The sequence below is a fragment of the Brachionichthys hirsutus genome, chromosome 13 (genome assembly GCF_040956055.1).
Source record: "Brachionichthys hirsutus isolate HB-005 chromosome 13, CSIRO-AGI_Bhir_v1, whole genome shotgun sequence".
In the NCBI taxonomy this organism is placed as follows: Eukaryota; Metazoa; Chordata; class Actinopteri; order Lophiiformes; family Brachionichthyidae; genus Brachionichthys; species Brachionichthys hirsutus.
This window is the reverse complement of record NC_090909.1, coordinates 10,109,925-10,231,820: the sequence shown is the minus strand read 5'-3', so window position 1 is coordinate 10,231,820 and position 121,896 is coordinate 10,109,925. Positions and strand designations below refer to the sequence as shown.

The 121,896-nt window shown below is 45.5% G+C and overlaps 5 protein-coding genes across 7 annotated transcripts; 1 reads left to right on the top strand and 4 right to left on the bottom strand.

The window, feature by feature from the left end:
• The first annotated feature begins 815 nt into the window (after window positions 1-815).
• bmp8a (bone morphogenetic protein 8a) lies at window positions 816-8,123 on the top strand. The gene is made up of 7 exons (XM_068746859.1): window positions 816-1,332; window positions 4,450-4,642; window positions 5,756-5,904; window positions 6,085-6,264; window positions 6,694-6,773; window positions 7,440-7,550; window positions 7,929-8,123. The coding sequence occupies exons 1-7, from the start codon at window positions 816-818 to the stop codon at window positions 8,076-8,078; spliced, it is 1,380 nt and encodes a 459-aa protein (XP_068602960.1). The 3' UTR covers window positions 8,079-8,123.
• Window positions 6,951-11,976, bottom strand: zgc:91910 (Zinc finger protein 706-like). Of its 3 annotated transcripts, none has more exons than XM_068746862.1 (4): window positions 11,948-11,976; window positions 10,382-10,532; window positions 10,127-10,234; window positions 6,951-8,123 (listed from the first exon to the last, which is right to left on the bottom strand). In XM_068746862.1, exons 2-3 carry the CDS (start codon window positions 10,514-10,516, stop codon window positions 10,139-10,141), a joined length of 231 nt encoding a protein of 76 aa, XP_068602963.1. In that variant the 5' UTR covers window positions 10,517-10,532; window positions 11,948-11,976; the 3' UTR covers window positions 6,951-8,123; window positions 10,127-10,138. The 3 variants fall into 3 exon arrangements, with proteins under 3 accessions (XP_068602963.1, XP_068602961.1, XP_068602962.1); XM_068746860.1 differs by lacking the exon at window positions 6,951-8,123 and adding an exon at window positions 9,081-9,923; XM_068746861.1 differs by lacking the exon at window positions 6,951-8,123 and adding an exon at window positions 9,081-9,923 and having other exon boundaries at window positions 10,382-11,158; window positions 11,948-11,974.
• Window positions 11,977-16,493: 4,517 nt separating this feature from the next.
• On the bottom strand, window positions 16,494-25,127 carry gsk3aa (glycogen synthase kinase 3 alpha a). The gene is made up of 11 exons (XM_068746994.1): window positions 24,822-25,127; window positions 21,320-21,405; window positions 20,122-20,223; window positions 19,310-19,393; window positions 18,715-18,825; window positions 18,416-18,546; window positions 17,962-18,166; window positions 17,628-17,723; window positions 17,339-17,525; window positions 17,177-17,254; window positions 16,494-16,555 (listed from the first exon to the last, which is right to left on the bottom strand). The coding sequence occupies exons 1-11, from the start codon at window positions 24,973-24,975 to the stop codon at window positions 16,494-16,496; spliced, it is 1,296 nt and encodes a 431-aa protein (XP_068603095.1). The 5' UTR covers window positions 24,976-25,127.
• Window positions 25,128-26,806: 1,679 nt separating this feature from the next.
• On the bottom strand, window positions 26,807-58,985 carry cica (capicua transcriptional repressor a). Its single transcript, XM_068747031.1, is given in 23 exon segments — window positions 26,807-29,797; window positions 30,001-30,126; window positions 30,204-30,338; window positions 30,572-30,735; window positions 32,021-32,151; window positions 32,564-32,742; window positions 33,039-33,354; window positions 33,993-34,236; window positions 35,427-35,587; window positions 36,187-36,329; window positions 36,689-37,541; window positions 37,854-37,936; window positions 38,726-38,837; window positions 39,014-39,186; window positions 40,269-40,395; window positions 40,619-40,801; window positions 40,925-41,024; window positions 43,057-43,210; window positions 43,430-43,498; window positions 45,063-45,194; window positions 49,915-50,185; window positions 51,886-55,571; window positions 58,860-58,985. Coding segments are annotated over 22 exon segments (7,608 nt in total). The 5' UTR covers window positions 55,375-55,571; window positions 58,860-58,985; the 3' UTR covers window positions 26,807-29,534.
• Window positions 58,986-69,127: 10,142 nt separating this feature from the next.
• erf (Ets2 repressor factor) lies at window positions 69,128-77,090 on the bottom strand. The gene is given in 5 exon segments (XM_068747387.1): window positions 69,128-69,438; window positions 69,441-69,879; window positions 69,961-70,847; window positions 72,480-72,592; window positions 77,044-77,090. Coding segments are annotated over 5 exon segments (1,584 nt in total). The 5' UTR covers window positions 77,076-77,090; the 3' UTR covers window positions 69,128-69,325.
• Window positions 77,091-121,896: the final 44,806 nt, after the last annotated feature.

The window sequence follows — 121,896 nt, the reverse complement described above, 5'->3', positions numbered from 1 at the left end:
GGTGCTGATGAAACGTAAGCAGCAGGGAGCCATTTAAAGAGGAGGCGGCTGGGAGGGACGCTGGTTCTGTGCAGCTGCTCCACACTCTGAGCTTCCGAGACGCATCGGCTCCGCTTCTAGACGTTCACACACTCGGTGTGAGCCCAAGACGGAAGAAACTTCTCATCTCTCCCAGGGATTACAATCAGGAAGCAATTTCCTGGAGTTTCTTTTTTTATATATAAATTGGATTAAGGACGTCTGGAGGACCAGAGGGAGTGGGAGTGGGAGCCCGTCATGGATGAATAAGCACTGAGGGGAGGCTTCCAGCAGTGAACAGCCTCGTGAGAGATCTGTTGAACTGGATAGCACAGCTCTTAAACTTCTCTCCCGTCTGCAGCACCTGCTCATCACTGAAATTGCTTTTCACCCAAGTTTACAGCTTCAAAGCGTCGGCCAATCTTCCATAGGAGAATTGCTTGTCTCTGTTCAAAGCACATCGCAAGCTTGTAATTATGCCCTCGCCCTCATTATCTCTGTTGCACAACTGAGAGGCTGTGGATCAGAAGCTGAGCAGGGTTTATTTCTTCTTAAGCGCTAGAGAAGGTAAAAGGGGGGGGGGAGAGAGGGAGGCGGAGGGGAGGGAGAGATAAACAGCGCAGCAGTCTAAACATCTCGTCCGGAGTCGGCGCTCCTCTAAACACATCGCAGATACATCAGCTTTGCGTTTGAGTTGGCTCTGGAGCAAGAAGAAAACTTTGTGGCCGTCAGTCTGGAAATTCAGAAGCCTGAGCGGCTGATCAGTGGGAATAAAAATGTCCCAACGAAGAACAAGCATGGACTCGGACGTCTCCCGAACCTTCCCACGTCTCTGCAGCGAGGTGGAGCAGCCGAAAAGCAGCGGTGGTGTTTCCCAGCAGGGGACTGGATCCACCTCCAGAACCCGCTGGCCTCTCATCCGACCCGGGACCCTGCTCCTCGGCCTCCTGCTCTTTCTCTCCCTGTGGAGCCAGCAGGCCGAGGCCGTGGTCCACTCCAGCTTCAGGCGTCTCAGTGGCCGTGAGAAGAAGGAGATGCAGAAGGAGATCCTGTCCGTCTTGGGTCTGCCGGGGAGACCCAGACCCCACCCGCCACTCCGGCCGCCCTCCTCGGCACCGCTCTTCATGCTGGACCTGTACCACGCCATGTCGGCTGACGGGGAGGACGAAGGCAATGAGATTCTAATAAGCGGGCCTGGCATGGGGAGGTTTGGAGCTCATGTCCACTACGCCCCCCCGACTCTCAGCACTCACACCCCCCCTCTGGGCGCGGTGGTCAGCGAGGCCGACACGGTGATGAGCTTCGTCAACCTGGGTGAGTAAACCAGCAGCTGCTGCAGCAAACAGGAAGTGATGCGCTTGTCTCGTCTGGATCGAACCCCAGGCCCCTGAGGCCGATCAGACCTGGTGGTCAAACCGTGTAACTACGTCACCTGAAAATGTTTCCCTGGCTCAATCGGATCTGTTCGCACGAGGCCGTTTTATCGTCAGTCAGCTCAAGGTCAGCTGCAGTCTCTGCTGCTTATGCTTCATTATAGCTGTACAACAAGGAAGTATTCATGTTAAAACTGGACCAATCAGAGAGCCAGGTTTCACTGCATTTAGTAGATGCTCTTCAGACGTGTGTCATCGGCGGCTTAGAAAACGCGATCAGATTGATGAAAGAGGAAACGCCGGCCTCAGTCGCTCGCCACCACACGACGCTTGTCGATGCGCCAAAAGCTAATCTGCAATTCAGTTTATTTCTATAGCAACAGATCATAACAGAAAGTGATCATTTCCAGGTGTAGCAGGGAGAGACAGAACACGACATGTCCAACAACAAGCACTTTGGTGACGGAGGCAAGGAGAAAGTTCCCTTTAACAGGCAGAAACCTTGGACAGAACGTAAACAATGACATACTTACTGCTGTATATGTTCTAGCTAACAGGAACATTCTCTCTCTCACACACAGGGATCATGTTGGTGTTATAGTTTGATATTAGCCCAACAACAACCAGATTTTGCTGACGTGGTTTTCTTCAGGATCTGGTTCTAACGTCTGCTGATTTATTTTTTTCATGACACATGCCCCGAAAGCATTTTAGAAAGGTCTAGATTTCAATGCTTCCCCAAGGACAAAATCTCCCCATCCTTTAATCTGAACAGAGAACACTCTGTCATCACCTTGGAATGACGGAACAGATTCTGACTCTGGTTTAGCTTCAAAATGTCAAATTACACTGTACGGGAGTTTGATGGGACTGTCAGCGACATGTCGGTGCTGCTGCTTTAGTGTCTCTGCTGTGTTCATTTCCACAAACACTCGGCCACAAACGGCACCAAAACCAATTCCACGGTGGCTGAACTCTACTGGTAGGTTTCCAGTTTAACTCGCGGCACTCCGCAGCAATCTGAGCTGAGCCTCACAATCATTCCATCAGAGAAGAACTGTAGAAGATTGATGGACGACACGACAGGGATGGCGATAAATCAGAACAGCTAACAGAGCAGTTTAGATCATCTCCACAACGTTGTGTGTGTGTGTGTGCGTGTGTGGTTTCTCTATGTTCACCAGTGAAATGAAAATATGGACGCTGCAAAATTTAGAAACAAACCTAAACTGCTTTGCATTAAGCCTCACATCCACCCACTCATTCACACACACATCCACCCACTCATTCACACACACATCCACCCACTCATTCACACACACATTCTCCCACCCATTCACACTCCAGTGGGCGACTGTTGCCATGTAAAGCACTGCCAGGCCCAATGGGAGCAAAATCAAAGATAATGGCTTTAAATTTTTCCACTTCATCGTCTGAAAGTCATTTTTCTACCTTTGCTAGTAAAAAAAAGTGACTAAATAAATAAATGACTGTAATGACCTCTAATGACCTGATAAATGTGGCTATGCTGCCACCCTGTTCCTGTTCAAAGCACACAGCAGCCTGACTGATGCCTATCTGTCAAAGCATAGAGATCAAACATCCTCTGAACGGTTTCCTTCCTCCACTTCCTTCGGACTGGGACGGCGACCAGCCCCCAGTTCACCATGGGGAACATCAACTCCTTCTCTACGGGGTCTTTAATGAACGCACATTAAATGACTGGCTTCCTTTTCAAAATGCAACTTTGTTTTGGAGAAAAAAACAAACCCTTAAATTTATCAGTCAACACTGTAAAAAAAACAGCGTTTCATCCTCCGAACCAGCACCGGTGTCCACAAAAGGTGACTCACGTCTGCCAGAGGGACCTACAGCACAGAGCGGGACTCCTTCTGGAGGGTCATGCTTTTATTTTGTCAGGAAACCCTTTGAATGCCAACTGTGCACATCATCAAAGTGTTCCTGAACGCACCACGCAGACTCTAAACGCAGCGGCCAGGCTTCCCCTGGAGCAGCTTCAACAGGTTCCTCACTAGATTACATTTCAGAGATGTACCTGATCGGTGTGTGCGTGCGGCTCGTGCAATGTGACGTGCATGGGTGTGTGTGTGTTCCTGCACGCTTCTAGGCACAGCTGGTTAGAATTAAAGGTCTCAGTGACACACACTGAAAAATAAAAGCGAACGGTCTGAGGCCGGATTAAAATACTGCTGCGGAGGGAACCGATCTATAAATACCAGGCAGGGCTGCAATTAGTGGTGTGTGTGCTGAGCAGCTGCTGCGGTTCAGGGAACTAAGTGTCTCTAATTACTGCAGTGTGTGTGTGTGTGTGTGGGTGTGTGTGTGCTGATATGAGCACGCCTATCCCATCAGGAGCGTCCTGCTCTTAGTATCTCTTTACCATGCATTCAGAGAGTGTGTGCTAAACCTCACTGAACTGTTTTGTGTGTGTCCTTGTGAAACGCGTGCGCACACACACACACACACACACGCAGTCTCGTTTAAACTCCATGCTCGGCCTTGGTGTGTGTGTGTGTGTGTGGGCGTGCTCACCTCTTCATTTGCACATCGTTCTTTGATGGGACGTTCACATGTGGGCTGGTTTCAGCCTCGAACCTCTGATGGGACGGATCAAACGTTCGGAGGGAAGTGAACCATTAACGGCTGCTGCCGAGGTTCTCTGAAGCAAGGCACGCTTACCTCCTTCCTGTTGGTTGGAGGGTGCTGCAGGATGTTGTTGAAGAACGGCACTCGTGAATCTTCTGCGGCTCAATAAAGAACGGAACTGGCCCAAAGTAAAACTTTGAAGGGAAGAATGTGTTTATTTATTTTCAACTGTGGAAGATTCGGCTCAAAAAGTCACAGAATGAATTTCATCTTTGAGGAAGAACAGACGGAGGTTCACTCCTACTCGGGTTCAGTTTTGAATAATCTAATTTAATCCAAAGGATTACTCTGATGTTTCTGACTGAGATTAGCTGCCACCGGTTAGCGTAGCTTAGCATGGAGACTGAACTCCGCTCAGTTCTGATCTGCTTGTGTGTCCTCTCTGTTGCAGTGGAACAGGAGCGTGACCTCCTGCAGCCTCGGCCGTACTGGAAGGAGTTTCGTTTCGATCTGACGCCTCTCCCTCAGGGGGAGACGGTGACGGCCGCAGAGTTTCGCATCTATAAAACCCTGACGATGGGCCAGAGGGCCAATCGAACGCTGCACATCTCCGTCCATGAGATCCAAAGAGAGAACAGACACAGGTGTGCTTCTACCTGAGGCCTGCTGGTCTTTCTCCATAAAGCCCCGACTAACCACAGAAAGAGAGAAACTTATTTTTAGTTTTGCTCATTGCGTTTGATCTTTTGAACGAGCCTTATTAATGTTGAGGGTTGATGCTGACACAGCATTTACCAATTAGGTGCAAAACGATGAATGATTCAAAAGGATTTTGTCATTTTCACATCACCCAGTGTTCCTCTTGTTGTCGAGCTTCTCCTAATGATGCCTGACACAACCGCAAATGAGGGATTGTCTTGCCTGATCCAAATGGAATTATATTTTTTAAATAACAAAAAAAAAAAAAACTAAACAAAAAAGATGAGTAGTCGTCATTTTCACTTTTTCTAAAAACAGTGATCAAAACTGATGAAATATCTCAGAAATGACAGATTGAGAGTTACGAAGGACTTCATTATGAAATAATGACAAGCGTTTTCAAAATAATGAATTGATATTGTTAAAAAAGAAAAGAAAATTGCACTAAATATTAATTTAGAATATGCATAGGCCTATGTGCTGCTTCCTTGTACGCACCAAAGCAACAAAAGCAAGTGGCTAAACCAAGTTTTACCCACCGAAGGGGTGCCGCTGACACGGAGTACCTCAGGGACCCTCACCTGGATTTCACTGGGGACTCAACTTAATTGTCCCTTTATTATAACAACTTTCTTTTCTTCATCACATTGTTTCAGTAGTTTTGTGCTTGATGTGAAAACTCAGTAAAGATTCATTCTGTTTTTAAATAGTATATACAGTACCGGTATATGAATGTGTATAAAAGGTGTGCTCTGTTATTTGATGATGGCTTTGAATGACTGGAGTTTAAATATTATATTGCAGCCTTGTAATTAAGAATACCACCCCTCACAGGCTTTCAGGGTGTTTGTGAATATTTATCCTAATAATATATTTTCTAGTAAAACAAGGCCCGGAGGTTTTTACAGTATCTGTGTCTTTCCCAGCTTTCATTTTGAAAGGGTGCAACATCGTGTCAGAACTTCCCCTCAGCTGGTCATGTGACTTGAAGGCAGGCGACCTTTGATCCCTCTCGTGTTTTAGTGTTGAACTTGTGTTGCATTGTGTCTTCCCCTCAGAGAGCCCGAGCTGGTGCTGCTGGACGTGCAGTCGGTGCCCGCCGGCCAGGAGGGCTGGCTCGCCTTCGACGTCACCACAGCCGCTAACCACTGGCTCCTCCACCCTCGCAGCAACCTCGGCATACGCCTCTACGTGGAGACAGAGGAGGGTGTGTGTGTGTGTGTGTGTGTGTGTGTGTGTGCGTGCGCGTAGATAACGTACCTCCGGGGGGGTTTACACCAAAATGGATTCTCTGAAAGCATTAGATCCAGGCAGAGCTAAGCAGCCCTCATTTGGCAAATCAGTCATTCTGTTCTAATTTCTGCCCCCCCCCCCCCCACACACACAGACCGCTCCCTGTCTGCAGGCTGGATCGGGCTGGTGGGACGCAGGGGCCCTCGCTCCAAACAGCCCTTCATGGTGACCTTCTTCAGGGAGAACCAGATCCCCTGTCGGCCGCCACGAGCTGTCAAGCCGCATCCTCGCAGGAAGAAACCCAAATACGACCTCCCAGTCCCGAGCATCCACAGTTAGGTCCCAGAGTCCCACTCTGGGTGGGGGTGGGGCCTGACCCTTTAACACTGCAGCACGCGGCCATAGAGCGGTCTGCTGCCTATAAAGGGTCCCGAAACCCTTTGTTCAGCTTCGGACTGACGTTAAGAATCATGTTTGCTATTCAGACATGAGTGGTTCGTCCTGAAGCATGCAAAGGAACCCAGTGGCGTTAATCTGGATGTGGCGTTAATCTGGATATGTCGTTAATCTGGATATGGCGTTAATCTGGATATATCGTTAATCTGGATATGGCGTTAATCTGGATATGTTGTTAATCTGGATATGGCGTTAATCTGGATATGGCATTAATCTGGATATGGCGTTAATCTGGATATGGCGTTGATCTGGATATGTCGTTTCTGCTGATTGCTTCTCTGATTGTTTGTTCTTGTTCTCTGTTCAGACCGGAGTCCTGCTAACAGTGGAGGCCAGCCCTGTAAAAAACACGAGCTGTACGTGAGCTTCAGCGACCTGGGGTGGAAGGTCAGCTCCTCACACTCCTCTCTGTATTTGTACTTTCATTCATTCATTCCGCTCCTTGAAGACGAGACGATCGTAACCACCTCGTCTTCAGCTGGAACCTGTCCTAGCGAGAGGCGGGGCGCACCCTGGACAAGTCACCAGCTCATCACAGTGCATTACTTTTATTTATTTTACTTCTGTTTGAAGTACAAGTATATTACATTCTGGTTTTCCTTATATTATAATCTACATTTTATTGATGAGGATTCTTGTTTCTTGTCATGAGTTTTAGTATTTAGAGTAAAAATATGGGTGTTGAGAGCATTGTCCACTTATCAGAAGGTTGACGGTTCGAGTCCCTCCGGCTCCCCAGGGGCCATAAAGGCTGCACACTGCTCCTCAGCCATGGGGGAAATCATAATAATTTAAGTGCAGATAATGAAAAACTCCAAACTAAATCCTGTGATTGCATTCCATAAAACAAAAAGCCTAAACCAGCTGATTCTGAAGTACACACTTCATCGTGATCAATGCCTTTGTGTACAATCACTAAAAACACATCTTTCTGCGCTGAAGAACTACTTTGATTTCTAAACGTCCTCCGTCTCACCGTCCCTCGCATCGTCCTCTTCTTTAGAGGGACACTGTCGTGATTTCCCTGCCTTGATGTCGTGTGGTTCTCCTCAGGACTGGGTGTTGGCCCCCACTGGATATCCAGCCTATTACTGTGATGGAGAGTGTTTCTATCCTCTGGGCTCCTGCATGAACGCCACCAACCACGCACTCATCCAGCAAGTGGTCAGTGCAGCGACATTCCTGCTCCGTGTAGACATGAACTCATCCCACTGTGGAAACTTTACCTCAGTGGGATGCTGAATCATTCCAAGACTTCTGACATCAACTTTTCATTTACCGAGGATTGCATCGTTAGGAATTAAAATCAGTGGCTGCCTGAAAAGCTTTCTTTGTGACGTCTCACCATAAAGTGTCTCCTGTCATGTCCCATTCCTGGACAGTCTTCTTCTTTAAATAACAATGTAAGGCCCAAAATAGAAATACTAATACAACAATCACAGGTCTGGCTCTACTTTCCTCTCATTGATACTTCTAACACTGATTTATTTACGAGTCCTCTTTTAATGGTGTGTCTCTGAATTGTCTCCTCTGCTGTTGCAGGTCCATCTCCTGAAGCCTGACGAGGTTCCCAAGGCATGCTGCGCTCCCACCAAGCTCAGCCCCATCTCCGTCCTCTTCTACGACGACAACAACAACGTCATCCTGAAGAAGCACCGCAACATGGTGGTTAAGACCTGTGGGTGTCTATGAGAGACACGTGGTCCACCAAGCGGCCTGGATGTCGAGGAGTCCGGCCTGAAACGCAAAAACAAGTCAAGTATTGCCTAATTAAATTTTACATTTGTAACAGCCAGTTCCTGGATCAGTCGAGCCTCCAGGAGAACATGACCTGCATAAAATCAGCTTCATCCTTCAGGCTCATCCTCGCTTATCTCCGTGTACAGGCCCAGACTTTCAGGGACACACATCTTATCTTACGACAAGACCTTTTACCCAAACCGGGAAACGTCACATCTTTATTTTTCAGCAGCTACAACCGACACATTTTGGCAAATGATTGGATGACAGAAATGCTGTTGGTGATGCCAGTTTATAACAAGAATGTGTATTGAAACTATATGAAGAACAAATGTCAAATTATTTAGAATTAAAAAGTTGTTCCGATTCTTTTGACTGAGTACGAGTGAAAAAGGACGGAGGAAAACGGCTGACTCGCTGCTCATAACGGTCCTTACAGTAAAATGTTCGTCCACTAAAACTAAAAAGGCACGCATTCGTTATTGACCCACAGCTGCAAAGTTTGGTAAGTCTTCAAAATATTTCAGGTTTGTAGAAAAACACGACTGCGTAGCGAAACTGAAGTCTCCAAGAGGATTATAAGACATTTTTACTCTTTACTTTGTGGAAGTGAGGAAGTGCAACTTCTCGGTGGCGCTGATGCTTTTAGCTTCAGGTTGATCACACTTTTTACACTCTTGTGTTACACACATATCAGCCAGAGCGCACACACACAGACACACAAACTAACTTCATTCAGTTATCAGCATGAGGCTTAAAAAATAAAAGATTAGCATTCCATCGTGTCGTATCCTGAAACTTCCACTCATTTTATTGCTGGGAAGTGAGAGAATGGACAGATGTGTGCAGCTGGAAATGGTCTACGTCCACTTCATAGTGAGGAGATTTGGACATCGCGGGTCGTCCAAGGTCAAAGACCGAACACTTAAAAATATTCACACACACACACACACATCAGAACCACAAGATGTTACATCATCCTCTATAAAGGCCGGTCACATTAAAGACACGGTTCAATTTATTGAAACGGTGCAAACAAGCTGGTAAAATAACAGAACCAGAAAACATTTATCATTCTGCCGGTCATTGATTACAAGTTTCAAGCTCAGTCCTTCGGGGCTACGTAGATTCCTTCAACCGCTGAAACGGAAACAGAAACATTTGGTTTTCAGAGCAAGTCAAATCCCGTTCAACCTGGACAAAGAAGAGTTTATTGCCAAGATCAAAGGAAGCATTTCAGAGAAAGTTGCACAAGCAGCCGCTGAAAGCGATCGAACATTCATCGAGGTGTTGCTGAGCGACGAGGCCGAGTCGCCTGCCGTCGGATTAAAAACCTTTTCATTCGTTTATAAAGTCATTTAAACCACACGATTGATTGATTGATCTTCTAGGGGGGGGGCAGGCAGTGGTGAACAGGGAAACACCACATGAATACCCTCGACTCTTCTCGATGGTCAAAGAAAATTGTGTTTTCACTTTATCAAAGGTTGTCATGCCGACAGCAGCAGCGTGTCCATCGCGGTGTCGCTCTGGATCCTCTTCAGCCGCCTCACATCACAGAATCGGTTTATTCAGTGTTAGTCAGTAATCCGGTCGGCCCCCCCTCCCCCCCCCCACTGGATAGCAAGGTACACAATAAATATAACTCAGGGTGCTGGGGCTCTGTTCTGTATGTACACAGCACATAAACACACCCACCTCCCCTCCACCCAACCCAATATCCATGTCCCAGTGTCCATCATCATCAGCATCTTGCACAAGCTGTGATGCGATGAAGAGTCCACGATCGCTGAGTATCTGGAAACATGAAAAACGATGCTTTTTAGTGTCATGGTTACGCCGGAAAATAAATATTCCAGTTTGAAGCGTGTCAGGAAGAACTCTTTGTTCAAAGGCAGGCTGGTGATTCTGGTGAAGTCAAATGCTCTGATGTTAATTTCACTGTGATCGACACCAAACACTGAAACATAGACGTTAGAAAGCACCACAGTCGCTCTCACCCCGGCTCAGGTTCATGCCTGAACGTCCACCAGCTCGGCGGGCATGGTGGCCTTCGGGTGTTTGCTCTCAAAATGCTGCTTGAAGGTCTTCGGGTCCGGCATCTGCGTCTGAAAAGAGAGTCACAGTTTCAAACGGTTCCGTGAAGATGAAGATGAAGATGCCAATCGGATGGTTGTGCTTCTGCTTTGCTTCATCACACACGATCTCAACTGGCTGTAGGTGAACAGGCTCCGCCTCTCGGCAGAGCTACGCACCTTGCAGACGGGGCAGGTGTGCACCAGTGCGGCTTTGGCTGCAGTCTTCTGGTCGGTGCCCTGGCCTTTCTTCTTCTCGGCTGCCTTCTTGGCCTTCTTTTGCTGCGACTGAATCTTCTGCTGCCCACGAGCCATAGCTCTCAATTGTGAACTAGAGAAGAGAAGAAAGGACGCCACAAATTGTACACCTTTGCCCACATTGCCTTCAAGGTCCTTTCAGTATCAATATAAATTGATTTCACTCGACTAAAACGATGCGCGTCTGACAACCTGGTTCTCAAGGGTATAAACGCTAATGCCTCCGAGTTGTAACAATTAAATTTGTTGTCTGATTTTGTCAGTTCATTTTTAAAAGACTGCTAGAAGACACGTGGTTGAAGGTGAATAAAGGCATCAGAGTAAATGTGATTCATTTGGAAAGACTGCAGCTATTTTATGATCAAACTGATTAAAGGGTATCTTTTGGGTATTCCACGTAAATAAAGGAGGACATGATTAACATTAGAAATGAGACAATAAGAGGACGTGAAGGTTGGACGTTTTGGAGATAAAGGTCAGAGAGACCAGACTTTGATGGTTTGGACATGTCCAGAGGAGAGACGGGGACTATATCGGTAGAAGGATGCTGAGGATGGAACTGCCAGGGAACAGGGCTAGAGGTCGACCCAGGAGAAGATACATGGACGTAGTGAGGGAGGACATGAGAGTGGCTGGTGTTGGGGAGGACGATGCAAAGGACAGGGTGAAGTGGAGAAGGTTGATTTACTGTGAAGACCCCTCACGGAAAAAGAAGAAAGTACAGCAGTAGTACATGATTAATACACCTTAATATACAGTCCAATAATTCAACAAAGCACAGCTCGATGGCTTTGACAACACAGAGAATTATAGCCATCATTAATTGCAGTTTTAAGTGTGTGTAATAACAACTCAGCCCTTCTGATCAAATTTGCAGAAAATTATATATAAAAATCAATTTAGCTGAATTTTGATGCGCATTTTGCAACATTTAATTAACCAAAAGCGAGAAGCTTCCGCCTTTGATCCCGTGAAATCGAGGTTGGTCCAATGGTTAGCAATACGTGTGCGTCAGAGAGAACACCGAGTTAGCATTCCCTTTGTCCTCCTTTAAACCAGCAGGCTGGATATTTGCGTGCTGCAGACGCCGCTTGACCAAAGTTAGGCTTTCAGTAAAGAGCGACACAGCCGAAGCGACGACCGCTAGCACAGAGCTAACGCAACAGAACAGAACAAAGTTAAAATTCGCACTTGTTTCTGTTTAATCATACTAGTCTACGGCCAGAATTATTGTGTGTGAAAATGTTTTAAAACACAATTTGTTCAAAACAACCTTTCGATTAGTCACTGTGGTTTTAAAGAAGGCCTCACACTGCTGGATATGCTAGTGGAATGCTAACATTTCAAATGAATCCGAGCTGCTACGCAGTAAAGCGTTGCTCGTACAAAAAGAGGACACTGCCAATGATTTAAATCACCCACAGACAACAACTACTAAAGTCAAAAATACGACATAATTGCAACGCGTTTCATTTTATGCGCAGTTACCTCCCAGATTGTCTCCCTCCGTCGGTCTGTTTTTGTAAAAGGAACGAGGAAACTTCACGGAAGTTTTCGAACTGTCGCTTGAGGTTGGGACCCAAAATATAAACAGCGCCCTCAGCTGGCGCGGGGTGTTACTGTCACAGGGTCAGCGTGTCGTCGACGTGTTTCTGTGGCTTCTGGGTTGAAGCCGGAGACTCTGTGGATCAGACTTTTCCCTTCACGTCCTGCTGATCAATCAGAATGAAATGCGGAACGTTTTGGACACCTGGAATAAAGGAATCACCTTTGGTGATGTGTTAGTGGGATGAGGAGGCGTTCAAATAAGAGTTTTGAATTTTATCAGTGCAGATGGTTTGATAACTCTACGTCTGATTTACAGTTTAAATAAATACTTTTTTTTTGTCAAATTTAAAATGTCTTTGCTTTCATCTCACAAGTGGACAGAAATTGTCCTTCAGGTTTATGATAGACGAATGCTGTATTATTTCTATTTTTGTTAAGCTCGTTTATTTGGTTTATCTACTGTTGGTTCATAAGTAGCAATGCATCATATTCTACCATGTTCGTAGTTTCACTGCCCCTTGAAAACTATTACTACTGCTCTATTTCTAAAACGATGTTTAGGGATATGGAGAACTGAACGTTAGCATGTCATCTATCTCAGTAATGACATGCTCCTCCTCCTGTCTTTTCCTCAGTGTCTCTGAGCCGTCCATCATGTCTGTCCTCACCACTGTCTCTAAGCCGTCCATCATGTCCTCACCACTGTCTTGTAGACCTTTCCCTTCATCCTCGCTGACTCTCTCCTATCACAGAGCACACCTGATACTTTCCTCCCCCCGTTCCAGCCTGCCTGCACACGATTCTCCACCTCCATTCCACATTCTCTCCATCCCTCTGCACTGTTGACCCGAGGTACCTGAAGTACTCGACCTTCTTTACGTCTTTTGCTTGTAACTTCACGGTTCCCCCTGGGACCTTCTCATTTACACAAACGCACTCCATTTTACTGCTGCTGCTGTTTCAGCCATTTTCATCTTTGTTGTTTTCCAGGTACTCTACGAGGGGCTTTAAATGTTCGGTGAAAAACTATCCAGCACCAACAAATCATTTGTAAAGAACAAACTGATACCAGGAGTGTTCAGAATGTGCATCGTTTTCTTTTGAATGCTGCTCACTTCTGGAGGTATAAATTGAATATCGACATGAGTTCCAGCTCCTGTTTGATAACACTCCATATCTCACTAGGAACCAGCTTGAAATAGAAACAATGCAAACACAGTTTCATCACTTTATTACAGTAAATGAGTCCATATCATATACACAGGACAGAGACAGACGGGTCCGTTTCTCTCTCTTTCTCCATCAGAATGCACCAGGACAATATACCGAGGTTCAATTAAATAAAGGTCAAACAATAACTTAAAGAGACGCAAGATTCTCCTTCAGTTAAAACAAGGGAGGTAATATTAGCACATAGCTGAACCGTCAAAGGAATTAAAAGCATAACTCATAAGAATCAGTTCAAACGGTCTTTTTCTAAAGGTTTCCTGTCCACAAACACGAACGCAGCGACAACACACCCATGTCGAGTAGTAGCTGGACATCCTGTGACTTCTAGGCACCCTAAGCATGTATGAGATTAAGTAAGTCACACAAAGCACTTCCTGTGAAGATGCCAGTGACCTGAAACTACGACATTTTTCTCAATACTGAACAGTAAGTACATTTTGTGTGACCTGTCAACACATGAACAGAGTTCTGGTCCAAAATGAGATGGGAGAAATTCCCTGTAGATCCAGTCTCACCAGCAAAGAACGTCAGCTACTGCCTTTAAGGTGCTTCACAGGAAAGGAAACTTCTGATGTATAAAGTAAAATAGAAACTGGTGTTTATACACAGGCTGGAGAGATCACACTCAGGGTGCTCTGCTCAGACATCTAAACAACACGCCTAAGACTTCTAGGTTTCAAAGCCCAGCTCATCTTCAGCTGAACCCATTTTCCAAAACTGAACCTGGAGAGGACAAGCTGGAACAGAACCCTGTAAATCTTCATTGCCCAACAGACAACGTAAGAGGCAGGACAGGCCAGTGAGGACGTAAACGGCTACAGCTAACCCTCACTGGATCACAGCACAGAGAAAGAGAGAGAAAGATCATCGACAAACAGGAGCAGGAGGCCGGTTTGCTTTTCCTTTGCAGTATTTACATTTTGAGTTGTGAAAAAATAATTTACAAAAAATGCACAACCTGACTGCTTCATTGGCGTGACGGGGGGAGATTAATGAATTTTGTCAGAGGGCGTGAAAGAGGAAATAAAGTTTTTCAACTCCGTTTCACGGCCACAGAAAGCCCGACCGCGCCGAGTGCGACGCACCCTGAAGAGTTACTAATCAAACATGCCGGCTGAAGCAGAGCGAGGTCGGCAGCAGCCCACAGGGATGGCACAGTCTGAAACTCAAAGCAGCAGCTGGGAGGAAAGGGAACGTCAAAATGCTCTCCTCTCTCTTTATAAGTCAATGTAAACAGTGGGGGGGGGGGGGGGGGGGGGTAAAAAGCATCAGGGCTCACCAGAGCTCATCACTTCTATCAACAAAGGTTCAAAACAGACATGGCTGCAGCCACAAACAGCAGGCAGAGGCATGTGTACCAGCATCAAATACTAAAAACCAGACTATACTAAAAACGTTGTCTGCACAGACTGATAGAAATGTGTTGGATTACGGTCGGTTGTGGACATGAAGACTTCTCTGACCCACACAACAAAGCCTAACCAAGGTCGTCTTCTTCATCACACGGTGTAATAAAAATCATCCCGGAAAAGACGGAGCACGCCAGTCCGTTTCATTTGTAAGATTAGCTCGTGTTCACATCAGCTCTACCAAACACCAGATTTAGGAGCCTCAACATCAGACTGACGTTCCTGTAATCCAGTTCTCAACCAAACACAATAAGTATAGAAAGTCTCTTTCTGCTGAAGGGGAAGTGACTTTCCGACGAGACAGCATTTACATTTAATCTGCAAATATTAGTCAAGGGACTCTTATTAAAGAGACATTTAAAATATTCAATGCTAAAACGATGCTTCGAAATTGGAAAAAGCACCAAATTATATTCCAAATGAATATATGCCAAAAAAAAGGAGCCACCAAGTAACCACATTTACCATGTTTATATACTTATCTTAAAATTAATGCCTTTTTTTTTTTTAAGTGAGATTTTAAAAGAGCCCAGAGCTATCCAAGTCGTCATGAACTCCACATCATGACTTCATCCTCTTAAACCGCTCAGTTACGGGTTTAGTTTTGTTGTGAAGGCTGGCATCAGAAAAAAAGATGATTAACTGCCCGGGTAACTGCCCGGGTAACTGCCCGGATAACCGTCCGGGTAACCGTCCGGGTAACCGTCCGGGTAACCGTCCGGGTAACTGTCTGACACCTTCTAACAAACAAAGACAAACTGTTTAGAGGCAGCTACACAATTTCTTTACTATAGTTCAAGTGTCAGTTTCTGAGATGAGCTGGTAGAACAGTACAAGGAGCACACTGCACTTCTAGTTACACAACAACCACTTTACTCTGCGAGGTTCTGAAAGCTTCAGGTTCTGGTTCTGGAGGAGCCCATTATCTGCTTTGGCTGAGCATTTTACACTTTCTTCACAGCTGGAAGAGAAATATTTAGGCGATGAATGAAAAGGGAGACAAGAAAAACCAAAAGTCCTCTGGGTGATTCAGACACAACTCTCTCTCCTAGAAGTACAGAACCCTGTCGTTCCTCGGTAAAATAAATACATAAATAAATAAAGGCAGGAGAATAATAAAACTCACAATAATTACACAACAGTGTGAACGGACGAGAGGAACGCAGAGCCTTTCATTGGGCGGAACGCTCTAGAATAGATGGATGAGACGCCCCCTCTGAATGAATGCAGCCACTGAAAATGAGTCATGGGGGGGGGGGGGGGGGGGGGGGCTAGTCACTACTTGGTGCTGATGAGAGTACTCTGCTCCACCGGCCCCACAAGCAGGCAAGCTAGCAAGACGATGATTATTCTAAAAACAGGAGGCAGGAGTGTTAAAATAGCAGGATGACTTCAGAATCTTTCCTGAGTAGAATCATTTTTTTATTTGTATTTTTTTTAATCTTGATGACCTATTTGGGGCCAGTTTTGGTCGGGCAGTGTGCAGGTCAACGCGTATTAAGAGGAATGCAGAAGAGAATATAAAAAATAAACCTAAGATAAAAGGTGTGATCACATGATGCGTTGTAAATAAATAACCACAAACAAAGACAAAGAAAGAAATGTTGATTAAAAAAAGGTTTCTACAGAGGACCAGCCCCCACTATTGAACCTCCACAGGCTACCCGAGCAGCAGCGTCATTTTTCGGTGCTGCAAACATCTGCTCTAGTTTCAAACCTGGCAGCTAAACGACGATTGTTTGTTCACTGGAATTGCTGATCATCTAAGAAGAGAGCGAACAGCATGGAGAGCAGTAGAGCGAGCGTATCTATGAGGTAAGGGCGAGACAGGCCGGCGACCAGCTGCTTCAGATGCTGTTGAGAGATCCTGGTACTGAACTGTGTTGAGACGAGTCTGAACCGGTAACATCTGAAGGACAGAAGAGGAGAGGAGACAGTGTAAATACGAAACAACCGTTTCACCATCAGCCTCGACAGGAGATGCGTGAGCTCAGGTGAAACGCTTCAACCTCAGTGTCTCATCAAATCAACGCGTCTTTATTCTGAAGTAAAAACGGTTCTTTGTCAGACAGGATACTGCCATCTGGTGTCAAAACCCCACTGCACCATGATTTGATCCACACTGGGCTCCCTGGGCTGAACAATCAAGGTTATGGTTACAGAACCCTTAGCTCCAGTATATTATGTAGTATTCTGTTTCAAAGCAAAATCACTGTTAGTATTTTAACTCATTAATATGCTACATCTGATATTTGCTGTGGAATCTACAAGGATCCAAAAGCAATTTTAAACTTGAAACTTACTCTTTGTGATTGTTGGGGTGTGGAGCATCAGAATTTCTTTATTTGTGTTGCTGCACTTACCAATCGAGAATTAAAACAGTTAGCAGATTAGCATGTGGCTGCAAAATTATTATTTGTAATAAATGAAAAGCTAATTGGTATGAAGCACACATGACGATACATTAAAGTGGACGGTACTCTCAGCTAAACATAAACTCCGTCGCACCAGTAAACTTAGAGTTTCCCACCGTGAGCGGAGGCGACTGTATGAGAGCGAGCGTGAGGAGGGATGAGGGCGGCGTTCAGCTGGGGCTGGATCGACAGCTCTGCAAAACAAAAGACGAAGCTTTTACTCCTTGAGGGGTCAGAAATCAATGCTGTAGCCGAACCACGATGGAATCTGTTTCTACCTGTGGAGCTGAAGTTGAAGAGCATAGGCAAGTCCCGGCCGCTGGGTAGGCGTGTGTTCGGCTGACGCAGCTCATCAAAGAAGGCATGTGAACAGGCTTCTAAAGGAGAGAACCGGGACGCCGGCGTGTACTCCAGCAGACGGGAGCAGAGAGTGATGGCTTCTGGTGGAGTGCGAGGTTTAAACACCTGAGGGGGGAAAAGAGCGTTTTAATTTAAGGCCGCGTATCTGTTAAAAATGAACTCAACATTGTGCCGTCCTGCTGCGTTTGTCCTCTGCTCTTTACGCACCTTGGTCCAGGGATGGGCCTTGATCTGAGGGAACTTGAATTCGGTGTAATTTGGGTTCATCTCTCGGATTTGTTCCCTCGTCGGGGTTCCCAACACCTGAAAGTAGTGTTAGAGACGTATGAGACAAATACTGGATGAGCACACTCCAAGTTAATATACTGACACAAAAACCTCAACTATCCTCCTGAGACCCAGCCCGTTAGCATGTCTAACGCTAACGGGCTGGGTCTCAGGAGGATACAAGAAGATCAAGCAGCCCAATGATCAGTTTAGGAACACGTGGGAAAAACTGCAACATTTCGGCAGCGCACAGACGCCTGATGGAGACGCCCACCTTGATAATCTCTACCAGCTGGTCCACGCCGCTGTCGCCGGGGAAAATGGGTTGTCCGAGCAGCAGTTCAGCCAGAACGCAGCCCGCTGACCAGATGTCAATGTTTGCCGTGTAGTCGGTGGCCCCAAAGATGAGCTCGGGGGCGCGATAATACCGGGAGCAGATATACGACACGTTGGGTTCTCCACGGACCAGCTGCTTGGCGCTAGGGAAACACAAAACAGTGTGATGGACAGGATCCGCATGCAGTCAGTCTCTCAGAGCCACCATTGGGCTACTGTTTGGTCGTGTGGCTAGCTTGTGGCTAAACATGACCATCGCTGCAGCTTGGAGGACATGTAATCCTGAGTTTTCCCCAAAGTTAAAGGTGTGGATGTTCATTCTATTTGTTTTGTCGACCGTTACTGTCGTTAAAGTGCCGAGAGAGAGAATTCCTTCTCCTTATCCAGCTCACCTGCCGAAGTCACACAGCTTGAGGACGGCGGTTTCTGGATCCACGAGCAGGTTCTGGGGTTTGATGTCTCTGTGGCACACGCCTTGGGAATGGATGTAAGCCAGACTGCGAAACAACTGGTACATGTACACCTGAGGAGGGCGAACGAAATGCTCAACACAAGATAAGCTTATTACACTGTTGAAAATAAACAACAACTAGACAACATAGCCAAGTCCCATTAACGATTCCGTCTGGTGAGACTTTTAGGAACAGTCCGTTCCCAAGACTTCAACTAAAGTCATTTTAGAAAGACTTACCTTCACATATATGACAGGAATGATGCTCTTAGCCTTGTTAAAATGCCGGGCGACCCTGTAGACTGTCTCGGGGACGAAGTCTAGCACCAGATTGAGATACACTTCATCTTTCTGTACAACACACGACACGCAGAGACAAATCTTTGTGTGACACACCGCGAAGCCGACGAACACGTCTCTATGCTTGTGTGAGTGGAAATAATTCTCTATAACAGTAGATGAGGACAAATCATCATCACTCTTTAACAGAAGTTAGACAGCTTCAGCATGAGAATGTGTTTAAACAATCAGTCTGAAAACAAAAGAGAAGTCTTCTGTTTGCGGCCTCATGACCTCCGGTTTTCTCAATTCTGTTTTTCTTCTCAGGGAATTGATTCACTTTAAGGGGAACAACCACTCGGAGCAATTTCTAACTGAACAGATTCAATATGGATAAGCGTTGTAGAAGAAGGCTATGATCTGCTATTGATCAAGTGTGAGACGGGCTCTATAACGACGTGGTTAAACTTAAAATCTAACTTTAGAAAGGTGCGTGTAAAATGTGCCCTAAAGGAAAATGATTACAAATAGACGTCCAGATAAAAATGGACTATACCTTCTCTCCGCTGGAGTAGAAGAAGTACCGTAGTCTGACAATGTTGCAGTGATCCAGCTTCCTCATGATCTGAAGTTCACGATTCTACATCGACAAGGTAACACATGAGTGCACGTTAGATATCATGAACGTAATCCGAACATCAGTACAAGCCACTTTTATTTTGAAAAGCAACCGGATTTTCTCCGATGTAACGTTCACCCGTGAACCTTCTCGGTCGCGTCACGTAAAAAATAAAAAAGAAGCCAGTAAACTGTCAAAAAATGAATTAAAAAACAAACGTCTTTGGAGAGCAGAAGAGGAAAAGGTCGACTGAGGAGCGGAAGAGGAGCCGACGACCTCCAAGAAAAGAAAGCTTCTCAATATATGGCTCTATCTACAGGTGACTCGTGTACCAAGTCCACTCTGCATGACATGTGGAGACAAGCTAGAAAACGTAACAATAAAGCCTTAAAAACGGCTTCAACACATGGAGAACAAGAACCCTGGATTCAAAATCTGAAAACGTGAGCATGAAGGACAGAAGGAATTAGTGAGGACCACGACTTCCACAAATGCACGTGTTATAGCAATAATAGTTATTACAAGTGCATAATACAAGGTTTACATTCATTTATTTTTTTTATTAATTGTCTCCGGCATGAAACCGGTCCGTGGCAGGAAAAAGGTTGGGGACCCCTGTACAACAGGACACAGAGGAGGTGTTTGAACAGAGGGAACACCGTCACGACGAGTAACTAAAGAAATTAAAGATCATAAGATGAAAGTACATTTTAAAAACAGACGACGAACGTGAAGGATGATGGGCCTACCTTGAACCTCTTATCCTGCAGGACCTTTTTGATGGCCACCATCTCCTGGCTGTCGATGAGGCGAGCTTGGTACACCACACCAAACGATCCATTGCCTATGACCTGCGAAGGTTTCAAATACAGAAAGAGTCAGAGAGACTTCCTGCAAGTGTCAAAATGTTTGGAAACTTCTTGAATGTTATGCTTCTATTGAGACTTTTTTTTATATCTTTCTTACTTTCTGAAATATTCCCAATTTATTCTTTGTGATCAATTTCATTGTTATGGGAAAGGTTCCTAAATAATCACACTTTTCAACAATTCCTTAATCCTTCAGATAGAAACATCATTCCAGATGATTATTTTCAACTTTTCAAAAATGTATGGAAATGTACTTCATGTTTCATTAATTTATCATTTATAGTTTGAACAGAATTTTTCACAAATGTCATTCGGATTTCAGCAATTTATACATTCAGTGAGTATCAGCCATGATACCTGTATAGCAACGTAGCATAAGCATCAGCATTGGCTTCCAAACACCAAGGACACCCTTCAACTGGCTCATTTGTGCCCAGGTTACATTTCAGTTACTGATAAATGAGAATAGCCAGAAGGAAAGTTAAGATAATTTGTTTTTTTTATCCTTTATCAGCTGCAAGATTATGACGTGATTTTTTCGTAAACACACTGACATTTTCATTCACCATTTTTCTTCAGTGAGTTTTGTTAAATGTCATTATCATTGTTGTCAACGAGGAACTCAAACACACAGCAGAATTCACTATTACAGTCATATATATTACAGCAAAGCAAGAAAGTAGCCAAGCTGCATCGGGGACTTTTAAACATTCAGGTGCCGCACTGAAAACTCATATTTCTGTTTTCATTAAGAAAATATAAATATACACTAACCTTCTAAGTGACAAAATGACACCACACAAATGAACATGTCATGTAGCTCCATTCAACACCAACCTCTACATGAGATTTCCTCAGCTTGTCACGCTATCAGATGAGAAACTGAGCAGCTAACAGGAAGCAGGCGATAGAGGACCAGAACTCTCTGCATCTGGTCATACCATTATGTCAATGAGCGACAATCATATCAACCTCAGTCAGCTATATTTCAGGGATTATTATTCAATACATCATAGGATATTTCTATTTCAAATTCAGAACCTCATATGATGATGCCGTTTGAATTTCGCTTTGATACCTTTATGTCAGTGTAAGATACTTCCTGTGGACGGTCCGGTCCCTGACCTGGTGTGGCCACAACCGTTGTCACCTTTCCACTGTCTCCTAAGAAACAAACCGAAACATGACCAAGAAGAGGTGAGAAAATACATGAATATAGTGGTAGGATTTAGTCACTGTACCTCTGTAATATGGGCAAGAATATTTTAACAACGTTTCCAAAGCTACATCTCTTGAACCATGTAGATCATGATGTAAGCTCTTATTTGCTTTCTTGTGCTTCAACTCGGAATGCTCTACAAGGATTAAAGTCAGTCGCATTCCCACCAACAAGAAGTAATGTTACAGAGTCACGTCACAATGTTCCCAAAATAATGCCACTGATACTCTGGACACTCGCCCCAGCCAGTCTGTCTCATCACTGAAGAGAAAGTTGAGTATTTAGGTTATTAAGGTCAGTCGAGTTAATGGATGTTACCTTCAAGAAGCCTCAAAAGATAAGGGAAGTAATAGAATACTTAATATTCTGGACGCCGACTAACACGACTAAGAATGGACCCAAAGTTAGGCCAACCATTTTCTTTTCCCTTTCTCTCCAATTGACAACAGTCCTCTTAACAAGAATGAGTTTGTCTTATCCAGTGTACCGGTCAGCGACATACAAGCCAGCACAAAGGGAGGAAGGCTAAAATAGGTTGTGGTGTGAAAAGTCTTACCACAAAAATAGAAGAATACAATTAAAGCACTTACATTTTTTTTTAGTAGTGGCGTTAAATCTTCAAAGTGGACATGAGAAATGATACATCAGCCCTACAAAAATGAGCGACTACTAGAAATAAATGTGTAGCGATTGCTTCCCCACACACAGGACACTGCCTTTATAATGTTGCCATGTGGTAAGATTTGATTAGTGCTGTCGTCTCTCACCAGTCAAGCACACATCACTTAGCTACTCTCTGCCACGAGCAGTCTCAGCACATAAATGTCATTAGAAGTGTGCCAACAAGGTGACAAACAGTTAACACAATCAATATAGAAAATAACCACATACTTTTACAACAACAATTGTACAAAGTACAAGCTACCACTTAACTTTCATGACTTTTATTATAAAAGCCACATTTACTTTACATTTGTCATATAAGATCAAGCACTTTGGTGATGGCGTACACCTGCCACTACGAGGATACAGATCTCTGCTTAAACCTGCCACTACGAGGATACAGATCTCTGCTTGCACCTGCCACCACGAGGATACAGATCTCTGCTTGCACCTGCCACCACGAGGATACAGATCTCTGCTTAAACCTGCCACTACGAGGATACAGATCTCTGCTTAAACCTGCCACTACGAGGATACAGATCTCTGCTTAAACATGCCACTACGAGGATACAGATCTCTGCTTGCACCTGCCACCACGAGGATACAGATCTCTGCTTAAACATGCCACTACGAGGATACAGATCTCTGCTTGCACCTGCCACCACGAGGATACAGATCTCTGCTTAAACATGCCACTACGAGGATACAGATCTCTGCTTAAACCTGCCACTACGAGGATACAGATCTCTGCTTAAACATGCCACTACGAGGATACAGATCTCTGCTTGCACCTGCCACCACGAGGATACAGATCTCTGCTTAAACATGCCACTACGAGGATACAGATCTCTGCTTGCACCTGCCACCACGAGGATACAGATCTCTGCTTAAACATGCCACTACGAGGATACAGATCTCTGCTTGCACCTGCCACTACGAGGATACAGATCTCTGCTTAAACATGCCACTACGAGGATACAGATCTCTGCTTAAACCTGCCACTACAAGGATACAGATCTCTGCTTAAACCTGCCACTGCGAGGATACAGATCTCTGCTTAAACCTGCCACTGCGAGGATACAGATCTCTGCGTACACCTGCCACTACGAGGATACAGATCTCTGCGTACACCTGCCACTACGAGGATACAGATCTCTGCGTACACCTGCCACTACGAGGATACAGATCTCTGCGTACACCTGCCACTACGAGGATACAGATCTCTGCGTACACCTGCCACTGCGAGGATACAGATCTCTGCGTACACCTGCCACCACGAGGATACAGATCTCTGCTTAAACCTGCCACTACGAGGATACAGATCTCTGCTTGCACCTGCCACCACGAGGATACAGATCTCTGCTTAAACATGCCACTACGAGGATACAGATCTCTGCTTAAACATGCCACTACAAGGATACAGATCTCTGCTTAAACATGCCACTACAAGGATACAGATCTCTGCTTAAACATGCCACTACAAGGATACAGATCTCTGCGTACACCTGCCACTACGAGGATACAGATCTCTGCGTACACCTGCCACTGCGAGGATACAGATCTCTGCGTACACCTGCCACTACGAGGATACAGATCTCTGCGTACACCTGCCACTGCAAGGATACAGATCTCTGCGTACACCTGCCACCACGAGGATACAGATCTCTGCTTAAACCTGCCACTACGAGGATACAGATCTCTGCTTAAACCTGCCACTACGAGGATACAGATCTCTGCTTAAACATGCCACTACAAGGATACAGATCTCTGCTTAAACCTACCACTACAAGGATACAGACCTCTGCTTAAACCTGCCACTACAAGGATGCAGATCCCTGCTTAAACCTGCCACTACGAGGATACAGATCTCTGCTTAAACCTGCCACTACGAGGATACAGATCTCTGCTTAAACATGCCACTACAAGGATACAGATCTCTGCTTAAACCTGCCACTGCGAGGATACAGATCTCTGCGTACACCTGCCACTACGAGGATACAGATCTCTGCGTACACCTGCCACTGCGAGGATACAGATCTCTGCGTACACCTGCCACTACGAGGATACAGATCCCTGCTTAAACCTGCCACTACGAGGATACAGATCTCTGTGTACACCTGCCACTGCGAGGATACAGGAGCATCTGATAACTCCTTGGCAGACAGAGGACACCTGCGGTCAGTCCAGTTCCTGTGCTGGATGAGCATCACTTGTCTCTTCCGAGCGTCGGCCACCCAGCTTCAGCCTTTGCCCCACAGGTGACCTTGGAGAAATGGAAACTTTTGATGCCGCACTCCGGACGACGCCCATAAAGGAACCACGAATGCAGCGCTCGATGCTCAGTTCATATTTGAGTCTTAGCTTGGCCACGAAGAACGACGAAGACAAATTAATTCCTCACAATGAAATAAAACACGTCCTGATATTTCGACTTAGCGTGGGTAAATCTAATATTCCATTCATGCAGCTGATGTTACGACAACTACAAACGACCAAACAGCTGCCTGGTTTGACACGAGCAAAGCGACGACAATCAGCCGGCGTGATCTAAACGGAGAACTCGCCACACACCGAACAAGTGGCTAACGTTAGCATTTGAGGTTACCGCTACACCGGAGAGACTTTCCGCTGGGCTTTGACACACTGTACGACTTAAAAACACAGAAAGTTATCGGATAGCTAACTAACACAAACTTACTTGAAAGCTTGAGATTCGAGCATCCAGATGAGCTGCTACCAGAGGCCTGCAGGACCCCGGACTTTCCTGTGCTGCTCCCCACAGCAGCGGCGGTTCCTGGCACGCCTGGCGGCTCAGCAAACGAGCTGGGCCTGGGCCGCCCGCTGCCGCTCATATCTCCGTGTCGGGTTCAGGGTTATTTTTTTTCCGGTATTTTCAGCCAAGCGCCTATTAATTACCAAGACACATCAGCGAATAACCTTGGAAAGACAGCGGAAAATAGCGTTCTCGTTGCCTCCGGCAGTCTGAGTTGATAGCTGTTGCTAGACACCTAGAAACAGACCTCTCGCAATGCCACCTGGGAGTTGTAGTTGTAGTTGCTGGTTTGATGCCCAGGTTTTACAAAACTACAAATTTGAAATTTCTCAAAGATGGTCATTATAATAATAATAATAATAATAATAGTAATAATATATTTTATTTATATAGCGCTTTTCTTAGAACTCAAAGACGCTTTACAGTGTACATAGTAAAAACAATAAAGTAAAACAAAAAATACAAACAATAAAAATGTGAACACGGATATAGAATCAATAAAATTCAAACAGTAAAATAATACATTAAAAGTGAACACGGTTTAAGCAGTCAATAAAAATTCCAACAGTGAAATTATACAGTAAAAGCAATGTCAAACAGATACGTTTTGAGATCTTTTTTAACTGAATTTAGATCCGGGCAGGCTCGTAGCAGTTGTGGCAATGTGTTCCAAAGTGTGGGTGCAGCAATGGAGAAGGCTCTATCGCCCCAGGTTCAGAGCTTGGTCCTACAGGGGAGGGAGAGGAGGTTGGCGTCTGTGGAGCGGAGGGAACAAGATGGGGTGTGATGGTGGAGCAGATCTGTGAGGTAGGGGGGGGGGCAGATTATGGAGAACTTTGAAAGTGATGAGGAGGACTTTGAACTGTATGCGTTGGGGGACCGGGAGCCAATGAAGGTTTTTAAGGACCGGGGGTGATGTGTTCACGGGAGCGGGTGTGGGTAAGGAGGCGAGCAGCGGAGTTTTGAATGTATTGCAGTTTATGTAGGGTTGTTGATGGTAGTACATAGAGAATGCTATTGCAGTAGTCGATTCTGGGAGTGACGAAGGCATGGATCACTATGGCATTATATCAATATGTATAGATAATATATATATACTTAGCATTTGTATCTTTCCTCAGATAAAAATACATAACTATTACTTGTAACCTGCTAAAGGTAAGTTGCCCAACACCTTTTTCTTTTAGGTTATTTACTAACCTACTAAACTAACTAACTTACTAACTTGTAAAGTATGGGGATATTTTGTTGCTTCTGACAGATACTAATTCATTTACTGCTTGCAAAATTATACTAACAGTAACAATAGCTATTCAACATTTTAATATTATTTGGTATAATCAGTGATATTATCAGAATCAGAATACTTTATTGATCCCAGAGGGAAATTCTATTAGCAGCAGTGCTCCACTCAAATTATTACAAATATTACAAAGTATCTTCATGACCACATATTGAAGTATCATGCGTGACACTTCTGAGCAACTGATCAAAGTTCTTTTCAGTTCCCTTTGATTTAACCCACATCTCACTCATTATGGCCTGAATCTGAAAGGATTAAACTATTTTAACATTGAGATACCTGATGAAGATCAGATGGAGCAGTGCGTGCTGTATGTTCCAAGCTTTTTGGGAATTTGTGTTGTTGGGTGAAGTTTCAGATCCCTCTTGTAGTATACAGCCAAAGTTATATAAAATCAAGTGAAGATTATTTTGTGTCAACTATACATTTGTCTCTCCATTATCATTTTGGAAAGAATAGAGTCAGAGTAGGAAATACCATAAATCAGAAGGATAGCAAGTCATTTGACACTTTCTGTAAACTGTTGAATTAAATATAAAATTTAGTAAAACATTCAAAACTTATCAAACACGAGGGAAATGTGAAATAAATTCAAGGATATAAGACATTGTGTTAGATCTTTAATATTTTCAATATTTAGTTTTTGTTGTCGTTTAGAAATATTGCACATGGTCAACATGCCTGCTTATGAGATAACACTCACTTTGCTCATCCTAAAATTCCTTCTCCAAAGTAAGGACAATTTATTTTAAGCACAATCATACAGTGTACACGCACACATATGTGTGTATGCACATATGTCTGTGTGGGTGTGTGCACGTGTGCATGTGATTGCACATACATTACAGCCCTAACACAAAATCTTCTATTACCTGTGTGCATATATGTTGTATATCCTGAATATATATTTCATATATATCCTGAATCAAGTGGATTTGATAACAGTCAAGATGCGAGAAAATAGTCATTGTGACTATAAAAATACTGCCTCTAGAGAAGAAAGTAGAATACAATGAAAAATATACTATTGATAAAGTTGCTGTGTGGAGCAAGAACAGGCTGGTTGTGATAAGTCACTGTCTGCATGTGCCAAAACACACACACACACACACACACGCACACACACAGTCCTAAATGCACATATATGGAAATACCGGTATATATTTTTTCAGACATCCAGCTGTTTACTGAGAAACAAAAGAGATACCCATAATAATAACTACCCAACTCTTCACTAAGGAAGCAAAGAGCAAAAAAGTGCTATTCAAAAATTGTCTTTGACTTTTAGTAAGTTATACCCTCTAGCTTTTCAACAATGACAATAATTGTGATTCTTTTTTCCTGTTTAGTTTTTTAACCAGTTAAAGGTCACAACAGCTCATTTGCGCACCGATTTATATCTATGGCACAGAGCCTTCCCCCCAAAAAAATAATAACCCATCCATTTTACAAAAATAAAATAAAATGTCCTATTGCACCATTTGATGGGAAATGATAAAGTGTCGAAAAGAAAGGGGGAAGAAGGGGAGGGCTCCAAAGACTGCCCTCCAGGGCTGGTCTAGGATCTGCTTTCCCTGAACTAACCCTTACCAGAGCCATCCTGAGCTACATAGCGCTTGATCCGGGACCAGTGCTTAAGGGCACTTTCTAACAACACTTCACACAACAATCTCAAGGGAGATGCATGAGGTAAAGTCAGGAGCAGAGGACTGAGCTGAAAGGAAAGAGAAAGCAGGGAGGGCAAAGGGAGGAAAATGTTGTTGATAACATACAAGGTTATTGTTTTTTCTACTAAAACACGCTCTAAAAACAATACTTTCCTGATTTTACTTGCAGCGGTCTCAGATGAGAGACCACACAAAATGTGCAAACACCTGATTTCTGCGTTTTATAAAACGACAAACACCCCTGGTCCCCCATTTCTGGGTCTGGTGGAAAATGGTAGAGTAGGGAAGCAGGGTGAGAACCATCCCATGTACGATTAAAGACGGTTGTAGGGGGACACCGGCTGATTTTTGTACCCTTTTGTGTCCAAAGATTTTTTTTTGCTTTTTTTTTTGCTGGAGAAGAAACACAATAGAGCCACAAGAGAATAACAGGCCACATTAAAACTGGTTATTTTCACTGCAACAATAACGAGAGAAAGCAACATTATATCCACTGGGAGATTCAGTTTGGTTAAAATTCTACTTTTTCCCGCGATGATGTCTTCGTTCAGCGTAACCATCTGTCTTCCGATGGTTTGAATATGATTTTTCCGTCTGCTGAATATCCTCCAGTTTCTCTGTCTGTCTTTTTTCTTTTCTCTGGGAGCCGGTCGGTGTCGAAATTGTTGAATCTTCAAAGCCTCACAACCATTAGTCAGTTCACATAATATCTTTACCGTGCCTCATCACACATGTGTTGGGGAGGGCAACCCAACAGACATACAGACATACTGTATATAATCAGCTCCTGCCAATGAGGAGTCAGCCTTTCATAATGGCAATAACTAAAGGTGCAAAGATTGGTCACACTTTACTCTCGCTCCTGCTTTGTTTTTCAAGCGTGAACAGATTTCATGCTTTCAGTTCCTCTCCTCGCTGCAACCACTGAAGGCTGTGCAGGCCAATGGCTTGGTCAGACTGTTTGTGAATGAGCGCTCACACTGCACAGACATGTCCATGCGCTGTGTGTGTCTGATTGTACTGTGTGTGTGTGTGTGTGTGTGCTGTCTGTCTTGCAGCATTGAGGGGCTGTGGAATATAAGTGGAGGTCATTGGGGTTGTATTTGTGCCCCGACCACTGTGTTGGGGAGTGGATGGCGTGAGGAGGTGGTCGGGTCAGTGGCATCTGGGGGCTGGCGGGCGACAGCGAACTGCATCGGCACGATAAGTGCTTCTATGTGTCGTGGTACTTGGCGGAATTTCCAAGGGGCTGCCAACCACGAGTAACAGTCTGATTTAGTGTGTGTGTGTTTGTGTGTGTGTCATCATGTGCATTCTGGATATTATATATGCAACATGGTTTGTGTGTGTCTGCCAGAGAGATAGATTGTGTACCAGAGCTTGTAATAACTACTGTACAAATGTGCTGACAGCAGACCTGGGCAAAGTGCTCACTGAATATTTTGGATACGGGGGGGGGGGGATACTACAAGAAGCACTTGACTCATCAGGACTTGCATGTGATTTGTCCAGTTTTGAGGCTTCTTTTTTTTTTAAATGTCTGATCAAACAAACCGAAGATAAGTGCCATTTGACCCGATCCTGCTGGAGTCGAATAAAAAAAACATTCTGCAGGGATGACACACTCCTCTCTCTTTTGTTTTTCTCCTTGATATTTCACTCGCTGGTTTAGGATCCTTCACTCCTCGGCTCCTCTGGGCTCCGGCCTATGTCTCCTGGCTGCTCTGTCCCTCTGTCCTCCCTGGTTGACTGATTGTAAGAGGAACTTTGGGATAGGGCAGGGTTGGCTTCATAGAACCCTCCGAGCTCGAGGGTTCCGGGCGTGGCGGTCTGCATGATCTTCTGACGCACTTCGCGAATCTTCAGCTGCAGACACACCTTGGTTGGGAAGGTGTCTGAGTAGCGTGCCTGGAAGGCAGCAGTGGCCTGAGCTAGGGGGGGGGGGGGGGGATAACAATGAGGCAGAATAACATCACATATTACAACGTATTATGGACAATATTTATACATATAATGCTGTCACTATGTCGGTGAAGATTCTCCGTTATTCAGCTTATCCAACACCGTTTTAAGTACGTCACAACACAAAAAATTGTGCCATAAAGTGCTTTTCTCTGCAGGTGTTTTGTTTTACCTGACGGAAAAAAGCCATGTTCCTGAAAGAGTTGCATGACCAGGGCCCGGCGCTGATCCAGAGTCCTACGCAAAGATGAGCAAGGAACCCTGTCCAGATCTCCGGGGAGGTCTCCTCCCTCTGCACCTGTGAGAACGAGGAGTGCACCATATGACTTTTCATATACCTCAAGCAGAAGTGACATCTAATGTTAGCTGCCACACCTGTTCTATCAAACGTGAAGATGTCTCCATCACACTTGGCAGCGCTCTTCGGGGTGTTGGGCTCTGAACTGCAGCTGGAGAGACGACGAGTCTTCCTCCTCGGGGAGCCGGGGTCTTCTGCTGTCATCTCCAGCTCTGCATGTGGATAAAAAGGGATGAGGACAAACAGGGACATGTAGGAAGAGATGACAAGTTAGCGCAGTAGGGCACTATGAACGTTAGAAATCAGCCAGAACAAATATAAATTTGATCGAACCATCCTAAATAACATGTTGATGTTTGAAACCATTTTAAATTTGGAATGATTTTTTTTCATTTGTAGTCTTTCTTCAGAATTAACTTTGTTAGGTTTCCATCTGTCGTCTCACCAGTGGAGTTCCGTCTCTTCCTGCGGTAGCTTCCCAGGATGGCTCTTGGCGAGGTGGCCAAACACTGCAGGGTGGGTGAAGGCAGGACTTCCCCTGGCTTAAACTCTGGAAGCTCAGCTAAACGCTCCTGAAAGTTCATCTCTGTGCTCAAACTGCTGTGTTTCCTGCACACGACCAACACAGAGCATTAATACAATGATTAAAACGGCAAGCAATCGAGCTGCCTTCCTCATGCCTGAGGCTTCACCCTCACTGTCTTAATGCAAAACATGAAGCCTGAGCGATCCTTTTACTCACATTCATTAAAACACAAACAAACAAAATGGAGTTAGGCCCCACTGTGTGTCAAATAAAGAAATGTTAAGTCCAGTCAATAGACGTGTCCCTCCAGGGTGCTGCTTCTCTCAAGATGCCTCCTGTCATAGTTAAAAAAGTTCAGAAGATAAATTATGATAAGAGAAGCAAGCCTGTCCTGCAATAAGAAGCGAAGCCAAGAATTAAAAACAAGTTTTCATTCACTTTTTATTTCTCTTTATGAGATAATACCATTTTCATGCCATTTGGCACATTCTGAGACTACGAGGTGCTTTTTGACATAACGTCCACCCAGATATGTTATTATATGACTAAATATAACTAAGTATATCTAGAAAATTTGTGCTAAAGAACACAGATGCCACCATGACATGCCCCGTATGTCCAAATATCCACTCATGTTTAATTTAAAAATAATCCAATTGAAGATACCGACAGTGAGATGTGCAAATTTACAGCCATAAAAATGCTTGGGTGAAATTCTAGATTGTTTTGAGGAGAAGCAGAAAGAGTATAGCCATACAGACAGATGGACATGACATTAATGTTAAAATGATGAGTCATTCCGTTTCAGCCTATGTTCAAATTATGTCTACAAGATTGCTGGATGTTAAAATTGAGAGAAATAAAACACATTATTTACTTTTATATATTTTTTTTAATTTATGCATCTTGGAGAGAAGCAAATAAAACAATGTCAGACGATCCAGCCTAAGATACAGCGCGTCTCTTTTTAGCCAACAGAGTTAGGGCGGATGGCCACACATGGCAGCCATGTCCTAAGCTATCAGCGGGACACCTGTGAGTTTGTCTGTGCAGAAACCCCTCCGAGCCGTCGACATGCAGTTATTACTAGTCTTGTGATTGTGGGTATTGTTTTTTAGGAAAGGTATAAGGAGTCCTCTTTGTTCAATTTGGCGGTGTCCTCCTGGGAGCAGCTTGGTTTTGTTTGATGCTTTTTGATGAAGAGCACAATAAAGACTAACCTACAGTCTCTGGAAGATCAGGTTGGAACTTTGTTTGATCCTACATAACACTGTAAGGCCGCTTTGTTGGGAGCATTAAAAAAAAGCAAGAACTCGTGTTAATAATGCCAACCCTAACTCTTCCAGCACGCGTACTGTCCCCACTTACTTGTCGAGAGAATCAGGTGTCTTTTTGAGGGGTGGGGGTCTGAACTTGGCCTTTTTTGCGGGGGGATCTCGCTCTGCAGGGGGAGCAGGATCCAAACATGAGGGTGGTGGAGGTGGGGAATATGGTCCAGCCTAGGAAGAAAGTGAGAGAAGGACTGGTGAACAGGATTAAAAGAGCAACCACTATAATCCTTTATTCTGACTTCCTGTAGATTAAGTCAGAGTCATGTGACCTGTGTATGTTGAGAGGAAGTTAGTTCAATTCTAGTCATTGCTCTACTTCTAAAAAGATGTTTGTTAGGATATGGAGAACCGATTGTTAGCATTTCATCTATCTCTGTAATGTTTCAAGAGCAGCAAACTTCAAACCAACTCAACAGGGAGAAATATTTAAAAAACACCTACAAAATGTGAAACTGGACTCAGTGAACTGGCCTTCTAAGAGAAGAGATTAAAAAAAACACCCCGATAAAACAATTTGAAAAGGCCTCTCAAATCCTTTAATCAGAATAGATGAGGGGATTGGGAAGTTTGTTTTTCTCACCTCTTTGATGTCACCCATGCGGTCCACATCTCTGTCTGTCTCTCTGCTGCCCTTCTTTTCATAGTTCTCCTTCATCCCCCTCTCTCGCGCTCTGTCCATCTCCTTTTGTGTCTCGTTACTTTGTCCCTCGATCTGATTTTCTTCTTTGATGTGCAGACAGATGTCTTCTTTTTTTATTACTGAAACAGATTTTTATTTACAAATAGTCTCATATTAATTCCTCCATTTCTTTCTAGGCTAGAACTGTCAGCCTGTGTGTTACACTCTATTTAAATGGAAACATTCCCCGAAAAACAATCTGGTTCTACAGCAATATTGCCTACCAATGTACAGAGACATCAAATCCTATGTTGGACAATTTGGAAAACATGTTATGATCATGAAACACAACAAGTCCAGAAAAAACCCGAAATGACACTTTTGTGTTGTCAGGCATAGAACTGCATCGTGAAACCCCACATGAAACGTAACAAACCTGGTGGAGCATGGCCTGCTGCGGCATTAAGCATAGAGGTGGACGCCGATGAGCTGGGAGCACAGCTGGACAGCAACGATCCTCCGTCCTCGGGCTGGCTGTCCGACTGTCCTTCCCGCTTCAGGGCTCCCTTCGGCTCCACTTCCACGTCAGGCTGAGACGTCGCCACCACCGATCCCTGCATCCCCGTCGCCAATGGAGAAGAAGGAGTTCTAACATTGTGGGCTGGAGCTGCCGCTGCTGGAGGCACCGTCGTCACAGACACCATGCCAGCTGCTAGTGCAACGCTTGGTGCAGGATAAATGGCAGTTAGTACCTGATGAAGAAGAAAGAAAGAGTGTGAAGCTTTTCTTTGTTTTGATTGCTGTGTAACAATGCTACATAAATCAATGCTAGTACTTCTTGTGGAGACACCTGTTAACTCTGCAAATGACTCTACGACATGCAAGGAAATGATTTAACAGTGTTCGAGTAGTTATTTAAAGTTTGTGTTCACCAATCATTAAAAGCTATCATTGTGGTTTTATTGTAACCCTAACCCCCCGCCGGGAGGTTCAGAGTCCCTCACAGAAGACTTTAAAACATATTTATTCCAAATTGGCTTTCATGGTATTTTCTGCTTCCACTTGCTTCTCAGTTTAAGAGCCGAGGCTGAGCACAAGCACCAGAGTGTCTTCAGTATGCCTCCAGCTAGCGAGCTATGAGCGGCATTAACTGAATTTGGCAAAACATATATTGGATTCCTGTTGCCAACCACATCTTCCATTTTTTTGTGTTTAGTCCACAAAAGATTATTTGAATAACACTGGGAAAGTAACACGGACAAAAAAGGAAAAAAATATGTGTATAATATGTCACTCCTTGAGCGCTATTAACTTCTTTTTGATTTCAGTTTTCTAATGTTCTTAATGGCAATGGCTCAGAGGTGCAAACACAGTTCCCTCCCGCCCTTACCTGATGACCTGTGGTTCCTGAGGCCTGACCTGGAGGGGTGTGTGACTGACACCTGAGGGGCGGAGCTGGGGCTAGCAGTGGTGGTTTCCCAACTATGGGCTGGACCTGTGTTTGTCCAGCTGGGGCGATGGCAGTAAAGCCAAGGGTGGCCAGAGACGATGGGAGATAGGCCGGGCCCGGGGCCGGTGTGGACTGTTGGGGCGCTGCTGTCGTAACACCTGGACCAGACTGGACATACGTGATCCTACAGGGGAGGAGTGAGGAGGATCAGATTAATTCTACAAATCACCTGAGCTTACGGCTCAGTCAGCAGTGGATATTCGTAAGTTTGGAATATTATACAGATTTTTATTTTTTTTTATAAATAATGTCAAATATAATTAATCTAAATATATTCAGTTTACGTTCATAGAGAAGAAAAAAAACAGAAGTATAGCATTTTAGACAATGGTTATTATATTATAACCAACTGATTATTCAACTTAAAGAAAATCACGAGCATAAAACCGTTGTAAAAGTTGTAAAAAAAAAAAAAAAAAGTCATTTCTGCAATGAAACAAATATTATAAGCAAATATAAAATTGAAGAAATGAAATACAGATGTAAATGTAATTACTATGAGCCTTAGGTTCTGTCCAAGGTTTCTGCCTGTTAAAGGGAAGTTTTTCCTTGCCTCTGTTGCCAAAGTGCTTGATCTTGTGTGTCAAGTTGGGTTCTGTCTTTCCCTGCTACACCTATAAAGTGCCTTGAGATAACTTTCTGTTGTGATCTGGCGCTATAGAAATAAAATTGAATTGAATATTTATTTCCTGACCTGAAGCTGGATCACATCCAGATGAAATTCGGCGGTGAGGTAGAGACCCCCACCCTACATGACTGTGTCAAATTCCATAAACATCGGTCCATAATCAACCAAGATATTGAGGAACAAATTTTGAAGCTGCATTTACTGCAATGTTAACAAACAATCCAAAGCGATCCATAATCCACGATCCCTTCTGGACCATCACCAGAATGTAATAATCTGTAGCTGGCAACATTACCAACATTCCCTGAAAACTTCAGCAAGATCCGTCTGTAACGTTTTGAGTTAACTTTCTGAAAGCCGGACTAACAAACAAGCCAGCGGCGGTGATTACATAACCTCCGCGTTGGCGGAGGTAACTATATTTTCATTCTTGCGTTCGTTTTGAAAACATGAGAAAATTACATTTCAAGAGTATAAAGCCAGAGTCATAGTTCACATCACTCAATATGGTGAAGGCGCATCAAAAAGTGTTTCTTTATCTGCAGTTGCTGCACCTCAGGAACAATTAACCTTATGGCCTGTCTCAAATCAATAACTGTTAGCATCCCCGCATCTCACAAGGAACTCTGGCAAGCTTAAGTGTAAAAGTGCTGCTGTCTGTCAGGTGCGAGGCCCGTGTTAGTGACCTGGTGGGCGGAGTGGTCAGAAGCACGGTTTGTGGGGGCACGGCACCAGGAGCCATCACTGTTGCCATGGAAACAGGAAAGGGGCTCCCAGGATGAATTGTTGCTGCGCCATTTGGATGAACGTTGGTCTGAACGACAGGTATGGGAGCAATCTGGATAATCTTTGGGGAGAGGGGACATTCACAGAAGGATTTTCTCACCAACAAATAGCTAAGGTGTTCAAAGCATCAACGATTTACATCATTCCATGCCTTTGGAATAAAATGCAGCACAGCAGTGGAGCAACTTGCAATGATTATTGATACATTTTACATTTCATTTTTACCGATTCATAAATTAACTGCATTATTAAAAGCACGATTGTAGAAGCCTTACTTAAATCTGATAACTTCATGTCTGTATTTAGCAAAACAAATGTCAAACAGAGGAATTCCAAAAGCACAATGCGTCACAGTTGTCTGGACTGCGGTAGCACCAAACGCTCTTTCTTGGGTTCTTGTTGCGTTTCACTCCAGAGTGGTTGAGTCACACCTGGTGGTAAACATTCTGCAGTCGCAGCCCAAGCTGATATTTGGCTTTAACCTTTATTTGCCAAAGGTTTGAAAAAGACCAGCTTCTAGATGGTGCTTCTCGTAGTGAATATTCCATAGATGTGTTGCTCCACATAAGAGCAACAAAACAAGGACAGCGGTTGCGGCCCAGGGCCGATGTCTCATGACCTCATCACATGACAGCAGGTAGGTGTTGTCGACGTTCTTACCTTGTTTGCTGATGCCGGGCCATTCGGCACAGGAAGAGGTGGAGCAACCAGAGAAATGGAAGGATGAGGAGGAGTAGACCCTGTTCTCACTGTTGCCATGGGAACTAACATCTTGCTCTGCAAGACCGGCGACTGGGTTTGGACTAGAGAGAGAGAGAGTGAGAAAGACAGAGACAGATTGATCAAGCAAAAACGTGGAAGGTGAATCCACATCAGGAGTGATGGGAGGGTGTAGACACACGGGAACAATGTGCTGCTACTCGAGTCCATTGAGGAGAGCGTGGTTAAGTCGTTGGTGGGCGGCGAGTCCTCGAGTCTACAGCGTTTTTAACGTCAATCACTCATTTCCTGTTTATGTAAGCCAATTAAATACATATTCAATGCTTCTTTTTAAGACGATAAATAATAAAAATAAAACTACTGCAAAGAGAAAGCAACACAAAATGTCTTGAATGGTTTAGCTGTTTGTTTCTTGCAGCCAATAGTTGTTTTTCTGTCTCACCTCTGGTCCCAGGGCTGACTCTGACCTCCGCCCCTGAGTGCACGCCATTGACCAGAGCAGGACTGGCGGGAAGGGAGAACATTTGCTGGTGGTTGAGTTGTGGGGAGGAGGGGCTCTCGGTAGGCAGTAGGTACTGGACCTGAGCTAGCGGCTTGGGGCCGATGGGGGGTGCGAGGGAGGAGGTGGCGGCTGCAGGTTGGAGCTGAGGCCGGAGGACAGGAAGTGAGGTTTGTGCATGTGGTGGCAGGGGCTGCGAGGCGAGGAGCTGCACAGTGGGGTAGGACCCTCCCAGAACCAGATTAGTGACCATGCCACCGCCCCCCAAAGGGGTGACACTGGCTGGACCAGGAGGAGAGGATGAGGACAGGTACCCGCCCCCTGCAGTGATTGGCAGCTGTTGAACTCCGCCTTCTCCAATAAAGAGAGCGGCCTTCTTGTCCTGGGATCGGGAGCTGAGGGCGACTTCCACTGATTTGCTGGCGATGGGGGTGGGCGTGCTGGCAATGGGTCGAACCACATTGGTCACCACAGTAGGTGCCATGCGGGCGGTGCTGAGGACCTGGGTCAGACCCTGCTGGGCCAAAGAGACGGGGAGCTGGCTGTGGGATGCTGAGGCAACGATGGACAGAGAGGAGACGCCCTGCACTCCTCCTCCCGCCGTTACTTGTTCACCCTCGGATTCTCCTTCACTTCCCTTCTCGCCTTTGTCTGCGGCCCTCCTTCTATGCCTCTCGTCGCCACCACCACCTCCTTCTCCTCCTCCTCCGTCCCCTTTAGCTGCAGTGGAATCGGTGTGAGGGATGGAGGGAGAGGAAGAGGAGAGAGAGGATGGAGCCACTGGCTTGAAGCCATGCTGGAGGGGAGAGAAAGATGGAGAGATGAAGAGCACGGAAGTTAAGATTTCAAGTTCTCTTCCTCACAAACAGCAAGGTTTCTCAACCCTCAGTGATCTCTGATCATTTTGTAACAATTGGTGCTTTAGTGGCATTATTAAGACACTCTGTAACTAACCTGGGCTTGGCTGGACACGGTTTTTAAACTTTATTTGTTGACAGAGAGACTATATACAAGTCAGATACAAGAACTGAATAAAAGGTTTATATCTATTCCTTTATATTTCCAGAAGGGGAGGAGAGCTATCTATTCTGCCGAGCACTGCAGCTACCTGTCCATCGGCTTCATCCTCTTCGCTGTCCGTCACTCTCTCTTTGCACTTCAGGTCAATGGAGCCTTCGGGACAGAACTCCTCTGAGGGTAAGATGGGAATGTCGGAGGTCAGTCAAAACACAAAATGCTCTTTCAATTATTGATTTCATTTGAGGCTTGAGTTGAGGAGGACCCGTTACCGGGTCGCAGGTCGTGCTGGAGACTATCCCAGCAGTCAGTGGGCGAGAGGCGGGGTTACACCCTGGACAAGCCGCCAGTTCATCGCCGGGCCACACACACACACACACTCACACCTAGGGACAATTTAGTGTAACCAATTCACCTAATGTGCGTGTTTTTGGTGGTGAGAGGAAGCCGGAGAACCCGGAGAGAACCCAGAGTGAACCCGGAGAGAACCCAGAGAGAACCCGGCGAGAACCCAGAGAGAACCCAGAGAGAACCCGGAGAGAACCCAGAGAGAACCCAGAGTGAACCCAGAGAGAACCCAGAGAGAACCCAGAGAGAACCCAGAGTGAACCCAGAGAGAACCCAGAGAGAACCCAGAGAGAACCCAGAGAGAACCCACGCAGACACGGGGAGAACATGCAAACTCCTCACAGAAAGGCCGCAAGTCGGATTTGAACCCGTGACCTTCTTAATGTGAGGCAACTGCGCCGAGTTATTATATTATTATTGGTGCAGGTACTATCCGAGTTACCGGTACCAGTTGTGAGTACGTGTGGCCGTAAATCGGGCCGGTTGTAACTCGCGCTGGAGCTCAGGCCGAGACCAGATGACTGTCAGGCACTTTGTAAAAACATACTGCTCTCTCAAAGAAACGTTTTGGTTACGCAGCCTCCCCTTGATAACTCTGCTGCTCATCTCACTCACCCAAGACATCATCATCGCCCTCTTCCTCACAGATAACCATGCGATCTTCATCACTTGTAACATTCTCGCTGGTGGGCAGGAGCTGCTGGCGAAACAAATGTGGCCGTTCCTCCTGAAATAGTGGCGAAAAAAAGAGCAACAAAAGTCATCTCACACTTTAAGAAAGAGGACAAGAAGACCCTTTTGCACTTAATAACAACATATGTACGAGTGTGATCGTTAGGTAGGCGTTCATCATGTGTCGACACCAGCATTAAATAATCTTTGAGCTAGAGATTATTGACCCACCCTCTCCAGGTCTCTCTCACTCTCCCTCTGCTCCAGGGTGTGCATGGCACTCTGGGAAAAGGCTCGGGGACGGGGGTGCTGCCCCCCAAACAGCCCCCCTCGACGCTCAATTCCCCCCGGCCAGCCTGAGCCTCCTCCCATTCCCTCGAGGACATGGGACTCTGGATGGGCGTCTATTGAATAAAAAAATGAAATACATCAAAGTTACTCCAGCCTTTAAAACTCACAAAAAAAACAGTAAAAGCAAGTATACACCCAAAGGTATTGATTGATTTCAGACTTTCACATTTTGTCTTTCCATTACCTGGGCTCACTAACACCCCCCCCCCCCCCCCCCCCCCAAAAAAAAACAGAGTCAGGGGTCACGTGATTGTGGTCATTGCCATTTGTGCATTCTCATGAAGGAGGATGTTTTTGCAATACATATACGATATAAACAATGAGCAAACTGCCGTTTACATGAAACAAACAATAAGAGACGAGTCTAAAGCAGAACACCCTCTGCCATAGGCAGGAAGTAAACTGGACCAGATTCTGTAACTGTGTGACAGGATACCATAACTAGGCACAAGTAAATCCATCTATAGTTTAATTTGTGGATTCCATTTTATTAATATACCGCTTAAATGCACTATCATGATATGTGTTAAATGGTTTTAATCCTTATTGCGTCATTAAACAGACAATTGACAGTATTTTTTTGATAAAAACGATGTTTTTCTTAAATCGGTATAGGATGACATCTATGTTTACAAATGCACCACCGTTAGGCTTTCTCGCAAACATCCACAAACTCCTCACAGAAAGGCCACAAGTCGGATTCGAACCCACAACCACAGCCACCGGGCCGCCCTACTGTACATCCACCTCTACTAAACATTAGTACAGGAAGAACACACACCTTTCAAGCTATATACTCTGGAAATGAACGATTCCTTCTTTTGAGGCTAATTATAACAACATTTTGTTGTCATGGAAATGGCAACAATTTAATTATAATAGATTTCAATTAGCAGAAGAACAATTTTGCATTATTCCTGGTATTCATGGAATACCCATTCCACTAATAATGGTTACAAATAGCTGTGATGCAAAAGCAAAAAAAAAATAGAATACTGTAAAAGTTTCTACGGAACTACATTTTTTGGCTGTCAGAGAGAAAATACTAAGACCTCAGGCTCTACGGAAATCAAAGTAACGGCTACACCATGTGGTCAAGATGATGAAACTCCCCGATGGAGGAGCACACATGCACCTATGCTCTCAGACATGCTCCTCTCCCGCTGCTCCTTCGGTGTCCCACGGCCCTCTGACAGCGACTTCCTGCGGTCCTTGTTGCACCACTTCCAGTCTGGATGTGCTCTGAAGTGGGCCTCCTTCACCTGCAGGAGGAAGAGAAGTTCTCATCAGCGTCTCACTGTTCCGGGGAGCCGTCTAGGCTTGTAATCACCTAATCCCAGACAAGCCGCTCTTATTGTTGATGAGAGGTCAGTTGGTGAGAACGTCACTCGTGTGTGTGACGGTCAGCAGCAGGAGACACATTAAAGGACATGAAAGTGAAAACCATCTGACTTTAACTGAAGAAACCAAAGAGCTGATCTTTACCTGGAAGGCCAGATCATGGTACTGCTGCTTCTCACTGGGCCCCAGAGCGTACCACCACTCCCCCAGGATCTTGCTGACGGTCCTGTTGTCCTGGTTGGGGTGCTGCTGGTGCACCAGGGCTCTGTGGCGCTTACTGAAGATCATGAATGCATTCATGGGACGGCGGATGTGGTCCTTGTCCCTCTGCTTGATGAAAAGAGCAGAAATAAAAAATATTTTCTGTAAACTGTGGGGAAATGTTACATTTATATATGAATAAAAAAGAATGCTAATTCCACAGGTTAAGTGTCTGGATGGAGGAATGACCTTCCTGTCTCCGTCCTTAGGCAGCGCACTGAGGGACTGCGTCCGCCTCTTCATGGGGCCAGCGGATGGTGCCGGGTCGTTAGCCACGCCTGGGGAAAACCTGAATTCATGCAAAATAGAAAAAGAGAAACTGAGTGAGTAAGAGATTTGATATGGGCCGGCACACGACCAAGTCGGCTTACGGCAAATCCCTCGGGAGCAATTGTGGTCGTAAGTCGGCGACGACGACCTGCGCAGGTGGATCTCAAAAAATAAAATATCACGGAAAAGGTTCACTTTTTTATGTTTGAGAACCGAGGTTCCACGATGTTAGATTATCTCATAAGATTTGGTGAAGAAAGAATTTATAAAAGAAAAAAAAACGAATGAAAAGAAAGTTCTGTTATTCACCGAATACTTGGTCAGACAACCTGCATCAATGCGGCCGTCGGTCTGTGGCTCTGTTGAGGTGTTACAGCGGCGTCCAGCTCGTCTCTATTGTGTAGTGTAGTGTACTGTGTACTAAAACTGACCGAGATTCATGGTATTTATACTGCATTAAAAATTACATTTGACATGAAATAGTCTAGCATTTCGAGATATGCTTTTTTATACTTTTTTGCACTGTAGGTTTTTATTACTGAAATACATTTTAGTTAACATGTAACGAGCCTCGAGTAAACGCTGCTTTCACTTTCTGAAATAACTGGCCAAAAAATATTCATATTTTTCCCATGATATTCAAATCTTTTGAGATGCACCTCAGACGGAAGGTGCATCAGCTTGTCAGTTTTCTTGTCGTAGATTTAACAGTTTAAAAACGCACAAATAAAAGCAAAAACTCTGTCCATTGAGAAAGAGTCAGACCAACTGCAACGATAAAGGATTGCTGGAGCGTTTCTCTTTTCTCACAGTAATGGCGCCTCGAAACAGAGCCCGACGTCGTTGTAAGCACGGTGACCCTGAAACACTCAAAACCACACAATCAGCCAGACAGCCTGTCTGAGTCAGAGTGGAAATGAGTGGAATGAGCAGGCACAGACTGAACAGCTCCAGCCAGACACACACACACAAACGCACACTGATCTCACACAAACGCACACTGATCTCACACAAACGCACACTGATCTCACACAAACGCACGCTGATCTCACACAAACGCACGCTGATCTCACACAAACGCACGCTGATCTCACACAAACGCACGCTGATCTCACACAAACGCACGCTGATCTCACACAAACGCACGCTGATCTCACACAAACGCACGCTGATCTCACACAAACGCACGCTGATCTCACACAAACGCACGCTGATCTCACACAAACGCACGCTGATCTCACACAAACGCACGCTGATCTCACACAAACGCACGCTGATCTCACACAAACGCACGCTGATCTCACACAAACGCACGCTGATCTCACACAAACGCACGCTGATCTCACACAAACGCACGCTGATCTCACACAAACGCACGCTGATCTCACACAAACGCACGCTGATCTCACACAAACGCACGCTGATCTCACACAAACGCACGCTGATCTCACACAAACGCACGCTGATCTCACACAAACGCACACTGATCTCACACAAACGCACACTGATCTCACACAAACGCACGCTGATCTCACACAAACGCACGCTGATCTCACACAAACGCACGCTGATCTCACACAAACGCACGCTGATCTCACACAAACGCACACTGATCTCACACAAACGCACACTGATGCAACTGTCTGAAAAGTTGTTGTTGCTCTTTCTCTGGAGCTGCCAGAGGTGAATTGCGGCGCACCTGTTCTCAGCGTAGCGTCCTCCAGAGTTTTTAAGTTTGCCATTTCAACACCAAAAAACTTCCTCTAATATAATCTGCAGCCAGTGTGCGTTTTTACTGAGTCACGCCTGAGCTGCAGAGTAAACAAGAAAAATTGAATCCTCTCCTCAAAAGGAGTTTATCCTCTTTAAATGCAGCGCTAGTTGGGATCATTTTTAAGGACAGGTTGCCAAATATCTAAATTGATGTTATCCATTCAATAGTGCTGTTTTCTGCTATATCAAATAACATCTATACATTTTTGAGTTTTGCAGAAAGCATATCACAAGCATTACGCATCGTGAAGAAAAAGCCTCAAACATGTTGTACGTACGGGTCATCTGGATCACTCTCTGTCTCGCTGTCAGCCCCGCCCCTGTCTGTAGGAGGATTGTCAGTGGTGGGAGGAGGGCGTGATGGCGAACCCCTCTCTGGGGCCGGTGGGCCGGGTCGCTCGTCGCTCACCAGGGCCACACCGCACCGAGGCTCTGAAAGATGAAAGCCTTCCATGAGCCAGTTAGAGGAACGCTTCATTGAAGTGAGTAACGGGGCTGCGCTCGCATGCAGACTGCTGATAGCTCTATTCCAGCCAAACGACCGAGGTGTGAAGAGTTCGGGCTCCAACTTGTGATGGTCCTGATGGAAGTGTCGAGCTTAGTTTTACCAATTTACACAGAGTAGTCTGGTTTTTTCTACATCGTGGTAGCTGTGAAGTGTTTCGTGGTATTTATTTCAATGGAAAAATACAGTGAATATTTTGTATGATGTGGTGACTTCTTGAAACAAATCACTCACAATAAATTCACTTGATAAACAGAAAGAGTAGAAGAGTCGATTACTGTAGTCATTACTGTAGACTCTAAAATAATGACTCTATATATACGGCCCTTGGGCTTTTTAATCCGGCCCGCCGAACTTGGTTTGGTTTGGTTTATTGTTTGTTTCGAACAGAAGAAAAAAATCAAAAAAAATCAAATAAATAAATAATACCTTTATGTGTACAATAAATCATTATTTGGCAAAACACCAAATACCATGTGCACAAGAAATAACTAATAACTAAAAAGGATGGGAAGAAGATAACTTATTAAACCCCACCCCCATTATACAAGTCACATATTAAATCTTTTGGACCTCTAACAATGTAATAAACAAAAACTATACAGATTAGGAACATTTATATATAGCACACATTACTAAATAATGAATAAGCAACATTTTATATGCAATATATTTCAATAAATTAGATACCAACAATGGTAATGGTAGTGACACAAAACAACAAGTGCATACCAGCAATGGTAAGAAAGAGCCTTTTATATAAGGCCAGTATTAACGTTAAGCCCCGCCCTCTCTGTAGTGAGACAAGACCATGCGTTTGTACATTAATTTGGCATTGTTTGTGATCAGCATTCAAACTATTCCACAATCCCCCCCCCCCCCCCATACAGACAGATAAAAACGCTTCCTGGTGAACCTCGGGTACTGTAAAACCCAGGACACGCTGGAGAGACTGTCTCTCGGCTGGCCTGGGAACGCCTCGGGATCCCCCCCGGAAGAGCTAGAGGAAGTGGCCGGGGAGAGGGAAGTCTGGGCTTCCCTGCTTGGGCTGCTGGTTGGAAGATGGATGGATTATTAAACCTCATTCATTTGACCTTTTCCCTGAAATGTGTACAATGAGATCTGCATATTCATGCTTTTCCACCTGTAAAAGGCCAAAATCCTTTCATGTAATGGATTTTACATGTCATTTATATTAGTTCACACAAACACTCCATCCATTTTTTTCCCTTTTCTTTTAACAGACAGAAACCTCAAGCAGGTCCAAGACTCGATGATGAAATCTCGTATATTGCAGCACATAGAATAAGATTTTGACAAAATAAGCCAATTGAACAGTGATCATGGGTTCTGAAATGTTATCCAAATGAAACGAACATTTCAGATTAAAGGCTAAACGACAACTGCAGCTCCAGCAATGATTAAAAGGAAGAAAAAGCAGAACCAGGTAAACACGGCTCCACAAAGTCTGCATGGAATGAAAATACTTTAGTTCACTGACCATTCAGTCAAATGGCTTTCTGAATAGAACGCAGCAATAAACAATAAACAGTCTTATCAACGATGCTGCTGGAGCCACGGCGGTGTGAACAGCAACTGCACTAACCTGCAGTTCAGCTGGAGGAAACGCCGACTCGGCTGCTGGTTCCAAACATTCAGAATGTGTGTGTGTGGTGGGAGTGTTTTGTTTATTTATTTATTTATTTTAAACACAAGTACACAAGTACATACACCCATATATACCGGTAGGTACAGTATGTATGAAATAGACGCACACACCTTTGCTCTGGCTGACTAATTGTTGGCCGTCAACAGGCTGGGCAGCTGCTCCTGATTGGCTGGGCTCCAGGAAGGGGACGAGAGAATGCCAAGGAAACACCGGCAGGGACCGAGGCTCCACGTTGGTCCAAACTGTGGGAACATAAAAGTGCTGGTCATGTCGTGACAAGCTTTCATGCGACTGAGAAGTGCCCTTTAATAAGATCCATCCGAGATTGAGGAGCATGGATGGAGTTGACTCTTCTCGATCGCACGGAACCGGCCTCAGGATAATGAGAGTGAAGGTGGTTTGAGACGTGATGAAGGGACTGGTTGTTATGATCCCAGACTGAGCTCCACACTCTGAACTCATCCGTCTCTGCGGAGCAGACAGTCTCGGGCCAAGAGAGCGTTTAGAGATAAGTCGTATAGCTAAAGCAATATCAGCTTCCTAACACAGTTATACCAACACATGCTTAAAATATATATATATATATATATCAACTAGGAATGAAACTCATGACCCTCTTTAGACAAAAGCCGTCGGTCCTTGTGTAAAGAATGCCATGCATGTCTTCTAGTGTGTGTGTGTGTGTGTGGGGGGGGGGGGGGTGTATGGCCATTTTAGACCACAAAGGCGGTCACGATCTTCAAGGTGAATCTGAGCGATGGCTGCTTCCCACGTTACCTCTGTTTCCACTCCATTCAGCGAACCTCATTTGGCAAGGAGATCCGTGCTACGCCAACACACCATTAGAGCGACGCTGCTCACCAGATGGCTACGATGACTGGATGAATTAATGCGGCTCTTCTGTGGCTGTGTGTGTGTGTGTGTAAATAATGCAGTGTGAATTATAGCCAGTGGAATGGCAGCTGGGGATCAGGCGTTTAAAACATTTCTAGTGCAATAATCTCGTTTTAACGGAACTCAAATCAAGTCTGGATGTTGGTCGCGGTTTCCGACTTTTTCCCGATGACCCTCACCCGAGCGGACCACATACAGCATCAGCGAGCCTGAGCGATCGGCCGGTTCCGTCTGTCCGGACAGGAACATAACTAGAAAACGACAATCAGAGATTGCAGACCCTCGCCTCCAAAAGACTATTGGATCTTGTGAGACAGTAAACAGGGCTTCCGGATCAGAGGGGCCAAAGCTGCTCTAGCTTGCTGCTCCGGAACGTACTACAAGACTCCTTCTGGACTCTTTTTCCCATCATGCCATTCGTGTCCCTCCCTCTTAAAGTGGCAGTTTACAGCACAGGCACGATTCCAGATGTAAAAATAATTCTAGAATCTGGATCCAGATCCGGATCAACGCCATTCTCGGGGAGGCCCGAGCCACGGACAGAACCTTGCTTGTGTAAAAATTTCAAGTCGATTGCGTTACTAGTTTTTGAGTTATGCGCTCGGACAGACAAACAGACAGACAAACAAACAGACAGACAGACAGACAAACAAACAAAAGCACCCAATTGCAATACCCTCGCCTCCTCTTTGGCAAGGGTAATAATAAACAGTATTCCCGACAACCCATTGCCTCTCGGGGGTTAAGCTACCGAAACGCCCTTAAAGGTCACCAACGCTACCTGTTGCTACTTGGACACACAGTATATAGTTTTCACAGGATGGTAACAAAATGAAAATGAAACCCTTTAACTAAATAATGTTGTTATTTTGTGATCACCGTCACAATAATGCGTTTGGAAAGCAGACAGCACAATCTGCTCACAGCATCGCAATACCACTGAATACCACTAATACTAACAGTACTGCATGCTGTACTACTAATGTCCCTTCACCAACACCAACAGCACTACTATTTCCACAACTTCAACAAACAAGCTCTACATTTCAAGTCTGTGCTCTTATAAAATGGACCTTCAAATGATTCCACACTCCTCTATCCCCCTGACATGCAGTATTCCACACGTAACCTAGCAGAAATGAACCCGCTGTGAACTCTGCTGCAGCTTTGTAATGTCCAGATTCTCTTTCCATTCATCATTTTTATAATTAAGTTTGAATTCGTTTCTTGGTCAGGGATCAATCCGGGATGCCGTTGGAGCTGCTACTTCAAGACGTTCTCTGTTTGATATTGGTTCTGTTGTCGCGTGACTCGTATCACCGTGCTCTTTGTACTTCTTACTACTTACTGGCAGTTTCTGCTGCTGTTTGCTTTAAAAAGTAAAGACGTGAAGCTGACTGAAATGCTTTGCACAAATGTCTTTTGGAGACACGTCAAGACTATTTTTTATTTATTTATTTATTTTCAATCACACTTCAAAATTGCATCCAAGAAGCATAAGATGAGCATAAGCAAGACTGAGGATAAAAGGTTTAGGCCGAAGCTTGTAAAAGCTTGTCGATGCCTAACCCTTACTGGTTGTCAGGTTACCCCAACAAACAAAGATCTAAAATAAACAAACGTGAAACAAAAACAACAACGCCCAACAGGTGAATCAAGCCTCCTAAACTTTGTAAGTCAGTTTCTACATAGCCATTCATCGATTCATGAAACACATTTTTTTCTGTCTTTTATCAATCTATTCCATATTTCTGACACATAAAGTTCTTGAACTTTTTCTTAAATTGTCCAACATTTATACTGTTTTAACCACAATCGTTCCGCAGCTTCATCCCACAGACAGAAACACACACGCTTTTCAGAGTGGTTTGTACACTAGGTTGTTTAAAGTTCCAATTGCCCCTGAAGTCATCGCCTCCTTCTCCATCCCTGATAGAGGATTCAAACCTGCTGCCAACCCTGACATCACCAGCTACCAGCACTTTAACCAAATGCTGATGAGGCGACTGCTCAGACATCCATTTGCATCCATTGGTTTGATTAAGGTGACAACAGAGCAGTTCTGCTGAACAAACACATCTGTGGGGAACGTGGGAAAGGCTCTTCGCCTGTAGGTTCCCCGCCCGTAGGTTCCCCGCCTGTAGGTTCCCCGCCTGTGCTACGAGAACACAAAGTTTGTGCGACGAGCTGGGATCTCAGCAACATCTGGAGATGCACTCGGAGAGAACGGTAATGAAACTTGCGATCCTAATGCAACTGCTCTTGAGACGGGCTATATATAGGTGAGCTCTCCGCCACGGGGCTTCTGCCTGTGTTTGTCTCTGTGCCCACAGTGGCTCGAGGTGTTTTTAGAAATGTATGGCACAGGAAACGCTTACGCTACAGAGGCAGGCGGCTGCTGGCGGCAGAGTGAGGGATGTGAGAGAGAGAGAAATAAGAGTGTGTTCTGATAATCAGCTCAGGCCTCAACGTTTTACTGCGCTAATTCTACCGGTGGAACAGTGTCTCCATGACAACACGGCAGGAATATAATTACTCCTTCTGCTCAGAGTGTTGAAACAGATTCACATCATGCTGGACCTGCCCTTGCTGGCCCGTCGGAGGTTGTTGATTGTCTGGAACATGAAGATGAGTGTGTGTGTGCGTGTGTGTATGTGTGTATGTGTGTGTATGTGTGTCCTCATTGATCGCTATGCTTCTGCTTCAAGTCTTACATGTCCAGACATGTCAATATTGCCTTTCAAGTTTTTGTGAAATCTTACTTTCACACATGCAAATGGGTGAATATAAAATGGGTGACACCCAGCGCACACACGTAGTCACACGATCACAACTACACACACGCGCACACGCACGAGCAGTAATCCTGGCAGAATGCTTGAATGATCTCTACACCTTAGGTGAAAAGGGGGTTCACTCCAAGGTCATCGTCATCATTTGGACAAGTTAAAACACGATTATTCCATTCAACAACACAAAAGGTTTATGAGATATTACCCATAATGCAAATCTGCTGCTTCTGACACTACTAATGGTTTTAAACACACCCAGTCAAGTTTTAATGCTTCCTCACTTGTATGCACGACAGTTTGCAAGCAGGAACAGTGAAACTGAGCAACCGAGAAAGTGCAAATAATCTCTGCAGGAAGACGCATTTTTGAATATTCATCACACCTATAATGTTTTCAGGCTTACAAACTGCTGCGCTATCATGACACAAAATCATTCCTATCAAATAGAAATCATCTTCCCTATTCATACATTTCTGAGTTTGGGCTGAAATATCGCAAGGTTGGCATGGAAACAAGCATACTGTACGTGACTCCTCTAGTTCCCAGGAGTCCGTCTTAAATCCAACAAAATATTTGCAACAGATACCCAAATACAGACAGGAAGGAGGGCAAGAGTGTGCAGGGACGGGCAACATCACCCCTCTCTGATCCCCGCTCACACGACATGCTGTGCCTTCTAACATTAACAGTACACACATTTTAATAATGTGCCTTGAGAGGTCACGCAAGCAAGAGGAAAATAAACACTGCCCTTCACACATTCAAATATTCGGTTTTAAAATGCCATCGGCTTCAATTAGAATTCCTCTACCTGTTGCTGGCCTTTTATCTTTGCTAGTATAATAAGCGTGAATGCGATTATGTTCCCACTGTGGGTGATTTTGTGCATGCTATTGATAAAATAATTGCTTACTGTGCGGAGTATGCATCTCAAAGCAGCACAACCAGTTCTTATGTACCTACCACTGTCTCTGCTGGAATATGATGACGAGATAGATCTCATAGTGGTGAAACCTGAGCATTTGCTTTATACCTGCCAACACAATATGGCTAAAATAAAAACCTAGAACAGGTGGAAAGGCTCTAAAACAAACTGCTTTCCTCAACTACAAACGACCATTAGGTGAATAAGATTAGTAGCCAAAAGAGTGACGAAGTGCAAGCCATGAATATTAAAGTCACACCTATATAAACTTCAGCCTGCGTGTCTGCTTCACGCTTCAGCGTTGGATGGTAGAGCGGCTCAGCCGACAGTGACTTCATCGCTCATCCTTACCGGTCCCAGGCCGTCCCATGATGATTTGCTTGCGTGGGGCAGGGTGAGGAGACTCGGCTGGCAGTATGAGCGGCAGCAGGGCAGTCGGCGTTGGGTGACAGGCTACCGGCTGTGGTAGCACCCCTCCGGAGGCATCCTGGGGTCCCTCAGGTTTCCTCTCTCGCTCCCTGCCTCCTGAACCACGGGACGACAGGACTGACGATGTGGACAGTGCCCCGGGGTTGGAGGGGCTAGAGAGCGCCACGCCCCCCACTGCTGCTGGAGTCAAGGACTGGGACAAGACATCAGAGAAGGTCTTTTTATTATCCAAAGTGGCAGATCAATCTGGCAGCCAGTCAGTCCACCCCTGCAGCATAACCCACCGACTGTGTCTGTGATTGTGTTTCACACAATATACAACAGCTGATAACACCTAATCCAAGTCAAATTCTGATGCACGCAGTCCAGGTGCGTTTACATGGACAAATTTAATCGGATTAAAAGCCTGATCGGAATAAAAATGCTTCATGTACACACCCAAATCAGATTAGTCTGACCCAATCAAGATCAATCCGATCAAGATCCTATCCCGATCGAGAGGGGGGGTTTATACCGATTGATGATCCGATCAGGGCGCATGGAAACACTTATTCCGATGTTTCGGTACAAACCATCCTTACTGCGCATTTCTGTGATGTCAGCTAAACGCGCTTCTGTTATTCCCAGAAGCTAGTTGAAGCAGAGCGAGCGAAAGACAGAACTGGTCAATATCTGAGACAAACACGTTGCCGGAGACATTAAAGGAGGAAACTATCACTGCAAACGGGGAAAACGCGCAAAATAACGCAGACGTTTCAGGCAGAAAAGCGTGGAAGTCGCTCCGGCTTCTTCTTCTACTATTTCCGGTATACAGTATTTAGTATAAATTGCGCATGTCACAATATTTTTTTGCGATCGAAAGTGTGATGCATAATCGGATCAATATTTTTATGGTCCATGAACATAATTTTATTCCGAACTCTGATCGGATTAAAGATATTTTGTCCATGTAAACGCAGTTCTGGTGAGAGGAAGAAGCCGGAGAACTCGTAGAGAATGCCTGCAGACATGAGGAGAACATGCAAGAAAAACCCCTTATCATCATGAAAACAAAACAAAACTAAATCCACAAATTTAAACTTTTCTGTCTCCAGTACTGGTGTACATGAAGCTGATATTATTCTAAATACGGCAAAAAAAATATTAAACAGCAGGACATTCACATTCACCGTTATTCTCGAGCGCTTTCCTTATGAACATAAATTAACGCTCCGCTTCCACCTTGCTAAAAGAACATTTCAGTTTGGGTGTCAAGTGCATCCACTTCCCGGGACTGAACGTTTGATGAAACTCTGAAGAAAGAGTCTACAAACATTTTAAGCACTACTTTTACAGGGGGGGGGGGGGGGGGGGGTATACAGTGGAAACGCTGCCTCGTTTGGAGACCTCTTTATTGGCTCAGCTCCAAACTAACAGAGAAAGCAACAGATATTTAAGGAGCACTTTTACAGTATAGTATCTGAAACTTTATATCACCTTTAAAGAGATGCTCACTCTTCATTATGCGTACACAATGAAAAAACAAACTGAGAACCAGTAGAGATGAATACTTCTGAAATATTCATCCCGTCCAAAAAAGAAGCTTTTTAAGAATTGTAATCTGAAGTATTTTTTGCCACTGAGATATGAAATACTGCTGAATGGTCATTTTTCATCAAGACTCATGAAAACCACCCACTTTATACGTTCAACGTGGCGTGATATGATATCATGAGCCGATGTTCTACTGGATGGTTGGGGGGTGGGAGGTTTGGGGTTCTCTGCTGAGCCTGCTGCCTCTGAGAGCCGTACTCGGATAAGCAGAAGAAAACAACTGAATGAATAAAAGCAACTGACAAGTCCCCCCCCCCCCCCCACCCCATCACCATGTGCTTCAAAAGAACACTTTCTTACCGCGCTGGAGGTGACCAGGACGAGTGTAGATGCAGGGTTGCGAAGGAGAGCCGCACCATTGGTGGTGGCCCCGTTGATGGGGACGGGGACCTGCAGGCCCGGCGGAGCTGTGTGTTGGGCCTGGCTGTGTTCTCTGGACCTGCTTCGCTCTCTTCTTCCTAAGGGGCCTTCAGAGAACTTGGCCAGAGGGACGTCGGGGTTCCGGACAATGACTGGGGAATCACGGAGGGGTACAATGCGTCGTGGTGACGGTTCCTGGGGCAGTGGGGAGGGTGGCGTGGGAGAGACCAGCATCGGTGGGGGTGTTGAGGCAGCTGAAGATGGTGGTCTGCTGGTGGCGCTACGGGGCCGGGGGAAGAAAAGAGAGGAAGGAGTTGTAGGTTGGCTATGTGGGGAGAGGACTCTAAAGGCAGCTGGACTATGGACAAGGAGTGGGTCTCCCACCATGCCTCCCCCAGTGCCCACCAGCTGCTGTTGCTCCAGTTTAGCTTGGACATCCTGGCCAGCGGGGAGTGGAGGAATGGGGTGGGAGTCAAGCTTCCTTTTGCTGGGGCTCATGGGAACTGTGAACGTGAGGCTGGTCTGAAAGCTGGGCATGATCCCAGAGAGGTGGCGCTCTCGCTCAGCACCTGGTGTACCCATTTTAGTGCCACTAAGCTGGCGGTGGCGGCGTGGAGTAAGTGATGGGGGAGCGGTAATAGGGCTAAAATTGGCAGGGCGGAAGCCCAAAAGTGGAGAGGGTGAGGGTGACGGAGCGGGAGAGAAAGGTGACTGGTTGGAGATTGGGGAGAATGAGGGTGTGCCTGAGCGGGAGCCCCCCAGGGACACTAACATGGTCGCTGCCTCACACTCATCAAAATCAAAACGAGAGAAGTCCTGGGGGAGGAGAGAAGGAAGGACCAAGCGTGGACGACAGTCTCCCCCACGGCTGCTGGCTTCACTACTTTCCCTTGATGTCTCATCCCAGTCAAAGTCGGAGCTCGCTCTCCCACCACCAAGACGGAGGTCAGACGGTGTCAGGGTCCCGGTGCTGCTGGCTCCACCCCGTTCCCGGCTGCCTCCACTGGCTTCCATTTCTTTGGTCCTCATCGAGAGGTGTCTGGAGCAGTAACCTCGGCGCTGGGACTCTTTGGAGCAGCCCTCTCTGGAGCACAGCCTCCTCCACTGTTTCCCGTTGAATTTCTTACGGATGCCTGTTGGCGTGCACACTACATCGCCCTTCTTGTACTTTTGCTGGGCAGCCGTCAGCGGGGTGCGAGAACGTGAAGATGAGGAGGACGTTGAACCTGATCCGGATCCACCACTGCCTCCTGCTCCTCCAGTGGAAGAACCTCCTCCTGAGGCCTTCTCTAGTCTGGAGGAGGATGAAGTGGAAGACGAGATGGGAGGGAGTGGAGGGAGCTGAGGGGTGGTAATGACAGCGCCAACGGCTGCAGCTGTGGCTGGGTCGAGGCCTAACAGGACAGGAGAAGGAGGCGGGTGAGGGTTCAAAGCCAGGTGTGAAGTGGGAATCCCAATGCCTCGCACCACAGACAGTTGTGGATTGAGGTAGCCATGTTGGGGCTTCGAGACAATGTGGCGGTGTAGAGGAACAGCCATTGGATTGTGCCCAGGTATGATTGCCCCCATTGGGACCATGTTGAAGTGAGACACTTCCATATCTTCTTCTGGGGTGAGTGGCATATAAGGATGGTGTTGCTGCTGTTGCTTTGCACTGTTCCCCCTTTCTCGCTCTAGTTCCCTCTCTCTATCCTGTTTTCTCTGGATATCCCTCTCTCTCTCCAAGTCCTTCTCAACATCCCACTCTCGGCATGTCACAAGGCTGAAGATTGATGCCGGAGTCACAGGGGAGGTCATGTTTAGGCTGGCCGTGGAGGACACGGGGATCATGCCTGGGAAGGGCACGCCTCTACCTAAAACTGATCCCTCACCTGGTGTCATCCCCCGGCTCAAACGACACACCTCCTGCTCCACATCCATCTCTTCCCTATCCTCCCGCTCCCTTTCTTTATTTCTGAGCCCCTCTTCTCCATCTCTTCCGCCTCCAGATGGAAGATCGAGGTCCCACGGTGGCACCAGGAGCCGGAGTGTTTGTCGGGAGACCCACACTGCCTGGGTAGAACCATTTGTCGCTCTGCCTTCTTCTTCCTCATCATCAGTGTGAGATCTTTCCTCAGACAGCAGAACCCGGTAGCGATTGGCCACTGCAGGGTGTGTGTCAACCTGGGTTACCACACCTTCTCTGTACCACTGCCACTGGCCCTCGCTGCCCTCTTTGTTTCCAAATGGTACACAGACATGGCTGCCAATCGGTATTGGATGGACACCAGGAGGCGGTGCATCTAGGATGATGTCCACCATGCCTGGGGGGCTAGTGTGCCGATATGGATAACGCCATAGCATCTTCTCACCATTTAATTGCACCTCCAGGTTTCCAAATTCACCGCTGACCTTGCGGACAACCCCGGCCCGGAACACCAAGTCTGAACTCTCTTCTTCATCCCTGCTTTTGTCTCCTCCTTCCTGGCCATTTCTCCTCTTGTGTTGGCGGGCAAGAACACGCTGATTCTTCAGCCCTTTGGCCAGGGCATCAGACAGCGCATCAGGGAGACTGGGCGGTGTGTGTATAGACATCTGTGTGAGGGTGTGTGTGTTGATGACTGCCTCCAGGTCGGCTGAGTGCTCGCTGGCCGTGTCTGTTGAAGAGCAGCGGGGCACGGGGCTGGGTGACACTCGCTCTGCATCACCAACCTCTTCACCTCTTCCTGGTCTTTCCCTCTCCCCTCCCAGGGACAGGCTGCGGTACTCTGGAGAGCCTTGAGGTCCGTCCCTTCCGGTCCTGCTACGGGAGTCTTCCATCAGACTCATACTCTGACTGTTGCCCTCGAGGTGTGAGACAGAGATGTCACCTCCAGATGAAGTTGACACATGATTGATGACTGTGCACCCAAGTGGAACAGGGGGGGGCGTGCCAGAGGAAGGGGGGCTGGGGTTACCAGCAGCAGGCAGGCAATGTTCAGAGGTGTACTTCTTCTTGGGGACGCGTGCTTTGAAGGTGGCTGTTTTGCGGCTGGAGGTAGGGTTTGGGCTGTTGTTGGCGCTTGGTGTACTAGTGTTACTACAACTGCTGCCACCGCTGTCATTGTGGCTGGCAACACTCACAGCTAACCTCCCTGATCCATTGTCTGAGGATGTCCCAGAATCCAGAGCGAGTGACGCTGTCTTCTCTGACAGCCCTTGTTTATGAAGTCCCTCCTCGTCCGAAGTGCCCTGTACCCTGATTGGATCTACCTGGGAGGACTCGGAGTGGGAAACCGAAGAAAGGGGGGAGCAGGGTGTTAGGTCCGGTGGAGATCTGCTTGTGTCTCTGCTCTCATCGGAGTCTCTTTTCTCTCCCAGTTCTTGGACATCCCCAGCACCGCGTCGTTTCCCACCTTTGGCCCGGGTGGAGGGAGGAGAGCGCCGGCCCTGCTTTTTTATCGGTTTCATCTTTTTATGTAGCTTTTCTCCAAACACAATGTATTTATTTACTTATCCCAGAGATGCTCTTTGCGGTTTTGCTCCTGCTCGGTCTGTCTTTATTATTCCCCTTCTTTCTATTCTCTCTTTTTTCCTCTTCTGTAGGGGCCTCTCTTTCTCATCCTGTCTTGTCTTGTGCAGCACTTGATTGTCTTATTCCAGAGATCCTGAAAGAAAGAGAACAAGCAGCTCTGGTAAATCATGTGACAAATACTTTCAGACATAAATAAAGTTTATTCAATACTGCAAACCGCGTGGCTTTGGGAGGAAAAGGTCATCAAACACCTGAATATACTGAAATAAAAAATAAAAAATATGATGTACCATTGTCCAATACAGTACTAAAAACGACTGACTCATCTATGGAATTATTAACTTGAATTCATTATTCAAAATGATCTACTCAAACAGAAGGCCTTAATGTGAGGTTATTAAAGACAATCAAAACTTTCACGAGTCAACGACAATATGGAAATAGTGAGGAACACTTTGCAATTTGTCTAGACAAGCCTTTCTGCATGCACTCTGCTCACACACACATTTCTTGGCCATGGCAGTGGAGGCGGGGGAATTCCTTCTTCTCGCATACTGAAACCCTCTCTCTCTCTCTCTCTCTCTCTCTCGCTCTCTCTCTCACACACACACACACAACCTTTATCTATGTATTTCAAAGCAGGGCCAATCCACCCCTACGAGCTCCATTTCCTGTGGAAGACCATTACCTAACGTCCCATTACTTTATTCCTCCCTCGCTTGCTCTGTCACTTCACAAATATTACACTTACACTCTCAACCCCTGCCTGCGCTCTCTCTCTCTCTCGTCTCGCTATCGATTTGTACCTCTCATCTGTCTTCATTCCCTCTCCTTCCGTTTAGGCTTCGATCCTCATTTTGCATTGCAGTCATTCCGGAGCAGCAGAATTGCCCACCAGAGTCATCCGGTATCGCTCCTAGCCATGCCAGAGTGATTCAGAATATCTCCAAACTCACATTTGGCTCATTCACACTTGTGCCACTATTGGAAAACGGAAAGAACAACAGCTCGTCATTTAGCTGGCTTGTTTGCCGTGTGGCTGATTACACATGGGACTTGCCTCAGGTCCTTGTTGCCTCATTTCTTCCAATACAAGTGTCTCTACACGGGTACGAGCGCCAGTGAAATGTTAACAACAGGGTTATGACAGGGAGAATCAAAACACTGGATGCTCTAGAACCCACAACTAGACATGTCTACCTGTCACTGCCTAGTCGATGGTCTGCTAACTTACAGGTGGGCTGGCCTATCCCTATTTATACGTTCATCGTCCCACCCGTCTGTCTCTCCGTCTGCATGGCTCTCCCCCCTCCCCCCCCCTTTCTGTTGCCCTGTGAAGGCTCACATTCTTTCAGGCGCCTTTGATGTCCGCCACGTCACATTGGCTGGAGAGAAAGCCATGTTCAGATACGAGTGAAACAGAAACAGCTTCTTCCCCCGGGCTGTGAGAGCAGTCGTTCCCTTGTAGCGATCTGGGACGCTTTATGCTGCTGCTGTTGCTATTTCGCACCATTGCCTGTGATTCTCACTCTCTTTGTGTGTATATATATATTGTTTCTTAAAAGAGAGAATTTAGTTTTTGTTTCTGATTTTGATTATGTTATGCTGTGTGCCTTCACACGATTTTATTATGTTCGCATAATGATAATAAAGTATCTTGAATCTTGAGTGCTGCCTGTATCAAGGCCACACGTACAGGAAGCATCTTTGCGACGATAGCTGCCGTACAGACGGACTTAGAGCAAACGAGTTCTATGTAAATACCTATTTGGGACAGACAGGCCCGGGAGAGCAGCGACCATAAAATGATTTGGCAGCCGTCCTTCGTTGGTCACGGTCGAGGTATGCTACGTGGTGTTTACTCACCAGCGCAGCGTACAACAGCTGGTGTCAGAGTCATGGGCATGACGATAACAGCTTCAAGACAAACTGACGCAACTCTCACTCCCAGCAGTGACATGTGGAACAAAGAAGCCCCGTATGGGCGCCATAGAAGGCCCGTCGGAGCAGGTACACACGTGAGGCTCGGAGCGACGAGTTCACCCCGAGCCGCACGTATACCCGGCCGACCGGGCCGTCTGTACGAGCAACGAGTTCACTCGTATTTCATTTGCTGAACGGCGTTCATCCTGTTTTGAGGACACGGTGAACACATGTCGTCTGGAGGCGAGTCAGACAAGTCATGTGAGAGAGGGGGGGGGGGGAGGAGAAGAAGAAAATAACAAAAATCAGATGCTGTGTTTCTGGACAGATCATTTGCTTTAGCTAAGCAAATGTGCAGGTTGGGGGGGGGGGGGTCACGGAATAATGATTTTTGTTTTTTTCTCGAAGATAACGGGGCTAAGACAGACTGAAAACAGTTTGACGATAACGTGACAAACAGTAAAAAGATGTTGGTAACGATGCTATAAACACACAAACAAATGTTGTCACACTTCTGTGCACTTACTGCTGAACTACTTTGTGTTTCAACCCACTTCAGTGCTGCTAAATGCTTTTGATGATGCATTTTAAAAGTTGTCTCCTCTCCAAAAAAAAAGTGCATAACATGCCTCCGACCGGGCCTTCCAGAGAACAGGCCTGTCTGCAATGACATAACAATCCAGAACTTCATCTAGTCTAGCGCCAGCAGGGTGACGTCATCGCCCTCCGCTTTAGCTGCATAGTACCGTCGTAGTACAGCGATTACTACACAAACAGGCCGCGGCGTGCACAGCGACCCGACCGGGCCTCGAGCGCACGGCGCACGCACGCAAGGCCGCTCGGAGCTCCGTTCCTCGCCGCCACCGGGAGATAAAGGCTTCCGGCGGCCGTAATAACGCGTAATACGGAGTCAGCTGTCCCGAGCGAGACGTCCATGTTAAGTTTATCAACGACAAACAGAACCGAACTCGGTGGCCCCGGCCCATCCCGGAGTGACAGTCGTCGGGAAACACGGCTAAAGCTGGCCGGATAACGCGCCGCTGAGCCCCGGCGCCCTGCCGCGAAATAAGAGACATGTTGCGTGTAAATAAACGGATTTACGCACAGCGCGTCGGTTCATACGGAAACAGAAGACTTTTCACGCGTTCTGGCGCAACGCACGCAGAACTGAGCGGACTTGTCCTGGAAGTCCGACTCGGTGATGGCGTTGAATTTATTTTCTAGTGGAAAAGTTTCACGCTCAGTGTGTGAAGCCGCACCGCTCCCTTTTCCACGGAACGCAGCCAAACCCTCCCTCCCTCTCTCTCCCCTCTCTCTCTCTCCGCATGCTAACCCAGACGTCGAACGCCGCGCTGATTAGCTAACCCTCGGTTTACTCTCCGTGCCTCCGGTAAACGCGAACAACGCTAGCAGCTCGATGAAAGGCACAACAAGCCCCCCCCCCCCCGGCTGCAGTGCTGCAGGAGCCGGGTCCGAGCGAGGGGCAGCCGGGACTCACCGGAGCCGGGGTGGTGCTTCGGTTGAGTCCGCCGGGTCAAATAGAGCGGCGTCGCCACTCGTTCGTGTTTCCCCGGAAAAGCAACTTAAAGCAGGACAAACTGCTGCCCCGTACATTTGTACGCTACAGTCGCAAAATGGTGAATGAAGCCCCAAAGCCTTGACAACCACCCCGCGCGGCCAATCACTGAGCACGGACTGGTACAGTAGCCAATGAGAGCTCGCGTAGAGTGGACGTTATGTGCCGAAGGAACTGTGACGGGCGGGGGCTTTCAACCAATCACGGTGTGTGAAAACACAGAACAGCTGTTGGAGAGCGACGCCGCAGCGGCCAATAGGGTTTCTCTGGGGGCGGGGCTATGACGTCAAAAGGCACGCAGGGCAGGAGCGAGAGCTTCTTCTTCGTTGTTTTTTTTTTAATAAAATGGATGTAGACAGAGACATGAACACACTGTCATGATTTTTAAATGTAAAACAAATGAGCCAGTCCCTAGATATTTAACATTAGACACTCGTACACACTTAAGAAGCTTCATTAACTCTGTTTTACTATCTGGATATTTCTCCATCCAGAGGCAACAACATGGCCCCCGAGGGTTCAGAGGTGAACTACGGTGAACACAAACCCACAAATTATTTCCTTCTTCCAGCTAATCAGAGCTGCTAATCAGCGCTCCTATTCCTGCCTCCTCGACCAATCGGGCCACTAAATGGCGGCTGTTCGTCACCAGAGCTTTGTGTGATTGGCTGATAGGCCGAAGGCCTGCAGGCCAATGACCAAGTGCTGTGATGAGGTCATTATGCTCATTACCATCATCTTGGCCAAACAGGAAGTGACACCCCAGTGTGCAAATTGGTCCAAACAGTGACTTGTGGCTCCTGAGAGAGTGACCCACATACACAGTGTGCTCCCAGGTACACAACCAAATACACACACACACACACACACGCACACACAGCATGTATCCACTGTAGTGTGCACTGCAGGCTGTGATACACCAGCGAATACAGAACAACAAGTGAGTTAAACACACATGAGTGCAGACACACAAACAGCGCTGCTATTTCAGTAGAGGGCGCTCTGCTGGGAAGCAGTGCCCCACGCTGCTTCTATAGCTTACAGGCACAGATGGCGAGTTTGGTCAATGACGATAAAGATATGGCTGATTGTGGCATTGCAGCCTGCCGGGCACACACACACACACACACACACGCACACACACACACGCACACACGGGCAAGCTGGCACACATGAAGGAGTCCACATGCATACACATGCTGTGTCTGCCTAATCCTGTTTCAGCAAACATGTACACATGTGTATATTAATGTAGTCTGCTGCGTATATGAAAGTGTAGGCGTAGATTTATGATGTTTTTTTTCATAGACAACACACACACACACACACAAACATTCAAACGCAGACTGAGTGCTATCCCTAGACAGCTCACACACCCCTGCCAGTGCAGCACTGCAGTCTCTGTCTGTCTCTGACTGGCTCCTCATTCACCGTAGAGGAGTGGGCATTCAAGAATGTAGGGCGAGCGCTGAGAGCACCTTCGTAAGCCGCCGTCGGGAGACATGAGAGACAGAGAGGGAGAGAGAGAGAGGGAGAGACCAGACATGAAAGAGCAGAGGAGGGAACGATAGAAGTGAGGCAGACGGTGAAGAAAGCTGTGAAGGGAGAGACGGACGAAGAGACGACACGAATCCTGCAGAACTCAACGGACACTCGAGGAGAGACTTTGTTGCAGAAGGGGATCTGTTTGGTATTAGCACCCTGTGAGAACTTTGTGAGCTGCAGCTAAAGCTACTGAATCCAAGTCAATTTATATTAAATGCTAAACAGCTCCAGGGACACTGCATTGCACCTGACCTGACCCAACACTCACACACTCTCTAACTCAGCTGAGTGTGAGCTTAGAAAAACAGATGAATTCACTTCTACTCACTTTGAGGCACAAATGTACAGGTGATTTACAGGTGGCTTACATATGTGGGGTTAAACAGACCGTCGTTGTTTAATGCTTTCAGGTTGTGCTTTTGCGTTATCCCTGATGTTTTGAACAAAGTCGTAATCATCCTGCAGCAGGAACACATTTCTCAGTCTGCCTGAGAGAAACACGGGGATAGAAAACAATGCTGCATTTAAAAGCAGCAGGAATAATCTGCCACTGCCTAAATTACGGACTTGAAAGAGGGCTCTCAACTTCCTCCCACGGTGCAAAACCCAAGTTAACATATGGCGAGTTTGGAAGCTGCAAATTTGTGCAACGAGGTTGTCTATCTTCCATCGCGTCAAGTTTGTAATAAAAAAGTTGCTATTGTACAGGTATAGTATGGAAGCTTTAAAATAATAACAATAATAATAATTACAGGTGTGATTTTACAGTAAAAAGCATGACAGAATTGCATTTCATTTGAAATCAGGGTGTAATCAATTTTTGCATGCTTGCCTCGCTTCGGTTATAGATACCTATAACTATTGATAACGAGAAAACGACAATCAGAGATTGCAGACCCTCGCCTCCAAAAGACTATTCGATCTTGTGAGACAGTAAACAGGGCTTCCGGATCAGAGGGGCCAAACCTGCTCTAGCTTGCTGCTCCGGGAACGTACTACAAGACACCTTCTGGACTATTTTTCCCATCATGCCATTCGTGTCCCTCCCTCTTAAAGTGGCAGTTTACAGCACAGGCACAATTCCAGATGTAAAAATAATTCTAGAATCTGGATCCAGATCCGGATCGACGCCATTCTCGGGGAGGACCGAGCCAGGAACAGAACCTTGCTTGTGTAAAAATTTCAAGTCGATTGGGTTACTAGTTTTTGACTTATGCGCTCGGACAGACAAACAAGCAAACAAACAGACAGACAGACAAACAAACAAACAAACAAACGCACCTAATTGCAATACCCTCGCCTCCTCTTCGGCGAGGGTAATCAGTGCTCCCACACAAAACAGTCCAGTGCAGTGATTCAACAGCTGAAAGGTTGGCATGGCCGAACATTGTGACCTGCTTGTAAATCATTTACTTCAGCTTGTGTGTTTGTCCGGTACTCTCATTGTACACAGATCAACTTCTGCCTGCTGATGTCACTGAAAGATCGGCAGGCCTTTAAGAAGCAGATTTAAATTTACATTTCATGTTTGAGATCTCCTCAAACGATTGCCGGAGGAGAGACGTTTATTTTCTAACTCTTGAGCTCAACTGACTTCCCCTCTCCAGCTTTCGTTTCGTCAGAACTGCTGTTATTTACTTTCAATTGTAAATTTATTTAATTCTCACTTTTAAAAAATTATCTCTTTTTATTTTTATTATGTGTCTGCACCGGTCTTATATCGTTTTCACCAATTTTCTTAAAAAATAAATAAACGAAAAATCAGCAAGAAAATCCCTGAACGACTAAGCCTTGATCAATCGATTTGATTGATTAAAAACACAGATCTATAAAGTTGTAACATCCGTCGCTGTTTCATTCAAATTCATTAACGTGTCTTCACACAATGTTTTATAATTAAATTAAAGATTTATTTGCAAAGAGCGAGCGCATTGATCCCTTACATCCCTTCTGGCTCTTCTACTGGTCGCTGACCGGCCTGATCGACCGAGCCAGGCTCACTGCATGTCATAAAGGGCTTCTGGAACAATCCTTGACTGCAGTTCATCCATTTGTTCCCCAAAGAGCTCAAAAGGTCACGACCCTCAAGTTAAAAGCTGTTGCATTACAACTTGCCCCCCCCCCTCAGAGATAATGAGTCCTTATTACCGAGGAGGCAGTTCTGCTGAGTCGTGATGAAAATCTGCCTCCAGAAATACTCACCTGTCAGCTGTAATCCTCTATAACGACCGAGTACCTGCTCAACCAGCCTTTAGTGAGTTCTGTTTTAATTAAACGTCATTTGATCAAATTCAGTCTTAAACTAGAAAGACAATCAGAGATTGCAGACCCTCGCCTCCAAAAGACTATTCGATCTTGTGAGACAGTAAACAGGGCTTCCGGATCAGAGGGGCCAAACCTGCTCTAGCTTGCTGCTCCGGAACGTACTACAAGACTCCTTCTGGACTCTTTTTCCCATCATGCCATTCGTGTCCCTCCCTCTTAAAGTGGCAGTTTACAGCACGGGCACAATTCCAGATGTAAAAATAATTCTAGAATCTTGATCCAGATCCGGATCAACGCCATTCTCGGGGAGGACCGATCCACGGACAGAACCTTGCTTGTGTAAAAATTTCAAGTCGATTGGGTTACTAGTTTTTGAGTTATGCGCTCGGACAGACAAACAGACAAACAGACAGACAAACGCACCCAATTGCAATACCCTCGCTTCCGCTTCGGCGAGGGTAATTAAAGCCGCACACCGCCACTGTTTGCTCCCCTTTAAACGGACCAGAGTTCCTTTCCTCGGATAATCCGCTCCGTTTGGGCTGGTGTGAAAGCGCATCCGAACTCTGGACTGGAGAGGATCAAAAAAGTCCACCTGAAAATGAGGGTCTCGGTTACTTTGCAAGAGAACCCTGCTCCGTTCCGTCAGCAGTGTGAAAGCTCGCCGGAGCAAACGCAGGATCAGCCGTACGAAGTGACGCTATGCCAGACATGGGCAAACCACGGCCCGCGGGCCGTATACGGCCCGTTATGCTTTTCAATACGGCCCGCCGAACTTGTCCAATTACCAAAAAATTCAAAATCATAACTTTCATTTTGTCCCTGCAATACCCGTGTTTCACCAGCAGATGGCGCACTGACAACCGCGGTGGCGTGTCGCGAATTACTCTTTGCATTATTTTTTTTTCCCCATTACTCTCTGACCCCGTCTGTAGAAATGAGCGGATCAAAGAAAAGCAAAGTAGACGGTGAGGGCCGAGTGTTTAATAAAGAGCGCACAACAAGATTTTTTTTCACCGAAATCCGATCTACGGCTGCATGTCTGATATGCGAAGAAGCCGTTGCGGGTTTTAAAGAATATAATATCAGCCGTCACTTTGCCACAAAGCATGCAAACTACGCCAGCAAGCAATCAATGCAAGAACGGGAGTTCTGCCGTCGCTTCTCTGATTTAAAGAAAATTGACGCATCACTTCAGCTGGTGTCCCGTCCCGTCACAAGACCCTGAAACCGCACCGCAGGAGCTGCAGTTGGAACTGATCGATCTTCAGTCCGACTCCGCCTCAAAGGAGTCGGACTGAAAGTCCAAGTCTCTTAACCTGAATGACTTTCATGCCTCACTTAACGAAGCAACGTTTCCAAACGTCCGGAGGACGGCACAGAATATGCTGTTGTTTGGCTCGACCTCCGTGTGTGAGCAGACGTTCAGCGCCATGATGAATAAATCCCGTTCTTCTAATGAAGTGCGCATTTACGCACAGCAGTGGAACAACAATGAGTGCAGCAGAAATGATTGAGATTTAGTATTTCGTGTTTTGATATGTTTTGAATGTTGAAAGTGATCATCTTTTTTCAATAAATGTTAATTTATTTACGTGTTCAAGTAAAATTTATTAAAAACAGATGCAATCACCAGGTTTGACAGATCACAATGTCATTGCTATTTTAATCTATTTACATTTCTCCTCACACCGTTGTGCCAAAATATGTGTAAATGCTGCACCTTGCATATTCATTGAGACAAACGTGCTACCTGGATTAGGGCTATTTTGCACATTTGAAAGACGCAGTCCTTCGTACACACTGTTAGTAAAGTGGGTTGTACATTTATCTGTGTGTTTACTGTGCTATGAGGTTTGCACACTACACGCAGCGCTTTAGTATATCTGGGCCAAACACTCATCCAAATGCTCCTGGCCCGGCCCCTCGGTCAAAATTTCAAACCCAATGTGGCCCGCACGTCAAAAAGTTTGCCCACCCCTGCGCTATGCGGTGCATCTCCGGCTACGCCGAGATAGGAGCTCGGGCCTAATTACGCCGAGATAAGCGCTCGGGCCTAATTACGCCGAGATAGGCGCTCGGGGTTAATAATAAGTAATGTATGCAATTTAAACTGACAACACATTAACATAATTTCTCGAACAACTACTAATCGTAACACGTTTTACATCATAAATAAAGAAATCAACATTAATACATTTCAATTTTACGTGTTTTATTCCTTGTTGTATTGTTGCTACTTTTATTAAGCACATTTCTAAAAACATGATCTATTTTTACTTGCCCGATTGCCCACACGGCCACCTCGTCACACACGAACTCATTGTTAGACACGACTTATACAAGCTGTGGGTCGAGTTTACTGTGATCTATTGATGAAAGTGTCCCAGCTTGACCCCAGCTTGACCCCAGAAACAATGCATGATCAGTCTCGGGCTCCCTGGACTCACACGTCCTATCAAAAGGTTCAATCCCGTTAAGATCAACTTCAAAGGAGGTTGCCTGGGAGGGGGGGGGGGGGGGGGGAGGCCAGAGCGAAACGGAAGGGATGATGCCACAAGTCTCGCGAGAGCTTGAAGAACGGCTTCGGATGAACGATGCGTAACTGCTGCAGTACTACAACTCGGCAGCAGGGGGAACCAGAGCATCGCTGGAAAACCTTGAGAAATAAAGGCTTCTACACAAACATCGTGAACAAAATTTAAATTCCTAAATGAAGACACTCGGTGTTAAAAGGATTGTTCGGACTCCTACCAATAAGTAATAGTTTAATCAATCTAGTGCAAATTGAGGGGCTTTGGAGGCATTTGTTGGATAATAAAAGCAATATGACATTTCTATTAACGTTTACATTTTAAACGCAGCCGCAATGTGTCATAAAGACAACTAAAGACAGAAAATCCGTACTTTGGACAAAGCCCAAAGTGTCCTCCAGACATGCCCCTGTACTTGGAGAAACAAGGTCCGTCTCCCTCTGGGTGACAAACATCTCATCAGCATCAACCACTCCTCCATCAAGGCCTTATTTTCTTCTAACAGGGTTTTCTGAAGTCATGAAGTGCTCCGAGTTGGGCTAGCACCGGTAGTTTGTTGAATTAAAAAGCTGTCATCATGAAGGATCAGAAACACGACAGTTTGGCTAATTTGTGTTTAAGAAAACTTTTTTTTTTCTACCAGAACTGATCAATAAATGCCAAACCCCTCTAGAGGGATCAGGGCTGCAACACAAATACTGGCATTAGTCGTGCCTGATTGCCGTTCACATATTCTCATCTTGTATTCTATAAATTACTTACTAGTTCATAAAAAAACAAAATGCTAATCCTCAATTGAGCATCTAGGAAAAGGGACTATTTGGTATTATTTATTTATTATAGTATACATACCTTTATTTCTTAATCAAACTTGATGGAAGCAACAAATGGTCAATAAATGACAAAATAACAAACCAATCATTTTTAACCTTTTTTTTAATGAACCCTGATAATTGTTTAATTACAAATGAAGACAGAAGAGAAACAGAAGTACAGGAGGTTTGTCTACGATAAAAACATATCTATCCTTCCTCCAGAGACAGATCGGTGTCCAGAGGGGAGGCAGAGCAGATAATACAATGGTTAAACAGTACAAAATGTAAAATTATATATACACACATGAAAAATAATGACAACTGTTTCGTCCCCTGCTGTATATAATATGGGGATTATGTTACCCTCGCCCTGTCCATGGTAACGTGGTTTAAAAAAAAAGAAAAGAAAAATCAGCCCGACTCGAAAAGGCTGCACTGAAACCAACTAGTCGAAGTTCATGGGGAAAAAATAAAAATAAAAAACTTATTTTGGAACAAAACACAAGCACCCAGAATTCATACAGGGCAGAATGAACCATGGCTAGAAGGTACAAAATAATCACGTTAATAATGTAATAATTACAAGAGTAGCAGTAAAATGTAGATAAAATAAAAAAACACAGGAGAAAAATTACAAGATGAAAATGTGTGTGGAAATATAAAGCAGTCGGAGGGAACAGTTATTCTGTTTCTGAGGCCATGATGGGTTAGGCAGGGCCTGGTCGGTTTGTACCGGCAGCAAAGCAGAGGAACGCTCGAGCCAATGAGAGGGAGGGGCTGAAAAACGTTTGTGTCCCGCGTAAAGTAAAAACGCTCTTCTGAAATGATTAAAACACGTGAAACAAACCGGACAAGGAAAGCAGGAATTCATCTGCCAAGCTTTTCTTAAACAGCGTTGAGGTGTGTGTGTGTGTGAGAAATAGTGACCAGAGAACCCCCCCCTCCACACCTCGAGCAGAATGAGCCAGTCAGACGGCGGGAAGTCCCTCGCTCCCCACTCTGCTCCGAGGCCGTGATGTCATTTCTTTGGTTTCCCATCTACTCTGGAGGCCTCCAATGTCAAGCCTCACTTTAGCCAGGGTGTGTGTGTGTGTGTGTGTGTGTGTGTGTGAACAGGTTTAGACCAGCCCGCTCGAGTCCCCGGTCGGTCCACGCGCTAACCAAAGTCCAGTCGCGTCAGCAGCTCTGCTGGATTAGCGAGCTGAAACTCCAGCGCTACCGAGAACGCCGTCGCCGCCGCCTGCCTCCAAGGTCACCGAAGCAGGTCAGGGCCGAGCAGACGAAGAGGCACAGGGTTTACCATGCGGGACGAGGTAAACCCCGCCCGGCTGCCGCAGGAGGGCAGCTAAAACAAACACGCTCGCTAATAAGGTAAACGTATACCGACCCAGGTCTGGTTGGGGGTTTTTGTACCCTGAATACACACCGACTGCAGTTTTTAGACTATAAATATAAAACTCTGACGGCATCGGGCTTCATCGCCGCAAATCAGGCGGTCAAGAGAAGGCAAAAGGTCGGGAAGGCAACGGCTGAATCACTGATAATAACATGCCCATTAGAATATATACATAGTTAAGAATAAAAATAGGACTTTGCTGATTTATATCAAATGACCATATTGAAATATAACATTTGAATTCAATATATATTTGAATAAAATATATACGTGTCGATTTACTTAATTGTATCTTTTCTTTTAGAAAAACAGAAGGCATGGCGGTAGTTACTGTGATGAAACATTTTACTGGGGGGGGGGGGGCGGGGGGTACTTGATTCTCGATAAAGAGTCTGGTTGGCTCAAACAAGGCACAATCTTCCGTTTGTTCGTTTTGTTTTGGGCAGAAATGCATTTTTAAAGTCAGCTGTTGGTCGACGCCTCGGTGAAGGTTCGCCCGAGTTTACCTTGATGCTCCGCGTTCATCGCGTGGTGCTCGCCGCCCCCCCCCCCGCCCCCCCGCCCCAGCCATACCAGCTTGCGTCTCAAAACATCACATCAACGGACTCCGTTATCTCCAGAACGCTCAGTCCTCTATCGCCGCAAATGCCCTCAAATACTGATAAGCGTCCTCGGGAGCGTCTCTCGTTTCTTCTTTAGTCTTTATAAAGTTTATAAAATAAAACCAAGCTAAACGGTGGAATGCAGAAGAAGAAGAAGAAGAAGAAAGTTGATCTGGATGTTTGGGGGAGAAAACACTTTTGAAGCACATCATTAACGCTTAAAGATTGTGCAAAGTTCAGCCGGGGGGGGGGGGGGGCGTGAAAGGTTGAGACTCGGGATCCTCAAAGGTCTGACGTTTGTCTTTACATCAGTTTAGGGTCCAGATTCACAAACACGCTGCTGCTTCTTCATCATCCTCTTCCTCTAGAGCCCCGAGTCCTCGTCTTTGGACCATGCCCTGCCCCCCCCCCCCCCCCCAGCAAGCGTCGACTGCTGCTGTGTGATTGGTCGAAGTCAGTTCATCAGAATCCTGGCGCCCACGCGGTCTGAGTGTGACTCTTTGTACATTGTAGTGAATGAGCAGAGGATGAAGAGGCCTCGTCTTCTTTCTCATCGCTTCTCCAAATGAACTCCCCTCTTCGGTCTCTAGGATCCATTGGGGGCATCTCTTTGCCGCCCCCCCCCCCCCCCCCCCGTGTGAACGGCTGCTTGGCGATGGACGCGGACAGAGAGGCACTTCTGTAATCTCTACTACGGCGGTGAAGGACGTTTTAGCGGCATCGGGACCCGTCCCGTCTGTCATGGGGAGTTTAAATCTACTGCTGCACGCGTCACAATGTCAGAGCCCCCCCCCCCCCCCCCCCCTTTAAAGTGAACGGCATCCACCGTTTCACGTCAACAAATGGACTAACTCGCAGCGAGAACGCTCTGCCTGCTGTGATCGGGTTTGATCGGGGAACGAGAACGTGGCCCAACAGCGAGGGCCGCTCAGGCACATCATCACGGATCATAACGTCAGGCGGCTGCCTGCTGAGGGCGCCACACCCCCCCCTGTGGAGGAGAAGCGTTTAGCTTGATGCAAGAAGCTCAAGGTCGCTGTGAGGTCAGCACGGCGTGCGTCTTCCTGCGAATGACACGCCCACTTTAAATAAACAACAAGCGACCGAAGCTGATCCGTTCACCGTCAGCAGGAAGTCACACAACATTATAGTCCACGTGAAACTGACACTAAGGATCCCTGCGTGTGTGTGTGTGTGTGTGTGCGTGCGTGCGTACGTGCGTGCGTGCGTCTCAATAGCCAGCGTTCTCCAGAGAGAGCTGAGCCGTCGCTCTCTGCAGCTCAGAGCTCGCTCTGCGTTGGGTGGGGGGTGGAGGTAGCATCAACCCCAGAACAACATCCCCCCTCCCCCATTCCCCCCCACCTCCGCCTCCTCCTCTCTTTCGGCCTTTACTTTCTTATCCTCCGCCCCATCCCTCTCTACGTCGGCCTCCATCTTCTGGTCTTCGCTCCAGCGCCGCTTGAAGCGGAGCTTGAGCGGGATGCAGCGAGTGCCCCCGGGGCTGATGGGAGCCGCCTGGGCCGGATCGCTTTTCAGGCTCGCCAGAGGGAAGGCCGGGATGCTGCCGCCGCCGATGGGGGTGGCAGGAGTCTTGAAGACCTCTTCGTCATCGTCAGGATCGTCGTCAGGGTTACCGTGAGGCGGGCCGGGAGGGTTTCTCTCGTGGATGTGGAGCTCAGGAGGACGCCGATCGGCCCCCTGGAGGAAGACGTCAGCCTCGTCTTCATCGCTGATATCGGTCACCTCCACCTCTTCTTCTGACTCGATGTCTGATATGGGCTCCACCTGAAGTGAGGGGGGGGGGGTAACAATAATTCATATCTGACTTTGGAAACGGAAGCTTGTTTGTGTGCGCGCGTGTCTCACCTTGATCTTGGGGGGCCCCGCGGGGGTCATCGGACCCGCCCCCGTGAATGAGGATGACTGGCTGAAGGAGGAAGAAGCAGCCAACGCGCCCCCCGCCTCCCTCTGCTTGCGCCCCAGCGGAGGCGGCTGCAGCTTGAACTTGAACGGCGACGGGTGCTGCTGCTGCTCCTCCCCCGCCCCCGGCTGCTGGCCGAGCGCGTGAGGGAGGGTCAGGGGGGGGCCGTGGAGGTGGTGGGCCGCAGGCTTCTCCAGGGTGGGGCGGTGGGGCTGCGGGAACACGATGCTGGGGTAGTGGAGGAAGGCGCGGGGGCTGAGGTGGTAGTTGTAGACGGACTGCGTGTGCGCCTGCAGGTAGTGTTTCATGTCTTCTGGGTTGAAAGAGAAGTGGGAGCCCATCATCGGAGAGGAAAGAGAGGGGGAGGGAGTGTAGGAAAAGTGGGGGGTGGGGGTCATGGACAGTGCCGGGGACAGAGTCGGGCCAAGGAGGCCCCCGGGGCCAGGCAGGGGGGAGACGGGGAAGGGCGACAGAGACTCTGGGTGGACCCTGGGGGCGGGTCTCGCCAGGCCCGCTTGGTTGGCGGCTCCACTGTAGACCCTGAAGAGAGAGTCGTGAGGCAGACGAGGAGGAAGCAGGCCCCTGAAGGCCCGGTCGGGCCCCCCGCCCCGCTCATCGATCCCCACGGCCTCCTCCAGCTCAGAATTGGTGGAGGTGCCGTCGCTGCAGTCGCTGACAGAGCCCCGCGCCATGCGGCGAGCGACGCCGCTGAACATGCCCGGACTGCGGAGCTCCTCGCTGGACGACAGAACGTCAGAAGGGGTGGAGGGCGGGAAGCGGAAGTGAGTGCCTCCACTTGTCACTGGGGGGGCGCTCTGAGGGACCCCCCGACCTGTGAGCGATGGAGAGAACAGACTTACATTTCTGCTCTTGTATTGTAGAAACAGTAAAAAGATGATTTTCTCTCAGCCTCTAAACAGTAATTACATTATCAATTATACACAAGTTGTAGAATAAAGGATGAGGGGGGGGGGGGGGGGGTCGCGGGCACACAGGCAGAAAAAAATCCACAAATTCCCTCGTCTTTCAAGCCCTCTTCCTCCCTCTCTCTCCCTCTCTCCATCCTTCCAGGGAGACTTTGGCGGTGCAATACATTCTTGGCATCCGTGCACGTGCCAGAATTAAATACTGGAAAAGTCGCTCTTACTGCCATCACAAACATGGGTTGGTCCCTCTGCTTTTTTCCAGTACCGTCGAGCTTGTGCGACTTTCGGTTTCCACACACACACACACACACACACACACACACACACACACCCATGTGTGTCACAGGCGACAGGGAGAAGGAAACTGGCAGAGTGTTTATCTAGTGTGTGTCTGTGCTTGCAGATCACTCCAGATTGATGTGGGCATGTGTGCGTGTGTGCGTGTGTGTGTGTGTGTGTGTGTGTGCTAGCCATGGCTTTAAACCATTATATCACAACATGTCAGTGTGTGGGCCACATCACATGGAGGCTATAATTAAAGTTTCGTGCTGCACTTATTTCACCCAGAATCCAACGCTCCATATGGGCTGCGTTTACAGTGGGTGGCCGGGACCAGAACGACAGACGACTTCAGAGCAGAGAGGAGCGCAACAAAGTGGGACGTGGCGCACACACACAGACACACACACGCACACACACACACACACACACACAACATCCATGTTTTGTTTCAATACTTGCTGCATTTCATTCAGATGTAATAAATCGGATTGGGCGGGGGCTAATGCTACATGAGACCCCAGACCAGGCGGGGGCTAATGCTACATGAGACCCCAGACCAGGCGGGGGCTAATGCTACATGAGACCCTAGACCAGGCGGGGGCTGATGCTACATGAGACCCTAGACCAGGCGGGGGCTGATGCTTCTTGACTCGCGGGCCACAATGGGCTCTAACGTTGGACAGCGGGGCCGAGCCAGGAACAGATGGACGGAGTGTTTGTGTGATCTAACATAAGTGACAGGTAAAAGCCATGACATGAAAGGATTTGGCCTTTTACAGGTAGCATTACAGAGAAAAGTCAAATGAATCATGTTTGATTCTAATAAAATGTAATTTAATTATATAAGTTTGCTGGGCCGGATTAAAACCCCCAATGGGCCGTATATGGCCCGCGGGCCGCAGCTTGCCCACGCCTGCCCACGCCTGCCCCTAGATATCTCTTTTGCTTCGCTTTACACACAGATGAGCTGCATAGACGGCGAACACACATTCTGAAGGACACCTGAAGGTCAAACCACATTAGCTTACGCTCCTTGAACAGACGCTTCGAGTGAAGTGCGATTCCACCCTCTCCATCGAGGACAACTGCACATCCACTCTAACGGATGCCACTCAATTACTGAAAATGCATCATTTCTAGGCCTGAACGCCCCGTTTAGGTGTTTACTGCGCTGTTATTTATGCTAATGATGTGTCTGCTCTTCGGTCTGATGCTGCACACCGCCTCACACTTATGGATTTGCAGTACTTGCGTACCGGAGCCCATGTCGATGAAGGGGTAGTTGACCAGCACCAGCTTGTTGAAGTTGAACTTGTAGGTGAACCGCTTCCCTTTGGTCTTGTGAAGGATCCTCTTGTTGTAGTAGTATCTAAAAGAGACGGACGGATAGACAGTTATCCAACAGCAACTTGAAGTCAATCTTTGATTTTGGCCACTTTTAGTTTTGTTTTTTTTAAAGATTAAGCCAACAGTAACTTTTTCCAGCTGAACCTTTGAAGCTTCAATGTATCCTCACCAAAGTCCAGTAACTTCTGTACATGAACAGTTCTTCACAGTGAGAAAAGGATGACGAAGATCATAAGATAAAGGAACTTTAGCGCTCAGATTGATGGGCACGGTGGAAACAGCAGACTTAAGTAGCTATGTTATTGAACTTATCTTCATAAAATCTTCTAAAACAAACATGTAGAAACATTAAAGATGTACTTTGTGAATACCTTGTACCTCGTCATTAGAGCTGGGTGCTGAACAGCCTTAACTCCTGTAGTCCAGCAGACAAACACACTTCAGCACTCGAGAAAAATAAATACAAAAACTATCAAATCTGTGTCACGGATGGTCCCTACTATTGGGACAACTCCACTGCTGCTGGTGTGGATAAACCACAACCTCCATCACGTCACCACGTGCCACGAAAACCGACAACAGCAACTATAGATGCACCTTTAGGCCCGACAGCGCATGTGTGAGAGATCATCGAATTCTGTCTGGTGGCCCCCCCGAGAAATAAAAAGGCAGCGCAAGTGCATACTAAACTTTAACAGGCTTATAATGACACACAGACGGCTGACTTGGCACACGCACCACACAGGAAGGACAAACCAAATCAGAAATGTTTTTGATCCAGAATCTGAAGCTAATACCGAGGATCTGAATCTGATCATCAGACAATTAAACTCTCAGAGCTGTTACGCATGTGGTTGTTTTTCTTTTTGCTAGTTCGCCGCAGAATATTGATAAAAGACATAAGCATTTTCCAAATACAAAAGTAAATCATCTGAAACAGCGGGGGGGAAAAATGCAGCTCATTCGGCGCACAATAAAACAAGGTGCACATAATGTGAACGCATGGCTGGATGCAGATTCTCACATTACACAAGTGGGACGGCACCGATTGAATCTCACCCAGGTTGCTCCATTACTCACTCAGAGCGACGCAGAGCACTGAACAGTGAGCCGCTGACACGCGCTTTGAAAATGGCTCCATGTGACTCAGATAGCCTCGGTGCAAAATGACATTCATATTTCTTACATTAACAATTCCAAACAGCGTGCCATTCCATTCAGAGCGGCTGCTTCAGCCCGGCAAAGGACGCCCAGTGACAAAAAGTGAGCCCGAAACACAGAGGAGCTTCGGTGTCGAGCTGAAAACACGCCCCCGTCTGTAGTTCTTACTGGAATGCAACACGACCAACACATTACTGGTACATAACATATGAACGCCACGACGACGAGTCGGAGGTAATTAGATATATAACTGAATACATGCGAGGTGACCCCCCCCATCCACCGTCAGGTGGGATCAAAATGTTTTAAAATGCTACAAGACGAGATCCTGCACGCCGGCTCTCGTCTTCACGTCCACAGAGATACTTTATTTATATCAATGTCCCCAAACTACGGCCAGAGACAACAAAATATATATATTTTATTTATTATTTTCCTTTCCATACATGAGTAGCAGGTGGGGGGGATCAGTACTGGTATGGGGTGCAATTAAGAGGGGCCATTAATTTGATCTTTTTTGTTTCCTAAAAATAATATTGATAGAGGAGAATATATTAATATTCTGAAGAAAAGCATTCTTCCTTTCGTTTGGGACAATTTTAATAATGACCACAAACGACCAGAAAGGTAATGTTCCATGACGAACCCGGAAAGGGCTATTTGGTTATTATTTATTGTATTAATAGTATAATTATTTATTTTATTAAGTGTTATTATTTATTTCCTGACTGAACGGGTTATTTGTTGGCTGTCTGGAAAACAATAACTGTTTAGGCCCCCCTGCCATCGTCCCACTTTTCCTATACAAACTGACCCCGGCCCCCCATCAGAAAAGGAAAACGTTACGTGGCCCTCACAGGAAAAGGTTTGCGGACCCCTGCTTTATATTAATGCCAAAATCAATCAAGCAAATATCAGAGTCCTGGTGCAACTTGGTTTAGTGCAAACAGAGCGGGGCTGCAGAGATAATCGAGTGACCCAGGAGCCCCCGTCTGACAGACAGGACTACAATCACACACTCAATAACAAAGCCCTGAGTAGGTGCGCCTGTTATCCACGGTGTTAACAAAGGTTCCCCGATCATTGATTCAAGGGAAGCAAACATACAATATCAGAATGGAATAGTATTCCAAGTTTTGGATTTAGAATTTAATCCTGTAATGAAGTATTTAAACATCTGAGGTGCTAATTCCCGACTTACATTTCTGCTAACGCTCAGTATTTTTAGTCCAGTCCTCTTCAGTCCTCTTCTTAACAGGATGACGTCTTACAAAAATCACAAATCAGTGCATTAACCCCCCCCCCCAAATAATTCAGTGTAACATCCACACTGCAGCAGTGATGCGGGAGGTAAACATTAGAATTCGCTAGCAGCTGTTATCAAGCCTGCGTGTGTAGGAAACGCTGGAAGGACAAAATGTTCAGACATGCGGAGAGACTGATGACACTTTGAACAAGTCGAGAGCAGCCAGGCACATACATGTGAAAGCAACCAACACACACACACACACACACACACACACACACACACACTAACAGTATCATGTCAATATGGGGCGATCGGGCTCACATTCTGGGACCGGACTCGCTCAACTTCCTTCAAATAAACTAGAGAGGACTTTTAACTGTAAAGATTCAACCTCCGTGTGCTGAAGTGTGTGAATACAAACTCTCCAGAACAGGTTTTTGCACATTTACCCCGTGTGCACGAGTGAACACAGGCGTGCACCAACGTACACTCACTTCAAAGACACGGGAGACGCATCGATCACGGACTTCAGCTCGAGCAGGGAGACCGAGTTCAGGATTAAACCGAACGTCACAGCAACACATGGCGGCTCTTACAACACGCTGCAGGAAGCCAACGATGACACGCTGGATCCAGTCCGCGCGCCTCAACCTTTGACACGCTTTATTGACAGAGTTCACCAACTGTTGCATAAAACAGACAGGTGAGAACGTCACTCCGCCAGCAAGCAGCACTCGCACGAAGGGTTTAAAAAGCGTGATAAAGGCTAAACAAAGTTTCCTCCAGCTGCTCCTTCATGTTTGCCGCCGACACCGCATTAACTGTTAAACCTCAGAATAGCAGCGTGTAAATAAGGAGATCCAAGTTTGTGGTGGGGACAAATTTAACATGTTTTAAAGGAGGACTAGTTTCATTAATGGTATGAGAACAAGACAAACAAAAACAGGATTGTTTCAGTATGTCCCAACCTTTACCACCTTTACAAAAAAAATAAAATAAAAATAAATGACTGACAAAGATTGATGGGCTTATGCGATTAGATGAAAAATGAAATGTGTGCTCATCTACGACCAGCTTCCTGTACACATGGCGCCCGATGTCAGGCATCTTTGATTAGTCAGTCGTGAGGATAAAAAGCCTGTTTAAGCCGTAAAGCAGACACAGATGGGCTGGAGGAGGGCTGACATAGAACAAGGTGTTTAGGGTAAGCGATGAGGCACTGGAACTAGTCGTGACCACGGCCGACTAGAACCCACACCAACCTCCGGCACAGATGACTAGCAGTGTGTGTGTGTGTGTGTGTGTGTGGATATACATGATTATGAGCGAACAGCCTGGCAGCTAAATAAAACTCATCCCACATGCACTCCGCTGAGGGTGGAGGTGTGTGTTTCTAATTCTCCTGTCACCCTTGAGTTGTAGCACGCCGCGCAGACGTACATTCACCCAAAACGATTAGTATTTTTAGGCTTTCACATTTGATCACGACCCCCCCCCCCCCCTTGACTAACGTTTACACCTCAGAGCGTAACGAAAATATACGATCGGAAAAAGAAATGTACATGAACTTTAAGATTAAGCGTCTTAACTGTAAAATCTGTGCCCAAACACACGGCCGATACACGTGCTGCTGGAAAAATGAGAGAGAAATGAGATGCACATTTACAAATACCTTCAGTGAACTCTGTCCACGGATCCCACCGCATACAAGAGGAACTATATGTTCCCTTTGGCAGGGGCATAAAAAAATGCTCCTCTGAAATAAGATGAATGTAAGAGAGTATTTTTCCCCCAAAATGTGGCCTGTTACATGGTGATAGCATTTATCACCTTTCCCTCCTCCTCTTCCTCAGCTTCCTTGCAAATGTCATTCTGTCCTTTAAATATGCAGAAGCAGAGGTTGAAACTTCAACATATGAATGATTTGTATGCATCTCAAAAACGCTTGTGCAGCTACAAGCGGAAACAGGATTAGTGTCTGTGATTCCGCGTCTTATCACTTCTGAAAACGCGTGGGCGTCTTCCCTCGCTTATTTATCCATCAGCACACATTTTATCCTCACCTTAGTGCTCGGCTGAGTTTGTCGTAATTCATCTGCGGTTTACACTTCCTCGCCCCCCACAAGCGGGCCACCTCGTCTGGGTCCTTGATGACGAATTCCCCGTAGTCTCCCTGCCAGGCGATGACGTCGTGGTACTCCTCTTTCCTCAGCAGCTCCAGGATGAAGTGCCACAGCTGGATCTGTCTGGACCCTGGGCTCGACTCCGGCTTGTAGGCCCATTCTGGAAACGCAAACCCTGAGGAAAGGAGCAGGGCATAGATGAGGCCGAGTTGCGTGATCGAGAACAGCAGTGACTTCAAAGAACGGATCGACTCGGCAAGAAAAATCTGGCTCTGCTCTTTGCTTGTTAAAACCTGTCGAAACTTCTGTGCTTCGGTTTGTTGGCGCAGAAGATAAAAGGAGCTTTTGAAGGCGTTAATTTCACGAGACTGCACCAGGGTCAACAGCAAATGCTTGCTGAAGAATAATTTTACACTACATACATGCATGTATCAGTGTGAATACCGCTTCTGTCTCCCTGGTGATAACCACGCTGCAAAACGTGTGTGTGGAAACAGGTCAGTCTTTCAGCGAGAGAGAAGCATTAATAGCAAATGAAAGATACTGTAGATGTAGAGTTTATGATTAAATCTTTTACACATCAGTCTCCGAGTTTGGCACAAAGTGAAGCTGGTGAGGCGCATTTCATCTGAATCTGTTCCCACAGACTGCAGTCACATCAACGCTTCGCTGCTATCGCCATCAAAGACAGAGAATCACCACTGTTATAACAGATTAACAGGCCTTGAGATACGGGCAGACTAAATACACGCAATGTTTTATAACTGCTATCAGGCACACCATGCACGAGTATCCAACGGTTAAAAAGTATAGGCTGCGAGCTGTGAAGCCCAGGGTGGCAGTAAAACCCTCAACACCACTCCAACGCAGGCTGAAAGACTGAATAGCAACGGCACAAGTCACACACCTCCCATTAGGACCAGGCGTGTCCCGGAAACCAAGCTGAGAAAGCAGCTGCAATATAACAACGCTCAATTGTGAGTGTTTGTAGTAACGCACCACGTCTAATGGCACAGTTACAATCAGTTTCCCCACTCCAGAGCTCTTATATGGCAGCGAGTGTTAATAGTGATAAGTTGAAAGCTGGCAGACTGTAACACTAGTGTGGCCTGTTGACCCCAGTCCCAACGACAGTACACGACGCCACTGTGCATTATTAATAGTTGCTGCATCAGGCTGTACGGGGTCAGGGACAGTACGTTTAGTAGGAAACTCACAAAGAATCAACTGGACTTCTGTCTCATCCCAGAGGCTTCCTCAGTTCTAAATGACTGGCAGAGAGCTGAATGCTAGTGACCCCTGGGGAGTCCGATTGTCCTGTTTAAGAGTCTGGACCCTCTACCAGTCATTTAGAACTGAAGGAGCCTCTTGGATGAGAGGAGAAACGTCTTCAATCAAACTCGAACACGTCCAGTTGATTCACATCGACCTGGATGACTGAGAACCCCCAGGCTTTGTAGGAAACCATCCACAAAGTAGAACAGAAATAAAGAGAACAGGTGATACAACATAAAAACAGAACACGAAGAGTAAAAAAAAAAAACCCACACAAGACGCATTTCCATTTACGCAGTGTGATTATTGGAATGAAGCCATTTACGAATAGGTACGGACACGCCGAACCAAACCAAGACAGTAGGTGTCAGCTCATTAATTAGGCGGTGAATGTGATAGTACCCATATCAGTACCCGCTCTGAGTACTCAGCCACTCCCCGACACTGGATGAGTTACAGCAGCAACTACAAGCGGGGGGCACTGTTGTAAAAAGCAGAAAAGAAACGCGTTCTCTGAATTATCATGAATAGTATTAATATCATCGGCTCTGATATTTATCCCAACGCCTGTCAAATCAATCTGAGTCTTCAGATGCCTTTTCCCCTCAGACTGATTTTTTACAGTGGGTGTAAAATCATGGAAGCACTAAACAGCAGACACAGTGAAGTCAACTATCAGGCCGAGGTAATAAATCTGAAAATGTTGCGCATCCAAACTTATCAGTACTAGTGACAGTGGCACAGGAAGAGGTTGTAGCACTAGTCCGGTAACAGATGATAGTTTCTGTGTCGTTATCATGCAAACTAACAGTAAATACGATTGTATTCATAAACATAATACAAAATGTTTACAATATAGTGCTGCCAAATTCTAACTTAAAAAACACAGGAACTCAAGTGAGGTAGATGGTAAGTGTATTCTGCACTACATGAAAAACAGTCCGTGCTGTCATAAGAGATTGAATCTGGCAAACATGCTAACTTCAAGAACTGCATGAGCACATTGCTTTATGCTGCTGCCAGCGCCAGGGAAATCAACATCTGGTTAAACCACGCACACAATAAACTGCATTCATTTTTCCCTTTACTGTCCAGCACACAACAAATTATCGTGGCACACTCTCACATCCTCTCTCTTACCAACTGCCTTTCTTTTACTCACTCAAAACGTATATTTCAGAAGCATAGTCACTAAATTTCTAGCATCCTTTATACTAGAATTTCACAATAGAACTTTTCTGATGTTAATCTGAATGAACAAACTCTTGACATGTCATAAAGAAATTGCTATTTCTAATCAATAATTCAAGTACAGTAATACCTTGATATAAGAGTATAATTCGTTTTGGGACCGAGCTCGTAACTCAAGTCTTCCAATGAGCTACAATGGGTTTGTTTCCTCTACATATTTTAACTTCGTGATAAAGTGATCACACTAAGAAATGTCTATGTCTCTTCACATTTGATGTGTTTGTTATTTATTGTAAACACACTAAACTTATACCAGTACTTAAAGTAAAATGGAACGCAAATATGATGACTCAGTTCGATAAGAAGCTCCAGTGTGTGAAACAGAGACGATCTAACACAAGTCCTACTAAAGCAGAGCAAAAACATGCTGAAGCACAGACCGGCTCCTGATGACGAATTAACCACAGAAAGACAAGATGGACGAGCCGCCTTTAATGGTTGATAATAGTCATCTGAAGGCAGATTACTAATGGGGTACAAACATATGATGCATACACCCAACAATAAGGGTCTTGTCACTGGGGACAGATTAGCTGTTGTGACACACACACAACCCACTGCTGTATAATGGGGTACAGAGAAAAACACATGCACAAACGCAACAGGGCTGGATTAAATCATAGTGGGCAAGCTAATCTCTGTCTCCCACACTCAGCACAGGTTAGTGGGGAGAGGTAAGTGGGTTCATGCGTGGGTGCACAGAGCACACAGACAAAGAACACAGGAATAGCAACATGTCCACCGCTCGTATGTGCGCGGTGCAGATGTCCCTGCTGACTCATAGCTCGTATGCTCGTCATTCAGCTGCCACAGATTTTGCCTTTATTCGCCTCACATCCACTGCCATCTCTCTTTTTCTCTCATTCTGTACCTTCCACAGTTGGCCTCTCCTAAGACACACAGTCTCCTAGCAACAAAAGCTTTTAACTCTAAAAATAAAAAGGGCCAAGTCACGACCGAAAAGGCAAAAATATGATTAATCACAGAAACTTGCCAAAATTTTAGAGCTCCAGAGAGCTGCAATGCGAGGGTTGGATCCCATTCTGGCCATCCGACCCGCATGTACTCACGACGTTAGGTCTGCTGTCACGCTGCGCTTAAGACAGAAAACACTTGTTGGTATTTGTTAATGGCGCTGAAGGAGCAGGTAATCGCATCCACCTGGACCACGCTGAGCCAAAATCATCATTCACACATTTTATTTTTAAAGAGTTTATTAATCTTTCATGGGAAGCTTTTAGAAAGGTAGGTGTGTGTGGAAAACAAACAAACTGGTGAACACTCTCCCCTCCTCCTGTCCACAGACATTTGGCCATGCTCTGCAGGGAATCAAAGATGGAAACAATTGCATTACTTTTACTCTTGTACAGAGATTTTTTTAATATAAACCTAATACTGCTACTTCGTAAATGCTTTGGAGGTGGGATGTTATTCCATGTTGTTTTTAGTCAATTTGATCAATTATGTTATTGATAAGTGGCCTCCTTCACACATGGCTCTCCTGTTTTTATACAATTTAACAAAACATACTGTTGGCAGAGTCACAATCATGGTTAGCAGACAGTACTGGAAGCTCAGTTGTACTTCATAAACAAAAATTATACGCAAACTTGCGCGCATCTTTTATGGTAACATTGATACAACCACCAGATGGCAGTACACAGTCAACGATTTAAACAAACTAAAAATAAAGGGCTCATTCAAGGAAGTTGCGTTAACTCATTGAGTGCCAACCATTTTCAACTCAGCTATATGGACCCAGTTTTCCAAGCCCCACAGAATATTCTTGACTATGACTATGCAACCGACCAAATGAAAGATTAAAGTCTCATCTTTCATCAGAAAAATAAAGTGTGTGTTCCTACCATTTTCCATTCCAGAGTTATTGGCCGTCAAAGAGAGGCAGATTTCAATGTCAGGGTTGGCAGTGAATGTCTGGTATTCAAAAAACGTATTTAGACGTGAATGGCACTCAAGGAGTTAATGCACCAAAAAAAGGCTGCAAAAACAAGGTACACTCGTCTTTTTTTCCCTCGTAGTTGTTTTCCTACACAACTGTCATGTCTTGCTTGTATCAACAATTTCAGGTGGTAGTTCTACTTTTTGATTGAAACTGTGCACATCTGTGAATTAAATTAATGAAGATTACATAGTGAGTAAATGGGCCTTTACACATGCACAGAAGAATGTTGTCTGGACACACAGCTAAGAATCAGTGAAATTTGACAAAAAGAAAACCATTTGTACTGGCTTGCAAGCTCTGCTCTAGACAGGAGAAGTTCTGGACTGTAGAGCAGAGGCGAACCTTACAATTTCAGGCCTCATTGGACTCTATAAATAGCAAATTAAAGGGTAGATAAATTAATTTACCATTTGCCTACAGTTCCAAATTACCTGTGCTCTCTTTTCCAAGGAAAACGGGATCCGTGAAGACGCTGCCAGTGGGTGAAGGGGGTTAACGTGCCCGTCTGTCTCAGGGACTCTGACGTCACAAGAGGTGGACTAACACTCATAACAACCAATAGCCGTCACAAGGGTATTGTCCAGATCGCCTGCGGCTGCTGAGACTAAACAGAAACGGCATCCTCTCTGTCTACAGCATTCTCCGACAAGTTTCTCTAACATTCTGTTCCATTTATCCATTTATTTTCCCTCCCTTCCTCCAATTCTTTGGTGGCTCTATATTTAGCCACAGGAAAGGTCAGTCTGTGACTGTCTGTAGAGTAATGATCCAGGCGCGCAAAAAGAGATGCATAGAGGTAAAAGGCCAGCTTAAACGCTCAGTGATTGGCTGATAAGTGAATTCTGGACCAGGGCTTGCCAGTCCAGATTTCACTTACCGTATATGATCACCACGGAAAAGCTGGAGAAAATAGGTACAGGGGAGGAAAAGAGAAGTCTCCAATTGTTGCAAATGTTACTGGCACATACAGAAAATTAATTTCTCAAAAGGGGGCGGGGGACACACCAAAAAATAAATACATAAAAAATGGAAGAAAATCTGAAACTGTTCACTGAATTTGACTACAAAGTCAAATCTAAAATCTAAACAATATTTTGTGATGAATCCCGGTGGCATTCTGGGAAACCTGCGCAAACAGCAAGATCAGCTTCAAAGATTTGAAGATTAGAAACTCGGGATCATGTGACCCTGATCGGCTCCGTTTACCCGCAACACTTGGGATCGCACAAGGCAATCCAACATTGTTTTATTGAGGAGTCATGAGCGTCAAACCACTGTTTAAAACCCTCTGCTCCTTGTTGCGCTGATCTCATAATTATCAGGAAAGAATGGAGCCGAGATTCAAGGAGCCAGTGGCTTAAAGCCAGGGAGGAGTCAGAGAAACGGACGGAAAGGGGAGTGCGAAGGGGAGTGCGAAACGTGGAAGCGAAGGACAGAAGGAGAAAAAGAGCCACAACCCGGCAGAGATCAAAGGGAGAGGAGGATGGCCATCTGCAGGTGCGGGGCGTGAACTCTCACCTCGGTTCTCACATGATCTCCCAAGTACATAAGTCCTATAGACAGAAGCAGAATGGAAGTGCAAGGAACAGACGGAGAGAGAAAACGTGGACTTGCAACTTAGCTTTCCAAGGAATGAAGTTACTGTGAGACTTCTACCGCACAGAAAAAATGAGTAAGTTACTGTTTCCAAAGGAGGAAAGGCCCCAAACCAAAACCTGACCTTATAAAAACAATACATCAAGATTAAATCTGTAGGTAATACACATACATACTTTCTCTGGAAGCCAAGAGCGTAAAGTATTATTGGCTCAAGTATCCATGCTCATCAAGCAAGGGGCCAAGATGCCAGCTGTTACTCAGATTAATCGATAACAGACGTCAGTAGCCATCAGTGACGTGGTTTTGATCAGCCCACTTGTTCTCCTGGGGAGGTTTTTGAGGTTTGTGTTCCATCTTCAAAATAACGCGAGTTGTGAAAAGCATTTCATCCAAGTAACTCGAGCTGTGAACGTCGCTTCTTCCAAATAACTCAAGTCAGGAAGAGTGGTTCCTCCAAATACCTCGAGCTGTGAACGTCGCTTCCCAGAGCAATCCAAACTAAACATAGCTTTGTCTTTGTGGAAGCGCACTCGCAGAGCAAAGAAGACTAATTCTGTGCACGAGTCGGAGTTAAGGGGTTATATTTAGAGTTATAGTTTAAAACCCATCTTCGCTCCAACACATAATCCATTCTACTGTGTGATACAACGCATGTCCAAACCTTGCCAGACAGAAACGTGTCACGTCCCGATGAAGTCAGCAGCACCAAGGAGGCAGCCAAGGTTGTGATTATGCCTGCCCTTGGCTGGGTGTGTGTGTCTGTGTGCACAGTCTCGAGGCAGTGATTGCATTCCGACATGAGCGGAAGCACTTGTTGGTGTTTCTGTCTAGGTAAGTGAAAGCTACAGGTGCATCAAGTGAGCAGCAGAGACTCATTCGAGCCTGAACAGCGAGTTCACCATGGCAGCTATCGTCTTTGCTTGTGTGTTCTGCCCTGACTGCCCAGGGGTAAAGCGTAGCGACACATATAGCTTTGGCGGTTTTCAACCAGCAGCTCTACGGGTGCCGGATTCCATGAAACCACAAACGCTCGAACCATGCTGCTCCCTTTACACTGCGACCCGGCCAGTGTGTGTGTAACGTAGATGTATATTTCCCCTGCTGCAGTGTGTGTAGTTATTTTCTCCTGGTTACACACAACACAGCAGTGATGTATTGCTTTTTTGCTGCAGTTAAACATTTGTAAATTAAATACACACAGCCAGTGCCCTACATTATGCAGCCGAATTAAATGCCACAATGACACTGTGCTCATGATTTAATTGGTATGTTTTTAAATGTCATTAAAACACAAGAACTGGTCAAGAACGAAAAGACAGGCCACCTTCACAGGAAAGATCTGTATTGTTCTGTTAATGCAGGAAAAAAAATCCCATCAGTGATCATTTCAGAACTCAAATTTCTATCTCCTGATCTGCAGCTTCTGAGCCAAGCTATTTCCAGAAGAGTTGGAATACGCGCATGCCTTCTCTGAAACTAGTCGGAGCATGCTTCTCCTCCAGAAAATGACAACCCTGTAAAACATTCAACAGTAAAGAGCTCCTGGCGACCCGACGGCCTTACAACAGAGTTTAGGTTCGCTTCCTACTGCCAAGGCAGAATTCCTTCGGAAGGAACCAAGTTTGTATGTACAAGTTTAAGTGAGCAACAAAAACAGATCTGTAGACAGGAACTGGGTGAGAACTATTACCTGAACCGATTCAGTTCCCTAGTTGCACATACAGTACATACACAGACACTAAACAAAGTCTTACATGTTTATGATACCCTGTGAAATAAGCCAAACCAACATCATGCAAGTCACCAGCGAATTATATTTACAGAAAGCCCAAATTACAACCCAAAAAATAGCAAGTGTGCCTTGAAGAGAGGAATCCAATGCAAATGACACGGGACCATTAACCTGACCGTCAATGGCCAGAACACCATAAAAACATTACTGTCCACTGTCAGAGCTGAGAGGAGACCATGGCCTGTTGAGCAGAGCAGGAGATAAATATCCGTGTTTAAATCTGGCTGCTGCGTTGTGGTTTGGTCACCAGACTACTTTCATTTTCCTCCAACACACACAGAGAATTCGATTTCAGACGTTGGACTGAGCAATGTGAATGTTAGCGTGCATGTGCACACACAACCGCATACATACCACACATGCATGTGTCACCACAGCCCAGAATAGGCCTGTAGGTCCAAATCTGAGGAGCTGGACGAGTGACTCACTCTCATAAGCCCTGCCAATCAAATTTCATCCGGTCCTCCTTTCCCATCCCAACGCTGCTTTCACTTCAGCAGCTTTCCAGAGACACAAAGGCTCCATTGTGGATTACAACTCGAGGACAACCACCATGACAATGACAGGGCTTCAATTCAGAGATGAGGCTGTGACGTAAACAAACAAGGGGGGGAAGAAACTCAGAAACGCTTGTTTCCATTTCAAATACATATTAATTGTACTGAAGTCATAAGGCTCAAGTCATAGCCAGCAGAGTAGCCACAGAGCAACTCAATAATCAGAGTGTGTCAACAGTAAGTATCCGACAGGAATGTGCACTCATTAACCGTCTTGTCTGGGAGAATTCAAGTCGCTATTTTATCCTGTCGTCCACAACTAACGTGCCTTCAGTGGATTGTAAAACTGCAATCTGAACATGAACCTCCATCCTTTAACCTGGGATTTGGTTTTGGGAACTCTTAATGGGGCCAAAGAAGAAACACACGCAGCACAAACAAAAAGCTTCTTCTGGGCTGTGTTGATAATCAAATGCACCAATTTCCTTTTACTCTCCTCCTGCAGACTGAAAATATTAGAGTGCCTGGAAGTCAGCGATAATGTACCGGTAAATGCAAAGGAACACAGCAGGGATATCTGTGATACAAAGTCCATGGTGGAAAATGCACGGTGGCGCAGTGGGTTGCGCCGTTGCCTCGCAGCAAGGAGGCCACAGGTTCACATCCAGATTGGGGCCTTTCTGTGAGGAGTGTGCATGTTCTCATCGTGTCTGTGTGGGTTCTCTCTGAGTTCCTCCCACCACCAAAAACATGCAGCTTCGGTCCATGTCATTTTTGTACATAATAGTTGGTTCTCAATTAACTTACCTGGTTAAATAAATACATAAAACATGACCAATCAGCTGCATTTTTCACTTTCTCCTACCGATAATAACAATTAACTTGAGAATGTTCACCCACGTGATGAAGCTCAAACCCTGAACTGAGAGGAAACTGCATCAGTACATAGTCAGGTACTTGCTCATCAAACGTCACTCAGAACTACCGAAAGCCAAGGCTAATTTGTTGAAATTATGTGAAAGAGGATACAATATAATTTCATGCTAAAGAGATTCTGGGATATTTCATATAACTAATCAGAGACAGTTAATATCTTAACAGAAACTGCAGCAATATCTAATCAAAACTATTAGTTATATTTATCTATTTTTCATATTTAAAACCGGCTCATCTTGCGGTCGACCCACTGCTGGTAGCTTAAAGCGCAGTGACAGCAGTTTACTCTGGATTAGTGCGTCAACCAGCAAGGGACTTTTCATGTGTGATGTCTGGGTGCCTTAGTCAGTCTTTCCTCATTGGCAGACCCACCGCAGTCTTTATTCCTCACTCTATTGCATTAAAGCTGAATACAGCCTCCAGACTGAGTGGCTCGCTCCCTGTGTAAAAATATTAAAGACAGAGGCACGACGGCGTCACCGCAGGGAGATGGCAGCTCAAACCAGCAAGCCGTGCACACTCGCTGCAGTGAGAAAATTAAAACAGCGTGTCTATGCTTGTGTGTTAATACAAGACAGACATCACCCATTTTCGGAGCATGTTGGAGGGAGGTGGGTCCTGGCCACCAAGTAGTGTGCATGCTGTCAGTGGGTAAAATGACCGAGTGTCTACAGTGACTTTCACTTTTCAATGAAACAGATTGGGCTCATTAATCATTGCCACTGGCTACAGGGTTTCAAACAACCATCAGAAACTGCAAAGAGTCACAAAATTACTTCTCATCAGTTCATAAATGAAGGAACTCAGTCAATGTTGGAGCCAACAGTCTGGTTCTTTCCAAACTATGCGAGATTGTGGCCATCAGAAATTACCTTGAGGATACTTTGTGTGGGATCCATATCCTTGAAAAGTGTGCTATTCCATCATAGAAGCTCAGCTCCTTCAATAACAGAAAGAAGCGCAAAAAGTAGGCGCAGTGGTAAGCGCTGTTGCCTCACAGCAAGGAGGTTGCGGGTTTGAATCCTACTTGTGGCCTTTCTGTGAGGAGGAGTTGTTCTGCATGTTCTCCCCATGTCTGCGTGGGGTCTCTCTGGGTTCTCCGGCTTCCTCCCACCACCTGCTTAGGTGGATTGGTGACACTAAGTGACACTAAGTTGCCCATAGGAGCTAATTGTCTGTCTCTGTGTCGCCATGGTGTACCCCGCCCATTGACTGCTGACATGTTTATGATACACATGTTTAGGCTCCAGCTTGGACTGCGACCCGATAACCGACTGAGAATAGCATGGCCAATGTTCAACAAGGGAAGAGTCGCAATATTAGATGGTCTGCATGAAGAAAAGAGAATGTTGAACATACAGTGCTACCTGCCATTGCGATTCAGGTGGCAAGAAGTGAAGGCAGGGACTTCGCAAAACGCATTAAAGCAGCTGATTTAAACCTTTTGTTTCCTCTTACTGTTTGCACCCATTGTTATTATCAAGTAAGAGGAGATTAAACAGCTGAATGATTTTAAGAGATGCCAAATCTCGTTGCGTTTCACACCAGTCTATCTAGAAAGCAGAGTAGGTGTCCATCATTCAAACGTCATACAGTATTTGTTGTTTGGCTGTCAATAAAAGTAGATAATCAGCTGGAAGAAACTGAATGTCCTTTTCATCATGTAAAAAATAAAACATTTTATAAAAAAGCTGGATAAAATACGTGGCGATTTGATTTAATGACTTTGTAAGTGCCTTTCCTTTCAACCCGTGGCCTGTTACTAATCTGATACCGGACCCTTCTAGTCATGTCCATGTCAAAGAAGCCTAGTTACCGCAGCAGAAAGCAGCTTCAATCATTCACCATGATCATATCGTCTTGACTGTACCAACCAACCAAGACTCTTCCTTATGAGAATATAAATAAAGTTTGTTGGGCATTTCAAATTTTCAAACAAGGAGTGTGGGTTAAAAATGCAATTGTTCTGCCAACAAGTGTGCAGGCTAGAAAAGTCTGTGCAGGATCAACCCAGTCCAAAAAACCCACAAAACTCAAACTGAGCTTTTTCCTTGCTGCAACCTGTCACCAGGGGTTTCTCTGCTGCAGACATTTACAACTGGTTTCTAAAGCAACTGGGATTTTATTTCGTTCTGAAGACTTGCCACTGGTCTTGGAGTACATTACCAATGAATGCCTTGGTTGCATTTTACTATGCATTAATGCTACCATCCCCATTTTGTTCAGACAACTACTTTAAATGTGGCAGTGCAATGTGGACAGTTTCATGCAAAGCCGTCCCGGGCCGCACCTTGTCCGATCCTTTGTCCTTTCTGCAGCAAGCTGAAGAGGGACTTACATGATGGTAAAGGCTGAACTCAATCCAATGGTAGCCCACTACACCAAACCCACCAGGACACTGCCCCCAGTCTCAAGATAGTCATAACACAACACACACCTCTCCCAAGCCCTTTCATCAGAGATGACTCCAGCCAAAACAGCCACAGACAAAGCACAATCACTCCTTTACACCTTCGGTTTCTCTCAGCCTTGGTTTCATTTAAAAACCTCCAAGGCCAAATGGTGTGGGAAAAAAACATGTCTGCATTTTTATAACTTTACAAACCGCAGATATGAAGGCCTACCTGATGAATCTATTATTAAATGAGAAATGGTTCGGGACTAAACCCAGCATCCCGTCAGGCCACCGGTTTCACTTGACCCGCCTTCCTGCTGGTGTTCAGTGGCCACAGAGTCCTGATTCACTCATTATCAAACACACATCTGTAAGACGAGAGGCAAAACTGAATAAGAATGTGCCAAAACTCCTGGCACAGCTAGTGATGGCAGCGTTTTTTCATGCATGTGGACAAAGTGGTGCCACAATTAGACGATTCACACATCTAAAATGTCAGCACACGCGTCAGGCTCTGCCTCTCAATTAAAGCAGAAGAGCATCTCTCCAAATTTAATGCTGTGTAGCAATAAAGAGAAAAAAGTCATCACAGAAGAGGCAGAGAATAATTTCCGCAGTAGTCTTAATAGACTGCAATAAAGTACATCCCAAGATGTATTCCTGTTAGAGCACAGGGCACTAAACTCATTTATTTAGCACTGGAAATGTTTCTTTATTATTATTGCGGTTGCTTTTTCTCCTTAATGTACATCCCACAGCAGTCTATTGTTTAAAGTCATTCTGGGAAATGTAGGGGATTAGCAATTTCAGTGTAGCTGCATGCACAAAATAGAAAGCTGCCATGCTTAATTAGAAATACTTACAGTATCTTGCGATGCTAAAAACTGATGATTCCCGATTGAACAATATCAGCGTGTGGATTACGCTTCTAGTTCTAACATAAGTGAGCAGCCTCACAATAACCACATAACCGGACCACAAGCAGGCAGATTCAAAATTCCTCCATGATACAAAGCAAATGATGGACTGTTGGATGGATTTCCTAATTCAAAAATATATATTTGTACCATAAAGACATCAGGTCACACCGCTACTTGTCTGAATTGGTTTCTGAAAGTAAAATTCTGAATTAGTCGCGACTCAAGACAATCATCCATTGTATGTCACACATCTTCAGCTGGCACAGCCATTAAATGACTAAATGCCCCCCTAAATATAGAACAATAATAGAAAACAGAGGCGCAGCTAGGGACGTTTTCCTGCGTGTGAGGCCTCAATATTTGTTTGGCCGGCATGTCACAACTCGTGTCTATTCTTTTAGTTTTGTAAGGGTCACAGAAGCCACACACACACACAAACAATCAGGAAAAGAGAACGGCTGCAACACAGAGGTGATCATACCAACACTGACCTGGGCTGCCACTTAACACACAAGAGATATGCTGACGTCAATTTGCAGTACTTTTTCCAGGGTCTGCTCGTCTGGGCTCGACTCGGCAGTAACCAGGAATGTGATCAGGTCGACCTTTGGACTTACATAAATCACCCCCAGTTACCACATAACGACAAGAAAAACCAGGAGAGTAGGGCCTCCCTGTGAGAATCACTGGAATTTCGGGGGTTTATTTGGCCGCGTCTTTTCCTCCTAAAATATCCCATCGTGATTTACCACCTACTAAAGTGACTTGGAAACTTGATCACCACCATCAAAGAAGATCTGCTACAGCCCACATAGGATTTCACAAATTCAAGAACGCACTTAGGAAGAGTAAGGCACTAAGCAGCAGCCACCAATCCATTCTTTAATGTTAAGTGACACAACACAAATTGCAGGTCATTCCATGGAAGCATGTCCACTAAATCACAGAGTCAGGACAACCTAAAATACAGTCGACTCAACCACATGAGTCACCAGCATGTCTTCAGCATTGTCAAGACAAACAAAGTGTCTTCATCGTGACTTGTAACTGTGCCGTCTGCTCCAGAAGCCAGCAGCGGGATTCAGTGTTATGGGCAGACAGGCGGATTCCTTCCCAAAGGAAACTGTGTTTTTCGAGCCGTTGGTTAATTAGCTTCGGTTTAACCAGAGTTATTAGAGCTACTTCAATCGACATAAAAATGTCTTGTTGCTCTTCCTGTAATTAGAGCGGGGTGAGTCAACCGCCTATAACCAAATGGTCTTCCTCAGGAGCAATTTGGTCGAGCGAGGAAAAGTTTAACAATCACTTTGTTGCGACCACATCAATGTCAGGTAGAGCCGCAGAGTGACAGATGTGTGCACAGCAGACAAGCATTCAAATACACTCGCAGTCATAAACGGCATCCAGGCCCTAACCAGAATTAACACCAGCTAATTGCCCGTGTATGGCTCCTTTCACTTGCACACGCACACTCACGCACACACACACACGGAGTGAGTTCCAGCGCGTGTCGGGCGAACAAAGCGAGCTGCCTTGCTGGCCTGGGCCGTCTACAGCTGTGACGTCTCACATGTGGCTCAGTGTTGATATAAGGAGTAACACAAGTGGAAAATTGGAGCTGGTGGGGCCAGACTGCCGACTTCCTGATAGGAAGAGCGTGGACGGTGGCCCATATATACATTATGTCGTCAACAGGCTCCAACACCAGGGGAAATACGAAAACAACCAAAAGGTCTGTGTAGAACCAAAGTCAATGTAATGTGACTTCAGAAGGTGCGTTTACATGGACACATTTAACCCGGTTAAAATCCTGATCGGAATAAAAATGCTTCATGGACACACCTTAACCGGAATAGTCTAACCCAATCCAGCTCGATCCGGTCACAATTCTATCCCGATCGAGAGGGGTGGTTTATACCGATTTGTGATCCGGTCAGGGCGCACGAAAACTCTTATTCCAATGTTTCGGTACAAGTCGTCCTTACTGCGCATGTCTCTGACGTCAGCTACACGCGCTACTGCTATTGCCGGAAGCTAGTTGAAGCAGAGCGAGCGAAAAGCACGGTGGGCGGAAGACAGAACTGGTCAATATCTGAGACAAACACGTTGCCGGAGACATTAAAGGAGGAAACTAAAAGCGCAAACGGGGAAAACGAGCGAAATAACGCTGACGTTTCAGGCAGAAAAGCGCGGAGCGATGATTTGTTTACAGCGGAAGTTGCTATGCTACGCTTCTTCTACCATTTCCGGTGCTTCTGGTCAAACTGCGCATGTCAAAATATTCTGTTCCGATCAAAAGTGTGACGCATGAACATGCAAATCCTAATCGGATCGGATTTTTAGGGTCCATGAACACGGCGCATCGGATCACAATTTTACTCTGAACTCTGATTGGAATAAAGAAATTTTGTCCATGTAAACGCAGCTAGAGCTGCGGTTCCTTATTGGATGCTTTCAGGACAGCACGGGACCAAACCCAAAAAGCCTTTCTTGCCTCAATGACCTAAATGACCAAAGTCCCATGGATGTCACCCCAAGAGTTAAATTAAGAGACTTCATAACAGGTAATGTTGGTATGGATCAAACAGAATGAAGCTGAAAAATACTACTACTACGAGTAGTAATCAAGACTTTCAATCCAGTTCACGTTCTTTTAAAGGCAGAGCCGACGCGCCAGCTACGGGTTAAATCCTGTCAATCATTATTTGTTCGTCTAATGATACAAACCAGTACAATTATTTATGAATATACGAAAGGACTCGTCCTCTTCTGCAGTTGGCTAAAACGAGGTCATGCACTTTCAAAACTCAGAGGAAGTGCAGAATAACTGTTACGCCGATCCTCTGGATAATGGAAGAATTAAGACAGAATTACAGCACGAGGATGTGTGAAACGGGCCACAATGACATTATACCCAAGTTTAATTTGTGAAGCTGACACTGACTATGGATAACAAAGATAATAAAACTGTTTCCGACAACTGAAAGTCTTTATACGAATATTTATCACCATAGAAAAACCTCTTTGTGGCGAACGCCACAGACATATAATTGCTCAAACTCCTTTAAGAGGCTTTTTTTTTTCCTGCACGAGAAGCATCTTGGTCAAGATCAAAAAGAGTTTCATGGGTCATGACATACTACTCAAGAATTTATATATTTTTTAAACTAATAAGCAACCTGTAAAAAAAGTAAACGAAACACTTTAGAGAGACTCCCGACGGCCAACACTGGTCATTAACATTCTGCAGTTTCCTGCAGTCTAAAATATTTAACTGCTGCAGCACTTCGAGCTTTAGATCACACACTCGTCGAGATATAAAAAAGGGAAGCCGTGATTTAAAAGTTACATCGCTAACTATCTTGTTGCGGAGTGATATCGTTACGGATACTGGCTCTTTCTCTACCCGAGATAAGCCTGCAAGACTTCTGACTGAACATAGTTGAAGGGAAGCCAGAAAAATGTACAATGGAAGAGAAACCCTGGAAAGGCATGAATCAGTTCAGTGACAATAAAAACGGCTGAAAGTGAGTGAGTAGAATTTAAAATAGTAGCAACGGATTCAGAGTTAAAGTCTGAGTTCCAAGTTCTAAAAAAAAAAAAAAAAAAAAAAGGCTTTCTTACACAGACATATTCACTCGGCTCTGATTCATTGATGAGTCAAAGGTCAAACAGCTCACGAAGAGCGTTTGACAGGTAGCGAGGAGCACAGTAAACCGCGAGCAAAAAACAAACAGACCACGTTTTCAAATTTAATCTCAGACTCTTACTTCTCTGCAGCAACTATACAAATCAATTCTGATGGGTTACATTCCCAATCCGGTCATCTCGACTCATTTCCCGATGGGGGTGTGATGCAGGGACAGCTGCGAGCCAGATTTTAATGCCTTTCCTGCAATATGAAATGAAAGATCCCACAAGGTTCACCTTTTACTCCGACTAGATTCTTCAGATTTAATAAATATTCTTTGCAGTGCTTGCAGGAACATTTTTAATCTCAAACTTTCTGTTCTGCTATGTTTTGCTGTACCAATAGCTCGACTAAACCTCGGATACAAACCCTTCATAATCGGGGTCCCTGTACTTTGGCCCCGATCCTAACCCCTGACCCCTGACCCGGCAAACTGTAACGCTTTTATAGTTCAATACTGTGGACGTTGTTAAAAAGAAAAGCCGATCGCATAGGTCGATCGGCTTTTCAGATTTGCTGAGACAATTACAAGGCAGTGGGATGGATGGATCCACCCTAGCGCCATAATGTTGTCACTTTCCCTGGAGCGGAGTTCGCACAGTGCTAACGAGCTAGCCGCCGAGGCTCGCCGCTGGTATTTTCAATTGAAGACAACCGTAGAGTCTGAAAAGTGACTTTAAATGGCGAGGCCGCCGACTCACCCGAATCTGCCGGGGTTTTCATCTTCGTTGTCGTCTTCGGGCGCGCCGCTTTGCCACTTTCCCCGTCGACTGGCAACTACACCGAAGTTAGCTAGCCTTTAGCCGGGTTAGCTCGCGAAGTTAGCAGAGCCACTTACGCTTCTTCCTCCGGTGAACCTGGAAACGAGTTTCTATTCTGAGAAGAATAAGAAAAAAAGAACTAAACTCGTTTCAAAGCGACTTCAGCGTTTTATCTAAACACACCTCCGTTTGTAAAACAAAAACAAAAGAAAAAAAAACTTTTATCCCGGAGTATTGGTTCAGAAGTGCGGGAGTTCTAAAGGGGGAAAGTCGCCCCAAGCCTCTGCGGGGGAATCCAGCCGCCCGGGGTCTGAATGGCGCAGGAGGAAGCTCGGAGGCTGCCGCCGTTCGGCGCTGGAGCAGCGGAATGCGAGCAGCCTAAACGTTCATCCCGCCTGTTGCAGCGATGTCGCACGGCCGACTCCTCTCCGCATCGTCGTCCTCGCAGCGGCGCTTCTGAAAAGAACAGCCAACCCGAGTCAGCTCCGCTTTCTCCGGCGCAGACTTTTCTTTTTCCACTCACTCACTTTACTCACTGGATCGTGTTCAACCCCCCCCTCCCTCTGTCGGGGTGTCGTGTTTCGCTCTCCTCCTGCCACACGGGGCCGCCCACGCTGACCCACGGAGGGAGGGAGGGAGGGAGGGAGGGAGGGGGGGGGGGGGGGGGGAAGGAACAGAACGCCCACTTGTTGACAAAGATCGTTTTGTCTTTATAAGCTTACTTTTTGATTTTCCAACTGGAAACAAGGAGGAAATATAATGAATTATAGACGCATTATTATTATTACTATTATTATATTAACAATAACTATTATTATTACCATTATTATTATTATTACTATTACTATTATTATTATTACCTCTGCCAAGGAGGTTATGTTTTTTACTGCATTTGTTTGCTTATTTGTCCGCCTGTTTGTTTGTCTGCCTGTTAGCAGGATTTCAGAATAATTATGGATAGATCTTAATGAAAAAAATCTGAAAATGGCTCTTTTTCTAAGAGATACCATTACATTTTGAAAGTATTCCGGATACTCATCTGGATACAAAAAAGCTGGATTTTCCCATAATGTAGGTTTTTTTTTCAAAAAAAATCATGTCTTGTAAAATATGCATTCAATTCACTCAGCAGAAATGGCAGTCATAAAGGGGTCCGACATGCACTATCACGCAAAATGTCTTCTGGACCTGATCCAGAATGAGGTCAGGAAAGAAATATATTAAATTTGAACATTAAAACTCCATTTATGGACTCAAAAATCAGTTAAAAAAACACACATCGACCCCCGATTCACTTTTACTTTCATGGTTGGTGTATAAAGATACCAAGAACAATTTAGAAACTTTTGATGTTGATCCAGATCAACATGTGGACGGCATAAATCCAGTTAATAGGTGAATGAGCTGCTTGGTGGAGGTTTGTGCTCTCAGATTGCTTTTCTAGTAATAATGATACTCGTAATAATAATAATTGTATCACAATTGTTACTATTATTATATATCCATTATTAGCATTATTATAAAAAACGAATTAGCATATTGTATTTATTATTGATTAGATGCATTTGTCACAACCATAGCAGATAATAAGATATATTCATTCATTCATTATCCCAGCAGTCTACGGGCGAGAGGCGGGGTACTCCCTGGACAAGTCTCCAGGTCATTGCAGAGCCACACATAGACAGACAATCATTCACCCTCACACCTACAGACAACTTAGCGTAACCAATTCACCTAATTTGCATGTTTTTGGCGGTGGGACAAAGCCGGAGAACCCGGAGAGAACCCACACAGACACGAAGAGGACATACAAACCCATCACAGAAAGGCCCCATGTTGGATTTGAACCTGCGTCAACAGCACTACACTCTGTGCCACCTTGCTGCCCTATAAACTTCATGTTTATCTATATTGAATTACATACAAGAAGTGATGTATGAGGGTTTTGAATATAAGTTTTTGGCCTGAATCTTTCTAGTTTGGATACTGAGGCCAGACTCCTTTGAGTCTTTTTTGAAGACATTTTCCTTACATTACCAAATTTTAAAACATTGCCTGCATTTTTTATATTCTAATTTGAGGAATATAATCTTCAAAATACACCAAAGTAATCAAAAAATGTCAGACCTTTATATCTGGTAGTATAAGGGTCTTGAAACGAAATGTGAATTCTAGAGAATAAAGACAATTTAAATGTTAAGAATCATAATTAAAAAGACAATACTTTTTTACCGCCCTTTTATTATCCAACCATCCCTCACCCTCAATCATAGTTTGGATTTTTGATATTCAACATTAATAATAATTTCATGGATGTTGTTTCTAAAGACACAATAAAAAGTATGACGTACATTTACATTTAAAATGGAAAAACAACCAGTGATATTCACATGAATTGCAGCCAGTTATAACATATGCGTAAAAATAACTTAATGGTAAATACATAATATTATATAATTATTAATAATAATGAATAAAGTATTCTGATCTCGAGGGTTCAAATGCAGAAAGCACTGGATCACAGTACTCGATGTACCATTTTTTTTTGTAGCGTTTAGATGACTCATCTATGAGTGGCCATCTTTGCAATTGACGATCTTCGACAAGAACAAGTCGGCCGCCGCCGGCCGGCGCTGCCTCCGGCTTGTCGCCCCGCTCGCTGCTGGTTGGCGCGTCACCGGGTTGCTGTGGCGACACCGCCGCCGGTGATGAGAGGGGCCGTGTTTACCTGTAAACTGCGGCTGGGCGGCAGCCACGGAGCCGCCGCTCGTCGTTTATGCACGGGGAAGGAAGGAAAGGCCAATCAACAGTTGTTTATCAGGTCGCCTTTAGCCTTCCAGGCGCTGATCTTCATTATGGGCGCACACGCACACGCACACGCACACAGCTCCTTTCTCCCACAGGCTTTTCTTCCTCTCTAATGAAGGGTCGTTCAGCTCTTACATCAGAGAGAGAGAGAGAGAAAGAGAGAGAGCTGAAAGTAGCAAGCAGTAATGACTAAAGAGCTGAACCTGAACTGGAACCAGGGAGCGGGAGATCAAGAGTAGATGGAAGGAAATTTAGTCAAAAGAAAAAGTGAGCGGCTTAAAGGCAGCCTGCTTCTAGCCCCCCCCCCCCGTTTCCTCCATCATCCCTCTGCTCTGCTCCTTCCTTTGAGTGGCAGGATGTGGGACGTGAAGGCCAGCAGGTGGGCGACGTAATTCATGTGACTGTGGCACTGTCACGATCACACACAGACGCTGCAGCCACGGCAACAATACAACAAAAACATCTCATCACTAAAAACGAGTCCTGCTGTCACTTCCTGCATCCTCCTCCTCCTCCCCCTCTTCACACGCCACCATCTCAACTCCTCTGCTCCACCGCAGCCCTTCATCCTCGTCATCACCTACTTTCCTGTCTCCTCTCCTGCAGGTATCCTCCTGAAGGTCTTCTCAGTGCTTTGCCCACCTACTGTAGCCTCCTCCTCCTCCTCCTCCTCTCCTTATCCGAGCTGTCCTCCTCTTCCTGGCTTTCTTCCTCTGATGACATCGGTCTGCTGATTGAAATGTGTTTTATTGGTGAAAATGTACAATGTCACCATATTCATTGGATTATTTTATCATCTGGTCTATAAAAAAAAAAAGGTCGGAAAATTATGAAAAGTCCGCTGTGACCTCTTAAACATCTTCTTTTGTGTGACCAACAGCCCCATAGATTTTTGACGGTGGTTAACGCTGTTGCCTCACAGCAAGAACGTCATGGGTTCGAATCCCAGCATGACCAGCATGGCCTTCCTGTGCATGTTTTCTCCGTGTCTGAATGGCGTTTTCTCTGGGTACTCTGCCCCCCTCCCCCCCCCACCATTGGAAAAAAAACCATGCCTTAGGTCGGCCCATGTAATTTTGCTGTACAATTTATTTTGTGACGAATAAAGCTTCTTCTTCTTCCTGCTCTGAATAAGTGCGTGCTGTTTAAGAGACCTGAATAACCGCGTCAGCTCTGCCACTTTTCCTCTCTCTCTGCTGACCTTTTGCCCCACCGGAGGACACACTCTGAGGGAGGGCGGTGTCGCCGGTCCCGTTGTGCCTGATCTGCTCAGCACGGTGGCATCAAAGACTGGTTTGGGCTTCGAGGATGTTTGCACTTTTGGATCAACGGTAATGTCTCTTTTACTTCAGCGCCTCAAAACACATTCAGGGCAAAGTCGGCGTTTTGGCTTTGTACAGGACGTCCTGCTAAAGGCAAGACACCAACGATTTCAGAGGAGGAACTTCAGCGATTAAAAGGACAGACATTTGAAGACGCCGCCGCCCTTAATTCTAACACTCATTTTTCACAGCCATCATCAAAGTTTGTTGAATTTGGAGGACATATTGTGCTAATAAATATTAAATAACCTGCAGACCATTTGCATTGTTGATTGATGGAGTGTCTGCCGCGGTGATGAGCTGGTTGGGGGGGGCCGCAGACACCGGCCGCATGTGAAAGCAGGGGCAACAAAAGCTCTGCAGGAGATCTGCCTGTTGCTACGTGCAAATTGCTGGGGCGATTGCGACTAATTGATCACCAGAGTCGCTATCAGTTCAATACTGAGGTGATAATGATCCAAATCAGTAAACGTTAGTAATCCTTCGCCGCGGAGGACGAACAATACAAGGTTGAAGTATTAACCAACGAGGACATTTGAACATAGGAGGATCTTTAGCGGCGTCGGTGTTGAACTGTTGAAAGGTTCAGCAACTTGACAGTTTATGGAAGGAGCGTTAAAATATTCCCTTCCACTGTAAATGCAACATGACATTTTATTTGAGCGTAAAATGAATTGTGAATACCTCACAGCGTGAAGTTAAGGCATTTCCACCAAAGCCACGTCGTGTCTTTGTTGTTATGTGAGGAAGTCTATCGCGCTTTCAAAATGGAAAACAGACCTGAGGGGGCAAATGGTAACGGACACACCCTGACTGAGCAGCAACGCGCTCACAACAACAAAACCGAAATGGGAGAGGGCGGCCCCTTTCACGCCAGCTCCATCTGTGTGCATAAGAAAACAGCCATTCAGTGGTGGAGTCGGAAGCAGGCAGGATGGAGAGAAAACGTTTGAGTGTCTGCAGAGGAACGTTTCCCTTTGTTCGTGTTTCGTGTTGAACATGCAGGGATGAAGACTTTTTCCATGTTGTGTTCCTCTGCTCTGCACCATGACCATATGCCTGCCTGCCTGCCTGCCTGCCTGCCTGCCTGCCTGCCTGTCTGTCTGTCTGTCTGTCTGTCTATCTCTGCTGCTCTGGTCTCCCAGTAAAATCAGAAGAATGGACTTGGATAGAGATTAGATAGAAACTAGAAAACAGAGGGAAGACACATGGAGCGGTTTCAGAGGAAGAAAGAGGATTCGAAACTCGAGGTCAGAAGAGGAAAACTGGGGAGAAACTACCGAGGATAGACGGAGGGGGGAGGGAAAGATAGAGAAAGAGCGAGGCAGAGAGTGAATGGGCCCTTTGTGATCAAAAGGCTTGTTTATTTTCTCTGCTCTTGAACTCTTCAGGAGCCACATTGGACCTGTCTACTGTCTGCCTCCTCTACATCCCAGCAACCGGCTCTGCATTACACAGAGGAGCCGACCCCCCAGAACCAGAACCAGAACCAGAACCAGAACCAGCAGGTCAACAATGGAAAAGGTTTGGTTAGTTTGGACCACTGGATCTGGATCAGCTCCAAAATGTAACGTTCTCCTCCTCATCCCGGACCTTAAACCAGTTTTATTTAAAATGAGTTGTGTATCAAATCAAATGCATAAAACATAAACTAAATAAATATTAGAAGTCCAGTCAGTAGCAACTTATATTTGACCAAATAAATAAATAAAAAATTAGTTCCAGAAAATTTACAAGATCTCAAAATAGTTCTTACATTAAAAAAAAAACTAAATTCGTACATTTTTTGGGACATTTTTAGAATTATGATTGTCATCGCTGTCTGAGACTAAGCAGTTCTTCTGACCGGGTCACAGGTCTGCTGGAGCCTGTCTCAGCTGGCTATAGAGGCAAGGCGCACCCCGGATGAGACGCCAGCTCTACATGGGGCCACACGACAACACGAAAACACAACCACTCATGCTCACACTCATTTGGAGTGATCACTCCACCTAAGCGGCATGTTTTGGGACATGGGGAAGAAGCCGGAGAACACGGAGAGAACCCACACAGACACATAGAAGGGAATCAAAGCCGGAACTTTCTTTGCCTCCGTGCAGCCCTATTTTAGACTTCATCCAAAAAATAAAAACTGAATTAAGAAGCTAATAAAAATGACTAAAGGCTTATTTTCCTGGACTGTGTGATTCAATCCTCGACCAACAAGTGGAAAAACTTCTACAATTCAGTTTCAGATGAAACTTCATTACCATATCACCATAAACTTTACTGTATCATGGGATTCGGCATCCAGCAGAGATGGATGATGTGTCCGGCGGGGACACAAATACACTCTGTGTCCCCCCCTCTGTTTTCTGTCTGTCTCCTGCTCTCCTCCAGCTGGTATTCACACATGTGTAACGGGATTAATGAGCTCCTGTGCTAAGGAGGAGAGCGAGAGGACAGGAGTGGAGGAAAGCGGGTGCGATGAGGCCATGGAAGAAATGAGGGAGGAGGAGGTGAGAGAGGCGAGGAAGAGAGAGAGAGAGAGAGAGAGAGAGAGAGAGAGAGAGAGAGAGAGAGGGTTGAGGGGGGAGGAAACCAGCAGGTTTTCGAATGGTTTCTGAAAGGACAACAAAAGCAGCGAGGAAAGAAAGAAGGGCAGCTCCTTCCTGTAACATGTGATCAGGTTGTTGGAGGCCACATGAGGACTCATCTTTATATTGGGTGGGGCCGCCATCTTGAAAATCTATATGCATAGATTGAATCTTGAATCTTGAATCTTGAATCAGTCCGAGCAGCATCTGGTTAAAATGCTGCAGGGATTTAAGTAAAACGTGTTTTTAGTGCACGTTTGTAAATGCTGCTCTTGTTTTGCAGCTCATAAAATATGACAGAGGAGCAGAGATGCCACTTTACGTCACCTCTCGCGGTGCTTTTTGCCAGCCTCGAAGGCTTCAGCTCAAATTCTTTTTCCTTGCATACCTCGTCATATCTGCTTTGAATCAAGGTGTTTCTACTTTAATCTCAAGAGTCATGCAGTTCTCCCAACACAACGGATATAAATACCGTTTTAACTACAGTGCTGGTGGCATGGATAAAGGAAATGTCTCGGCATCATAAGGGCTTTAAGGTAGTGATTTTATAATCCCAGTCACCATGATGTCGCTAAGCCCAAATTTATACTTCAACTCCAGACAAGTCTCCACCAATGATGTCCCAATTTGCCCATGCCATCATTCAGCAACAGTCCCAGGATCATTTGCCATCTTTCATGATTGGTTGGATAGTTATTCCAGAAAAGGTTTGTTGAGTTTCCCTCAATTTAGAATCTGCCTCTACACAAAATGTGTTAAGAATCCCTTCTTATCTTTTTTTAAGCAATCCTGCTTAAAGTCAAAACCGAAACACAGCAGCCATTGGTGGGAGGCCTGACTGACAACAGACAGCGCTGTTGTCAGAACTTACCGGAACGGATTTGACATGAACGGATCGGTCTCTGCTGACAGGTCTTCAACATGAACTCGCTTCTTCTTGCTGAATGAAGCTTCCATTATGAGCTAATCTGACTGGTGACGTGACTGAAATAACACCACACTTGTTAAGACTATAAAGGCTCTGAAAGCCACAAATCAGACTACAACTTAATAACTCACTTTTCAATTACACACCGCAGAGAAATGAACCCTTCCTACATTAAATCGGGTAAATGGTGCTGCACTGAATGGAATAGTCAGGAGTGGCTCTGAATATTAAAAAAAAGAATCCTTGAAGGATTAATTATTTCTATCTCAGAGGAAAAGTCATTCATTTAATAGGTTTACCACGGAAATCTTACTGATGATTATTGCAATGCCTGTGCGAATAAAAGCAAAATTACCTGCATGACTAGAAATGACAAACGGACTACGTGATAATGGCGAGGAAGTAACTTCCGATCCCTGGAGACATGGTACTGCATGATGCCAAGCGTGACCTCATTTGGCCCTGTGATCACACTTTACAGCGGATATAGCCGACCACGGCGCTCAGGCGGGGACTGCAAGCTGCGTTTAGAAGAAAGTAGAAGTAGAAGAAAGCCTCGCTCCTGACCAGATGCAGGCGGTAAAAAAAAATGTTGATTGCTCTTTGACAGAAAAGTAATTTTTCAAAAACATCTGAGATTCAAGGTTTTTAAAAAAAAAAAAAAAAAAAAAATGGAGGTGTGTTTTGTTTAAAGTTAATTAACTCTTTGAGTGCTATTCACATCTAAATATGTTTTTTCGAAACCCAAACATTCACTGCCAACCCTGACATTGAAATCCGGAAATAACTCTGAAACGAAAAATGGTAGGGACACACTTTTTTTTTTCTCTGATGAAAGAAGAGACTTTAATCTTTCATTTGGTATTAATCTTTGAATATTCTGTCGGGGCTTGGAAAATCGGGGAAAATGCACAAAAACTGGGGCACTCAGCATATAGCCGAGTTGAAAATAGAATAGAATATAATAGAATAGAAAGCCTTTATTGTCATTGCATAGTGGTTACACAACGAGATTGTCTGTCACTGGTCTGGCACTCAATTGTTAATTGTCAAATTTGGCCAAATAATGTGAGTATAGTTTAAGTAAGAATGTGTTTGACATCAGGAACGCTCATCCTGATGTGTAGAATAATAATATGGCCGCCACATATTACTGAGTGGGGAGCCTCAAACATTTGCTTTCACGTCCAAGTGTTTGGAACTTTAAAAAAATGAGTGAGCGTTTAATTCGGTGAAGTCAGCCAGACGACTGAGTGGCACTGAGAAGGCTTTAATCTGGAGGGAGAGATAAATAAAGGCCACATTCAGTCCTTGAAGAGGTAGAGGGGCTGCAGAGAGGAATGCGAGTTATATCTGACCTCTCCATGGCGCCGTGCCAGCACGGAAACGGAGAGAGGAGAAGAAGATGAACACGAGTATGGGAAACCCGAGAGGCCGAGCGCACAGACAAGGAGGACTCTGCAAGGAAGGCAGCCTACGGGCGATTTAAGAATCTCCAATTCACCTAAACTGCATGTTTTTGGAGGTGGGAGGAAGCCGGAGAACCCGGAGAAACCCCACGCCGACACGAGGAGAACACACCGACTCCAATCAGACAAGGCCGCACGGCCTCCGTTCAATTTGAACTTGAGCCCTTCTTGCTGTGAGGCAACAGTGCTACCCACTGCGCCACTGAGATGGAGAAGGAAGGCGATGAGGGTGGTTACGGATGAGAGGGAGAAAGCAGAAAGAGAGGGGGGGGGGGGGGTAAAAAGCCAGGCAGCCAGCTGTCAGTGTGAATTTGAGGTATGTTTACAATGGTGCCATTCTATACAGAGCCCCCCCCCCCCCCACACACACACACACACACAAATTACTCCATCAGCTCTGCCAATATGGACTCATATGTCTGAGGAAAACTATTCACTTATGTACTGAGACGTATATTCAGTCGTGTTCCTTCATCTGCTGCCTGCTGGTCTAACTTTGTGTGTGTGTGTGTGTACTACAATGCAAGGGCAACACATTCCTTGCGTCAGCTGTTTTGACAAAGCCTTTAGTCTCGGATGGGGAGTATCACATCGGCGACTATCGACTTTCTCCTTTCTTTGGCCACTCAGTTTTGTGACTCTCCCACTCCAGACTTCCTCCTGCAGCACCACAGTTCCTCTCTGGGCAGCCTGTCGTAGGCTCTCTCTCGCGCTACACTTTTGGGCCTCTATGTACAACTATGTGTGAAAGTCCGTGCTGACCTGGAAGTACGATATTAAATAAGACTTTTCTCTCTCTCACTCTCTCTTTCTTTTTCTGACGTTTTACCACGTTTTGACATGGTAATAAAAAGAACTGACCCTGTTCACCGAGACACCCGAACTGATTCACATCACATTTTCTTTGAACTTGACTCCCAGAAGCAAAAACAGATGAATCTAGCAGTGACAGCGACGCCCTTTGACAGAGTCTTTGACCTCTAGAATCTCCCAGAAGTTAATTCATTCAATTCAACTGTCGATTGACAGCAGATTCAGAGAAGTATGAAAACATTGACAGCACCAACACTGGAACGGGCCAAACAAAATACTAAGGAAATCAGGAATTCAGAAGTGTCTCTGTGTCTTCCTGTCTCACTCTCTCCCTTCACGTCCTTTTCTACATTGTCTTCTCATTGGACCATTCTCTCTGTCACGCTGTCCATTGTCTGCTCCGTACAACTTGCAGACAAGAAAACAGATGTGAGATTCAGCAGCTTGTCTTCCGACCCTTTTGTCCTCATCCTCTCTGCCTTTAGCGTTTGAATATAATGTATATATTTGGACAGGCATGTATAGTCTAGGGTCTTGCGCTGTAGTACCACGAGAGGCCCTGATGCATGTACCTGCGTGTCTCAGACAAACTGTAGTTCCAGTACTGAAGGATTAAGGTAACTATGACTCTAACTAACTATGATTTTTTTTTTTAATTGGGTCTGACAAAGTATCTTTTTGACAAGATTCAGGGTCACCTATACTAAAAACGGAAAAACCAAAGGGAAAAGTTTGGCTCCTCCCGAGACAGAGCCTTCGTATCATTTTCCAGCTACCAGTATTTGTATTTAAATGATTGTCTTTTATTATTCTTGAATATAATTGTAGTTTTGGCACATAGCAAACAATCCCATCCAAAGTAACTAAGATCAAGAGGTTTGAGGTTTATTATCTTGGGAAAACACTTTGACAGCAGACTGACAGACAAATGAGATATCAATGCGATCACGTCTTTGACCTTTAGCTGGGAAGAATCTCCCTCTACCCACAGGGGGGATCCCGACACCGACAATTAAAGCGATTTCTTCCAGTGTTTGCAGTTTTGTGTTATGCTGGAGGAGAGCGCTGGCTAAATGATCTGCAGAGTATTAAATATCAAATGCTGGGGTTAGGGCTGGGTGGAGTGTGGCGGGCCCGGCTGCACACAGCAACGCTTGGATGGCTTTGGATTGAGGCTGAATGCGTCTGAGTTCGGTTGGGATTGGCTGGCACACTGTTTGTGTAGGTTTGGCTCGGTCGGTGGGGCTGGCTGGGCAGAAGCAGTCAATGGGCTAGGAAATATTCTCGAGTCCACTCCTTTCTGCTGAATTCCAGACCGTGATGGCAACAGACATCACACCAGGGCTGCGGTGATTAGCCAGCCAGAAGACGCGCCAACCAACCCACCGCCCGCTAACCACAGACAGCCGGCCACCTACCACAATCCACAGTTTTGTTTCTATAGCTACGGAGTGAGTGTTTGTGTCGCGGCGGTTTGCAGGGGACGTTGTGTCTGGATTAGAGAACCTCAGAGAGACAGTCAAACGTCAGGAGCAGATGTGGCGTCAGCGTTTGGCTGGCGCGCTTCCAGTTAGTCGTGTAGCCGTGTGCGAGCACGCAGAGACAGGAAGGCTGGGGGGGGGGGGGGGGGATCAGGAGCCTTCAGGAACAAATCAGGAGGGTCAATTTGGATTTGACGGCTCGTAGATGAACAGGTGGAATCTGAGGGACAGGTTTTAACATGCTTTTATATAAAGCTTTACCCAAACCAGCTTTCACACAGATCAATCGGAGCCAGTCCAATTACATTAAACGTGTACTGATGCATAATTGTTTAGTCGTTTTTATAATTAGCATATAATTCTTTAAAAACATAAAGTCAGTGAGGTATAACATTAAATATGTCAGTTTTTTGTGTGCAGGTTAAACAGGATGATTAAATTATATAATATTCTGCTTTATTCAAATATTTTATACATATATACATAGACTTATGGTTGTATAATGAATAAAACTAGGGACGGCGCTCGGGCCTAATAATAAAAAAGAGTGTGTAGTTGTAGTGTCATTAGTTATTAGTATTTTCACATATGAATCTTCTCAGTATCAATTTTTGTGTGAAAGACCAGAGAAAAGTAAAATCACTTGAGAAAGAATTAACTGCCACATCGTGCAGCGATGAGCAGCTCTGACGAGTCGAGGCACGGCCTCCACGGACCTCTGGAGGTGCACTGCGCTATCTGGCGCCAAGACATTAGAAGCGGGTCCTTACGAGACGGGACCGCAGATGCTCAATGGGATTTTTTGAGCTCTGGAAATTTGGGTTTCGGCTCGACCTCTTGACCTTGTGTTCCTAAAACCATTCCACTCCATTGCTCCAGGGTTCAGTTCTGATGCTTTCTGCAGAGCACAGGAATCAACATGTGCGCCCTTGGCTGGTCTGCAGCCCCACACACAGAAAAGCTGCGATGCACAAAGTTCTGACGCCTTTCCGTCACAACCAGCATGAAGTCTTTCCAGCAGCAATGTGCTACAGTAGCCGCTCTGTGGGATCAGACCACGCAGGATAGACTTTGCTCCCAACATGTCTGAGAGGCTGAAGCTGGTTCCCCTCGTGCCCTTCCTGAGAACACCTTTGGTAGAAACTATCCAATGTCGACCAGGAACATCAGCGTTGAGGACAAAATGTTAATTTGCAGTCTTGTGTTTTGACAATTGTCAATGTAACATGATTATGAGGACATAATCACAGTTATTTTGCTACGACTGATCAGCAGCTCGCTCCACATCGACCCACTGCCCTAGTAAAATGATACACAGATGCACCGGATGCTGAATCAATACATTATTTTACCATGTCATCATTTTAAAACGTCTCCTCGTAAGAAACTTTAAATCTTTAGCGTAGCTCCCGTTTTTACCCAACACTTCTGGCGTTCCACAGCAGAACAGTGCGGCATGGCTTTGTGCTAAACAACGGGAGAAGATGGGAACTTAGTTTGAACACGGGGTGTTTCAGTACACAGATCCTGAGTACTGAATAATACCTGTGTATTATTAAAAGAAAAGGAAAAAAAAGAAATCAAATGAAGCATAAACAATGTGAATATTACCTTAAATAAACACGACTGCATAAACCAATTGAAAAGCAAAAAGGCGGTCTTATTAAAATATATTGTGTGATCTGTTTGCCCTGTAATTTTCATATTTATGCAAAATGACTCAAACCTGTGTGACGTGTTTGTACCGGTTTTACAACACGGAGGCAGTTTAACTGTTGAGATAGAATTTACATGTATAAACGGAGGCAATGCACGCAAACAACTACAATAGGACCGTCGTATTCAAAACAAAAGCCACTGATGTGTGTGGCAGCAGAGAGAGATAGAAGAGAGTATTTCTATCAGGTGTCAGCTTTGTGTCAGTGTGTGTCTAAACTTCTGCTTAAGGGCTGTACCTCAGGGCAAATTTAAAGTTTCACTTTAAGAGTTAAAAAAATATAAATAACAAGAAACTGTTTTTATAACAAGTTATTTTTACATGTATTTAAATTCTTTTCACAAATATTTTAAATATTCACATTTTCAAAATGAAACTTTTTTAATGCAGACTTTTACTGGTGATGGTGAATTTTTCCCAGCATGCAATGGTTTTTAATTGTTTGCCTGACCCTCGACAGTCATGAAATATTACTGCTAATAAAAAAACCCTCTCTATTGTCTCCATTTAATCTCCAAGTGTTTTTTTTCTTTTTTCTTTTAAATACAGTATATGTACATCTTGACATTTGAACTTGTACTAAAATGAATGAATGGGACAATCAGAAGCAGAACCCGTGCACAAGCGGCACCACAGAGTCTTTAGTCAAGTGCAGATTAAATAAGATCAAAATATTTCCGCACCACCGAATGAATTTCACGTCTTCATAGACGTAATCGCAGTAAAATGAGCCCAGCACGGAAAAACAAGGTCCGTGCAACAACAACTGCCTGCGTGTTGTAGCAGCAGGGTCTTTCTTGTAAGGAGGGTGTGCCATCTAGTGATTCTTAGACACTACAACACAAACCGCCCATGATGACTGCTGGAGAAGGAGACACTGTTCAGTCAAAAGGAAATATCCTTTCTTCATTTATTTTTTACAGACGATGACATCATCTCATCTCATATCCTAGGAGATTTAATTCATAATCCTGAGGGGGGTATGATGTTCACGGTTCTCTGTGACCTCAACGCCCGCCCGCCAGCGGCGTTGGTGGTGGGCTGTAGATTTCACAGTTGTTTCACACCTGGAATTTCACAAACATTTGGCTCGTTCTCATCTGGCAGGTGTGTGCCAGGTGCGAAGGTGCAAACACAGAGGCTCCTTCAGGTTCCCAGAGCAATAGAGAGCGGAGATGGAGTTGAGACTGCGCGTGTGTGTCTTACAGAGAGACTGAGCCCGTTTCTTCCTTGCAGCAGGCGCAGCTGCTCCCGAGGGACCTGCGGGATACAACATGCTGTTTCCCTCGGAGACATGGAACCGAGTCGAAAGGCCACCCAGACCGGAACCACCCAGGACCACAACTGAATGTTGGAACTACACGTCATCGGTTTCACACAGAAGTCTTACATCTGGATTTCATCTCAAAGCATGCGGGCAGCTTTTTTCTGGAAAAAAATGCCTCTTTTATATGACTTTGGATACAGGGAGTATCTGAGGTCCTTAGAAAACAGGAGCAGATAGAACTAGAATGCATCCAAAGAGCACAGAGCTCCGCCAACGCCACCGTCGTAAAACCCACAGCGTTCACAAAATAGCTTCCAGACCAAGCCACAACAAATGCTGAGGAGTAAATTTGCATCAGAGACTTGTCAGCAGTGAGTTTAAGAAATAACTACAATACCCTAAAGTGTGTTTCAAATATTTATTCATATAAATAGAATATATCATTCTTTACATATAAAGCAATTATCGATAGGAAACGCAGAAATAAAATTATTCCAGTGACAGCCTCTCTGTTTCACGCATGTCTTTCGAGTCTGTGTTTCTACTCATCTGAGTATTCTTGTGTCTCCGATCCTCTGAGAACTTGGACTGCATGTCCTTCCTTTTGGCCACTTTGAGCATCTGGCCATGCCTTTTGGTCCTATACTAGCAGTCCTGCAGCCTTCCAGGCTCTGGTCAGTGACGTCCTTCCAGCCTCCCCGGCATCCTCATCGCCACCCTGAACCTTCGCGAACACCAACAACTGGCAGACAAGGCAGAAACCTTTCAAAATAAACCTTCTGTCAAAAACCAAAAGCTTAGAGTTCCACCCTTGCTCGGTTTCCATCCTACGGTACATCGTTGAGAGGTGACACACCCAAAGGATTTGCCAGCTGTGGTGGAGTGCCTGTAGCCCATCAACAGAAGAACTCCCAGCCCTCCTCACCAACCTCGCCTCCAGCTCACGTTCCTCCTTCAGGAAGGTTGAGGCAGAGTGACTGTCCCCCCCCCCCCCCTCAAAGAGCGTTTCACTCCCGCTCCAGTTCTGCTGCAACCTGACCCTATACAATCATTATTCACGGATTTAGTCTCAGCATCTGGGTTCACATGTAAGTAAGTGACCTGCTGAATGCAAATGTTGCAGATGCCCGCCCACCATGAGCCTTAGGTCCTGTCCAAGGTTTCTGCCTAATAAAAGGAAGTTTTTCCCTTGCCTCCTTCGCCAAAGTGCTTGCTCTTGTGGGCCAAGTTGGGTTCTGTCTTTCCCTGCTACACCTGTAAAGTGCCTTGAGATGACTCTCTGGTACGATCTGGCGCTATAGAAATAAAATTTAATAAATGATAAATGTTCTAAAACAAAACAGCAGACCTTTTGTGTCTCCAGGAGTTTTTCCTCCATGGAATCCTCATGGGATTAAGAATGTGTATTTCTCTTCTTCTGCTGTAGGTCTGTTTCCATTTTGGAATTTTGCTGAAAATCCGCCTCTGTTCCCAGTCCAGGAGGAAGAATTCACAGTTTCAGTCCTGCATTACCGAAGGTGCAGTAGAAGACTTGAAGGAACACCCAGGCAGCTTCTCTTTGAGCTGCTGTGACTATTGTTCTATCTCTACCCAAGCCTTCACTCCTTCAACCCCCGCAGGTTTGATTATCTGCTAAATCTTCCATTCAAACTGTTTGAATTTGGCCTTTTTAAACAGATAAAGCCTGAAATCCTGGATTCATCCCTTCTTTCACATTTCTGGGAGGCCACATTTAAAAAAAAGCAAAGTGAAGAGGGAGATGAGAGGGAGGCAAAATTTAGAAATGAAAAGAAGACAAGTTTGATCTTCTCTCCTAAAACAACAATAAAAAAGACCTGAAGTTTCAGCTACTCTGAGGGGCAGAAATAAGTAGTGAATGTATGCTCGGCCGCTGCCAGCTAGAAGTACTGATGCATGAAATATCTATAATCCCTGGCAGGTATCAGGGCTCCTGCTCTGCTCCGGGCCCCTTGAATGATTCAGGAGTTTTCCTCCCAGTTGGCTCCCCTCTGCCAGATTCGAGAGAAAAGCGCATGCATGCTAAAAATCCTCCTGCTACATCAGCGACTCTCGACTCACCAAAACTGTGAGAGAATTTAGAGCAAACTGTTGCAGAATAAGGGAGTGCAAAACAGGAAGCGAGGATTTCATGACTTATAAATACACGTTCAGCAGAGAGATGTAGTTCTGATGTTTGGCTTTTTTTTTGCTGATTGAGCAAGAATCACCTGCGTTATTGGTTTAAAGTAAGAATCAGAGAGAGAGAGAAACATTCTGTGTGTAAAACATTTACCGTCCTCCCACCGCCATGCTGCAACGCACACGGTGAGTGTCTTCTATCAGCAAGGACACCGACATATCTCATCTCAGCTGTCTCTACAGGCAAAATACAGACGGACGGGGCTTTAAATAAAATACGAACCACATCAGACACAGGAGGTTCAAGGTTCAAGGTTACTTTATTTGTACCCGAAGGTAGATTTGTTTTGCTGTGAGGTAAAGTTAAAACATCCACTATCCATTTAAAACCAGCAAACATACATATAAGCACAATAACTGTCTGTTCTAGAATAACAAACAAGTTACCGCTGTTTAGTAGTTCAGATTCAGACAACTTAAGCGATCCATACTAAACTGTGTTTACAAAAAAAAGAAAAATCTGTTTCATCTCAGTCTGTTCTAAGATGTCAAAAGTTCAACGTCGCTCAAAAGTCTGGGCAAAAGAAACACTGAAGGAAATAAGTCTGTTCAAAGCCTTCATTTCGTTGATTCCTCCAGAAGGACCAGTAATACTGAGAAAGGTCCCATCCAAGCTAAATTGTGTTCTTGTTTCAACATTTGGATGTCGAAATCATGATATAGATTATTAATATTTATCTGGACGAAGAAGAAAGCTCTTGCTTTGTTGTTTATCACACAATAGAACAAAGAAAGAATAAATACAGGAAATCCAATAATAATCCCACAATAGTCATGATAAGTTAAATCAGTAAAATACTACATACACCCCCCCCCCCCCCCACACACACACACACACAATAGAAAAAATACAGTAAAATAATATAGTATAAATTGTCTCTTAACCCCAAATCAGAAGTTGCTGTATCTGATTTATGGATTCGTTTTTGCATTAGTTTTATTTTATACATAGCTGGTTTAACATTATCACGAATGAGAATTCATCTACACAAGTCATTTTCACTTTTTTTTTAAATGACAAAGCCTCAAAGACATCCTGCACCCAGATGATAATCCAGATGATCCGCATCTTGATTGGTTCTCCACTGATATCAAATCAACATTTTATTTGGTCAGATCATAAATCTCAAAATCAATTCATCATGATCCAGAAAGAGAAACAAACAATCCGATGCTGGCAAAAACATCTGCTCAAGCGTTAATGAAACACTGGCTGTAAACATTTACTTTCAGAAGTGCTCCAAACATCTGACTTTAACTCTGGAGATCAAAATATATTTATTATTATTTATTTATTTATTGCGTATCCATGATTGTTCTCTCTGTTTTGTGGCTTCATTTTTTAGTTCCACGGCCTTTGAGGCAAAGCTCTTCTTTGTTGGACAGCCTTTTCTTATAAAGTTTGATTTATTAGAGCCTTCTTTAAGTTGTAGAACAAAAACCAAACAGTTAGCTCGCTAAAATATTCTGTAGAACTCAGAGGAAATAGTCACTGAAGTCGTTTACATGCAGGTCTTAAACTAAAGTTGGAAAGTACGTTAGATGGTTGAGCTGAGAGACGTGAGGTCAGCCGGTTTTAGTGGATTTAATGGGAGAAAATAATTTAATATTTTAAGATAATCCAGTATCAACTCCTATAATGGAATGTGCCAAACAATCTACACAATAACATGAATCAATAATTCTCAATTATATAAGAGCTTAATTTTACACATTCAAATAGATTCGGGTTTGAGGACCTGACATCGCCTGAGTAGATGCAATTATTATGTTCACCAATAGAGGGCGCCCAGCGATACATGTTAGTCAAATTTAAAAGGCTATGATCTTGTACTCCAGTTGCCGGGCGCAGTGGCGTGCGCCTGTAATCCCAGCTACGGGAGGCGGGCTGGCGGATCCGTAGAGCTCAGGAGCTCCGCTATGCCGATCGGGTGTCTGCGCTGACAAGTCGGCATCGATATGAAAGATCTATGAGAAGCACCGCGGGCCTGGCAATAAAAGCATGTCGCTAAAGAAACGGAGCATGTCAGTCCCGTGGAGATCAGGCGCTGCGGGTTCGCGCCTCGAAGCAGGCGCTGCAGCGCAGCCTGAGTAATACGGGATACGCGGCCCTTTTTGGACTCGTCGATACGTTCATGTCGCGTCGCGTCGCGCACACAAACGTTACACTTTAACCGCGCTCAATACTTACAACGATGTGGAAACAATGCAACAGTTTGAAACAACTTGAAGAAATATTTAGTTTTAAATCATTTCAAAGTCAGAAGAACAAGAAGAAATCAATTTATAGATTAAAGCCGCAAGCGGCGTTGTAGGCCCTCGCCGGCCGACAGGCCGTTGAGCTGACCCGCCGACGCACGCCGCTTTTGTCCTGAGTGCTTCGCAAGTGTTTAGATTTGAGCTGCATGAGTAGCTCACAGTTTAGTCAAATCGTTATTTGGATTATATGGCCATCTGCCATCAGGAGTTTCAATCCAATATGGCCGCCTTCCTGTGTGTCTGGGGGCGTGGCCACAATACATTTTTTTTTTGCCCTGACATGACGCATGTCTGTACCGAATTTCGTGGCTGTCCGACAAAGTTGGCGTCGGACCCCTCCCCATAGGAGGGGTTGCCATCGCCATGGCAACAGCGTAAAAACAACAACATGGTTACGATTGTGTTTTTTGTTCGGGACCACATGAGGGACTTTTCTGGTAAGTTTCAATCATTTCTGGCAAAGTGTTTTTTTAATTCCCATTAAGTTTTTGTTATCGTTCTCTAGGGGGCGCTGTAAGGCTGATTGTCAAAGTTTCCCTTTTAAAGTGTCCAGGTAGGAAGGGTCAATCAGTGTTTAAAATTTGGTTTGGATTGGATTGTGTGTGTGTGCAAACGCTGACTCAGCAGTTTTTAAAATTATATCCAATATGGCCGCCTTCCTGTGTGTCTGGGGGCGTGGCCATAATACTTTTTTTTTTTTGCCTTGACTTGACGCATGTGTGTACCGAATTTCGTGGCTGTCCGACAAAGTTGGCGTCGGACCCCCCATAGGCACAATGCATTGTGATTTTTGTAGGTGGCGCTGACGCGCCACTTTTTCATGCCCAATTTTAAAACACATAAAATAATTAATTTTTCGCCGGTTCTGAGCTTGGTTCAAAGTTTGGTGAGTTTTCGAGCATGTTCAGGGGGTCAAATTGCCGTTTAAACAGCAGAACAAAGAAGAAGAATAAAGAAGAATAAAGAATTTTTGCAAAAACAATATAACTTTTTTTCTGAGTATGCGATTTTTACACAAAATACATTTTCGGAATGGTCTCGACGAAGGCCACGCGTCTGTGGGGGCACACAGACACACACAAACACGAGTTGACTCGCTGCGCTCGTCAACTCGTGTTTGTGTGTGTCTGTATGTGTGTGTTGTTTAGTGTCGGGGTGTGTGTGTGTGTGCTGTTGAGTGTCGTGGGTGTGGGCGTGGGTGTGTTGGTCGCCCGATGGTTGACTCGCTGCGCTCGTCAACCATCGGAAGACAGTTACAAACACGAGTTGACTCGCTGCGCTCGTCAACTCGTGTTTGTGGATCTCTGTGTGTGTGCATTTGTGTTGTTGAGTGTCGGTGTGTGTGTGTGTGTGCTGTTGAGTGTCGGTGTGTGTGTGCGTGAGTGTGTTGGATGCCGAGGGTTGACGAGCTGCGCTCGTCAACTTTGTCGAGGGTTGACGAGCTGCGCTCGTCAACTTTGTCGAGAGTTGACGAGCTGCGCTCGTCAACTTGTCGTCTTCTGCGTTGCAAAAGCAATAGCCCCTTACGCCTAGAATAGGCGCTCGGGCCTAATAAAGAATAAAGAATAAAGAATTTTTGCAAAAACAATATAACTTTTTTTCTGAGTATGCGATTTTTACACAAAATACATTTTCGGAATGGTCTCGACGAAGGCCACGCGTCTGTGGGGGCACACAAACACGAGTTGACGAGCTTCGCTCGTCAACTCGTGTTTGTGTGTGTGTGTGTGTGTCTGTGTGTCTGTGTTGTTCAGTGTCGGGGGGTGTGTGTGTGTGCTGTTGAGTGTCGTGGGTGTGGGCGTGGGTGTGTTGGTCGCCCGATGGTTGACTCGCTGCGCTCGTCAACCATCGGAAGACAGTTACAAACACAGTTGACTCGCTGCGCTCGTCAACTGTGTTTGTCGATGTCTGTGTGTGTGCGTGTGTGTTGTTGAGTGTCGGTGTGTGTGTGTGTGCTGTTGAGTGTCGGTGTGTGTGTGCGTGAGTGTGTTGGATGCCGAGGGTTGACGAGCTGCGCTCGTCAACTTTGTCGAGGGTTGACGAGCTGCGCTCGTCAACTTTGTCGAGAGTTGACGAGCTGCGCTCGTCAACTTGTCGTCTTCTGCGTTGCAAAAGCAATAGCCCCTTACGCCTAGAATAGGCGCTCGGGCCTAATAATGTGACTTTCAATAGTGAAATGCATTTTGTTTTATTGCACTCATTAAAAGCTTGTCTTTCTTTTTCACAGCTCATGATGTTCAGGGAGCCTGATGGATAAAGTGAAGTGATACAAGATGACCGTTATCTGTGTCGATTTGTTTTAATTCTGAGATTTAACTGTTGTTTTGTTAGTTTTTCATTATTTGGATTCATTTTTAAGAGGAGTATTTTGTAAGCTAAATTCAATTAAGTTTTTGCTGATGCTGTGAGAAAATTAAACCGTACATTAATATCATGACATCATTTCCTGTTGGTTCGAAACAGTGTTTGGATTATCGTACCATCCCTGAGTAAAGATCGTCAGTCAGGATTTTCCTGGCAGAGTTTTGGAAAATCCCCCAAAAAGTAGAATAAAAGTTGTATTAAAAATGAAAACTGTAGTTTTGATTTCCTGCTTTCCCAATAAACCACGAGATGCTGATAAACACTGATGAAACGTTTTATTAATTAATGTGCTGTACTAGCAACTTCACTTGTGGAGTCAGGATTTCTATTTATTCAAACATTCACAGTGAGATGATTTTTCCAGCGCTGCAGCAGAACATTCTGTTTCCTGAAGTCATTTACATGCAGGTCTGAAACCAAAGTAGGAAAGTACGTTAGATGGTTGAGCTGAGAGACGAGAGGTCAGCCGGTTTTAGTGGATTTAATGGGAGAGAATAATTTAATATTTTAAGATAATCCAGTATCAACTCCTATAATGGAATGTGCCAAACAATCTACACAATAACATGAATCAATAATTCTCAATTATATAAGAGCTTAATTTTACACATTCAAATAGATTCGGGTTTGAGGACCTGACGTCGCCTGAGTAGATGCAGTTATTATGTTCACCAATAGAGGGCGCTGCAGCGATACGATGTTAGACAAACTTAAAAGGCTATGATCTTGTACTCCAGTTGCCGGGCGCAGTGGCGTGCGCCTGTAATCCCGGCTACGGGAGGCGGGCTGGCGGATCCGTAGAGCTCAGGAGCTCCGCCATGCCGATCGGGTGTCTGCGCTGACAAGTCGGCATCGATACGAAAGATCTATGAGAAGCACCACGGGCCTGGCAATAAAAGCATGTCGCTAGAGAAACGGAGCATGTCAGTCCCGTGGAGATCAGGCGCTGCGGGTTCGCGCCTCGAAGTAGGCGCTGCAGCGCAGCCTGAGTAATACAGGATACGCAGACATTTTGGGACTCGTATCACACAAACGTTACACTTTAACATTGTTTCCACATACTTACAACGATGTGGAAACAATGTAACCAATGCAACATTTTGAAACAACTTGAAGAAATATTTATTTTTAAATCATTTCAAAGTCAGAAGAACAAGAAATCAATTTATAGACCAATATCAAACTAACTTTGGGAATTTTACACCATGTTGTTTCCCACATTCACAGAGAGCAATGTTCTTGTTACCCTCGCCCGAAAAGGAGGCGAGGGTATTGCAATTGGGTGCGTTTGCTTGTCTGTCTGTTTGTTTGCTTGTTTGTCTGTCCGAGCGCATAACTCAAAAACTAGTAACCCAATCGACTTGAACTTTTTACACAAGCAAGGTTCTGTCCGTGGCTCGGTTCTCCCCGAGAATGGCGTTGATCTGGATCTGGATCCAGATTCTAGAATTATTTTTTACATCTGGAATTGTGCCTGTGCTGTAAACTGCCATTTTAAGAGGGAGGGACATGAATGGCATGATGGGAAAAAGAGTCCAGAAGGAGTCTTGTAGTACGTTCCGGAGCAGCAAGCTCGAGCAGGTTTGGCCCCTCTGATCCGGAAGCCCTGTTTACTGTCTCACAAGATCGAATAGTCTATTGGAGGCGAGGGTCTGCAATCTCTGATTGTCTTTCTAGTTATTTTTGCATCAATGGAGTAATTTATTTTTATTTTATTGGTATTGTTAAATGTCGATGATTTATGTACGAAGGACTTTCAATGGAAACAAGACCGCAAGGGCTTTTTTGAAATGCTCCTCTTAGACAGGATGTTTGACTGTACTTGTACTGTAATACATGCTACTGTTTGACTGTACTTGTACTCTAACATTCTATCTAATAAATATATTCATCATCATCATCTTTAGCACTTTATACAGAACACTGGCCAGGGCAATTGGCCTGTAATTATCGGAACTGTTTAGCTTTCCCACTTTATCTTTGATAACCGGTACGAGCACAACAGAAAGCATAGAGTCAGGTAACACCCCATGAACAAGGAAACCTGTGTAGCACATGGCCACCAGAGGGCAGAGTTTCTTATGTTCCCCTGTAATATTATCCAGCCCACAGGCCTTATTATCTCTCAACTTCAGTATTACTTCATAGATTTTAGCAGAAGTGACAATAACATCATCATTAAACTCTACGTTATCCACTATAAGCAAATTGCTTTTAATACAGTTTAGCACTTCACAATAATGTTTCCGCCATAACTGTGAAATCTCCTCGAAACCACTCACCCCATCTATATTTGATGGAAGAGATGTTTTACAGTTCTTAATAGTTTTTATTTATTTCCAGAATTCATTAACATTATTCTTATGCAGCTTCCTTGCCAGCGAATCTGAGCTCATAGTGTTTTCATTCCTCTTAATATATCTAAGTGCCTGTTTAAATTCAGCATGAGTGCGTTTTCTGCTTTCAGACAGAGGGCCACGTCTACTTTTCCCTGCCTGAACGCATGTTTTGAACACAATCCGAGCCTCTGTGTGAAGCTCTTCTACACAATCTTTCCAACCTGGCTAAGTATTGCACACTTTTGTTCTAAATTTATATAGAGGCCTGCTTGAGGTACTAAGAGACTCCTCTATGGCTTCGTACACGGCACATAATCCCTCACAATGTTTTATGTTCTTGCAGTTCATATCCCAACACAATAAAGCCTCTTTTGGGACCTTAATATTCCCCAACAAAGCATCAGAATAATTAGCATATTTATTTAGATCGTTGTTAGACTATTTGGACCAATCTATTTCCCCCACCTAAATGCCATTATCCACAGGCAGCAGATTGCCTGCGTTCAACACCATAAGAAAGGGTATATGGTCTGTAACAGCCAGACCATAATCAATATGAGTCGTGTCGATGGAGTCATGGTCCAGGACCGTCTCCTGGACACACAGAATGTCACATCTCTCCAGCAATTTTTCCACAACAATTCTGTGAGATTAACCAGTGTTCAAGTTGCTCCCTCTGTTCGGTCAGCTCCCTCTCTGAGAAGGCCTCCTCTATTCTGGAAGCCTCCTCCCGGTGACGCTCAACAGCGTCCACCAGAAGACGCTTGTCCTCCGCACAAGTGGCGCGCTCGTCTCTGTCGACTTGCAGAGCAGACTTTGCGTTGGTGAGGTTGGACAGTGTCAGTTGGTATTTAGCGTCACGCAGGTCGGCCATGGTGACCTTCGGGTCCTTGGTCACGAGGAGGTTGTTTAGCCGGGAGACTTCCTCTTTCCCTGCCGGATCTGGTTTGGGGCAAAAGTTAGAGCAAGTCCATCATAGAGTTCATATCCAACCCTCATGTTGTCAACCTGGGAGCAGTTATCACCTGCAAATACAAAACTGTCTGGAACACTCTCCATGGGTCGAATAAGAAAGCTGACACACTCCTCATCCGAGCTGTGATATACGCACGTTTGAACTTTCCCATCATTTCCCTCCTGTTTATACACGCACATGTTTTAATATATATCCTGATCCCCGCCTGCTGGAACTGAGGACCGTCACGCTCTCAGATTAGGGATTTCTGATGCAACTGTGGTCCGGACAGCAGCTCAGCCCTGCAGCCTGGGATTGTGTGTGTGTGTGTGTTATAACTATGAGTGCATTCATGTGTGTGTTGTTGCTCCCGGTGAGCGTTCTTCACCTCTGCTGGCGTGTGTTTGGGTGGAAAGTATCTCGTATTTCGGCGTCAGTCTTCTAAAGCTTCCTGTGAGGTACGCCAGGAGATAAAAGTTACGGCTGCAGCGTCTCCGAAAAGAGGTAGAATAAAAGAAGAAGAGCGAAGGGTGTGCTTGGTTGGGGCGAGCGGCCCCTGCAAAAGGGCCTCTCGTGCGCGTGGGTCTGGCTCCCCCCTCTGTGGGGCCCCGATCGATACGAACTCAGAGCAATAAAGCTTTCCCCCTGTCATCTCCGCAGAATACAAAGCAGAATGGGGAAGGGAAGGGAGTGAGGAAGGGTGAGGTGGGGAGGGAGGTCTGCTGTTCTGCTAGCCACGCCAATTTCCTGACCCCCCCCCCCCCTTTTTTTTACTTGACTCCTCTCCTTTTACCCCCCAATCCAACCGTAACCACAAACCACCTCACCCTCCACCTTGCCTTTACCTCCCGACCCTCCCTCCTCTTCTTCCTCCTCGTCGGCTCCAGACTGACAAGCCTGTATTTTATAATTAATGATCTTGAATAAATTAATTTCATAATTCACTTTTGTTATTTATGGAGGGATGAATGGATGGACTTGGAGAAAGTGTAAAGAGAAAACATTAGAACTGATGAAGGATGGGAAATGGACAGCGAGCAGGAAGTCATGCAGAGCGGTACGGTGACAGAGAGTCAGTGTTTTAAATGGGGGGGGGGGGGGGGGGACTGAATGGGGATGGGGTGATGGTCATAGATGAAGGGGGGAGGGAGGAGAGGTATTACAAGGAGCATGAGGCGGACGTTTTGAAGGAGAGGAGCTTGGTGGGAGGGAAGTGGAGAGAATCAGGAGACGGAGGTGGTGAGTATTCAACGGGACAGGAAAAGAGAGGACAGGAAGGGGTACAAAGGTCAAGTGCGTGCTCTCTTTAATTGGAAGCCAATTTAAGTCGGGTCCAATCGATAAACCTGTAAACCTGAGCGTCTAACGGCTCGCAGCGCTCCATAGATCACTGGGTATCCAAGGCTGGAGGAGGGACGAGAGGCGCCTTTCAACGCCTCATCCAGTCGGCCAAGCTTTTGTTTGCACTTGTGGAGCTTTGCAGGATATCAGAGCTCACGAGCCACAAGCTCACATCCTGAATGGGAATGAGAGGAGTCACAAACACAATGAACACACCTCCTTTTCAGGTGTGGGGGGGGGGGGGGGGGGTACAAAGGATTTCCCCCCAAAACCAGCTCGTCTGCACACAACTGTCCCTGCAGTCAGACACTTCTTCATCTTCTTCAATAATTATAATTACAGGTTGTTGTTTTTAAACCAGCACACGAGTCCTTGATAAGCATTAAGATGATGAATTCTGCTTCACCTGGACATAAAGTGAGATTTCATAATGCATGTTTCACGTCTCCAAGGGTTTTGTGTGACCTGCATTTTATTTTGAAGGCCTCAGTCTCATTTTCTGGTCGTCTGTCCATCCCCCCTGTCCCTTCACTTTGTCATAGACTCTGTTGCACACAATCTGCCCCCTCCCTCCCCGTCCAATCACTCCCCACACCACCAAGGCGAGGCTGTGTGTCTTTGTTAGTCCAATTGCCACCGTCTCTTCCTCCCTGCTAGTTCTTGTGGGAAGCTCTGTCACACTCTGCTTTGCTCTAGATGTCTTCTCTGCCGCCGCATCAACATCCTACCTGCCGATTTCTACCTCTTAACTCACCTTGTTTTCTCTCTTTGAAACCCAGCTTCCACCAGTACACCCCCCCCCCCCCCCCCCCATCACCACCACCAGTCAGCAGCTCCATCCTTCATGCTCATTTGATCCATCTCCCAGCATCCTCCTCCTCTCTTCCTCCCTCATCCAAGCTAATGTCTCCCTCCATGTTTACGCCGCAGCACGGGGATTCTGGAAGAGGAAGCAGCACACAGTGGCCATTTCCTCCTTCCCCTTGTCCTCCCTCTGTTTATTTCTGTGTCCATCCCTCCATCCCTGCATTGTGCTCCTTTGGGAGGGAAGTAATAATGGGGGGGGGGAGAAGGAGAGAGGGAGGGTGGTGTGATTATTGTCTTGTCGGGAGTCAGAAGAATCGATCGGTACAGAAATATGTGGTGCGAGAAAGAGGTACTGTATCGGATATAATAAACACTCTAGAGACATATTCGGGAAGCGCTTGCCCTTGTGCACGTTTGCACGCCCGTGAGCACACACACACACACACACACACACACATACTGTGTGTGCTAAACAAGCACAGTTAACATTAAGAGCCAAACACAATCACACACTCTTCCTCATTCACACTCCAGATGGAATCACAATGAAGCCTCCTCAGTCTATAAATACATGAATCCAGTCCCTCTGTTAAAACTCACGTCTGAACCATCAGCATTAAAGCCTCCACTGACAGATATTTGGTGTGTGTGTGAGTCTTAAATGTCTTTCATGAAGATCCTGCTGAGGTTCGGCCTGTTTTAAAAGAAGAAGTGGCCGGAATGTCTGTGAAAACCTCGGACAACGTTCTTGTTTCAGGAGCGACATGAAGCCAGAACCGTGAAGGATGTTCTTCACAGCCTGTCAAATCAGAAATATCCTCATCTGATCTTTGCCACGTGTAAAATGGATACTTTGAATGAATGTCATCCTGGTTTCACTCCTTTCTTATCAGGACACAGTGATGTTAATATCAGCAGACAGAAAACAGAATTATCCCCTAATAGCTGTCGTTAGAGTGTCAACATCAGTCCAGACATTAGCATTAGCATTAGCATTAGCATGCAGCACTTTGTTTGCTCGCTGCAAAGCTTTGGCTACAGGCAGGGAAACATGTTTATTTTTAA

Coding starts and splice junctions, on each gene's coding strand:
- bmp8a (XM_068746859.1), top strand. CDS start 816: ATGGACTCGGACGTCTCCCGAACCTTCCCACGTCTCTGCAGCGAGGTG. Junction 4,643..5,755: donor CAAAGAGAGAACAGACACAG/GTGTGCTTCTAC, acceptor TCTTCCCCTCAG/AGAGCCCGAGCTGGTGCTGC. Junction 6,774..7,439: donor TCAGCGACCTGGGGTGGAAG/GTCAGCTCCTCA, acceptor GGTTCTCCTCAG/GACTGGGTGTTGGCCCCCAC.
- zgc:91910 (XM_068746862.1), bottom strand. CDS start 10,516: ATGGCTCGTGGGCAGCAGAAGATTCAGTCGCAGCAAAAGAAGGCCAAG. Junction 10,235..10,381: donor ACACCTGCCCCGTCTGCAAG/GTGCGTAGCTCT, acceptor CTCTCTTTTCAG/ACGCAGATGCCGGACCCGAA.
- gsk3aa (XM_068746994.1), bottom strand. CDS start 24,975: ATGAGCGGCAGCGGGCGGCCCAGGCCCAGCTCGTTTGCTGAGCCGCCA. Junction 21,406..24,821: donor CTCGAATCTCAAGCTTTCAA/GTAAGTTTGTGT, acceptor TTTGTTTCTTAG/GAGACAGTGGAAAGGTGACA. Junction 16,556..17,176: donor TACAGTCGCCTCCGCTCACG/GTGGGAAACTCT, acceptor TCTGTCCTTCAG/ATGTTACCGGTTCAGACTCG.